The sequence below is a fragment of the Lonchura striata genome, chromosome Z (assembly GCF_050655825.1).
Source record: "Lonchura striata isolate lonStrDom1 chromosome Z, ASM5065582v1, whole genome shotgun sequence".
NCBI lineage: Eukaryota > Metazoa > Chordata > Aves > Passeriformes > Estrildidae > Lonchura > Lonchura striata.
Window position 1 is genome coordinate 52,188,905 of NC_140740.1, and position 141,915 is coordinate 52,330,819.

At 40.5% G+C, this 141,915-nt stretch overlaps 9 protein-coding genes across 21 annotated transcripts in view; 3 read left to right on the forward strand and 6 right to left on the reverse strand.

The window, feature by feature from the left end:
* Window positions 1–7,255: 7,255 nt before the first annotated feature.
* Window positions 7,256–11,394, forward strand: CCDC152 (coiled-coil domain containing 152). The gene is made up of 5 exons (XM_021553899.4): window positions 7,256–7,360; window positions 8,867–8,969; window positions 9,669–9,796; window positions 10,703–10,789; window positions 11,272–11,394. Exons 1-5 carry the CDS (start codon window positions 7,256–7,258, stop codon window positions 11,392–11,394), a joined length of 546 nt encoding a protein of 181 aa, XP_021409574.4.
* A 58-nt stretch (window positions 11,395–11,452) lies between these two features.
* SELENOP (selenoprotein P) lies at window positions 11,453–19,591 on the reverse strand. Its single transcript, XM_021553860.3, has 5 exons — window positions 19,537–19,591; window positions 17,207–17,410; window positions 15,824–16,036; window positions 14,103–14,220; window positions 11,453–13,290 (listed from the first exon to the last, which is right to left on the reverse strand). The coding sequence occupies exons 2-5, from the start codon at window positions 17,395–17,397 to the stop codon at window positions 12,631–12,633; spliced, it is 1,182 nt and encodes a 393-aa protein (XP_021409535.2). The 5' UTR covers window positions 17,398–17,410; window positions 19,537–19,591; the 3' UTR covers window positions 11,453–12,630.
* Window positions 19,592–24,192: 4,601 nt separating this feature from the next.
* LOC146763827 (uncharacterized) lies at window positions 24,193–32,212 on the reverse strand. Its single transcript, XM_085568028.1, has 5 exons — window positions 31,760–32,212; window positions 31,149–31,682; window positions 29,498–29,547; window positions 26,353–26,406; window positions 24,193–25,854 (listed from the first exon to the last, which is right to left on the reverse strand). The coding sequence occupies exons 1-5, from the start codon at window positions 32,210–32,212 to the stop codon at window positions 25,836–25,838; spliced, it is 1,110 nt and encodes a 369-aa protein (XP_085424154.1). The 3' UTR covers window positions 24,193–25,835.
* On the forward strand, window positions 31,236–48,436 carry ZBTB35 (zinc finger and BTB domain containing 35). Of its 2 annotated transcripts, XM_021553875.4 has the most exons (8): window positions 31,236–31,387; window positions 34,994–35,132; window positions 36,548–36,649; window positions 37,619–37,763; window positions 39,586–39,949; window positions 40,052–40,274; window positions 43,775–43,905; window positions 46,198–48,436. In XM_021553875.4, exons 2-8 carry the CDS (start codon window positions 35,009–35,011, stop codon window positions 46,858–46,860), a joined length of 1,752 nt encoding a protein of 583 aa, XP_021409550.1. In that variant the 5' UTR covers window positions 31,236–31,387; window positions 34,994–35,008; the 3' UTR covers window positions 46,861–48,436. The 2 variants fall into 2 exon arrangements, with proteins under 2 accessions (XP_021409550.1, XP_021409548.1); XM_021553873.4 differs by having other exon boundaries at window positions 39,586–40,274.
* Window positions 48,437–57,640: 9,204 nt separating this feature from the next.
* Window positions 57,641–76,642, forward strand: NIM1K (NIM1 serine/threonine protein kinase). Of its 8 annotated transcripts, none has more exons than XM_085568101.1 (6): window positions 57,641–57,800; window positions 60,635–60,901; window positions 66,169–66,551; window positions 67,095–67,333; window positions 72,967–73,235; window positions 75,179–76,642. In XM_085568101.1, exons 3-6 carry the CDS (start codon window positions 66,481–66,483, stop codon window positions 75,926–75,928), a joined length of 1,329 nt encoding a protein of 442 aa, XP_085424227.1. In that variant the 5' UTR covers window positions 57,641–57,800; window positions 60,635–60,901; window positions 66,169–66,480; the 3' UTR covers window positions 75,929–76,642. The 8 variants fall into 8 exon arrangements, with proteins under 8 accessions (XP_085424227.1, XP_021409579.1, XP_085424230.1 ...); XM_021553904.3 differs by having other exon boundaries at window positions 66,360–66,551; XM_085568104.1 differs by having other exon boundaries at window positions 60,635–60,794; window positions 66,360–66,551.
* Window positions 76,643–77,561: 919 nt separating this feature from the next.
* Window positions 77,562–88,682, reverse strand: HMGCS1 (3-hydroxy-3-methylglutaryl-CoA synthase 1). 4 transcript variants are annotated; one of them, XM_021553901.4, is made up of 10 exons: window positions 88,594–88,682; window positions 83,900–84,357; window positions 83,408–83,533; window positions 82,728–82,892; window positions 81,857–82,025; window positions 81,567–81,737; window positions 80,646–80,752; window positions 80,186–80,311; window positions 79,750–79,913; window positions 77,562–79,352 (listed from the first exon to the last, which is right to left on the reverse strand). In XM_021553901.4, exons 2-10 carry the CDS (start codon window positions 84,345–84,347, stop codon window positions 79,260–79,262), a joined length of 1,569 nt encoding a protein of 522 aa, XP_021409576.3. In that variant the 5' UTR covers window positions 84,348–84,357; window positions 88,594–88,682; the 3' UTR covers window positions 77,562–79,259. The 4 variants fall into 4 exon arrangements, with proteins under 4 accessions (XP_021409576.3, XP_085424225.1, XP_085424226.1 ...); XM_085568099.1 differs by having other exon boundaries at window positions 80,646–80,770; XM_085568100.1 differs by lacking the exon at window positions 88,594–88,682 and adding an exon at window positions 85,508–85,594 and having other exon boundaries at window positions 80,646–80,770.
* A 3,832-nt stretch (window positions 88,683–92,514) lies between these two features.
* On the reverse strand, window positions 92,515–106,448 carry CCL28 (C-C motif chemokine ligand 28). Its single transcript, XM_077790393.2, has 3 exons — window positions 106,284–106,448; window positions 96,213–96,339; window positions 92,515–95,451 (listed from the first exon to the last, which is right to left on the reverse strand). Exons 1-3 carry the CDS (start codon window positions 106,345–106,347, stop codon window positions 95,295–95,297), a joined length of 348 nt encoding a protein of 115 aa, XP_077646519.2. The 5' UTR covers window positions 106,348–106,448; the 3' UTR covers window positions 92,515–95,294.
* Window positions 106,449–129,876: 23,428 nt separating this feature from the next.
* Window positions 129,877–141,517, reverse strand: TMEM267 (transmembrane protein 267). The gene is made up of 4 exons (XM_021553909.3): window positions 141,370–141,517; window positions 139,309–139,498; window positions 137,495–137,882; window positions 129,877–131,617 (listed from the first exon to the last, which is right to left on the reverse strand). Exons 3-4 carry the CDS (start codon window positions 137,816–137,818, stop codon window positions 131,282–131,284), a joined length of 660 nt encoding a protein of 219 aa, XP_021409584.1. The 5' UTR covers window positions 137,819–137,882; window positions 139,309–139,498; window positions 141,370–141,517; the 3' UTR covers window positions 129,877–131,281.
* A 259-nt stretch (window positions 141,518–141,776) lies between these two features.
* Window positions 141,777–141,915, reverse strand: part of CZH5orf34 (chromosome Z C5orf34 homolog) — an 11,208-nt gene continuing 11,069 nt past the window's right edge. For both annotated transcript variants that reach the window (XM_077790017.2, XM_077790016.2), the window contains exon 12: window positions 141,777–141,915. This exon is cut by the window's right edge and continues 453 nt beyond it. The gene's annotated coding sequence lies outside the window, so the exon portion shown is untranslated.

Below are 141,915 nucleotides of genomic sequence, written 5' to 3' on the forward strand. Positions count from 1 at the left end.
AAGAACACAAGATACTGTGGGAAAAGCAGTAATGCCTAATCTTGAATCATGTAATGAAATACATGTCATAGTAAATATTAATATTGATATTAATTTTATGATGATTCAGACAGTTCAATGGCTGCTAATAAAATGTCATTCACTATTTATAGATGGGAACTATAAGTCTGTAATCATAATCTAAAAGTTGTGAAACAAAGGAGGGATTTTAGGAAAAACTATAAAATTAAGATTTGTTTTATTCTAGAACTGTTTCCAGATGAGTATTTGAAATGAGAAACAATATCTAATACTTAGCATGGATTTATGGTTGCTTATTCTTCTGTAGTTTGTAAAGTAGCTGAGGTGCATCTTTTTGTAGGACTTTAAACTCAGCCTGCTGAAAGTTTGGAAGCAAGGTAGGAATAAACTGGAAGACTGCCAGTTGGGTTTTATTCCAATCTTCACTGGGACTTGGATAATTTAGCATAATCAGAAATTAAGTGTTGAAATTGAGCTGTTGAGTGAGTGAAGCTTGCTTATGATGATAATCTCTTCAGATATACCAAAAACTCATGGTACAAGATGACAGGGGAGATGGAGACCAGTAGCAGAACAAATGGGAAGCATTTTGTGTAAACAATGGTTGATGTTGGCTGCTTTTCAGGAAAGAGATTTTGGTGTCCTCTAAACAGTTCTCTTAAAATATCAGTAGATGCAAACACAGTGGTAGGCATGATTGCAGAAGAAAAAGAGAAATAAGCTTTGTGACTCTGTAAGGTCTGTGATTTTTGTGTCCTGTTGTGGTCCACACATCTCAAAATAGACAATAGCAGAACTAGAAAAGGTAACAGGGAAGGAGGCAAGGCTTGGTATTGCCAGGAAGGAGCAAGGTACAAGGAATCAGGAACCATTCCTGTAAAAAAGACCATGGATGTAGGGGCTTAACCATGCAAGGCTCACTCCCACTGTGCCCATGCAGGGCTGGTCCAGCAAGGACTGCCATGGTCAGCCAAAAGTCTACATTACAAAACAAGTTTGTAATGATGAGAGTGACTCAGGAGGCTGAGTCAGAATGAAATTCAGAAATGGTAACAAAGGCCAAGACATGGCCCAAGGATTTCTGCTTGGTCCAAATGAAGAGGCAGGTCTGATATCAAGCCAGAAAATCACTCCCTAGGTCATGAGCAGGGTCTAGTGTGTGGCTGCCTCACAGCTGCAGCAGAGGCCAAGGGCAAAAGCGTCCGTTAACAAGCATGGGAAGAAGGGATTGCTATTTCTGAATCTGCTGCCAGCCTTTTTTTGAATGTACCATCTATATTCTTTCTAAGATGGCCTTGTGCCCAGCCAGACACCCAGAAGGTGCCTGTGGGAAAATGCACCTGGGGCTTTCACAGGTTTGGTCACAATTTTGGGACATCTGAGGGAAGACTTCAGTTGACTGGGAACTTTTCAGCCAAGAAAAAGAATTGAGCTGATATGACTAATAGTTGTGAAATTGAGAATGGCTCAGAGAAAGTGATGACAGAATAGAATATTCATTGTCTAATGTAGTAAAAAAACTAGATGGAAATAAAACTTGTTTATTGATTTAGAGCTAACAAAGGAGTAACTTTTCCACACATTACAAAATAAACTTATATCGGTTCCACAGAAGCCTGTGCATAACAGAAGTATACATTAATCCAAAAAAACTGGAAAAATAATAGAAAACAACAATTTTTTTTAAACACAACGGCAGTATCTCTCATTGTCCTCCTTCATTCTGTGCTTGGGAACTTGAGAGGATGTACTAATGATATCATTTATCTAGCTTTTTTTCATCTTTCCTGAATTATCTGTAGCGTGTATAGCAAAGTGTCTTAGTGAACTGGATGGAACTTTGGTTTCAGTCAGAAAAACTTGTTTCTCTATTAAGCACAAAAGTCAGATAGTGAAGGACAGTCCCTCAGAAACAGAAGAGGTTTCCTTATTGATGAAACTAGAAAGGAATGGGTTTATATAAAATAGTTTGTAAAAAAGGAAAGGAAAAGATTGACAAAAAGAAGAAATCATTCTTACTATGGAACCTGTGATATAAATGGTAGCAGAGAAAGTGAAAGAGACAACTCAGGAAGCCAGAGCAGCTGGGATGACTGCAACAAGAAAGAGGAATGGACTGAAAGCAGATCAAAGTCAGAAGAGAGATCTGAGCTTTGTAAACAGTATTGCCTCACTTTCATGAGGTAAGAGAGAAATTATTTGATGAGATAGTTATGCTGATACAACTGAAGAGAACAGCCTCTGGAACTTCTTTTGAAACACAGGACGAAAAAAAGAAGTGTGGGTGGCAGAAGTCCAAATAAAAATACCAGAGCAATCAGCCTGAAATATGAGCTAATGTTTCAGCAACAGGGATAGTCAGGAAAAAACAAACCTCAACAATATTGAAGTCATAGGGTTAGTGCACATATCGACTGGAGGCAGAATTGCTGTAAGACAAGGATCCTGGTCAATGAGTAAGAGTAATTGCAGACATATTAGTAACATTGACAAAAACAAGTGCAAAGCAGGAATGTGGAACAATGTGAGACATCGAAGAGGTGATTCTGAAAGCTATTTAATGATAATGAAGTAAAATATGAGTAAGATGCCAAAGGGATGGAATATATCTAGAAATAAAGACAATTATGGCTGCCCAGTTAGGTTAAGCTCAGAAAGGTTGTGGAGTCTCCGCTACTGGAGACATTCAAAAACCATCTGGGTGTAATCCTGTGCTATGTGCTCTGGGATGGCCCTGCTTGAGCAGGGAGGTTGGGCAGATGACCCAGTAAGGGCCCTTTCTGTGATTCTGTACTTACCAGTAAGGTAAACTATTAGATTAATGTGCTTACCAATAAGGTAAACCCTTCAAATATCAGGGCATTAAATGCTTGTAAGTATATTGATTTGAACTGTATTCATTACTGGTGCTCATAAAGCAGAGTTTCAAAAAAACATCTTGCACAGAAAATTGACATAAACTGTGGCAGAGACAGGAACCTTCAGGTAAACAATTAACATGTTGCTAGAGATGAGAAGAGTTTGTGAATAGTGGTGGTGACATTAAGAGTATTTCAAAAAGATGTGAAAGGCTGATGTAGTGATTATAAATTAGTATGCCTATAACGTACTAATATATTATAGTAGTATGTATAGCATACATACTACTATAGTATATATACTACTATAGTATTTATACTAATATGGTATAGTAGTATAAATTAGTATGTCTATATATTTTCTTTTTCTTTTTGCAATTGATAGAAACAGTCTTTTCACCTTTATTAAATTGACCTTCCACACTGACCGTTCAAAAGAGGTAATAGCAAATGCGGTATTCAGATTCAGAGTACTAAAACTTTTGCATCTAATAGTTAAATTCTTTATGAAAATCTTTTGGAAGGTCAAAGCACTGTGGAATTAAAAGAGACCCCCAATCCCCTTTAATATTGATGGGGCTATAGAGGGGTCCTCTGCAGCGCTGAAGAGGCACAAGGGACCAAATACAGCATCGATACTTTCTGTCTTTACTCTGGCGATAGTTATCTGAATGGACTGTAGTCATAAGAATGGCTTTTATAGAGTGATATTGCCAGCTGTGGCTTGGAAAAAAAATTTCCCCTAGCCTTATGTCCCAAGCTGTTTCCCAGAACCCAACTCAGCCACAGCTCCTGAAGTATCTTTTGAAGGGTTGCTCCAAAGGCAACAGAAGTTGCTTACAGCAGAGGAGAAGGAAGAAAGAGAGCTGTGAAAAGATAAGCTATTGTTCCACCTACCCTGAAGAGTTTGTGGCTAATAGTGGTAGTGGGGTGAAGGAAGTGAATTTTTTTCCTGACTGAAGAACACTTTGTTTTAAGAAACAACAACAACAACAAAAATAGCATTTCATACCCCAAGAAATTTCCAAAAAGTGAGAACCTGAGGAGTCCTTGATATCCTTGTCAAAATCTTTCCTAGAACTGTTTAAGGTAAAATAAGATTGTAAATTCTGAAAAAAAAAAATACAAAGGAAGAAAGAAAATATCTAGAGCTCAAGGGAGAGGGCAGTGAAACACTTATATCCAAGATAAGGTGGAAAAAGAAAAGGCAGCTTGGCCTGTGTGTACACTCTCTGAAAGGTCATAAATTAACTTTATTTTTCTTGATACATTGTTTCCTAAACAAAGATGAGTTTCAAAAAAACAGTTTTTGTTTCATGTACACCATTGCAGATCCATATTAGACAGATACCAGTCTGAAATATTTGTTTTCTGCTCCTTTCTACTGTTTCTATGGTGGCCAAATAGACTCGTGATGCTACAGTTCTGAATTAAATTCTAATGTAATTTTCTAAAATAAAGCAATCAGAGCTTGCTTAAGGACACTTAAGCAAGCTTAAGAACACTTAAGGAGGTTCTATTTAGCATCTTCAGGGTTGTGTATTTGTTTATTTAGCATTTCTAAGGTGTCAAAGGAAAAAGTGGTTGATATAATTGCTCTATAAACAAATCAATTAGAAATGCAGATGAACACCTATGCTGTTCAGTCTTTCTGCATGTAGGCACTATATCTTACAGGGAATGAACTACACAGGATCCATAACAGATGCTATGACAGTGATCCACAAGGCTGCAAACATAAAGAAAAATTCCACTTCTTTTCCTTAATGTAGGCAAGCAAAACTTGTGCATTCCCAGGAATTTTGTTCCAGTCAGAACTTTAGGTACATGTGAGATTTGCCAAGATATATCCTTTAAATATAAGAAAGATAAGCAGATATTCTTGGGACTGTACAAAAGAGTGGCATACACTTAAACAGCTGTAATTCCTTGTAAAGACTAGCTGCTGCTCTAGTGTTGACTCAGATGTCTTTCCAAATTGTGCATGAATTACAAGCATCTGAGTTAATTTCCATACATTTTCAAATGGGAGGAAATTTGTAGTACAACTAGGTGGTACAGACAGACGGGCATGCTGATCCTAGTCATTCCGACTTTGAACAGGATTTTTCCACAGTTGCGTTTGATCCAGCGCACCAACTGAGGGGCAGGCAATGTTTCTGTGCTGCTCGTGCTCCCTCTACTGTTTTTTTTGGAAGCACGGAACGGGAGAAGGTATCTGGCTAACGTACTCGGCTTCGTTAAAAGCAGACTCGATGGAAGATCAGGCTGACAGAAAACTGAACCAGTTACCTGGGATCTTAGCTTATCTTCCTCAGTCCATTATTTGTAGTGTTGTCTTTGGTGATATGATGGACAGTTTTCAAAAGGGCTTTAGTTTGATGAGATGAGTAACTGTCATTCAGGGAACTTTTATGTGTTGTGGAAATTAAAAGCCATTTAAGAAATGCAATGGTACTCAGGAAAGAGAAAGAGAAGCTTTAAAAGTAACAACCTCAGTTGTAGAGCCTCTGCTGTTCTCAGCCTTTGACAGTTTTGTCACTCTACTGATAAATTTACAATGAACATAAGGGATAAAAGTCATTTAGTGAAAACCTAATCCTACACTACAGGAAGTACATATCGTGTTTGAATATTAAAAATACCATTTAAAAATAAAATTATGAAATACAACTATGTAAACTGATAAGAGCTTTCATGCATAATTCTGTTTTATAAAATGAGATAATGGAACATATATTCTGAATCTCTCAAAGCTTATGTTGAGCCACAAGATGAATGTTACATGCATCACAAAATGGGTAAAAAAGGGGTAAGATACTGCAGTGAGTGGATTCTCTTGGTCTTGTTTAAAAGAAAATTGGCAAAGAAACAATGTCAGGAAAGTAAGTCTCAGTTTCATTAAATACATCAAATTGCTGGAAGGCTGATACAGGAAACTTCCAGTATTGCCCACAAAACAAAAGATGCTTGTTTTCTGACTAGAAACAAGCATGTAATAGTTTTATGAAATTGTTTGTATTGTTTCATAAAATTGATTTTAATCAATCATCAAACTAAAAGCTTAAATTAAGCAGTAACCATGTAATAATAATCTGAGTTATTTCTACAGTCAGTAAAAAGACTTAGAGAAACATTTAACCAAAATTATTATAAAGTATTAGATAAAATTTTGTAAACAAAATGTAAATTTATGAAGACACTATTCAAAAATACTGTATCTTTAATTTCTTTCAGAATGCAGTTCTCTACAGAATGTGATAAAGGGTCTGACACAAACCATTGAAAACCAGTGTAATGTGAAAGGTAAAGGAAAAAATGCTATTTTATATATATTCTGTACTGTAATTTCGAATAAGCAGGCATTCAATTTTTTCATTTATATTTACTGATTTTTTTTTTCAGACACAGAAACTTACTGACAGGCAAAGAGAAACAAAAAAAAAATCTAAAATAAATCTTGTGCAGTAATAAATTACTATTGCCATTATTGCCATAGTTTACATAGTAACTGCCTCCAGGAGGTTATTTTAATCAATAGCTGGGTTTTAAATTCATTTTAGTGTAACACAGGCAATTTTACAAAAGGTGAGAAAGTATCATTCAGCTGTTGGATTGTAGACTATTAAAGTGTTTATGCACAGTTTTTATCACTTTGATAAACCAGAGTGTCTTTATTATTATTATTGTTGTTGTTGTTGTTGTTGTTGTTGTTGTTGTTATTCATAATCATAATCATAATCATAATCATAATCATAATTATTCTTAATAATGTAATTAAATGTTATTGCTTTTGTCCACATATACTTGACAACTACCAATTTTTACTCGGAAAAAAAAATAAATATTTGCTATATCTTTATACTACACCATGAAGTTAATTTTATAACCATTATGCCTTCAAGGCATATTTGCATATATATATTAATAAACCTCTAACACTGGAAGTATATGGATGTTTTTTAATAATCAAATTGATAAGGATAATTTTTAAAAATCTATTTTCTCTAAATTCTCTGTTTGCATACTGTTTTCTGGTTATTGGGAAACAGGTAGTTAAGAACTTGCATCTTCCAGTTTGAGACTGTTGTAGCCATGATAATAATTTTTATTTTCCGAGTCAAAGAACTTTGCATCTAGATTTTTCTTGAATACATAATTTATCAGAAAACTAGAGAAAGTTCTAAGTAGTGATACAAATTAAATATTATTATTAAACTTAAACTATGATTTTTCTTGTTAAAAATTGAAACAGACAGTTTGTCGTTCTGTAATGATGATTATAATGTCTACAAAAAAAGGTTCTCAAAGGTCAGCTGAGTTAAAAAATGCAAGTAATTTCTTTATTCTGCTTTCATGCTGAAGAAATCGTCAAAATGTACTTTTTAGTGTACCATATAGTTTTTGTTTGTGTAGATGAAAATGATAGACTAAAGGGAACCATTCACAACTTGGAAGATAAATTAAAGACTTGTGAAGAGGTATGTCAAAAATTATCATTCTTTATGGAAAAGGAATAATACTGCATCTCTATTATACTGTATCTCTTTTTGTTTGGGGTTTGCTATTGATACTCGTATCGGTGCTCTTCTGTTAATGTTTTTCATGTGTAAAAAGAAAAAGGTTGTTCTCATGACAGTATCCATGTGAGAAGGTGTTAGAAAACCTAAGAGGTTAAAACTTCATGGTGCTGAGAACTTTGGCTCCATCTAAGATGCACTTGGGGTTTTTTTAACTGCATTTAGCTTTAAATTCAATTTCACCTTCATCATTCTAATCTCTTGTACTAAAATAATTTTGCATGTGGAAATAGGGTTTTCACATTGAAGGTGTCTGGAGAATTAGGAGTGGTCTGAATTTTGTCCAGTTTATTCAGGAATAAATACTACAAAGATAATAGGTCTCTACATCTTATCTGTACCTCATAATAAATTCCATATATTATCTCTGTACTTTGTATCTATGGCACTAATTTTTGCAAAGGAGGTAAAACCAGAAGCACTAGTCAGAGTTCTCTGTTTTCATAGCTCTCTGTGTGGAGAGTGCACATCTGCTATCTGTTTAGGATCAGGAATCTCACTGCTGGTTTCCTTTGCCTGTGTTTGTGCTATGAGTTAAAATCAAATATTTGTACCAGTAGAGCTATTAGCTTGACTTCTTGAGTAAAAAAATGAGTAATGCCTTCTGAAGGATCTGAAAAATTATTATTCACCCATTATACACCCATTAAACACATGTATGAGCACGGTGGATCCTCCTGGTCATTCTGAAGGCACCTGACTATGTCCCCATATACTGATCCCCAGTCAGTGACTGCCTTGGTGAGTGCCCCCAGACATCACTCTGGTGAGTGGCAATCTTGTCAGAAAGCTTCAACAAGAGCTTTGGAGTCAGCACCTCAACAGTGGCAGCTACAGACAATTTCTTGAAAGTTCTGGAGTAAATTTATAGTTATTGGAGTTAGTAAGTTATTGGAGTAAATTTATAACTGGAATCTTCAAACTTTGAACGTTACTGCCAGCAGCATCACTACTGCTGGTATCACTGATGTGTCTTACTGCTGCCAATGTGAAGTTGTGGAATCCTTAGTATAAACAATACTAACAAAACTCACACTTGAATCATGCAATCCTTGAGTCAAAAATACACAAAAGTGAAACTGTATTTCCTTAACTAACTGCATTATTGTGTCAGATCCTGTTCTCGGGAAAGGAATATTACCTCTCCATTTGCCTGTTCTCCTAAGAAGTACAGTTTCTAATTTTATATTAACAGATAACTAATACAATGAAATCTACTATGTTTTTCATCTGTGGACTTCAGTCAGACCATGTAAGAAGTAACTGGGCATTTAAATTTACAAGATTGAGGATAAAACAAGTACTGAATAATAGAGTACTGTATATTTTTACATGATGGTTGTGCTTTGCAGAAGGCTAAGAGCACAGCAGTTTGCAAGATCTTTACAAAACATTTTACATTCACAGGAGTATAAAGATCAAATTGAGAAACTCATGACAGAAATTAAAAACAAAGAGGAAGACCACAAATTAGAAATAACACAGTTGAATTGCGATACGAGGAAAAAATGTAAGTTCTCTAAAGATTGAACACTTTAGCAATGGGCAAAAATACTGTCACCATGCTATGTTTTGCCTAGGATAAATATGAGTTCCACTTTGTAGTGGAAACACATGAACACTAGAAATTGGCAGTGTTTAATGGAATTTTATCTTCACTGAAGAGAACAGAGAGTGGTAATGAAGCAATAGTACAGAAACATGGGATGAATAGAAACTCCCAGATAGTTAGAACAAATAATGGGAATGTGGGCATAAAAATCAGAAGGAATGAAATTTTGATATAAGTGTCAACTGGAACCTTGCTTTGAACTGTAAGGTAGATTGCTGTTCAAATCTTCTATCTGTGTTCAGAAAAGTAAAACATTATTTTCACAAATAAATAATACTTCAGTGAGGAGAAAACTGATGTCTATGTTCATTTGCTCTATTAGAGATATAACCTTAAAAATTAGGATTTTTTTGGTCCTCCATATAGGTGTAAACAAGGAAAGTTTTTGCAAATTATATGCTTTTTTTAAAAAGACACCATCTTACTGGGATAGGATGGTGTGGTTTTCATATAGTTTCAGTATGGTTTCTGCTTGAATTGTCTTCCAGTGAAATGTTGACCTGATGTTCAAGAAAGTTTTAATATTTGGAAAATTATGTTAATTTTTTGTCTATATAATCTTTTATAATCATAATTTTGGTGTTACTGTGTTGCTAGTTGAACTAAAAGAAATGGAGTATAGAGAAGAGAGAGATAAAAAAGACCTGGAAATATTAGAGCTAACTAGACAGCTGAAAATTCAAAATGAAGAGAAGCAGAATGAAATAATTAAACTGCAGATAGAGGTATGCATTACAAAGCTGACTTAAAGATGAACTGAGCATTTGGTAAACTTCAAAGAGACTGTGTAGTGAAAAAATGTTAATTAGTACTTAACAAAGTAATATGATGGAATCTAGAAAACTTAATTATTTATTGTCTTAATGGGGATCAGTGGTAGGTGCTCCCTTCCACAATGGTAACTGACTCCTGCTCAGGAGTCAAGTTCCACCTCCTGTATAGGGAGACTGAAGGTGCTCTCCTCTTGTTCCAAATCAGATTACTTAGAAATAGTTTTAGATTTTGAGCTATTAAATTCAACAATGTTTTCTGCTTAACTTTCTTGTTTTTAATTTCTGAATGATGAGAATATTTTTTTAAATAAAATTCCAATAAGAAATTCTAATCCTTCAGATATTTAAGACAGAACATTCATCATGTATTTCATTTATCTTGTTTTAAAACATTCTCATTACAAAAAGAATTAAGGAAATGCTTCAAACCTTTCACACATCAAAAAAGAAATAAGTTTTGGAAGTGTTTAGGCTGACTGGTCCTTGGAACATAAAAGAAGAACGATGCTTCTGGAGGATTTTAGCACCTTCTGTATTTTCTCATTCTGTAGATATATGGCTGAGAAGCCTTCAATTTTCTTCTTTTTTTTTTCAGAAGTGCATTTGTACTGCTTTTGCAAAACTTTGAGACTTTTTTTTTTTTAAAGACATACAGCTTGTAACTACATGATTTTTAAAGTAAACATAAGTAGCCTTGTTTTTCTAGACTTAGTAGAAAGGCTTACTGCTACTACCTTCAGGTGAAAAAATGCAACTAATAAAAAGTGAAAATTTCACTTGACATATTTAATACACCTTTCCCCCCCACACCCACACCCCGTTCATTCTTACCATTTTGTCTTTGCCTGTTTCTTTCAGTTCAATGCTAAATTGGCAAGAGCTCAGGATAAAACCACCAAGTCCTTTTCAGATGCCTCAGTCTTACCACAAAGTATCTATCGAAGGGTAGGTGTTTTCATAGTGTGTAGCACACAGATACTGTTTCAGGGTGTTTGAAGCAGGCGTTCCCTGGGGTTTCTCCCTATGTTCTCTCCCACACACCCTCTACAACACTCAATCCATAGAATCATAGGATAATTTAGTATAGAAAAGGCTTTTAAGATCATCAACTCCAATTGTCATGGCTCTTGACATACTGATACTACTGAGGGCAAGCAACAACAAAAAGCTACATGTGAGGTGGTTTTGTGGTTTTACTACAGAATTGTTAACCTAGAAATTTAAACTAGAACTGACATCAGTGACACTGGTAGAATGCTTTTTTTTTTTTAGAAAAACAGGATTCAGGAAATAGTTTTTGCAATTTTGTGATACAAAATACCAAGGAAAATATTCTTATTAAAATATCTTACTCACAGTAGCACAAGGTATTGTTACATAATCTTATGTGATATTTAAGAATGAAGCCTTTGTCTGCACTTTTACAGAAGCTGCAGCATCTCCAGGAAGAGAAAAACAAAGAAATTGAAATTCTCCGAAACACCATAAAAGACTTGGAGCAGCGTCTTAATAAAGGCCAAGACCTGCCGTTCAAACGGAGGAGATTCTGAGTAAATGACATGAAGTATTTCAGTGTTTCAAATTCTGCATCTCAAAATAAAAACAAGATATGAAGAAAGTACATTTTATTGAAAACATTCCTGTCAAACATTCCAAAGGCATGCATTCTGAGTATATTCACAGCTACTCTCTTGCTAATCAGCATTCACAATAAAAAGATTCAGGTTTTGTAGGAGTAGTAATTTCCCTATTAAACCATCATTTATTATGGTGTATGCTTTCATAGCAGTGTTCTTTTCATGAATATTCTCTTCTTCATCCAGAAATCCTTCAAACAATTGAATTTACTTCCATTCAGTTAATCAAACATTAGGAATGCTAGGCTATAGACAAAGAAGTTATACAAGTTTAAGTGGTATATTATGTTAATTGATAAAGATTGATAATTGATACAGACTTATAAAATTCAGCACTGTTATAAACAAAGATCAACATTACCCCGAGATTAAACTTGTTTCATCCCATCTTCCTTTAGATTCTGACTCTCAGTTGTTAACACTACTCACTTCAGGATGATCTAATTGATTTAGCAGGATTTTAGATGCTGTAGCAGTATGTATTAATGGACCCTCTTACTGTATCTAAGAGTCACAAAGCTCTTAGCTTTGTTGAGAAATATTTGTCAGAGTTAAGTTTATCGATCTGTTACTTGAAAATAAAGCAGTTACTGTCTGTATATTACATTTTTTTATATTGAATTATTCTGTCACATTGCTTAGAAGTTTTGTTTGTACATTATTTGTATCCCCAGGTTAGAAAAAAAAAAAAAAAAAACAAACTCAACTTTCAGATATATTGTCTTCTTAATAAAAAATTATTAGATTAATGTATCCATCTTGGTTATCTTCTGTTCTTGATTGCAAAACATCAGACAGGAGCCCCTAGATCATAGTTTATGCTCCTGTCCTCACAAATGCAAGCAGAATGTTAGAAGAGAAACAAGAAAGACAAATTAATCAAGAATGTCGACACCTTCTCAGTGGAACTGAAAAAAAACTAGGGGTCAACCAAATTCCTTTAAATCATTAAGCTTTTCACTGATGGAATTTGACAGGTATTCAATAATTCTAAAAGCTCTGCTCTAAAAATTCACTCCTTTGCAATATACCCATACCTGTCAGCACAATTTTGAATTTGGGGCAATAGAAACACTTAATCTGTTCATTTTTCTCCTCTTGCAACTATATTAACTGAGTTTGTGTAACTCCCTTGTTTCTGGGAGGTGTTTAGTTTTTTTTTCAGGATCAGTTCCTCGCCTTTTCCTGTCACTGTCAGGTGTCACTAGTTTCACTTGCTCCTGCTGGTGATGAATGTCAGGCAGCAGAGAGCAGACGGCACTGTCAAGACTCAGTGACGTCCTCTGCTGCCAGCTGCCCGTGTCACCTGCAAGAATTTGGTAGTGCTCCACGACACTGTCAGGTGACAGAATTCCCTAGCTCTTCAAACAGAAGGTGTCGACAATGACAGGATCAGCTACTAGAGGTAGAGTCTGATCCTGTCTGCCAATTTCAAGTTAACTCATTTTTGCAGCTGTTTTTCCCTTTCTTTCGTAGTTTTTTATCTTGTGGAATTTCCACAATTTCTCCTGGAGGGTCAGTGTCTACGTGCTCCTGACTGCCTATCTGATCGTGTCTGTGGTGGCCAAAAAGCCTGTGGCGCCAGCCACTGTGAGGATGATGTCTCTCAGCTTCAGCAGCAGCCTGGTGGTTCTCATGTTTGGGATCACGACTGCCCTTGTGATGGTGGTGGCGGTGGTGGCGCTGGTGGTGTCCATGTCTGTGCAGGTTGGGATGGGAATGCTGACCTGTTGGCTTGGGTTCTATCTCTGACAGCTCTTCTACTGCCTTTTTAGTGATGTTTTCACATACACCTTCAACATCAGGTTCCTGCAAAACAGACGCTTGCATTAAATACAGGACACTGTATTCAATTAAACTAGTTGTAAAATATTCACAGAGTATGAAAGGCACTTTTAAGTTATTTATGCTATTTTGCTGAACATATCAAAAATAGCCTTGTACTGTCAAACCACTGTCAACTAGACAGGGCTTTTTAGCAATTATAATTCCAGTAACTGCTAATAACAAATATTCTTATGCTAGATCCTACATCTGACCTATCTGTGGTCTACATTTAGCCAGAACACTGCACAATGGGATCAAAAATTATTATTTTCATTGAACTTCCATGAAGTATGTATATTTCTTGATAATCCTTAAAAGTATTTCTGGTCTTGAATGATTCTCGTTAAAGAAATCTACCCTTCTTTTATAGCAGTAACAATAATTTGTCACCTTTTATCTGTGTTTCAATGCAAACTACAATGAATAGTAATGCAAACCAGCTTGAGTTTGATTCCTGGGTTTTAAAAAAATATGTAATTATCCATCCCACAAAATTAGAGTAGTTAATTGCTCACTACCTCTATGGCTCTACAAACACAATTACTCTCCAAGATTGCATTTACATTTCTGACAATTACTTGCATTTCTGTCAAGGAAAGGAATTCAAATCATCAATCAGTGTATTCTAAATCAAATCTAATTAGCTTAGAAAAATGTTTAAAAGCTATCTGTCAAGATGCATGAAATGTGTAAGTTTGAAATACTATATTTCTGGATTAATCACATTGAAATAATTTTTAAAATACCAATCAAATCTACTTTTCTGTTATATACAGAATGAGACAAGAAAATACCATGTAAGAGCAGTTTCCACACTTGTTTTCACAGTATGCAATCTTAATAGATTCTTCCACATACTGAAAATGCAGGAAGGAGTAGGGCATACCCAGATGATACACTAGACGTCCACATCTAAGGAGAGAAAGAACTCTGGTTACAAATACCTACAACTAAATCTCTCTTCTTATGATATCTTAACTTTACTTGCATCAATCCACCCACACTGTACTGTTCCATGGGGAGTGTTTCTGTTCCAGTTCACAGGCAAATCCGATATCTTCCCTGATAAATGACAAATGCTTGCCCACTCACCTGCACTGGCCAGTGTGTGAAGCATGATTTCTGGCCAATGTGGTAGTTGCACTGCCAGAGGCCTGTCCTTTAGTGACAAACACTGGCAGAGGTGCATTCATTTCAGATCCATTGGGATAATGAGAAGGGTTCTTTGCAGAGTGGTTGCTGCATCCTTACCAAGCGGTTTTATGCAACCTGACAGTATTTTGACTGGGATGGGAATTGTGGTGGACCTGCATTACTGGTTTATTGTTCATGAGGGGATTGTTATAGTGCCTGCTTGCCCCATGTCTGCACTTGAGTGTTCTGATATGCACTTGACTACACAACTGATCTGCTCAAAGGAGCTGGAGAAAATGCAGAACCTGTACACAAGGGCGGCTTGTTCAGAGCCAACACACAGTCCCCTGGCCTTAGCTCCCCACGTGTGGACTGCACATTTAGGACCAGCAGCAGGCAAAGCTTTCATGGCTAAGGCACAACAAGAACACAGGCTCCTAGAGCCATCACGGATCATGGCCAGGCTAGTGCTAAGCTAATTCATCATGTACACATACCCTGTGTGTCGACAGCACAGAACTGGTCAACCTTTCAAATGCTCTGGAAAAGGTGTCTGGGCCCCCTCCCAGATGAAATACAGCACTGTTCTGTTTGTCTGTTGTATTACATCAGCCTTCCTTACTTGGGCATATTTGCTGCTGTAATATTCAAGATCATTCATTCCACTGCTACTTTCATCCTACAAACCTAATGTAGCTAACTTGTTTAAATTAATCACATAACAGAAAAATAGTAACTTTCTAACTCTGTATTAAGCTTATTTATGTTTCAAATGAACTTGGAGTGTTCATTACAGTAATATAAAGTAACAAGGGTAGACATGTTTCAAGTGCAGGATTTTTCAAGTAATTAATCACATCAAAATTGAAAAATTGAGAGTTCAACTACAGTTCCTACTGGTGCTGCCAAAATATACTTGTGTCAGAATCCTATATCAAAAAGCAATTTTCCTCTGAAGTTTAAAGTTTTACCTAAAGACTAATTTTTCCTTATATCTACATGGCATTTTCAACAACTCTCATCAAAAAGTTTCCATGAGATAAAAGATTCTACTTTCACATGCATGGATGTAATGAAGTTATCTGCAAATAAAAACACTTTAAAACCATGAACATGTTACCAAATTTTATCCTCACTTATGTTCATCTAAACACACGGTAATTATAAAGAAAAAAAAATATTCCAAAATTACTTATGCAAATGCAGATTTTGGTTTTGTAACTTTGTTTTTCCAGTAAATACTAGAACTTTACTTAGTTCAACTTAGAAGCTGAGCATGATGTTTTTGTTATTTGCACATCAATGAAATTATATCAAGATTTGCAAATCATTATTCAAAATATATGCAGATATTTTCCCAAGTTTGTCTGTAAGCACACACCTGTCATAGATGAGAAAGTCGTCCTTGTTTCCATTTAAAGTAGTCCAGACATCCTCTTGCTGCTCATCTTGCTGGTAGACAGTAATGTAGTCTGAAACACGTTCTTTTAGTAGGTGAAATTCCCGCCGAGATTGAGCTCCCTGATGGTTGACAACCACATACGAGATGTTGACCAATCCCTCATTCTCTAACTTTACTCGCAGGTCCTCCAAACTAGTGGGAATGTAAAAGAAGCAAGACCATAAATCATTAGAGAATAATGATATTTGACACAAAAGGTAATATACTCCATCTTGCTTTTATTACAGCTGTATGATGTGGAGTTTCTTCCATTTCATTTCTATTTTTCCTATGGAATTGCTCTAGGAAGCTTTTCTTTTGCAGTTACAGGAAATAGTCTAGAATATGGAGGAGTCTAATTTTTTTCTAAAATTTTAAGATCCAAACTCAACTACCTTGAAAGTCAAACACAAAGCCCACTTCTAACTTTGATGGACTCACAAATTTACCACCATGTTTTTAAATGAAATTCTTAATAAAGTTGCAAAGCCTATTATGATATGTAAGTTGTGCAGCCTAGAGGGGCAAACTAAGGTGTTCTCACTGTGACTAAAATCCAAATCTGAAACTGGTACTATGAATTTTTAAGCCAAAATAATTCCACAATTCCTAAAATAATCAAAGCTTTATGCAATTCCTGTTTGGCTCAGCTTAAAATTATTTTATTACTATTGTTACTGTCATGATAGCTAAATATTTGCAAGGAGCAAATTCTAGAAAATTGAGCACCAGTGTCCCAGGTCTTGGATGAAAACCTAACACTGATGACTTCCTTGAATGCTTCATCAATTTTTCGAAAGGACGGTATTTACCTTTACTTCTAGACTTTTAAAATATATGTAGGATCTCTGAACACAGGCTGAAAGCCATATTAAAAGCATATGTTGGGTTTATTTTTCCCCTACAGGTCTTACATAAGAAATCAGTGATCACAGATCTCTCTATTTCAGGTAACCTAAGCATTTTAAAGAATTTTGGTATTTCTTGGCTTCACCATTTTTACTACATTAATCATCTGTTGCTGTTTCTGTCAGGAGTTCCTGTGGTTTGGGTTTCATTAATGTCAAGTTGATCATACTATTTATTATGTTGTGAACCTAATTTGGAGAAGACAATCTGCCAGTCAAGAGCAGGTCAAGAGATAAAGAATCTTTCCCACTGGCACAGAACTCTTCTGCTGATAGTGAGCCAGGGGACTGGATCACACATGCCAGCTGTGATGGTGGCATTTGGGGCAGCTAGAGTTCAGGGAATGCATCTGTGGCAGGGCACATGTAGCAGTCTCAGCTGGATAACAAAAACTGGGACAAGATCCACACTTACCTGGAAGCCTGCCGCAGGCACAATAGTCAGCTAGCCTGGAGGAGAGCCACCACTGTCACTGAGCCTCTGGAGTTCCACATCGGATCCTCCTCCCCAATATGCCATTCTGGGGGCTCCTGGCAGTTCTGGGCCTCTGTCCCTCCTACTGGGAGGAGACAGAGGGCCAGAACTAGCCCCAGACCTGCCCACATGGTTGGGCTTTACCTGAGAAGAGAGATAATAAACAAAATAAGGCCAATGCCTAAATAAAGTTCAGAGTCTGAAATTCCCGTAAGAAAACACAGCAGCATATTAGTTCCATTCAGTAAAAAAGAAGGGAAGGGAAGGGAAGGGAAGGGAAGGGAAGGGAAGGGAAGGGAAGGGAAGGGAAGGGAAGGGAAGGGAAGGGAAGGGAAGGGAAGGGAAGGGAAGGGAAGGGAAGGGAAGGGAAGGGAAGGGAAGGGAAGGGAAGGGAAGGGAAGGGAAGGGAAGGGAAGGGAAGGGAAGGGAAGGGAAGGGAAGGGAAGGGAAGGGAAGGGAAGGGAAGGGAAGGGAAGGGAAGGGAAGGGAAGGGAAGGGAAGGGAAGGGAAGGGAAGGGAAGGGAAGGGAAGGGAAGGGAAGGGAAGGGAAGGGAAGGGAAGGGAAGGGAAGGGAAGGGAAGGGAAGGGAAGGGAAGGGAAGGGAAGGGAAGGGAAGGGAAGGGAAGGGAAGGGAAGAGAAGAGAAGAGAAGAGAAGAGAAGAGAAGAGAAGAGAAGAGAAGAGAAGAGAAGAGAAGAGAAGAGAAGAGAAGAGAAGAGAAGAGAAGAGAAGAGAAGAAAAGGAAAAGAAAAGGAAAAGGAAAGAAAAGGAAAGAAAAGGAAAGAAAAGGAAAGAAAAGAAAAGAAAAGAAAAGAAAAGAAAAGAAAAGAAAAGAAAAGAAAAGAAAAGAAAAGAAAAGAAAAGAAAAGAAAAGAAAAGAAAAGAAAAGAAAAGAGAAAACCCTGTAAGAATAAATTTGAACACATTGTTTACTACTCAATTTCTTTGGTTTATCAGTAGAGTTCCTCTATAATAGAAGCAGCTGTTTTTTCTTTTTGGTGCTTGAAGGTTTTTGTGGTTTTTTGTTACTGTGTTTGAACAGCTAAAAAGTAAATATTCAGAATCACTGGAATTTTTTTAATACTACTAATCTTTCTCTTTGTAATTTCTTTTTAACAATTTTTAACAATTCAGTGATTTTAAAGTGACCTTCTTTCTTGTTTTTTGAAATAAATTGTGGTAAGCCTGTTTATGTCAGGAAGAATCTAGACCAGTTCACTCCAGATTACAGGGTAATTCCACTGTTTTAAAGTACACACACCAAGAGCGGATTTCAGTACACAGTAAGTACTACAGAACACAGCAGAAAATAATAAAAAATACTTCAAAATTTTTACAAGTCAGTCTGGAGTATCTGGATCCCATTGAGAAAAAGCTATGAAGAAGTCAGGTACAAGAAACAATTTTGCAAAATCCAGAAATGAAAACTGAATTTCAGGAATCCTCAGATCTTATAAAATCTCATATCCATACTTAGTCCAGTTAATGTTTATGAAATTCAAAGCATATAAGAAATTCTATAATTACCTTTTCATTTTATTCCATTAACATCTCAATTTTGGCTTAAACACACATTATCAAGAAATACTGAAAATTATAAACATATAAAATTATAAAGCTGCTCCCCAGCATGTCCTAGGTTGTGGAGCTGTACAACTTCACCACTTACATCTAAGTATGACAGTGACCACAAAATAGTTTGGAAACAATGAATTCTGATAAATATACATGTTCTATCCATCTTGTCATAGCCTAAAGGATTAAAAACACAATGAATTCTGATAAATATACATGTTCTATCCATCTTGTCATAGCCTAAAGGATTAAAAACCTTTTAAAACAAGAGTCATTTGTTGCTGCATTTGTGAAATCCAGCTGTCCCTGACAGTCTTTCCCGATGTTCTAGGTAAAGTACTTTGAAGACTAAACTGTGGTCCAATATATACCAACACAGCCTTTTTCCATTCTTTCCACACATCAGGAAAGCAGCCTGCCTTTTTAACCATTATGAGCACATGAGACTCTCATGACATTTTGATAATCCTTTCTTGTCTTTACAGCAGCCTTCTGCAGCACTGGCATGCAGCACCCAGCAACAGCTGTCCGCCTTGTGAGCTGCAGGAGAGCCATGTCTTATACTTCATATTTCAAGTTTCAGCTTAGTTTCCAATGGAAATTTCCACAGTCAGCCTTTTCAGCCAAAGAAACAAGCAAACACTCTGCCAAATCTTAAGTCATGAAGCTCTTTCACAGCAAACACAGCACACTTACCCTTCCCTCCTCCCCCTTCTTGGCAGCTCTGCCTGGCTCTGCTGCAGAAGGAAACAGTGTGGGGAAAAGAGCTGTGGTATTTATATGGCTCTTGTTTATCTCACTTTGCAGATATGGTTCAAAGTTCAGGGAGCTTTTTCTGAACGACCCTGCAAGCAAAGGAAACCCCTTAAGCAAAAGGTACCCAAAATATTTCTCCATTAACTAATCCCAAGTGGAAACCATTTATTGGGCATAATAGCAAATCATTTTTACTATCATGACTTCAAATATCTTGTTATGCAGTTTGTCAGTCACCCCAGTCAGCTGGAGGTAGTGGTACAGTCAGAGCAGGGGGATGGGCTGAGGAGTTATTTTCTGAACACAGTGGTAACCACAGTGAGGGGGGAAGGCACTTCTCTATTTACAAAAACGCTGAGCTAGCAGGTTTTTCTCGTGTGCTTTATCTGATATTTGCCTTACAGAATGTTGTGTTCTATCTGAGGGCATGTACATACTGAGCTCCTTTGGCCAAGCTGCTCTTGATTATATCACTCTGCTTTCAAAATATTCTCTGTAGAACCTCCCAGTTCTTCAACTTTGTTGAAAGCTAGAGCCCAGAATTTCATCTATTTAAATCGATGTAGCTATATGAAAGTCATGAAGGTCTAGCTGCCAGCAGTAGGTACCTGAGCCTCTGTATTCCACTGTTGTATTTTCTTAACCCGAGAATCACCAAGGTATCTTGTGGATTTCCCTACTCTCTTTCCTTGGTGACAGAATTGTTTATGCACGATGTTTTAGTTTAACAGCAGTTTCTTTTGCTTTGATTTCCTTCAATGTACGTATTACATGTGTTTATGGGGAAATTAATGTTTAAAGACTTGGTGTGTCCTCATAGTTCAAGGTGGTGAGATTGATACTGCTTAGATCTATGGCTTGAGGCCATCTTCTGCACACATAAGCATTTTGCTTTAGGCTGGATGCAAGATAGGGAACTGCTGACCTTGGGGGGTTTATGCTATGCTGCAAAAGCATAGCATATGCACTTCTTTTCCACTGGTCAGTGGAAAGAATGAGAAATATCTGAACTTCTGTTCAGCAGTCTTGGAAGACTGGAAGAATGCAGAAAACAGACTTCATACCAGACCTGAAGTTCTCTAAGAAGTGGAGTATGTTTGTATTCCTTATATTGTTAGGGAAACATATCTTGTACTCTTGGCTGGTTTGGTACCAAACCCTCATATGTGCAATAATGTTTACCTATTACCTGAAACCCTTTAGTGCTTCAATTGATAGACAATCTGCTCGCCTCCTGCTTCAGGTGTCGGGGACCATTCTCAGTGCTGGCAAAATCCTGTAAGGTTGGCTGGAAGTATTTGGTGTGCACCACATCCACCAATTCTTGCATGAGCACAGAAGCAGTCAACAAAAATGAAGCAGGTACAGCTCTATTAATAGGGCCAATAAAAGTAATGCATCTCAGTGATGCCTGACAGTTGTTCTCTTGCCAGTTATAGCAACACAGGTGGAGACACTCTCAGAGGAAGAGCATCTCCATTTCCTTTTCCTTTTCTTTGTAGAGAGGATGTGGACAAGGTTTGATTAACAAGTGCTGAACCAATAAACTATAGGTAATATCACTGAGTGCTGCTATGACATGCAGCTCACAAGTACTGAAGAACCAGAGCTCAGGCAGAGTAAACTGAGCTGAAGCAACTGTTGTATAAAACAAGTACCTTGCTGTGGAAATCACACTGAAGATGGAAATGGACAGTGGTCACTATGGAAAAGTGAGTATTTCCTCCCATACAGCATGCAAAGACACCTGCAGACCCTCAGATGCCTAACCAAGAGATGAGAAGCACCTGTTGCTAGCTATTATCCCTGTGACAATAAATACTATATGTATTTATTATTATAATATTATAGTACTATAGTATTATTTCTTATTATATTTTTATAACCCTTATAATACTAAGATTACTTCAACTATGTTCACAGCCATAAGCCATAAGCATCTTACTTTTAAATATTCACCCTACCTTAGATCATTACTCTGCCTCAATATTTATTGATGAGAAACATTACTCTGTCTTAGAGGAAGTGGTAGGAAATATTGTAATCTTGGTTTTGGATTAAATTAATTTGGTTTAGAAATTTATAAATGAAATATGCTTAAACTTCAGTCTGAAGTATTACTGTTTCTGAGTGGGGAAAAAAATCCGCTTCCACAGGATGTTTTTATGAACATAGTTTAAGCTGTTAATAATTGTCAAATTAACAGTCTAGGAGTCTGACTATTCTATTTCTTACATTAATCCCCCTTCTGTTCATAGGCCTTTTGTCTACCACTTGTAAAGAAACAATCATCTTAAATATTAATTTTTGCTTTCCACTGCAAATATTTTCTTAGTTGTTGAGTTTGGTCCAATATCAAAGCAGGAGGCAAGTTATGAACTCTAATTTTGACAAGCCCTCAGTTTGAAACAATAATTTTTTTAATGATCATCCTGCTTCTATTCACTTTCTTTCTTCTTTGGGGAGGCTAATAGATCTGGTGGAAAGAACAGCCACCTTCCTTTCTTATTGAACATAAAATTTTCTGACATGTTCCAAGCTTTTCAAAGCATCAGAGCACAGAAATGTCATTTGTTGTTTCTGTTATCTAGATTGGTAATGTAGTTACTTCTTGGGAAAAAAAAAAAATACATAAAAAACGATAACACAATGAATGCCACAATCCCAAAGGACACGGAATTGTGGCTGTCAGAAATTACATCGTGGTAACACCTGCTAAGGAGATTTGTATCGTGCAAATAATGCAAGGATGGGGGCAGAACACAGATTCAGCATTAACCCTATTGTGAGGCCTTAGGACTTCAGTGCCTGTTTTGCTCTTGTGACTGAAGGATGTCATAAACACAGTATTCAAAGTCCACTTGCAAGTCTTAATTGTTTACTGGCTCTTCTCTGTCTTCTCTGACAACTATGTCAACTCAGGGTAGTTACTCATACTTTATAGTGGAAAATACTGCAATAGCAGAAGGCTGTTAGAGTTACATAATGCTTATATAAAGAAATTTCCATCAGTTTATGCTGAATAAACATGAATAAATGCTGTTAAAAAAGGTTCACTTAAGTGAAGGGCGAAAAGATACACTGAAGTAAAGTAAATCACAGCTTAAGGTAACTAAATGCACACTTCTCAGAATTCAAAGGAAGGAACTAAAGCTGACATCCTCTGATGTAGACCTAAAGATTGTTTCAGTGAACAAAGGAATAGCTGACACATGCAATTGTCCACTTCTAAATAAAATGAGACTTAAAGGAGCCCTGATCTAGCAAAATGTTTGGGTTTTCTGCTTGGAAATTCCATTACAATCATGAAGTACCTTTCTCTGCTTGAATCTATCTGTAGTACACTGTAAGTACGAAAGGAAATGTTTTATCAGAAGTGTCCTCAATCACAATAATTGCACAGATTATGAAGGCAAACAGACCCTAGTTGCTGAATACCTACATCTGTTCTAAGCTCCTTACAGGCTCTGTTTACTTTCTGCATTTATCCTGCAATAATTTTATCAGTCCACAAATTCCCCAAGTCACTGCAGTGAGCTTAAAACCAGTGGACCTCTAATCATTTGAAGGAAGAAAAAATTTGCTGACGATACCCAAGGGGTGGTTCATAAGATCATAGCTGTAGGAAATCTTCCACATTTTTGTACTTTTACCAGTGTATTTAGTAATACCTGGCAGTCCTATGATCTGTAGAGGAAAATCGAAAATTCCTTCAGTTAGGTGTGACTCTGCTGAGGCTCCTGGTGCTTGTCAAGAAGCAAATATCATCATGCAGTGCCCAAAACAGGGTATCTGTACACATCTCATATCCCACAAATGATCATCCTTCTATGGGAATGATGCAGCTGCACCAGGAATTTAGCAGGCAGCTTTACGCTCTCCAATGCAATTCACTGAGCGAACACATAAAATGGTTAGGGATCTGGACCAATGAACACACAGAAAGTTAAAAAAACCTCTCTATTATACTGCATTCAGACATTTAACAGATCAGGCCTTCAAGAGAGTTTAACTGTAATCAAAACCTCAGAAGTACCATCAGCAATACATAAAATTCCTATTAAACCCTGTATACACAATAAACCTTGTTAGTAGACGTGGAGGAAAATTACTCATCAGCTAAATTCACAGTGGTTCATTCTAGGTGACTACATTTAAATGCTTCTCACCAGAAATATCTGTACAAGCAAGCTGCTGTTAATGATTTACAATAGGTCATGCAGGCACAGTTCACTGCACTGAACCCTAGCCATAGAATGGAAGTTAAGACAGCCCAATACAGTGATTCAGTAACCATATACAGTTAGCCTGATGGGTAGTTCAAGTCTGTCCTTTGCTTATCTGTTGTGAAATACATTAAAACTGAAGTGAAAACTGGTCCTAGCTAATGAACAAGCGATGTTTGTATATAAAAAAATCAAGAATTGTTGAACTGTGATTAACAAATGGATTATGTGGTTTTGGTTAAATTTCTCTTTGTTGCTCTATGTTACTCTCTTTTCCTGGTAATACAGAAGTGGCTGTGAACATTATGGTCTGCAAGAGATGTTAGGAGTATTTATGGGCTGTTATGTATAGTAAATATAATTTGCGCCATTCCTTGTATGAAATATGTAATATTGGATGCTTGTTAAATCATGCCCGTTGTATTAGTTCCTCCCCCCTTCCCCCCCCTTTTTGTAGGTGAGACTTGAGTGTATACTGGAAACTGATTTACAAGTAAACAGATGTGGCTCGGCCGGGAGATGGGCCATTGTCTGCTGATCGTCTGTGCTGATCGTCCAAGATGGATATCATGGAAATACTCAGACAGATCCATGTGAAAGAAGCCTTCCCGTAAACGCCCAACATTGAATTTTTCTCCTCGTCACCAAAAAGAAATCCTTATTAACATATGGACTCCGAATAGAAGAAAGGACTGATTGCTAAAACCTTGGCCTCAGGCAGAATTTTCCCTATAAAAACCGCCTGTGCCAGGATGGAGGTGTGTGGGCATAGGGGAAAACCTCTGCTGCACACCCAGAGTCGACCCCGGGCTCGGCTCTGTCCTTTCTGTGTGGCTGGCTAGATAGAATTTGACCGCTAATAAAATTATTTTTATTTTTTAATCTGGCTAAAATAAACTCTCATGTATAACATGGGCAGATTCACCTGAGTGCAAGATGGAGGTTGTCTTAGATGGAATGGAATCTGACAAACAAAAATACTGATTGCTTGCTGATGATAGTTCTTGTCAAGTAGCAGGGTCAGAAGAGGCCACAAAGATGTTGAGAAGGCTGGAGCACCTCAGCAGCAAAGATAGGCTGAAAGAGTTGGGGTGAAAAATAGAAGGCTTCAAGAACACCTCACTGAGGTCTTTCAGTACCTAAGAGGGGCTGAAAGAAAGAGAAAGAGAGACTTTTACATGGGCAGGTAGTGACAGGGCAAGGGGAAATGGTTTTAAACTGAAAGAGGAAAGGTTTAAGTTAGATGGTAGCCTGACTTAGTGAGAATGGATGGACTAGATGATCTTTATGGTCTTCTATAATTTTGTGATTCTGTTATATGCTCTAGCATTAAAGCATTTAGCACTTCCAGAAGCTTTCTAAGTTTTTCCTGTCTCATTAAAATTTCACATTTATTAACTAACAAAAAGTTATTTTTGTGTATTTTGGCTGAAATATGTATAACAGAAGTCCTCCATCTTCTGCTATTACAGTCCTGTATTTTACTTTCCAGAGATGCAGCTGTTGAAAGTAACAATGACCAGAGACACCATATCTAACGAATATAATAGTTGTACCTTGACACTGGCAGTCTTCCTGTTCACCCTACAGCTTTGGATTCCCAGTCTTTGGAAAAAGCAAAATTAGAGTAGAGTAGAAGTGCAACTGCATTCCAGAAAAAAAGGATGCAGAATGCAATGCAGAGGAAATAACTAAGTATTTGAAAGAAAGAGAAATGAGAGAAGATTTGAGGACATTTTGTCTGAGGACACATTTGGAAGTAACCTGCACAAGCCGTCACACTACTACATATCACTACAAATAGCAAAGAGATGGGAAAATCTGCCCTGCAAGATTCAAGCAGCCACTGTTGGTTGTTTTTATAAAATTACCATGATTTCTTAAGTTCACATATAATTGGATGGAATTCTTGTTCTTACCTGATCTGAGAATTCACACTGGACAGGCTCCATATCATGTTGTCTAATTAAAGGTAGTAACAGCAACAGCCATTTTGTGTCTCCTCATCCCTTTTCAAAACCCTTGGCTAAACCTGTGGAACTTGAAAGGTGAGTAAGTCCTGGTCCCATCAAGAAACAGCCATCAGAATGCCTCAACAGATCTTCAGTCAGTGGGGGTTTGCATGGATGTTCATTTATAAGGGTTCATGTAGAACTACAGTAGAGATGAGTCCCAGGTTGGCATTTTACTTTGGTACATCCTCATTTCTACCTGACCTCTAGTTTAATTTTTCAATGTCTGCCTCTTGGCAGGAAGATGTTCATAATATTATTAATGTATGCCTTGTATTATTTACTAATTATTATTTACATATCAGGCACATAACAGTCTTAAGGATTGTATCTAAAGAGATGTATCCCCCATAGAGCCCAGAGTCTGCATTCCACACCTGTCTTTGACCCATCAGCATTTTATCCAGCCCATTAAATTGCAGGCTGAAATTTTCTGACTTTTTCTTTCAAGAAAAAAATAAAAACAAAACAAAACAAAACAAAAAAAATCCAAACCAAAAAAACCCAAAAAAACCCACCTAAGTAGGGGTTTTTTTTCTGCTGATCCTGCATCATAATCCTTGCCAGATTTCCTGTAACAGCCAAAAAAAGGAAACAAAATATGACTCTGAAGTGAAAAAAAATTTGTAATGATTTAAGAATCATGGCAGTAAAGTTGCTGAACATTCTCTTCAGCTAACAGGCATTCAGGAAGAGAGCTCAACCAGAAAACAAAATGGAGAAGTGATCCTATGACTGCACAAAGTAATAGTTAACAATAAATGCTCTTTAATTGTATTCCCCTTTTTTCAAAGACTTCTTGCTTGTAAATGTTGTTGTTAACTTTTTAAATTCCTAAACATAGCTATTTGCCTATGTAAGTTAAAAAGTACAAAACTAAAGGACAGTGATGAATTTCAGTTGTCCTGAAGCCAACACAGGACTTCAGTCTCCACTGTTTATGCAAATCATTATGCAGTCAGCAGCTCAGGCACTGTTCGAGGCTTCCAGTGTGGATCATGTGTGAGGCTGACATTAAGAATTCGAGTGACACAACAAACAGAAGCTGGGTGGTCTTCCAGTAGCACGTGCGCTTTGGTAGCTGCTCCACCTGCAAGTCTACAAAGTGAGTACTCACATTATAATCAGCACAGTCCTGGTCAATGTGACACAGAGCACACACTGTCTTGCACAGATAGAAGATGCACTTGATGGATCAAAGGCTGTGCCAGAAAGAAAAAAGTTCTTGAAGGGAAAAAAATATTCTTCTAGAAAACAGGAAGGATTCTAGGTTCACAGCTTTCCAACTTTATATTGCTCTTAATCTTATCTTAATTGCATGTGGAATGACTCCGATTGTCTCCAGGTTCTGGAATAAAGTTTCCAGTGAATATTTTATGCCCATATCAGCCAAACATAATTTCACACAGCAATAATATGATTCACAGGTCTACATTTTTGTAGGATGATTACCTGACCTGAAAGAGGATAATCTAAAATTATCTGTTAATGTTCTGTATACATAATACATGGAAGTACAGTTGTGGGCTAGGTCAAAACTTCTTATAATTTAAATTTAACTCCTCTCAGACTCTGTAGATTTTCATGGGTTGTGAAAGAGCTTGAGAAAAACCACTACATTTCATGTCCTGATGTGCTGTGTCCACTGTTGATTATCAAAAAAACTCCACAAAACAAAAATGCTTTTGCAAATGAGGTTAAATATTTGTCTATGAAACATTTGGGTCACATCTGAAGAGGCACTAAAAAAATATATGAAATCTGTAATAATAATGTCTGTGTATGTTATTTCTACTCATGGTGCACAATGTATACCCATGCAAAAAATTGCCCAGTGCATGTGTATTTTAACAATAAACACAGATCACTTTTGAACAGAGTATTTCTTTAAGAGGCTTCCAGATGGTACTGACCTAGACAAAGTCTGCTGAATTTATACTGGGAAATGATATTCCAACTCAACCCATTTTATATTTATATGTATGATTCTATATTATGGGATCAAAAGGAAAAATAGCTAAATACTTATTTCTTTAGGCATGCTTCTTGTAATCCTGCAGAATCCAAATCACTACAGTTTATGAAACTGAGGGACAATGAGTTGCTGGACTTGCTTCTTCCTCCAGATATTTATAATTATATAAAAGAAAATATTTAGATAAGAACTATAATTCAATACCATTGCTTGCAATGTTCAACAGACACTGATCTCCCTGACTTCACTAGTCAGCTGCTCTTTCTGGGGTCACAAAAATATGAAACTTGTAAACAGTAGATAAGACTTGGCACGGAGCTTTTAGGTTAGCAGATACTACTGAATAGATGTAAATGTACATCCTGTCCTAGCTGGACATTTCCTCTGAAAATAGAAAGATAATGAAGGAAGAGGTTAACACGTTTGTGTCATAGGACTAAGATTTAAATTTTTTTTACATCAATCTACAATTCTACACATTACAGTTTTCAAGCATTCCATTTTGATTTTATTTATTTTATTTTGACTTTATTGACTACAAAGCTATTTTGACTTCTTAACTCCTTATATATTTCCTTCAGTCTGGAAATAATAAAGAAATAAGAAAAATTAACAGAACAGATCTCTGTGAGAAGCACAATCCATGTTTATTTTCCTTTAAAACTTTTAAAACACGCACTGATATTATTGCCCTCAGCATACCTATCAAAGGGGCCCCACATAAATATTTTCCTCTTGCATAACAGCACACATCTGGGTTGCTCTAGGCATGACAGTAAAGCCTTCTTATGCACAGAACAAGTCTCTGTGCATGGGAGATGTACTGACTCGTCTGATACAGAGATTTCTTGCAAATGATTGATAACACTATAAGAATGAGAAGTTGATTTCGTAAGAATTTTTCCAATAGAAGAGACTAGAACAGCCCACATTGCAGCTACCTGTATTCTGCCTGGTGAATAATTTGGTTTTGATGTGGGAGATCTGGGTGTGCTATGAGTGCACTAAGGAGATTTCAAAACCATTTTGGGATCCAGTCAGAACTGTCCAGCAGGCTGGATGTAGGTCAGAGGCTGCCAGGTGGATGGCCTTGCACTAGATGAGCTAATGGTCCCTTTTGAACAATAGTTATATACTCAACGCTGCACACAAGCAGGCCTCCTGAATTCTTGATTTCACATCTCCAGCTTAATAATTCCTACATTTCCTCAGACAAAGAGGTGTTTCATTTATTAAAGAAGGAAAATATATGAGTCACAATTTTCTACTATTAGTTTAGTACTCATTTTTGGATGTTTGGTACATCACAGCTCCCCCGGGAGAGGCTCACGAGGATCGGCCTGGACAGATGCTCTCAGCCCTGTTCAGTGCTGCTGTGAGAGGCTGGAGCTAGAAGAGAACACCTACACTTCAGTAATTTTCCCAAACTCAGCTGAATGTTATATCCAGAAGATGTACCATGTTATTTTAATTAATACAGGATTTTTTAGTGTCATTGAGGTGATTCTGAAAAAGGAAAAAAACATAGGTAATTTTTAGGCATATAAATGGCTAATACAGGTTGAACGAGAGATATTGATAAAGATCTTTAGATGTTTGCTTAACATATTCTTCCTTATGTAAATAAAATGCACTATAAACCAGGTAGTTTCCAGACTTACTAAAACTAAATTGTATTGTTTTTTAACATAGCTCTTGGAAGTCTTGGAGGTAGTGGTGGGAAATGACACAACCATCTCTGAGAGAGGAAAAGGAGAACATAAGAGTTATGGTTTAGTCCATGTAATTTTATACTTGAAAAGCTATTAGGACCAAGTATAAACTGTTCATTTAAAACCTTCAGCCTAACCTCACAGTAAAACTAGATGGAGGAACCCATAGGAAAAAAAAATACAGTGGAAAATGCTGTGAGAAAAAAAGTAAATGGTCAGAACAAACCATACCTTAATCTAAACCAAGCAAGCCACCAACACTGGACAGGTAGAAGGTGCTGGAATGGAAAAATTTAATTCTTGTTTTGTACTCTACTACAGTGATATCTTTAGCAATATTTCTATTTGGATTATAAACTATTGGAGATATAGTTCTTCTACTAAAAATTAGCTTTCCTCTACTTTAGAACAAACATTCATATATTTTTAAATGCAGGAGGCATCAACATTGCCTATGTACTGTTGTGTACCAGAAAACAAGAATGGGTGTGGCAGGCAACTCCTAGAATGCAAATAACTGTCTGAGCAGACCTACTGACAAGATCAACAGCACTGTTATGTTAACAAGGCCATTAAGCAATAAGCACCATGGGAAAGGGATGGAGTTCATAAACAAGTCAATTTTCAGGAATGAACATGGGCAAGCTCATTAGAGCCACAGCATGAGGCTGCTCTTCTCTTGTCAGCTTCAGCATAGAGGCTGTCTGTTCTTACAAATTAAATTATTATATTTGGATGAGTACATTTTCATCTTGTGGCAGGACATGAAACCTGGATGACTAGGGGTCCCCTGAAGATTCCAGTGTAGAAAAGAAACCCAAGTTTGGTGTTGTCAGTGCTCAGGCAGGATGGCAGAAGGGCTGGTTGCAGCCCGTACCATGCACTTGCTGTCTCAGTAGGGTGCCTAGGCCAAATAGCCCAGGAGATCTTGGGATCTGCAAGCTGCTGCCTGGGCCTTTCCTTCCTCAGCTGCAGGGACCAGGAGCTGGAGAGGCACAGCTGAGCACCACAGAGTGAGACTTGCTGGGCAGTATTGCACTTTAGACTTTCCAGCTTTTGACACTGCTTCATGATACCCATTTTGGGTACAGCTCAGTCTGAATTATAAAGTAACACGGTGTTATGGAACTGCATGGAAGAGTGGCTGTGTGACAGTCAAGAGAACACAGGATGAAGGGGATCCTGTGGGTATGAGTCCTGCTTGTGAGGGGGTGTGTGGCCCTAACACTTGTCTTCCAAAATGTTCTGATATGCCAGACTAAGGAATGTACTGCAATGCAACTGTAAAATGCATCTAGAAGGGGAGACACAGGTACTCCTCATCTGCAAGAGGAACAGAGTTGAACAAAGATGATCCAGGGACTGGAGTATCTCTCTTATGAGGACAGGCTGAGAGAGCTGAGCCTGTTGAGCCTCGAGAAGAGACAACTGAGAGGGGACCTGATCCCTGTCTGTCAGTGCCTGCACGGAGGGTCAGAGCAGGGACCGGGCTCTGCTCGGGGGTGCTGAGCCCGGACAAGAGGCAATGGGCAGGAACTGATGCACAGGAACTTCCCCCTGAACATGGGGAAGAACTTCACAGCACAGGTGACTGGAACAGATTACCCAGAGAGATTACCCAGATTACCTCCAATTCTGTCACGCTGAACCCGCCACACTGCACAAATGGACTACAACTCCCAGCATGCCCCGGGCCGCAGGGCCCCTCCCCCGCCGCACGCGCGCCCTGTCGCGTGGAAGGTGAGCGCGGGGCAGGCCGGGAATGCGAGTCGGGATTGGCCGGCGCGCGCCCCGCTTTCCAGCGTGCCGGGCAGCAGGAAGCGGCGGCGGTGGAGCGGGAAGCGGCGCGGCGAGAAGCTGCTCCCGGTGAGTACCCGGCGGAACCGCCTCCCCACCCCTCGGAGCGCCGCGTCGTCGGGCCGCGACCCGGCCGGGAATTGAAAAGGGATCGATTTAATGCGCGCTTTGATGACGTAATAAGGACTAACGAGGCGGCGGCGCTGCCGCGCGCCGGGCTCGGGGCGGCAGTGGCCAGGTCCCCTCTCCGGGCGCCCCGCGGGACCCCCGTGGCTGCCAACGCCGCCCGCACCGCGCCCGGATCCCCCGAGCGCGGCGAGCCCTGGGCGCGGGCCAGGCCTTCCGCCTTCGCCCGCTCGGGGCGCTCCGCGGCCGCTCATTGGCTTCTGCGTCCGGGGCGGGCGCTGCCCGCGCTTCGCTATTGGCGGAGGTCGCGCTGACTGACACCGGCGGCCGCCAATGAGGCTGCGGGGCGCGCGGGCCGCAGCCCGCGGGCGGCGCGCGCGGGTGGCGGGAGCCCCGGGGTGGGGCGGCCGGGGGTGGGGGCGCCGCCTGGCGGCCGCTGTGCCCACGGTCCCGGCGGGAGCGGCACCGATCCCGCGTCCGCGCTGCGGGGCTGAGGGGCGGGATCGGGATGGCCTGAGCGCTGGTTTTGAGGAGATCGTGCGGCAGTGTGCATGAAGAACTCCTGCTTCTGCAATGCCCAGGCCACGGCTCCCCGCTTCCCAAGATGGCGGTGCTGTGGGCACGCCGCATCGGCTCCTCCGGCTCACCCGAGCTGCCCCAGCACTGCCCCGCCTGCGTCTGTGGGATCCCTGTGCGGGAAACAAAACATCTCCTGCCCGGAATCCGAAGAGCTCCTGGTGTAGCCCAGGAGAATAGTACGAATAACATGTTTCATTGAGGCGGATTTGTAAAACTAGCTCGGCGAATCATATGCACATCACATTAAATGTATCCAGAGTTACAGGCTCATAAGACTAAGGCGAATCATATGCACATCTCATGAAATGTATCCAGAGTTACAGGCTCATAAGACTAAGGCGAATCATATGCACATCTCATGAAATGTATCCAGAGTTACAGGCTCATAAGACTAAGGCACTGTTTCGATGAGTCTTTCAAGGAAATGGCAAAGACAACTGAAGCAGTCCACTCTCTGCCGCACGTCTGTGAGCCCACTCATAAGTGGGAATTTGGATCGCTTCTGTCCGTCCTCCTTGGCCGCTTTGTTCTCCCAGTTGTACTTTTCACTCCTTCCTTCTAAGCAGTCATGCTCTTACTGAACATGTGCTGTTTTGTAAGGCCTTTTTCTGCAGTATGACCGAGGTTTTTAAAATGGTCGATGCAACTGCATTTAGATACATAGTACATTCACATTTTTATAATGAACTGCCTAACAGAAACTATATTTCTTATTAGGTTTTGTAACAATTTTAAGAAAAAACTTTTTAAAGTATCTTGTATTTGCTAGGCTAAGGTTGCTTTATTATTTTGAGGTTTGGGGTGTTTCTTTTTAAGATATCCCTACAGTCAGTTTGGAAGTAAAGCAAAAACCATGGGAGATGAAAATCATGAGAGCTGGAGATCAAATTTTTCTTTTTAGGAATTATGTTTTTTATTGCAAGTCATCTACCCTATTGTAATGTGTCAAAAATTAAACTGTGAAGTTTAATCCACATGAGTTTAATTCCCACATGTGACTTTAAGTGAAATACTAGATGGCAAAAGAAAGGCAGGAACTTCTGATTGTCTCAGACCCATCATTACAGATGAAGTGAAGAGAATGCAGCAACAGCATCTATTCCCTTCCAGCTCCTCTTCCTCTGCCCACTTGAAGACCCTCACAGTTGTTTCTAGTGCAAAATACAGAATATGTAGAATTGTCTCAAGGAAGGATTTGCTTTGATGTTTGATCTTTGTGTACTGTCAAGCCTCTTCAACAAGAAAGGAGATTTAATCCCTGATATAGAGAGCAGCCGACATAATGTCTGGGTGTTAGAAAAACAAATTACTTTTGGGTAAAATTGCCTTCTTAAGCTTACAAAGACATCAGTGATCTCAGACCTAAGGGCAGGCTAACAAAAGCCTGGGAAAATGGGTGTACCACTGATAGTGGACACAGAGAATCTAGAATTTAGAGGCCACAGGGACATGTAGCAGAAACCCCAAAATAAGGAAGAAACTGATTAAGCAAACTTAGCAATTGTGTTGGAATTGGCTCCAGCTGGGTAGCAGGTAATTCTTACTGAGGGAGATTGCAACGACCCACCCAAGAAACCTGATCCAAAAGAAGAGAGAGACTGAGCATGTGGACTAATTAGCACAGGAAGCAAGAAAATCATTAACCAGTAGAAGAGAAAATACTAATTAATTAGGGAACTATGTTACTTGTAACCAATGAACACTAATCCTTTTGCTTGGTAAAATGTATAATAATTAGTAAAAAGCTTTTATAGTGGGTACTTGATTGTGGAATTCTCCCGGGCACCCAGGCCTGCACAACTCTAAAATAAATAATCAATGTCACCTCAAGTGTGTAGTTCTTGGCTCATTGCACACCAGGTAACGAATCCGACTTTCGCAGACAGCGTTTCTGTGATTGACAATGTAGCAGTAGCAGGTAGGGCTGGATTTCCCTAAGTAGTTGCTTCTGCTCTACTTATTTCAATTCTCTTGAAAGAGAATTTTTGTCTTGGCAAAACAGCTTCTTCATGGGTGACTTTTTTCTGAGAGACAAAAAGGAGTGTGTTTTGTGGTGTAAACAGGAACTCCATAATTCTTTTTTTCTGCAGCATTCTAAGAGTAAGCCACATTAGTGTGGGAGTTGAAGATGAGCGTTGCTGCATAGACCTGAAGTAATTTTGCCTGGAGGTAATTTGTGAAGTGCTTTAGTTGAAGCACTTGGATGCTCTCCTGAGGTTCTTCTGGATATGCAGCAGACTACTGTCTGCATCTCATCCACAGACACCGAGTTCTGCTAACCCTCTCCAGGTCTGAGATCCTCTGCAACTCCCACCCCCAGCTATGTTTATTGTGTTAGTAAGGGAGGAAGTGCTATCAGACTACAAGCATTATATGTCAAAAGGCTGGCAAAGAATATTTCACTTTACAGAGGAAGAAGTGTAAGTAGGATGGATGAATAAGCTTAAGAGAGAATGAAATCCCTGGCAATCGTAATGCACTCAGAAATTGAAAATTGCTGCTGTATTACATCCATATTTACAGAAATTAAACAACTTGTGTTCATGAGCTGCAAAGTATGACTTAAACATAAAAGTTTTAAGAACTGTCTGTTAACCAGGTGGATTGGAGGGATTGCAAGAACTGTATGAAGATTCTGAGATTATGCTGCTGTGGTATTGGATGAGTAGCTGTGGGATGTTGCATTGCTGTAGTATTTGCTTTGAGGGTGGTGGGTCCCTGCTGAATCTGTAGGATAAAGAAATAGCCACTTTGGTTGTTTCTTCATGTGTCCAAATAAGACAATATTTCACATCATTAACTGTGCAATCATTACCTGTTGGCTAACATTGGGTTAAAAAATGTTACAGTTTTTCCATTGGCTTTATAGTCCTGGCAAAGTGATAGATCACATTTGTATAATAACCTGACTCTGCACAGTATTTACCGAGTGGCACAGTATTCTTAATCTCATCCCACATTTGTTTTCAGACCAGGCCTTTTGCCATGGAAGCTGAGGAAACTATGGAATGTATCCAGGAATTCCCTGAACACTATAAAGTTATTTTGGATAGACTGAATGAACAACGTGAGCAGGACCAGTTTACAGATATCACTCTAATTGTCGATGGTATGTACAGGCCTGAGAACTAGTTGGCATTCAGAGAATTCTAAAAGCTGTGCTGGGATGCTGTTGGATTTTTCATGGTCAGATGTCAAATGGGTATGAACCAATTCTTAGTTCCGTACCTGTGTGAAAATTACTTGCAATTCATTGTAGTGGTTAATAATTTTGCTTCTGCTTTCCCAAACAAGAGACTAAAATGTTTTCAGATAGAAGCCCTCTTTGAAACTGCTGTGGTATATTTAATGTGCTAAGGATTGCCAAAATATTGTTAAAATACTCTGATTTGAGCTGTCTGACTGCATGCAGAGAACTTTTACAAATACTTTGTTTAAATTTAAAAAACCCACACCTTGAAACAATATTTGCTTCTCATAGCAGCTTCTCTAGTATCTGTTTTAATGAATACTTAGAAAAAGGGTAGAAGCACACACTTTTTGTATGTGTTCTAAGAGCATAAGAACTTCTTTAAAAGGATGATGAAGATACTAGTGCTTATTACTTCCTTAGAAAAGATGGTATGTGGTAGATCATTTAAGTCTGCTTCACATTCCAAACATGTCTTAGAATGGATGAGCACTGCAGGGAATATAGTGTTCACTAGGCCAGATTTAGCTAAGGGAGTAGCACCGGACCTTTTAAAGGATAGCAGCAACTCACTTGAAGAAAAAGGATCCTACAGAGTCCAGATTAGAAGGAGGTAAGCTAATGAAAAAGAATATTCTTCAGGGACAGCCACAGTTTCACCAATAGCGCTTGCCCTGAATGTTTGCTCCTGCTTTGTCATTACCAAATCCTTGTGTTGAACTCGGAGCTGGTTTTGTGTGCAGCTGTGTAGTTCTAATCTGTGTGGCTTTCTTTATCCCTGTACCACTGAGCCCTATGAATATGCATGCCTCCACTGGGGAGAAGAAATAAGGACTGTGAAAGACAGAAAGAATAGAGCAGAACCACTTTTGTTCTGTGGTGTTTATGCTGGCAGTGGTGATAACTTATATCAGTTATAAATTTGTTGTGTAGGAGCAACAAAACCACAATGTACACAGAGCTGAGCCCAAGACATACCAAGAAAAGTTTGCATAGAAATTTCCCATAATTCATTTCTTAAATATCTGAAAAGAGAAATGAGTGAGTCAGTCACTCAGTCAGTGAGTCAGAGGAGTGAGTTCTCCAGCTAGTTGAGTTGCAGAGCTTTAGCAAGGTCAGCAATGTCAGCAAGATCAGCAATGTCAGCAAGATTGTGTGTGAGAAGGGATGAGCAAGCTGCAGTACTATCCTATTTTACAAGGAGAATCACTCAGTATATGCTGCTGGAATAGATGTTTACACTGGGTGGTCTTTTTTCCTGCATCTGCACTTATTCTGCACTATGAAGGGAGGAAGGTGTTACCTTAAACCAAATGTTTTGTCTCCATTTGCAGGTCACCATTTCAAAGCTCATAAGGCAGTTCTTGCTGCCTGTAGCCAGTTCTTCCACAAATTCTTCCAAGATTTCACTCAGGAGCCTTTGGTGGAGATTGAAGGTAATCTGATTTGTGCAAATAAAAGCATTCAGAGTTATGTGCTCAAGCTGCAAATTATTGTAGCATCCTGAGTAGAGGCTAGTGCATGGAATCATAGAATGTTTAGGGTTTGAGTAATAGAATGTTAAGATTATCTAGGCCCAACCTCCCCTTCCATGGGCAAGGATGTCTCCCACTAGACCAGGTTGGTCAAGGCCGTATCTAGTCTGGCTTTGAACACTTGAGCATGCTTGGTCATTGCAGTTAACTTTCTAGATCTTAGTTCTTGTGTTGTTCTGAGACAGCTACCATAACTGGAAAGAAAGCCTCCCTGAAGAAAAATAAAAATGAGAACAGTATTAAATATATTGGAAGGGATTATGTGGTGCTTTTTCAGGTTTTCCCCCCTTCTTTCCCCTAATACATGGCTAGTGAAGGTCAGGCAGACCCTGTATATGTTTTTAGGAGTAGCAGTACTACACAAAAGCTTTCCCAGAGAAAAGTCATTCTGGTCAGCTGAAAAAGGCTGTCAGTGATGGCCAATGGCAGGTGCCTTGGCTGGGATGCAAGAGCAAGGCCAACATGGGGCAATACCTATGTGGTAGGCAGGGAGGAGATGAAATTCCTAGAGCAGCATTTCAGCCTCCAGGAACAGTATTTTTGTGTTTAAATCTCTATATTATTGAAACAGCTTTTTGTCCATCTTATCATTCTATTTATCTTTGTCATGGCAAAATTCCACAGTTGTTTCAGACTATGTTTCTCTAGTAGGATTTTTTATTCCAACATGAGTGAGGTTGGAACTAGGTGATTATAAAGGTCTCTTCCAATCCAAACTATTCAGTGGAGCCATTTAAGGGTGTGACCTTTATAAAACTGGCGACTACAGTATTGTGATCAAAATGGTATGCAGGCAAGTGTGCAAGATTCTTTGGGAAAATGAGGCTGCAGAATTGTTTAAGGTAACTTGTTTCTCTTGCCTGTACACAGGTGTTAGTAACATGGCATTTCGTCACCTAATTGAGTTCACCTATACAGCAAAGCTAATGGTACAAGGTGAGGAAGAAGCAAATGATGTTTGGAAAGCTGCAGAGTATCTACAGATGCTTGAAGCAATCAAAGCACTTGAAATCAGGTAAGCACATAAGCCTCTTTTTCTTTCCAACACTGAAGGAGAGAGTCTCGATAAGGCTTTTGCACAAGTTGGCTGCCAGTATTTTGCAGTGCTGTTCCTTATGGTGGAACCTCCTTAACTTGTGTAGAACCATATCTTCTTCTACTGTAACATACATTTCAGAATTACACAGGGTAAAACAAGAACGTCACATTCATTGGGCTAGAACTCAATGACAAGTGACATGGCTTCTAAATGTTGTTGATGTTGTAGGGCTGTGACTCTGTGGTACCTGATAGTTGGTCTCTGTGCTGTCTGATGGCCCACACCTGATTGACAGCTGGCTGTGCAGTGACAATGTGTCTCTGGTAATCAGGCAACATTAATAAGTTTGTGCTTGTTTTGATTTCATGGTCCTTGTTTTGTTTTATAGTGTTTTGATTTTGGGTAGCTTTCCATAATTTCTGAGGGAATAAGTAGTGATCTTAAAACCTCTTGCTGCAAAATTAACCTCTCAAACTTCTTGAATGAATGTAACTGTTGAAGTCGGTTTTATGTGGGTTCAATACTGAATCAAATGTTGCTGCAGCACCTGTTATCCAGTACAAGGAACTGTAATCCATTGCAAAAGTCTAGCTTGAAAAACTGGGTGCCAGTCCCATAATGCTGTTTTTCATCCCCTTTCTTCCATTTCACTTCCATAAAGTGCTCTCATGTTCTCATTCCTACTGCATGCTACACTAGTTGCTTTTGGTATGTGATCCAGGAGCTCCTTGCAATGTAGCTGTGATCTGGTAGACATTAAAAATCCAGGCTATATGAAACTGTGTTTAGCTACTGTTTTCCTGTATGTGAACAGACGAAGTTGCCATTTATAAGGTGTGGCCTGCATTACATCATTATTTACACATCTGACAATATGACTTGGAGATACTGGGCAAAGTCTTGTCTCTTGTTACTAGAAAGCCTGGAAGTGATAGGGAGTGCATTACATGAAAGGAGTCATCATGGTGTAGAGAAGGTTAAAAGCACACTTACTCCAGTCAGTCTATTTGATGGGAAGATAGCCACTTATTTTTGAAACTGATGATCAGTAGTAAAACCTCCAGCACAGTAGTGCTGTGGATGACTTGAAAGCATTGACCCACTCAGCTGTGTCTGTGTTTGAGATGCCATGCCTATCCCTGACATTTTGGAGGAAGGGAATTGTGTGTGCATTATGCAGAGAGAGCAGCACTGAGGGTTTTGTTTAAGCCCAGAAAATTAAATTAGAATACTCCTTTCACATCCTGGTGGCTTTTTTTAATGTGAGCTATTAGCAGTGTGCCTTCCTGAATTATGGGATACGTTAACCCTTGTGTGTATAATCGTGTGAAGTCACAGCTAAAGTGTTTTCTGACAAGCTCTAAGTACTGCTTAGAGTTGCACACAATCCAGAGCTTAAGAGGTGAATGGCATAGGAGGGACTTAAACCTTATTTCTGAGTAGGCAGGACAAAGAATTAATTATTTTAGTGGAGTTTTCTTTCCAATAACAGAATTTCACAAATTCATAGATCAGTCATTAGGTTAAGTGGCTTTTCTTCTTGATAGATACTTTGTATCATTCAAGAAGAGCTACTTACTTTAAATATTTAAAGATATTTTATAGCTTTAACATTATTTTACTGCACTATGGAGTGTAGATTAAGGAAAAATTAGTTCCTGATGTGCACACAGATAATGTGGTCATCATTCAACTTTGAGAAACAGCAGGGGGAGTTTTGGATGCAGAACCTCATTACTAGACAGGAATTATGTCATTGTTAATTGATCTTAACCATATTTATGCAAATACTTTTCAGGAACAAAGAAAATTCATCACCCTTAGAATCAAACGAAGCACAAGGTAAAAATCAGCCAAAAAAGAGGAAGATTGCTGAAACCTCTAATGTTATCACAGAAACACTGCCATCTGCAGAATCAGAGCCTGTTGAAATTGAGGTTGAGATTGCTGAAGGGACGATTAAAGTGGAGGATGACAGCATTGAAAGCCTTGAAGAAGTAGCTTCTGCAGAGCAATCCATAAAGTACATACAGACAACAGGTACATCAGATGAATCTGCTTTGGCTCTTTTGGCAGATATCACCAGCAAGTATCGTCAGGGAGAGAGAAAATGCCAGATGCAAGAAGAAGGTGATAGTGCAACTGACCCCTCGTGCAAACAGGTAGAAGGTATTGAAATTGTGGAACTTCAGCTGTCACACATGAACAATTTATTCCACTGTGAGAAATGTAACCGTTCATTTAAATTGTTTTACCATTTTAAGGAACACATGAAAACACACTCTACTGAGAATTACAAATGTGACATATGCAATAAAAGATACCTACGAGAGAGTGCTTTGAAACAGCACCTCACCTGTTACCACCTTGATGAAGGTGGTGCCAGCAAGAAGCAAAGACCTGGCAAGAAAATACATGTATGCCAGTACTGTGACAAGCAGTTTGACCACTTTGGGCATTTTAAAGAGCACCTTCGGAAGCACACAGGTAAGAATACTGCTACAGTCCTGTGCTTGTGGCCCTCATTCTGGTATTTTGGGCTTTTGCACATTTTGGGGAAATTGATAATATGCTGAAGAAAATAAATGAGTCTGAGTGCTAGAAATACTTGGTTTCTAGTTACGATTAAAATGGTGGTATGTCTTTATGTTTGTTCATGTTTTTTGTTTTCCATTGATAGGAAATTATATATAGGGGATTGAGTAAATTAAAAACAAGCACCTAAAACCAGAAAGTAGTAAGGAAGCTTCTCTGTCAAAATCTTAGAGATGTTTTTCAAAATACTTCCTTAAGTCATGTCCCCTTCTTCAGAAATACCAAATTGAGGAACTACTTTTATTTTCAAAATTTTCTAATAAATATTTATTTGAAATATTATTTGAATCACAATCTTCTTTGTGGAATGCAGTCTAGAGAGTTTCTTTATTTAACAGAACTTCTGAGCAAATGCCAAATAGACATAAAATACCCTCAAAGAATTATGTCTTATCCCATCATGTTTGGAAAGTCTTACCTTTGCTCTTGTCTCATCTCATCTATTATATGAATTTGCTTAATTAAGCAAAACTACAAAAACTGGCAAAACATTCTTAGTCATTATAGTACACTTTTTTACTGTAAAATCTGCCTCTTTGAAATCTGGGTAGCAAAAATCTTTTGAGTACAAAGTGATTTGTGCTCCTCCTTCTTTTTAGTATAGGAGATTACTTCTTCATCTCACTGGAAAGTCAGCTGACTGAATAGACAATGAGAATGACAAAGAAAACTGAATGAAAAATATATGTGGTCTTGATCTTCCAGATGTTTTTGTTTAATTATGCTGCTTATGAGTCATAAGTAAAAGTTTAATGGATGTTAGCAGCTCTATTTCTTTTGCAGCTTGTTATTGTTAAAGCCTTTTAATCAGAATGTCTTAATTTAATTAGACTGTATCTATATATGGGATTGCTGAGTATTGATATGTAGCAGTGTCTGATCTATTTTAAATAGCCTCCTAAAAGTTCCTTTTATAAACAAGCTTCTGGAAGTCCTTATGCCCTGTAAAGCAGGGAGTGTTTCTCCATTATAAGCAATTCAAATAGGCGCTAATTAGCAAAAATCTGTTCAGAAAAAAATTTGTGGCAGATTACCAGAGTAATCCAAACTATGTAATATGCCGGTTACTCTTGCAAAGAATGTATTTTCTATTCAAAGCAAGTTAGCAGATCACAAGAGGTACAAAATACTTACTAAATATATAGTGATCTACTAAGTATAACCTATGAAATCTAATTACTTACAGTTTAACATTTTCAAAAGCCTTAAGCTTAAAATTAGAACAGATATCTGCATTTAACTGTGGTCTCTTAAGGAGAATGAAAAAGCTCCCTTTTTGTTAGAGGCTTTCTAAATTCTGAGCTCTGTATGCCACTGGTTGAATGCTAAAATGAACTTGAAAGGCCTGTAAGAAAATGTCCTGAAAATGTTTTACCCCATTGTTCAATCACTGTTCCAGCAATTACATTAAAATAGCAGAGGGGCAGTAATAGGATGATAAAATGACTTGGGTTGGAAGGGCCTTACACATAATTTAGTTTGACCCTCAGGGACCATGGGCAGGGTACCTTCCACTAGACCAGGCTGCTGCCAGCTACATCCAGCTGGCCCCTGAACATTTCTCATGGAGGGGGTAACCACAGCTTCTCTGGGATACTTGTTCCAGTGCATCAACACCCTCTGAGAAATTAATTTCTTCCTAATATCTAACCTAAAACTACTCTGTTTCAGCTTAAGGCCATTCCCTTTTTGTCATTATCACTACATTCTCTTAAATTCCCTTTCCAGCCTCCCTGTAGACTGCCTTTAGACACTGGAAGGTGCTATTTGACCTCCCTGAAGCCTTTTCTTCTCTAGGCTGAACAACCCAATGCTTTCAGCATGTCTTGACAGCATAGCTACCCAGAGGATCTGCTCCATGATTTTAAGGCTTGGAGGCGAGACTGACTGGCCTGTAGTTTTCCAGCTCTTCCTTATATTCCTGTTTTAAAAGGGTTATATTTCTGCTTTTCAAGTCATCTTGAACTTCACCAGACTGCCACACCTCAAATTTTATGGACAGTTGCTTAACAACTTCCTTCACCAGCTCTCTCAAGACCAGCAGATGCATCTCATCTGGTCCCATGGACTTCCTTTTTGTGTTTGAGTTTGTCCAGGAGCTCTTTGGTCATCCATGCATGCTCTGTAGAATCATAGAATTACAGAATAGTTTGCATTGGTAAGAACCTTGAAGATCATCTAGTTCCAAACCCACTAGCTGATTGGGCAAAGTCCATGATTTTTGACGTGCAGGACTGAGGGCAGTTTAGCGTCCTCTGCCTTTCCTGTACCACGCTCTCCTAATATGTAGCATTTTGCAACCATTGAGGGGAATGTTCCCACCATTTAACATCTTTTTGTAGCTTTCAGGTGCATAAGTAACACTTTAGCTACTTTTGAATTTCTTTTAGAAGGTAATTAGGAACTTGTAAATGTTTTTCCACTGCAATATCCAGTAACTGTTGCATGCCTGAAAATGCAGGCTTTTAAACCAGCTAGGATTGATCCTCATGGTATTCACTGAAATGGCTCAGTCTCTTTTGGAGTTTATTATCCCGTTTGTTTCAGTAGTGATGTTGGTGGCAGTACCTATACAGATTATTACAGACTTTCAGAGGAAACGCACTCTTCCAGGTTTTCTTGTAATTTAGTTTGCTTGAATGTCCTTGTGTTTGTGCATGGTACAACACCCTGTGTTGATTATGACTTGATGACAGCATAGTACCTTGCATAATAAAAAGACTGCTTTCAGCTTCCCCTGCTGTTGTCCTTAGCTGGCTTCTACGCTTGATACCATGGCTGAAATGAAGTGGCCAAACTGAGAGGAATTTTTATCTTGCTTGTGTCCATTTATCCTGCTTGTGTCCCTCTGTGCTTTCTCTTCAGTGTATTTTGGGGAAAAGTTGGGTGCAGGGTTTTTTTGTTTTAGTATTGATTTACTGTTATTTCATAATCATTCTGTGCCAGCTTTGTTTTCTGGAGCTCAGTTTCGAGTATAAGTTGTTACTACTGAAAATAAAAGGTTGTATTATTTAAATTCTTACTTCTTTAATATGTCACTTTGTATATTGACTTATGTTGATTCTTTAATTGTAGCTATTATCACATGAAAAGTGTGAAATAGCTCCTATTTCTTTAAAATATTTTGCCGGACTAGTAATATAATTTCCAAAAATACCTTAAAAGCTACTGATAATTGTTATATTGGTTTTCTTCTGAATGAGAGTTATGACTCTACATCAGTTTTTTTGCCCTTTTGTATTCAATTTTCATATCTTTTTCTGCAGAATAATCCCATTGGCCACATCTTTACAATGTATTTATCAACCTAGACAAGAGAGTGAGAGGAAGGAGACCTGAAAGAAGACTGTGTGGTTTTATTCACTTACAAATCCTTGTATCTGTCTCAACAGGTGAAAAGCCCTTTGAATGTCCAAACTGTCATGAACGTTTTGCTCGGAATAGCACGCTGAAATGTCACCTGACAGCGTGTCAGTCTGGAGCTGGTGCTAAAAAGGGAAGAAAGAAACTGTATGAATGTCAGGTGGGTAATGGAAATAGGTTAGGTATCTCCCTCCTTCAAGGAGTGTGGGAGGACTGAACAGGAGAGGCAGTGAGAGTGGGCTTATGTCTCTGAGAGCTACTTCAGTAAAATAATGTTGAATCACAGAATATGCTGAGTTTAAAGGGATCCACAAGGATTGAGTTCAGCTTCCAACCTTGCACAGGACACCTGGAGTCACACCCTGTGCCTGAGAACATTCTCCAGATGCTTCTTGAACTCTGTCAGGCTGGTGCTGTGACCTCTGTCCTGGGGAGCTGCTCCAGTGCCCAACCACCCTCTGCGTGAAAAATGTTTTTGATATCCAGCCTAAACTTCCCCGGCACAACTTCAGGCCATTCCCTCGGGTCCTGTCACTGGTCACCACAGAGCAGAGATCAGTGCCTACCCCTCCTCTTCTAACCAGGAAGTTGTAGACAGTACTGAGGACTTTGGATTACATTCAAAAATATGCAGATAAATTCTCACATCTCCATTTAAAATATGGAGTTACTGATGTGGAGCCTCATAATACTTACAGTCATAGAGATTCTTCTGGGTAGGCTGCATTCTACATTGCTTCCTTTTCAAGATTCTTGATACACTGACCTGGGCCTTTCTCACTTCTAAGCATGCTTCACTAAAAGTGAAGCCTAAAGTCAAGTCCAAAATACAAATTATTATTTAATTTCTTGTTTCGTTATTCTCTGTTTGATACCAAACATACTGATTTTGTCTGGAAAGTAATTCAAATTTATTATGGCATTCTATAGTGTTTTTTAAGCAAAATGAATGCTGTAAAAGATTGCTAGGGTACCTGGTCACTATATGTAACTGACGTTTGAAAAGCTATTGAGATAAATATTTTAAAGAGTCGATTCAACTCATAACTCCTTTTCTAAACTTCCTTATCCTCTCACAGATGTAGTGAATATGGATTTGTGCCCCTTCAGCCTGCAGAAACTGTACCCATTCTTGGATAAGTTTTTAGTTTTCCCCTTTAGAACTAAGTTTGAACATATATTTGTTCATTGAACAGAGAGGAGAAAAAACTGTCGTTTCTTGATGAGTCCTTTTTGTGCTCTTCAGGTGTATGCCTTGAATACTGAATTATATTGTGTGGCAAGAACAGTAATTATGTGCAACAGTAATTATGTGCCTGGGCATTGCTGATAGTCATTATCTTTATGTATGACAAAGTAATTTTGAGTCTTTAATATTGCCATTTTAAAAACAGTATGTGCAGTCTCTTTCTGAAATTAGTCTGGGGGAAAATATGTGGCAATAGTATTACAACCCATTTTAGCAGACTTCAGCAGTGGAGATGTTTGTCTTGACTACACAGACCTGCTGTTGAATTAATCCTGTCAGATACTCCCTCCATCATCTTTCTGTGCAGTTACTGAAAATGATAAAGAGATTGAACCTCTGTTTTCAAAACTGTTTGCCAACACTGAAGGGGTATTGAAATGTGTGTTTTTGTTGCTTTCTACAGCCAAACACATTTCCATGGACAAAGACTCCTGAGCCTGTGGGTTTTTTTACTCCAAGCCTGACTCTACCCCACTCATCTGTTTCCTCCACCCTGCATCTCATTTATTTATTTCATTTAAGTCTCCATGTGTTTTCCAGCTGTTTACCTCTAGTGCCAGCTGAAGGGAAGGAAGGGAGCTCATGTGGTTTGTGAAAACAGTATGTCTGCTGTTGAGACAGTACTTTTTGCTGGAAGAGAATGAGAGGGATGGAGTTTTAAAGTTTTGTCTGCTGAAATCACTTAAGTGTTTTGTTTTTTTAAATCACAAAATGGGAGAGTTCAGCCTACTGTTAAACCTCATGATGTCATGAGCAAGTGAAAGCTGTTAAGAAAAAGTTGTTCATTAGTGCTGCATCTAGAATGTCAGTAAAAGAACAGTCTGTATTACACTTTCAGTGCACCCTATTAATGCATAAATATTTTTCCACCCAAAACTCTAGTGCCAGACATGTATTGATTGGGGTATGATGCTGTACATGAATATCAGATGAGAAAACTTTCAAATGCTCTACTGACTTGTGAATTTTGTAGGTATCTTATGTATACAGAACTCAAAATAACTCACCATTCTTAAAAAAAGAATAAAATATCAAGTCTTCTGTTCATTTGAAGCTTTCTTCGCAGCTTTTACCTCTAATATGTATCTTTTTTGAATCCAAGTAACAAGAAGCTATACAATTTGAAGCTATGATCTCTGATAGGCACTGTATTTTGTCACATTACTGTTGGCACTGTTTAATACACTGTACCTTTTGTTTCAGGTTTGTAATAGCGTGTTTAACAGCTGGGATCAGTTCAAAGACCACTTGGTAATACACACTGGTGACAAGCCCAACCACTGTACCTTATGTGATTTGTGGTTTATGCAAGGCAGTGAGCTGAGAAGGCATCTCAAAGAAATGCACAATATTTCAGAACTATTAGTGACAGAAGAGGTTCTTCCAGTGGAAGCTATGGAAGCTGAACCAGTAACGTCAATGACAATAATAGAACAAGTTGAGCAAGTCCATGTCCTACCAGTAATTCAGGTACAAGTGGATCCTGCACAGGTAACTGTGGAACAGATGCACCAGGATCTCATACAGGACAATCAAGTGAAAGGTGCACAGATGGAGGAACTACAGGAACAGGTGCAGATCAGTTACTTGGAAGTTGAACACATTCAGACTGAACAAGGTGCTGAAGTGCACGTGGAACAGTTACATGTGGAGCATGTAAATCAAATACAGATGGAAGAAGTACAGGCAGAACTTATAGATGGAACAGACCTTGAACAAGTAGAATATCGAAGTGTTGATCAAGGAGAAGTAGAAGAAAAGGATCATAATCAAGCAGATGATGCAGATAAGGAACATCATGAGCTATCTGAAGACTTAAAAACACAACAGTTAGTGGACACACAAAATGCAAAAGTGGATGACTAGGACACATAATGACACTGCAGTTTTAAAAATGAAATACCAAATTATTTTTGTTAACTTTTACATTGCTTTTTGAACCATCACTGGTCACCTTTCCAATATGCTGTCCATAGGAAATTGGACAAGTGGACCAAAATTAGCCTTCAAGTACAATTAAACTTCTCTCATATGTGAAAAATACTTCCCCATTAATGTAGTGCCATGAAAAAGAAACTACCAGAGACAGGGACAACTGAGATTTTTAGCAATGAATAGCTTGTATCATTGTATCATTACACCATTCTTGGGCATATGTAAAAGTAATTTTACCTCTTTTCCTCTTGCAGTAGAAGCAAAGGCTTGTATAAATTTGCAGGATGTCTGCGGCAGGAGAGTCAGTAAAATCTGAGGGGTTCTGCTATGTACCTATGAATTTTTGGATCTTAACTTTCAGGCTGGGCTAGAAACACTGTTGCTGGAGATCTTGGAGCACGTAAATCCTGTGCCTTTTCAATACTGGGTGGTTACATTTCCACAAAGTTTCTTGAGAACTTAGTTCTGTAAAAGGCATTGTAGGTAATGTTATAGTGCTTTATATTTTGCTTGAAATTGCCAGTTACTGATTTTCTTTTTGCATTAAATTTAGAGGCGGGGGGCTGAGGGAGGGAACAGACTTTACTTGGAGGCAGCAGGACACGCTAAATGGGACATTTAAAAATAGGAAAAGCTTGGTAAAGTCTGTGATAAACATGATTTGGAAGAAAGCTACAAACAGGCTCTTCTATAAACAATAATTTTTGAAAATTAATATGTTTAAACATAAAGAGACTTGTCTGTATGGTATCAGGTTCTTGGGTTTTTTTAAATGAAATTCTGACACTTGACAAAAAGATGTGCTAAGCATAAAAGGAAAAGCCATAGGTATGAGTGCTAAACTGTGGATTGAAAACTAGAAGTGTAAATAGTTTAATCATTGTTAGAAAATAAAACAATACCAACCATTAAATGTTGCATTTTTTGTTTCATCCACTATTAGGAACAACTGAATGACTGGCAATTAAGTGCAAAGTTCCAGTGTTAAGGATCAATCTCATTTTTAATATGATTAATAGCTTTTTACTGTAAAGTTAGATTTGTTTAGAAAATGCTTGTCTATGGTCAAGGATGTTTGGAATGTCTTAATTACTGCTGGAGGTTGGAGGTGCTCAAAACTCCTGAAGACCTTTAATTTCAAAGTCTTAAATGAAGGAAAGAATTTTTGCAGATAGTCCCTACTGCTTTTGCTTATACTACAGATCTTAGTTAAAATCAGGCTTTTCTATTCCATCTTCAAATGCCAAACTGTTTCCTGGGATTTGTGCTTTTATTTAGTTTCATTCAATATTATTGTGTTTGATTATAGCTTTTGAGAAACCGTTGCAAAAGAAACATGGATCACAATGAAAATTTCAAACAATTTGATTAATGTAACTTTTTTTTTTTTTTTAATTATGTTTTGTGTTTTCTGAGATGCAAGTAATCTGTGACGACATTCTGTGCAGGGGCAAGGATGTGGCCCAACGTTGATCATGACAGTAAATTTTAGCTATTATATTTATACCTGGCTTCTGATAAGCATCTTGTCTTCTGATAACATGGAGGGGACTGTTTGATTAGCTGCGAAGCTCTAAACTTTTTAGGTATAAATGTATATAGACAAAGACTGTCTCGGTGGATTTAAAGGAACAACGTGCCTGTGCATCTGACCAACAAAACTATCTTTTGTGTAGTTTTTCAGTCGAGTGTAAATTAAACAATTCTAGGGCATTGCCAGCAAGGCCGTGGTTGGAAAGCACTGCTCCTTGGTTCTGCTTGCTGTCCCCTTTCCAGCAGCAGTTCGTGCGGCAGGGACCTGCAGGAGCGGAGCTCTGCGCTGCGCCCAGCCGCGTCTGTCCCGGCTGCCAGCCAGGCGGGCGGGAGCGCGGCGTCCCTCCTCGCCGTGCGGACATGGCGGAGGGCTCTGCTCTGGAAACAGTTCTGCTGCAGAGGCCGTGCCCCCGTCCTCTGCAACTTCCTTCCAAATTACCGAAGCCCAGATTCTTGCCAGAGCCGTCCTTCGTGCCCGCTCCCGCTGGCAGGGAAGGCTGCGGGGAGCTCCCAGGGAGGCGGGGAAATGGCGCGGCCGCGGTGGCAGCAAATGGCGGCGCTGGGCGGGACCGGCGGGGCGGGGAGCGGGGCGGGGAGCGGGGCGGGGAGCGGGGCGGGGAGCGGGGCGGGGCGGGGAGCGGGGCGGGGAGCGGGGGCCGGGCCGGCGGGGAGCGGGGGGCTGCTCCTCGCAGGGCGCTGCTCCTCGCAGGGCGCTGCTCCTCGCAGGGCGCTCGGCCCGGGAGCGGGGTCCGGGCCGGCGGGCGAGCCTCCCCGCAGTGCCGCCGGAGCTGTTTTGGTAGTGTCAGTAATGGCGCGCCGCTGCTGTGTTAACCCGGTGTGTTGGTTTGCCTGGAGGCGAAGCACCCTGCGAAATGGAATCGTGGAGAGACGCTCCAAACCCGCCCGGTCGCCTTGCCGTGTCACCTGCTCCAGGTGGTCTTGCTTTAGCAGGGCTTGGCCTGGAGGATCTCAGAAGCGGCTCCAGCCGTCGAGAATCCACGGGTTTTCCGAGGCGATAACTGGTGCAGCATCCGTAGTTTTCCTAAGGCCGAACCTCCTCAAGCCCCTCGGCAATAGAAGGCAGTGTCTGGGTGTGAGACCCGGGGTCCCAGTCGTTAATTAAATGGAGATTGTTTGAGGGATACACTTGTTTTATCTGCGACCCTCTCACACTGGGGGCTAATTGGAGCCTGAGGCAAAAAACGGTTTGATTCAAAGAAATCTCATCCCACGTTTAACCTACAATCCGTGGGAGGAGCAGGGACATGCTGAAGTGTTTTCTGAGTTGGGTTGTTAATTTGGACAGAACAGTCGGTGTTCCGCAACTTCATAGCAGGAGGGACAGTCCCCGTCAGAGCAAACCTGTCGTTTCGGGACCTGCTCCTTTGAGGATGTAATCCATCATTTTAGTTCGTCTGCAACAAGCAGATTTGTTGACATTATGGATGTACATGTGTTCCAGCCTGTTTAGGTGGTCCCAGTTCAGAAAAACTAAAAACTGGTGCCTGTTATAAGAAAGACTATTTGCTCATGTGTATGTAAAAAAAAAAAAAAAAAAAAAAAAAAAAAAAAAAAAAAAAAAGCACCTGAATTTAAGAAATCTAATTCTATCAAAACATATGCTTTTTTCTACCACTTAGTAATTTCTTTTAAAGTATTTTGTCAGATCTACAGCAGTTCCAGGGCCGGAGCAAGCTCATGAATGGAAATGAGCAAATAATTTGGTTGAGATAATTTATTTTTCTTGAATATATTAATAATCTACTGTCTTCCATTCATTGATGGTTGTTTCCTAAGTAGTGCCTTATCCAGCAAATAGAGGTGAGAACTTTAAGATTTTAGTTAGTCCTAGATAGTCAGTCTGTTTGGGAGTTTAGCAAATAAATACTTGAACATGCCGGTTCTCCTCTTCCTACAGTTGCTTGTTTGCGATCTTTTCAGAGTATTGTTTTAAAACTGCAGCGCCTGGGTGGGTGTTCAAAAAAATGTCCAGTTATGGAGTCCTTAGCCTTGCCAGATGGAAAAACAGTGATTTTGTGAACTAACACAGGATCTGCACTATTGTAAATACAAATAAGTCATTATAACACATTAGAATGTACTGATTCTGCTTTGAAGGCAATTAAATTACACTGGAAGATAATTGGGGTTTTCATACTGCAGCAACATTACAATAAACTGATCTGTTGGCCCTTTGCTGAAAAGGATTTTTCTTTGATTCCTGTTGAACCAAAAGGTTGAACTTCATGGAAGGAATTTCTGGACTTTACCACTGAGAAAATGCTCTGGAATGGAGCCACTGCAAGTTCCTACTCCACGAGACACTGACCCAAGGAAATGCAGAATTGTGGCAGCTGTAGTGCTTTATCTGGGGGAAGTACATGTGACAGAGATGCTTGTAAGATACACCTTCAGAAGTTGCACTTTGTGGGAGGATTTGGGGTTGTTACTCTTTTTTAGAGGTTGGGTTTCACTGGGGTGGAAGAACACAGCAAAGGACAGCACATGATTTTGAACCGTACTGACAAGATGGGATTATTAGCTTCTTATGTCTGGAACCTCTCACAGTTTCTTCATGGCCAGTTTTAGCTCCTCTGTGGTTTCAAAGCACTAGCAATTGGGTGTGTTTGCTTCTCTTCCTAATATTTACTGTGAATTAGGAAATAATCTTCAACCTTTGAAATTCTTGGCTAATACTTAGAAAATCTCCAGCATGGCTCTTCTGTGTGTTTGGAAGAAAATAGTCCTTCATGCATAGACAGCTCTCTTTTAGGACACTCAGCAAGTATTATTTAGCTCAGCTTCTAACTTACTGTGAAGTACCCAAAAGGCTTTTATTTTCCCTCTTTTTAATTTTTTTCAGAGTTTTTTTATGGTTACACAGACTAAATAATCCTGCAAGCAGGCAGTGATGGAACTGAAAATACTGTCCAGTTTTCTGATTTTCTCTCCTGAATCATGAAACCAAAGACTCTTCTCATTGCAACAAAAACAAGTTACCAAACTCCAAAATAGAAATCAGTGTATATCTTGCTTGAAATATGAGAGGACTATGCCTAGTGTGAGAAGTGCTGGGTAATACTCACTTTCTCATGTTAGTAAAATAAACACAAATTTACTCAGTGCCCTGGAAAATTACTTGGAAATCACTAATATTTTCTAAGAAATTATACATTTCAGATAATATCCAAGGATTTTCACTGCTTTCAGCATTAGTACATCATATGAGCGTCTCTTCTGATTGTGAATTGATATTTTAAGATGCAGAGAGAGTTAGAGATTATACCAGTCTAGATATCTGCAATTAAATAATTGAAAGTATGACTGTGCTAGTGATAAATCTTGTTAGTGGTGCATGGAGAGAGATCTGTTCTGTGCGGGGAGGATTAGTGGGATACATTTTCTGCTGGTTGTCATGGGAATAATAAATCCACGCAGCTGTCCAGCAGTGCATTAATCTGTGTGTGCAGTGTAATCCAGTCTCCAAATTAGGTCATCAGTTCTGAGCAGACTGATAACAGCTGGGTTAAATGCTTTCCATGGAAATAGTGCCCAGAGTCCAGCCAACACACCTCTGATCTTTTCAGAAAGATGCAGTGTTATATCATGGAAAAATTTCATGTTGTAACAGAAATGTATAACTTGCCTCAGTGTCTGAAGCCCCATGTTTTTCAGGTGTTTATAATGAATAATTGTTCTCACCCTGAATTATTATGTCATTTATGTTTTAGAGATTGTATCAGAAGTATAAGGACTCTTTAGTCCCTCATTAAGATAGTCTGCGTGTGACACTGTGCAGCAATGCTTGCTGATGCTATCATGACTTTTAAAGCTCTAATAGCAAAATAAGATTGTGTTTAATCTGGAAGGAATTTAGACAACATACTACCTGCAAGGCAATTGAGTAGTAAAGTGTGCTTGAAAATTCATCTGTCTATGAACAATTCAGGACCACTACTACTCATGTGACCTGATCCCTCTTTTATTATTTTACAATTACTATATTATTACTTCCACTGCATTAGCTTGCTGAAATGTACTTATGAACATCAGTGTTTGAGAAAGTTCTCACAAAAGCAAGGTGGGCAGGCTCAGTTCATATGTGTAAGGTGGCCTCTTTGAGAGGCTGCGTTTGTGTAAAATGATAGGCCTGTCCTCTACAGCAAGCCTGTAGACAGGGCAGTTTTTTGACAGCTGAAAAAATCCATTTTTCTTTGTCCCACAAGGGTTGATTGCACTGCCAGTTTTCTTCTCTGCCCTGCCAGGCCACTGTGAATTGAGCTAATTGTGGGCTGAGAGGAGCAGCATGAAACTGGGCTCATAATTACAAAAGGAGAATGTAACTGCGCTTCTCATTTTCAGTTTCATTTTTACACACAACAGAGTGGTTTAAGTTCGGGACTTTCTGATTGGTTATGGGTTCCACAGAATCATCATTTAGGAGCTTAGTTTTCTAGAAGTCAGGTTGAAGAGTCTGTTTCAGCTTGGCCCAAGTCAAAAAATTATAATGTAGGCCTGAGCCTGAGTTCTGCTCTTAAATAAAATTCCACTTATCTGCCCAAGCATGGCATAATTGCGTTGAAGGAGAGCTGATCATTGAGTAGTCAGTGTTTCATTCCTAGTGGTGCATTTCCATTAGCATTTAATGGGGAAGTCTTGCTTTACTTGCTTTCAGCAGTGTGCAGGGTTATTTAAGATACCAAAAAGCACAGCACAAGGAGCACAGGGATTTCAGTGTCGCAGGGATGTTCAGCACTGCACAGCTGCAGCGCCACACTGAGCACAGACATTCAGACCTCTGTGGATGTGCATGTTGTGTCCCTTGCTTGGAAGGGAGCACATTCAGCCTGGGCTTCCTTTACCTGTGCTCCTGCAGTGAGGGCAGAGGGCAGCTGCACTCTCATCATTAAAGGCTTGTGTTTGTAACAGGAACTGCATTTCTGCAGGTGTCACCTAGAAACTGGGGCTGCACCTGAACAGCTGTCCTGGTGGGGACATCCATGACGTGTTGAAAAATGCTCAGGTTCTGCAAGGATCAGATTTTGAAAAAAAACATCAAAGGAAAGTAGTTCAGAAGTAATACTAGTGCGAAGTGTCAGCTCTATTGCAGAATATGCATAGCTAATTTTTTATCTTAATTTGAAGTGTAATCAGCTCCATTTGAAGATTTCTCTTGACAGTAGTTCATTTGTAATTAAGATTGACAACTTTTTGCAGAAGTAATGATTTTCAAAAGTATTTTGTTTCAATGTCTTTGTTGTTCTTCTCTGGGGCTTTGGGTTTTAGCTTTTTTTCTATTTTTAATCTCTCCTGCTTTTCTGTCCCATCCCCTTTTGGCTGCTTGATACCACCTGAAACAGCTGATAACCTTGCTAAGTAGAAAAAAAAATAAAATGCAAGTTTCCCTTAATAACCAAAGAGCAAGCTGGGTTTGGCCCTTTTCCCAGATGTGGATTCTATCATCCTCTTTGCTGGTCTTTGCTGACCCAGGATCTGATGACTGTTTGAGAACACGTTTGGTAGAAAAAGAAAAGACTGAAGTTAAGAAATACCTGTAGCCCTACACATGACGTGAAACTATATACATTAACCAAAGTATATTGAATATTTATGGGAATATATATATTGGAGTTGCTGAAACTTCTGTACTTAACAGAACAGGAACTGAGGCCTAATTATTTCTAAATATCACACTACTTTATTCAAGTGTCTTTCATAGAGCTGTGCCCATAAGCCAGATGTTGAGAAATTATTTCTTAACTTTCCTTCACATGAGGATGTGATAGTTGCATACATGTAAATTGCTACATGGATCTGCATCACAGCCTTTGAATTGCCCTCTCTATAGTTTTCTAGAAATTTGCTTTAATAGTTTTCAGTGCTTATAGGATAGTTGAGCAGTGGCAGTACATTGAAAGAATGCATCTGAATTCCTTCTTCTGAGTTCAGAACAGGGATTCAGATACATCACTAAAGTCTATGTAAGTGCTCCAGTCACAAGACTATTTTTCAAAAGCTCTTTTGACCTGGATTCTGTTGGTTTTGTTTGTTTTGTTTAATAGCAAACAGAACTTGTTTTGTCCAGATGTACCTTCTTCAGCTGGTAGACACTGAAATGACAATTGGTTGCAATACAGCTCCCCAGGAATTTTATCCTTCAGAAGTGCTTTGTGAGGTTTGGCAGCTTTAGCACTGGGAGTTCACTTTTTTTTTGTTTTGGTCTCCACTAATCCTCCCAACAGTAAATATAGCATGATGTGTGGAAGGGATTTCAGGGTTGTGAACAGGAGATGTCTGCCAAGGACTCTGGAGTTTTAAAGATTATTTGCTCTCATTTGTACAATTTGTACAGTCAAGGTTTACATGTCCTACTATAATTTTCATCTGTGTAAGACATTCTTCCAATAGAGGGATTGACAAATGCATTCCAGTATGGAAGCAATAGGGACATGCTCAAAAGATGTCTGTGTTCTGTCTGATTCTTGGAGTGCAAACACTAGGTCATCTAGTGAAACCTCTGAGAAAGGATGAAAAATGCCTCTATTAACAGTATTTTTTGTGTGTTCCTTCAACTACTAAGTCAGAAATTATAATTCAAAGAAAGTCTGAATTACTTCGAAATAATAATTGCATGAAAACTCAGAATTGGAATTCCCATGTGGGCTGAAGGAAGGGAATTCAGCTTGATCAAGCTACATGAGAAGTCCCTCTATAAATTTATTTTCATCTGATTCAGTAGTATTGCAGAACTTCTTAAAGCTCAGAAATCTGTCTTACATTTAGTGCTGTAATAAGAACTTCCAGAATTTGTAAATGTATTGTTAAGACTCCTTTACATGATGAGAAGTTCCATTGTTGGTACTCAAATAGAAAATGTGAACAGATCCCCTCTTAATCGGAAATGAGACTCCATTGTTTTCATTACATCCATCAGGCTAGCAGCTGTGGTCTAACAATCTTTAAGGTTCAATTTCATAATTATGATCATCTGTGTGTGATTGTTGTGGGCATACAGTAAAAATTCACAAAAGCTGTTGGCTTAACTCCTTTACTTCTGTACAGTGAACTGTACATACAAGCAGTAATTTTTGTGCATTTTTTTGTTACAAAGGAAAAATATGTGAAACATCTTAATGGAATATTAGGAGTATTATTATCAGGAGTAAAAAGCAGGAACTGTGACACTGTCTAGAGTGAACATCTAATGCACATCTAATTTACTTTTCATTAACAAGAAGAAAGCACAGCAAGGAGTGGTTGTCTTTGGTTTGGCAATGTGTGTATGTTCAGTTCTGTATCATGTATATGAAAAGTTGTGGAATTCAATATCCACAAGATATAGAGAGTGCAAGGGGTGCAGGATACAGGCTTGATGCTAGTTCTGAATTGGGAGTAGACTTTCAAATTAATGGGTTTCTGGTTTTTATGTTGAATAAGTGACTCTACAGTGTTAAATAATATAATTGTAAGTAACTGTATCTTTGTATTTAGAGTGGTTAGGGGTGTCCTTGGGTTTAAAAATGAGAAACACTGAGAGACATGAAAAATATATTAAGTTCTTTGGCCCAGTTAACCAAATTATGTCAGCCCTGTTCTTTAGAGGTTATGAGAATAATCTCTTTTCAGTCCTGTTGAGCTCTGCATGGGGTCATCAGATTAAATGGTATGATTAACTGGGTTAAGTACTAATTATATGAAGAGGATGCAAGAGGTATGCATTTTCTTTCTTTTTTTCTCTCAGCTAGAGCTGTAGAACTGAGAAATGCTGCTGCTGTGAAGAGACAGAAGAGTAAATATTGTCAATGAAGGTTCAGTCAGAGACCTTTGGAGGAACCAGAAAAATCAGTTAATCTTTAAACTGCAGGCTTAAGATCTTGGTGCCAGCAAAGCAGTTCTAGCTCTGGTACATTACCAGGTAATATTATACCAGGACAGTGTTGTGTTACTCTGAGATGCTTGCTGGAGAATTTCTTCAAATGCACCCCCTCAAAGCTGCTCATGAGTCTGCTCCCTGAGAGGTTTCAGACTCTTAATGGAACTTATTTACTAGACTGAGGATATAGGAGATCAAACAAATCCATTTTACCTGAAAATACAGTCATTACAACATTCAACTCTTTGCATGTCTTCATTTCCTGACCTATTTCCTGCTATCATACTGTGATGCTAATATGATATAATGTCATTTGTGAAATGCTGTGAAGAGTAAAATTATTTTGGTCTTGATGCTGGAGTTCCTCATGATGCATTTTTTAATAATTAGGAAGATGGAAGGGTGCCCTTTCTCCAGAAAAAGTGTTGCCATCTGGCCTTTGAGCTTGGGGTGATGCACCCAGCACGTGAGGACTTGGCCTTTTACTGCCAGAGGCTTTGACTGTCATCCTGACAGCAGGTGACATCCTGCCAAGGCTGTTATCCTGCCCAGCACCTGACAAGTCAGGGTTTGTCTTGAGAGAATGGGACCTTCTGGATTGCCAGCTGTGCTTTTTTCAGATTTCAGAGCAACATAAGCATTTCTTGTTTCATCTTGCTGGCCTCCATGTGTTAGCCTGCTGGGTTTGGAAAACTGAACAGATTGTTCCTCTCTCTCTCGTTCCCATTTTCCTCTACTCACAAAAGCTGTCCTGGAAACCTTAGCTGGTCTTATAACTTTATGTTTTTAAATGCACAATTATATGAACCACTAGTGACACTGTGTCTTTAGTAGTATACAAAAGCATCACTATGGTTTTAAAGCCTTTTTTTCCCTTCAGTATATTTGCCTGCTGGCAATTAATGTCACGTATGTACCACTTAAACAGTAGTCTCAACAAAACTCACTCAATAAATTTCATAGTTTAATTACAGTAATAAATGGAAAAAAAAAAAGTTGTGCTCTAGCAACTCATACCATTAAAGTAGTATAGACTTAAAATATTTTGACTCTATCCATTTTCTTTCTCTTTTCTTTCTCTTAAACACTAGTTTTGAACTAATTCAACTTGTTTTCCTATTGTCTTCCCCCGCCATTCCCCCCCCTACTTTACAAACTAAAATGAAATTAGAGTTTCTTCCTTTTCATTGAGTTCTGTTGCACTCAGGCAGCTGCTTTTCCTTGAGCTGATAGAAGGCTGATGGAAAGGGGTGTAGCATTAAGCAAATCCAGGAGAGATTAGTCAGTGAATGAAATGCTAGCAGCATTACATTGTTGTCTATTTAAAAATAGATTGCTATTTCAGAGCTTCAGTCTAATAGGAATCGCTTATAAAGTTGTCTTCATACCTCTAGCCACAGATACATTTCTGGATTCTAATCTGAAATTCTCCTGCAGATTTCTTTGAGGAAAAGATTGAGAAAAGGTGAGAAACTGGAGCCTCTTACTTATAGACTTTTAAAAGAATTTAGGATTTTGGATTGTGTTACGTGTGTGGTGGTTGTCCACAGAACTGTGTCATGGGAGTGGATGCTTACAGGGAAGATTATAGCTGAAAGATGTTCTAAAATTTGTTTTTGCTGTACTTCTGCATATATTTGCTTTCTGCTTCCATAGTGAATCTATGCTTCCTGAAATCATGGAATCTAATTAGTATCTGTGTAATACCATAGAGTTATATGTAATGATAGAGTTACATGTAAAACCATGGACTTATTCTTAATTGTTGCATATTTGTCAAAACCTCTTCCCTAAACTTGAACATTGCCATTTTAACAAAGTATTAATTGTTACAATCTGTTTTACTCAGATTTGCTTTGTTCTTTCTAAGGAAACATAGTTCACATAACCCTTCATTTTCACAGTAATAATAGTAGTGAGAACCGCAGTAATAATAATAATAATAATAGTCTGAGTCCCAGGACAGATAACAAATGTCTATAATATTAGCTAATGAAATTAAATGCTAGCAAAATATATTAACATTAATTCAATTAATGTTATCAATTAATTCAATTCAGGATAGTTTTTGCTGTTTAAATGTGATATGAAAAGTAGCATGGGTTTTAGGGATTTCAGATGTAGCAGCTTTTTCATATGACTCTTTCAGTGGATCAGTAGCAAGGTCTGTATTCCTTGGAGCTCTGCAAGTGTTCCTCTTCTGCAGTTTCCCAGAGTATTGGTCTGTGCCTGCCCTCAAATACTGTGTGCTCTGCTGATCCTCTCAGCAGGAGAGGTCAGTTGCCTAAATGTGCTGGCAGCTTCCTCAGCACACACTGCTGCACTTGGAAATTCAGTTTGAGAGAGCATTATGAATTTTTCAGTGCTCCAAACCCAGGTCAGTTAAAAAGGAAAAAGAAAAAAAAAACCAGCAAAAAAAGGCTTGTAAAGGAAGCCTAGGATGCACGTGAAGCATAAAGCTGCAATACTGAAGTCAAAGTTGCAAAAGAAGACTAAAATCTAGGGTTGTGCTTCATCTTGATTGGGTTAATATTCCTCATTTAGGATATGCACCAGACTGACAAAACTGATAGAACATTTCAATCCGCAGTCTTGAGTGTTTCTTGCTGCCTTTCTACTGTTTCTCTAGATCCAAGTTTCAAAAATACCTATTCTGTTCTCAGTCCAGTGGAAGAGGAATCTTAGTGAAAGATGTCTTTGACATACAGAGATTAATGACTTGCAACCTGCAGGATGTCAAATAAGATCAGATTTCTTCCTGCTAAGCTCCTTCAGTTTGAGAAGGTGGCACAGTCTTACATTACTAGAGAAATATGTCTGGGACTGTCTTCTGTGTTGTTTTCAGGTGTATTCTAGATATTTCCAGTCTAATGGTCAGTGAGATGAGAAATGCAGATATTTACCTGTCTTTCTATCTAGATTTTTTTAATCTAAAAGCTCAAAAAGCTCTCAAAGCTGCAGTCACTTCAGGATGTTTAAAATGGACAGGGAGAGAAGTTGCAACAACACTTTCAGGGGATAGTTCTTCAGCATTTTTAAAACTAAGGAGACAGTCTTTATGATGCTGCTTTCCTGACACTTTATGTGGATATTATATTTCTACATCTGTTTCTTCTATTAGTGAGAAATGTAATTACTGTAATGCAGTGTTTTCTTAATACTGATTCAAGGTAAATCTCAAGTGTCTTAGAGATTATCCTGAAAAACTGGAAGCTCCAGTCAGTATAAAGTATGTATCAAAGTGCAGTGCAGGATTTATATACTTTCAAGTAGGTCCTTGGAGAATAATACCATCTGCTTATCTTCTGCCCAGTTACAATGAAAAATGACATTAATATGCTTAGCCCTTCATTACTCAGTACTTTTGCGTAGTGCATATAAAGTGATGCAACTAAATTTGATTCCCTTGTTAGAGGTAACCAGAGTTGTTTCTGCTTTTAAGGCCCAACTACTAAGTAAGTGGGGATAGTGAAAGAAAACTGTGATAGACAATATGAACCAGAAAATGTTCTGTTGCCCTTGTATGGGAGCACATTTTAAATTTCTCTTCCTTGAAAATGACAGGGTGATTTTATTGTAGGCTGTCTTCTTAGCAATGCATATATGCCTAAATATGCAATAATTTTCTTGATGTAAGTGAAGACTGATTTCTTTAGTGATTTCAGCCTGTTTTGCCTGTTTCTTACTTCTTGGACTATAGCTTGCTTTATCTAGAAAATTTATTTTATTTTCACAAAAAAAGGAGTCAAACTAATGTTTAGAGAAATAACCAGGTTAGATGTAATTTTTTTCTGTTTGTTAAAGGGCTAATAAAGACTTCATTGCATCTCTGCTGACTCAGAAATACATATTACTGGAAATTTATTTTATCTTGGAAGAACAATTCTGAGGGAAATTGAGGTCATTTGCATTAACCTCAAAGAAAGAAATAAAATAGACTGGCCAGACTAAAGTTTTGAAAGGGTAAATTTAATTTCAAATAGTCAGACTTCAAATGAATCCCTCTCATGTATTTCAAAGACCTGGGAAATCAATGGGTTCTACTAATAAATTTTTTTGTCTTTGTTTTTAGTGCTATTTTCTGCACAATTAATTTCTGCACAAAAGACTAATTCACTTAAATTTTCTTTCTACTTGTTTTATCAGCAGTGCTATAAAAGGATGAAAGGAGTTGTCTCCCTGCACCACCCCCCCCCCCCCCTTTCCAGCTTTAGCTTCTAGTTCACAAGTCTTTATGTACTTGCTTAGTTTGGTTCGTGTTATGTTGATTTTCTTTTCCATATGCTCTGTACATTGCAGACAGTGGATTTCATGTGAGACTCCACCATCTGGGCTGCACCCAACCTGTGTTGGCAGGGTTATGTAAGCTCTGACTGCCGAGGGCTCTGTGCAGCCTTCCCTCATCTCACCAAGAGCTTATTCCAGCCTGTTGGCAGGTAACCCGCGGGGAGGTGGGAAGGTGAGTCTGTGCTGAGCCCTGACAGCGTGTCACATGAAGTGCCTGCCAGTGGTCCTGCGGGACTCCCAGAGCTGCTGCTGCCACGCAGCCGTGGGCACCCTGAGCAGGTGAGTGTGTGCTTGTGCCAGCCCAGCCCGGCAGTCCTGCTGGGTCGCTCTCCGTGGGTCAGGCCATGGCAATCCTGGATGCAGGAGGGTTAGCCTGTTGAAGATCATGGACAGATCTTTTAGGGGTGGACCACAAAACAGGGCACACCAGTGTGTTTTTCCTCTATTTCTTATCTCTGGTCCTGGCAAGAAAGAAGTTGGACTAAATAAATGTTGCTTAGATCTATAGTTTTGTGCTACAGTGACCTGTGCTGAATAGTGGTCAATCAGCAGATCTGGCAAGGGGCTGGTCGGGTTCCAAGCAATTGGGCTTGTCTTTAGGGTCCATCCCAGAATGACTGTGGGGTCAGTGCAAAAGATGAAAGTTTCAGTCTTTCCACTGGCATTAGGGGACACTTGAGTAAGTATCCACCTGTATTCTCCTTCAGTGTAAAGGGCTCAGGCTTATTAAACTTCTGAATGGGTTTCAGAGTTCCCTGTCTTTTGCTCTAAGTACAATTGTAGAATTAAATTGCAGGTAAGAGTTAGTGTATTCCAGTGTAGAGGGTTATTTTTTTGCTGTTTTTTTTTCTTTTTATTCCAGAGTTTCTTGAGTTGTTTGTTGTTTTTTTATTCTTTTTGTTGGTAAGAGCATGTAGAACAGGCATTTCATTGTGAGGAAGGAGTGAGTACAGCACAACTGTTTGTTATCTCTTCCTCCTTCCCTTCTTGGTGCTGTGGCCTGTAAGTGAGTTTTTGCACAGAAGCCTTGAAAGTGTTTATGTTCCATTTTAGCCAGGGTTGCTGCATATGTTAATGTTCCCTGTGTGGGAAAACAATGCCATGTCTTAAGCTAAAAACAATAGCATCATTTATATTGGTAAAGACCCTTAAGATGATTGAGTCCAATGTTTCGTGGTTTGACATTGCAGTGAAGTGCTCCCCATATGCCCCTGCTCCAGCTTGGATTTACCCATAGTCTGCAGTACCTTAGGGCTGTACCTGCTTCAAGTGGAGCCATATCTGTGAGCCACAGTCTCCTCAGGGCTATACCTGCTGCAGTGTAAATTTGCTCAGGCACAGTCCTTCGAAATGCACCTGCTCCAGTGTGGCCTGCATGGGTCATAATCCCTCCAGAGGTGTACCTGCTGTGGCACAGCCAACCACGGCCAGACGCTTTGAGGGGTACCTGCTCCCATGGTCTACGGGTTACAGTCCCTTCAGCTCGAGTTCACACTGCAGCTCCAGCCTGTCCAGTGCAGCAGCACAGAACTGGCAGTGATGCCCTGCCCACCTGCCAGCCCAGGCTCATCGTGTGGCTGTTATTAAAACATTTCCAGGCACAGCAGGAAGGTGGTAAGAATGGTGTTCTTCATGTCTGGTTTTCATAAACAATAACTGGCAAACTGAATGCTGTGCCAGCTAACAGTAGTAATTCTGGGATTTAAGGAAGTGGGTGGTATGTGGGCCTGGACAGAGAGAGAAAGTAGTTTCTAGAGGTTCTCCATGGTCAGTGCCCTGTTAGTATTTTCTCCTACATGAGATGGGAACATAGAGGTCTCTGTTCATCCTGTAACCATGCTGTATTTTGTATTTTGAATAGTTGGGTTTGGAGGGTGTTTTTAAACAATTCATGTGAAGTTCTGGGGTGTATTTTATATAGTCATTCTGTTTTCTGGCATTCACAGAAATAAGACTGAGGGTGCTTCTCGCGTAAATCAGAAATGTGCTAGGAACAAACCTTGAACAAATGTTGACTTTCTTTGGCCACGGCAGCCATGCACTCAATATTACTTGAGCATAAGCACAGAAGTTGAGTTGTTACTTTATCTGTGGTGTCTGTCTGCAGAGCAGAGCTTTTGTGTCACCTGTAGTCTGTGCTACAGGTCTTGCAGGACTAGAACAGTCCTGGCCTCTTTTCTAAAAGGTAGATCTTCTATACACAGGAGTATAGTACATTGTTGGTGTTTTACGGGGTCAATATTTTTCCAGCAGATGAGTTAGAAAAAAATCCCTGCTACTGTAAATTCAGTTTTGATCCAAAGCTGGCACATGGTGCATATAATCTACTAAGCAGGAGACATGCTGTTCTTCAAGGGAATTAAAAAAAACTAATCCCCTACCCTAGGGAAATACCTTAAAAATACCCGTCTCCTCAGACTAGACAGCAGAGGGGCTGAAAAGGGAACTCTAGTGAATGAGTTACAATATCCAGTGACATCCTCATTAAAATCACCTGGTACTCTGACAGTTTGAGTGGTAGGATTCCCTCCAGTGTAACTTCCTTCGCATTTACTCTAATAGGAACTACATCAGTTTAAGTATTCAAAGCTGAGTGGATTTTTGCCTCTCTGAAAGACAGATTTAATGAAAGAGACCAATTTGCAAAACACAGTGCTATCAAAGAGCACTGGTCTAGCTGCTTCTGTGCTCCATTCAAAGCTTCTTAAAACCAGGTCACTTTTTATCTGTCTGTCAAGATGGGATTTTAGGAACAAAATTCTCTATACCTAGTGATCTCCTTGTTTAATTCTTTTTCCAGTCATTCTGAACTTTCTTAAGAGTTGTGATGCAGGGTTTAAACTGAACCTGTAGCTGAAGCCTGATAGTACTAAGCACTTCTTAGAATAGAAGGAGAATGTCAGTTAAAAAAACAAGGTTAAACAACAGTGTTAGATCTTAAAGGATTGATACATTCATTCACTGTCTTGTGATGCTTTTTGTTGTGGTTTGCTTTTGGTTTTGTTTTTTGGTTTTTTGTGGGGTTTTTGGTGGTTTTTCTTTTCTTTTCTTTTCTTTTCTTTTTTTTTTCTTGCTTATTTTGCTTTTTAAAGTGATTATTTGGTTTGATAAATTTTTGTGAAGCTCTTCTGGTCACCAGTCAGCCAGACTGGAGGGAAAAAAAAAAAAGATTGGTCCTTCATTGTATTTGGATCACTCCTGATTTCCTTGTTTTTCCCTTCTCTCTTAGAATTATTTTCTTTTACAGTTAGTGACCTTTGGTATGATATCAGGATAGATTTTGCTGGTTTGATTACAGGAAGGAATGTAGGCCATAAATAGATGGTATATATACTGCTAACACCAGGAATACTGAAATAGCTCATCTCAAAAGACAAGGGAAACCTAGCCAGCTGGCCAAGTGCCAGGAGGTTGCAGGGTTGACAGTTGCATGTCAAGTCTGAAAGGGAGATTAATGGTAGGCTGTACTCTAAAAAATAGCATGTTGAGCCCCAGGAAAAATTCTGCAGGAGCAAATTCAGGAAGAGCCACGTTCTGATGCCTCAATGCAGTTTTGCTTTTCTCTTGACTCCTCTGTCCCCACAAGGTTGTGGCATTCCCATATCATTTGTCTCTGGATCCACATGGACTGGGCTAGTTGCCTTCTGTGCCTTGATGGAACATATTCAGGAGGGGCTTGTCTACACAAGTCTGTTTGAAGGAAACCTTTCAAACACAATCAGTCTTTTCTGTATAACCACTTAACTGCAAAGGCACTGATAATTTTTGCAGAAGATGGTGGTAGTTGTGTGTTTCTTCTTTTGCAGGAGCAGAATTGTCCACACCTGCCACTCTGGAGGTTATAGCCATAAGTTATAGCTATTCTTAGGTGGTGAGGATGTCACTGCCCAGCAAAAGATGTGGTTAAATAATATTTTACAGTTTGTACATGGCATGCCTGACACTGCTCATGGAGGTTTCCAGACTTTTCCTGTGGACAGCCTGTGCTGCTGTTCTCAAGATCAAAGGGCAGAGTGGGGCCAGAATTCTGCCTCTGAATTGCTGTGGCACTGTACAGCAGACAAGTGCCTTCCAAAAGCCCTGCTCTGCTAGAGTGTCATCCACCATTAAAGCTGTGAAATACAGCTGAGTTTCATATAAGGATTTTTTTACTACCTAGAATACTTTTACAATTGTGATGTGAAACATGTTAAAGCAGAAAACCTGTGAGTCAGACACTCCTGAAAGAAATTGTCCTTTTCTTAAATGGAGGAAAACAGAGTGTAAGGTGTGGGGTTTGGGATTTTCAGTTTGCATGGGGATGGGGTATCCTTCCACATAGATGTTTTCTTTGGAGGTATAAAATAATAAAATAGGGGGTACACTTAGTTCTAAGAAGGAGTGGCCTGGTGGGAGAACACTGAAATGTTTTCTCATTTTTCACTTGGTCTCTTCCCTAATAACCATATCCAGGATTTGGCCATTAGCTGTATGTACACATACAGTATTTGTCAGGGGTTCCACTCTATTTATCTCCAGAGAATAATACAATGATGTATTTATTATTTTTAATTTCTGTCAACAATGATGTATTTATTATTTTTAGTTTCTGTCAACAATGAAAAGGGCTATTTTCTTCAAACATGAGTAAGCCAAAAAGAGTTAACAAAGGTATTATGAACATAGTAAATTCTCTCTCTGTTCCAGTTACAAACTGCATCAGCCATTAAGTTTGCAGCACACACAGTAATAAGTGTCCCTGATTCAGAGAAGTGACAGAGTCACAGACTCTGAGGGAAAGTCAGACTTTCTGCCTCACCCTGGGACAAGTTTGTGTAACCACAATGTGGCTGCAGCACAGAGAGGTAAAGTGACTTTTAAGATTTCTTCAATGGGTCTCAAGGCAGGGAGCAGTGTCCCAAAACATGGGTCAGTCTTGGCCTCTTTGAAGGAGCAGATGAGTGCTTCTGTGCCACTCCAGTTCCCATTTAATGAAACCATCACTTTGCTTTGGGCTTAGGTCATGCCTCTGACCTCTCTTCCTCTTGCTCACGAAGGAGATTGTGGGGTTTAGAGGGCAGCTCCACCTGGCAAATGTCACATGCCCTCTGCTAGTGTAGCACCTTAGGTGACTGTCGACCTAAGCTTCAGGCAGTGAGTTACTGGTCTGATTCACTCCCCCTCAATCTGGTGCATCTGTCCTGGCAGTCAGGTGTCTCCTGTGTCCATCAGTCGTATGTGCTGCAGGCTGGGAGCAGGGGAGGTGAGCGCTGCCACTGCCTGCACTGTCTCAGCTCTCGTACCCAGCTCACCACCCTCAGGCGTGCAGCTGCATGATGAGCACTTGCTGATCAACTCCTGGCTTTCAAGGTTAAGAAAGAACAGTAAAGAGGAAAAAAAAATAGTGTGCTGCTTTAAACGTAAGTGGTTGCTTGTGTATTTAGGGTAAGTACTTCTATGTCTGCTGCCACTTAAACTGGTGAAATGGTATGGGTCATGCTGTCATTCAGTGAAGCGTATGGCTGTTATGTAAAGGTTTTAATTACTTTCTTCATCTGTCTGCTCAGGAACACCACGCGTCTGGCAAAATTTTGAGAAGGCTCAAGGCGTTAAAGAAAGCTCATCTAAATAAAGGAGGGTTAACGTGACATTGCAGTTACTTAATCCTGTATTGTCCTGCCATGTGACTGCAGGGATACTGAGGCGTAGCATTTCTTTTGCCTAGTGCACAGTTTATGCTTTTCCTGTCATCTTGCAGAATCAGTTGCTTTGTTGAACACATCATGGGAAAGAAACAGAGGGGCAGCGTACTTTTCACAGCAAGGCTTCCACACACAGTGACATTTCCAAGGTACAGTGACAAGCTCACAGGCTGAAGAATGAATCAAAGGCAATCCCTACAGTCAGCTTTTGGACATTCACCAGAATCAAGGAGAACTACGCTCTTAAGGTCAGCTATTCAAAATTAGCTATAAGTATTTGGATTTATTCAGAGCAGTTAATCATCTTTCTGTTTGACCTTTATCTATCAAGTTAGTTTTTAAAGGCTCAAACTAAAATCTGAATATTTGTGTCAAATATTTTGCATGTGTCAAATGTACTGCACAGAGAGTGAGCACCTTGCCACTTATGTGCACGAAGTTTGCAGTTTTAATTGGAAAGCCTCTTTTACCTTGCAGCTGAAGATCCTGACACACTAAGTCTATTAGTTAGGAATGGATGTTTTGTCTCTGAACAGGACATGCAATATATAGATGTGCCAGATTTGTTTTTGAATTAATTTTCAAACTAGTCTTTGGACTTTCTTTAAGCTGCTATTTTTTTTTTCTTTTGCTGCATTTGTCACAGTGTCCATAATGTGCAGGATTGCATATTCATACAGAATTACTTAATTTAAACTTATCAGGACATCTTGTTAAATGGGGAAGTGATTATAGACTATGACAACAGGATATGTGAATGAAGGAAATCTTGGAAAATAACACTGTTCCAGGTGGCATCATGAGGACAGCGGAGAAGATGATGGGCGCCCAGAGTGCCATGAAGGAGATGAAGAGGGCAACCAGCACAGGCTGACCCCATTTGAGAAACTAATGCAGGATATGTCTCATAATGAAAAAGTGGTGAAAGAATTAACACTGGGAAAGAGAATTGCCTTCTATCGAGTCAGAGGAGAAATAGGAAGTGGGAATTTCTCACAAGTGAAGCTTGGAATTCATTCCCTAACCAAAGGTAAGCACTATTGCATGCTGAGTGACCTATGGCCTCTTTTAGGAAAAAAGATGCTGTATGAACCTTAAATACACATAGAGAGAGAGAGGGGGACTGTGTGTGTGTGTGTGTGTGTGTGTGTGTGTGTGTGTGTGTGTGTGTTTGTATTTTAATGTTTTTGAGTTAATCTGTAGATCGGGTTACACACATAAATGCTTAGGGTTGAATTAGGCTTTAAAGAAACTAGAAACAATTTCTCTACCTGGCAACTATTACAGGTGGAATTTATTACTTCATCACTTCATGAAGTTAACACATCCTGTGGCTCAGACACTCCACACTTTGAAGTATGGTAATGGGCCTCCCCTCCTATAACCTGCCCTGTCCATCCAGTCTCCTCTTCCCTGCCCCAGCTCCTGGCTTGCAGGGATACAGGTGATGAATGCCCAGGAGAGCAGGTTAGGCATGCTCCTGCCTGCAGCCAGAGGTAGCAAGGCTTCCTTTGTTTCATCACAAATTTCACTAGTATGGCCAAAAAATTTTTTTGGTCATGGTAATTTTGGTGAGAAATGCTATGCCCACTTAACTAATTTGCTGGTGGTTCTTTACTGTAAAAAGATAGGATGGGGCTATAGGTGTGGAGGGAATGGGAGCAGGGGAACAAGCTCTGGTATTGCCAAATCAGTGTTTGTGTTGAATTGTCAGTTATTTTTCTTGTTTTAATTATATGAAGCACCCTATCTACTGCTTCTAGAAAGGACTTGAAGGGCTAGGTAACTGCAGTGGACACTTCAGTCATAAGTATAACTTGTCATCAGCTGTCCTGTTTCTTCTTCTGCCTTTGTCTGACAATAACAGAAATTGTTGCTGTTTTCCATCAGGGTGACTAGTTTTCTCTGTATCTTTGTACACTACTATCTTGCTTTTCTTCTAAGATTTTTTACTTTTCAGTTTGATTGATTCTCCTTCCCTTCATTGTCTTACAGGTGAGAGAACAAGATATACCTCAAAACTGTGTTATCTATTTTTATTTTCTTTAATCACCTCTTTCAGCTGAGATTTAAGGGGCATGAAAGCTCACAGTTATCCTTTGGGTGTATGGTTGTTCCACTGAGAATATAAGTGGAGAACCAATGACACTTAATTTTTCACATTTAAGCCTGCCAACACTCAAGGATTGCTTTAGCTGGGTGTTGAGTTTTTGGTTATGCTTATTTCAGAAAAGCACCTCTGTTCTACTTGGCCCAAAAGTTGTTTCCTCTTCTGTGATATTTCATTTTCTTCCTGAGGTAACTGTTTTGTGCTTACTGCTAGAGGGAATGCTGCTCCTGTACTGAGAACACAAAGAATGCTAATGAAAGGTGGTTAAAAATTTGATCTGGATGAACCCTTTGCTGAACTTACTTAGGAAACAGGTTGCTTTAGTATCTGAATAGAACTGATTGAAAATTTTTGAACTTCAGTGAATACAGTAATCTCAGACAAACTAAATATCAAAACCAAAACTGCACTTTTTCTTTTTCTGGAAAAGGTTATTTTTCAACAGAAATCTCTCAAATTATTTTTATTTTGTTTGTTTGTAACTTTTTTGGTTAAAATGTTCACTGAAAAGGGAGTTGATTTATTGTTGCAAAGTTTGTAACTGTCATGAGGAAAGAAAAATGAAAGATAAATATTTTCTGACTCATTCTGCCTGTGAGTTTATCTGTGCTAATAAAATCCATGGGTGTGGACAGAAGAACAGGAAGTTGCACATAGGCATACATACATATATACATATATACACACTCACCACCACCAAAGATAATTCAATTTTTTGTGGTAGATACAGTTGTGTTGGCAATGAAGTAATGTTCCTGCACAGTGTTAATTGGTGCAAGTCTTTTTTTAAATCTGATTAATATAAAAAAAGGCTTCATCATTAAGGCTGGTCTGGTCTCTGTGGAAGAGGGTGGTATATATATCAGAGGGCTGTTCAGCTCTTCAGTTACTGCCAGTTTTAGTATGGTCTCCCTCCTGTATCATCCTGTATCAAAAGAGGAAACAATTCTGTTTTTTACTAAGATGAGCTTTTTTGTTGCCCTTGTGATCTGTTGATGCAGAACACATGATTTCTAGAGAGAGAGAGAGAGGGAGAGAGAGAGGAAAAAACTTGGATCATACTGGATTATGAACTTTTTTTCCTTCACAAGAGCTGTCTTGGTTGTTTAGAAAACACAGAAAAATCTTCAGTGATATGATGTAGATGCCATATTGCATGGCTTAGACAGGTGCACTCTTCACTGGATAAAAGGCTGTCTGGCTATCTGGACGCAGGGAATGATCCTGAATGCAGTTGTATCCATATGGATAGACACTAGTGGAGTTCTGCAGGGCTCAGTATTGGGCCTAGCCCTGATTAATGTGACTCAATTTGCAGGTGACAACACATTGGGTGGGAGTGTTGATCTGCTGGAGGGCAGGAAGGCTCTGCAGAGGATCTGGACAGGCTGCATCGATGGGCTGAGGCCAGTGCTGTGAGGTTCAACAAGGCCAAGTGCCAGGTCCTGCCCTTGGGTCACAACAGCCCCAGGCAGCGCCACAGGCTGGGGCAGAGTGGCTGGAAAGGACCTGGGGATGCTGGTGACAGCAGCTGAACATGAGCCAGGGTGTGCCCAGGTGGCCAAGAAGGCCAATGGCATCCTGGCCTGGATCAGCAATGGTGTGGCAGCAGGACCAGGGCAGGGATTGTCCCCCTGTGCTGGGCACTGAGACCATGGGCATTTGAGACCATGCCTCAAATCCTGTGTTTCATTTGTTTTGGACTCTTCACTACAAGAGAGACTTTGAGGTGCTGGAGGGTCCAGAGAAGGTCAACAGAATTGGGGTGGGGAGCACAAGTCTTTTGAGGAGCAGCTGAGGGAACTGGGGGTGTTTAGTTTGCAGGAAAGGAGGCTCAGGGGAGACCTTTTCACTCCCTACAACTGCCTGTCAGGGGGTGTATCCAGGTGGGGGTTGGCCTCTTCTCCCAGGTAGCAAGGGACAGAGTAAGAAGAAATGGCCTCAGATTGTGCCAGGGAAGGTTGATGTTTACATTGGACATTAGGAAAAAAATTTCTATACCACAGGAGTGGTCAGGCCTTGGAATGGTCTTCACAGTGACTGATAAAGTCATCATCCTTGGAGATACTTAAAAGATATGTAGATGTTCCTTTGAGAGGTCTTTTCTGATTTATGCTTCTATGTGTGTTGTGTTATTCAGGGACTTTGCCCACTATATTAACCTGAATTTTGGCAGAGATTTTCTCCAGAAATTAATGGAGTTTTCTTGCTAAGGACTGTTAAGTTCCTAAGCCCTGTATAACTTTTATTTTACATGTGTTCTATCTGACAAAGGAAGTGTGAGAGCACAGCTGAATAGAAGCAATTAAGAGCATTCAAAATTTATAGCTAATAAGAAATCTGTCTAATGTGACACCAATTTTAAAAGCAGGAATGTTTAGGCACCGAGCTTTCTTTTATTTTTAATTAATTTAAACTTTTGTTTGTATATTTTGTCCTTCTGCCATCACAGCATACACCATTTCTTCCTGAAACTATTTCCAAGCTTTTCCTAGTTTGTATTACTAAGATTTCACCTAGCAGTTTTCAAACCTCATACACTGCATCTAGTCAATCAAAATCTCTTTGAACTCTTTTTGTAAGTATTTTTGTAAATAAGCTTCCTGATAAAAATGTCAAGTTCAGCACAGCTGCTAAGCAAGAGTAATAGAGGATTTGTAAACCAAGCATTGTTTGGAAGCAGAAAGGAAGAGTTTAGACAGGAAAAGGAAGGTGTCAGGTTTCTTTGCATGGAATGCTTTTGCAACTGCAATGATGTAGATTTAAAGGAGCTTGGTCCTGATTTATGGTGGTGTTTGAGTAGGATCAGGCTCTTCAGTTCAAAACCTTTTTTCCCCCCTCTTCTTTCCTTTTAAAACTTAGCAGGAAAACTTACCAAGAGGAGAAGTAGAACAAAATAGAAGGGGAAAAATTAACCTAGAATATTTTATTTTAAAGCCCAAATGTCCCCAACTTGCATGGTTAAAATTGTAAGAGTTGTAAGCATTTAGTTGTGCAAATATAACCTACTGCAAGTTGTTGCTCTTTCCTCTTAGTTTAGGAGATCAGTGTGCTATGAACATGACAAAGGTCTTTCACTATGTCAGCAGTCACTGTCAGTAGCTGCATTTCCTCCTGGTTCACCCAGTTCCACACCACACAGGAGATACCTGCTTCCCTGAGGGGCTCTCCCTCAGGTCCGAGAGAAGCAGCATGACCAGGATAACTGCCCTGTGCTCAGCACAGACTCCTGAAAACAGGGACGTCAAGGGATAATTCAGCACCTTCCACCACAAGAATCACATGTGCTTCAAGCATCTTCTGCACTTCAGTAGAGAGATCAGTTGATATATATATCACACTAAAAAATGTAAATATACTAAACATGGAGTTTTCTTGATCTGTACAGACACATGCATAAGTATTCTTAACATTCCATTATATATGTTGAAATACTAAACTTCAGTTAAAACTTGGTAATATTCAGTAAAAACATGCATGCTTTTATACCTGAACATCTATAGAAATATAACAGCCTTCTCTCTCTTTTCTTACAGCAATAAGAGAACAATAGCTTTTCCTAATTTATTCCCATTTACTAGAAACAAAGATGAAATTTTTTTCCTCAAAGATTTATTAAAAGTGATTAATTTTAAAGAAATCTGTGATTGTTTGACTAAGATAGTCTTGAGAAAAAAAGAAACAAAACAGGAATAAATAGTTGTTTTTATTGCTGTGATCCATTTTAATTTTGCCATCCTAACAAGTTATACAAAGCCACTGTAAACCTGTGTTAACCAGACTAATCCTTCAAATACCAGCTGTGTTCAGAAGAGTAAAGACAAAAGCTGTAACCTACAGACTAAAACAGGAACATAAGGGCAACTGTGATTTACCTATTCATATTGCTCTGAGCTACCCTGATGATGTGGTGCAGCTGCAGATATATATATTTGTACTTTGTGGCCTTTGGCTTCACTATTTGGATTCCAGGAACATGTAGGACTTAACAGCAGCTTTGCATTACCAGAACAGTATATGACAGCTAGATTTGCTGTTTTATAGGATCCCTGCAACTTACTCAACTTCACTGCTCAGAATAAAATAGCCAAAGCCTCTAAATTCCTTACAAATTTGTCTGTCTGGTCGGAAACAAAGCACACACGTTTCACACCTCCATAAGTCTCCAAGTACCTGGCTCATCTGAGGAGCTCTGAGGTAACAACAAAAGCACAGACTTTCTCTACCAGCAGTGAACACCAAAAGCAGATGCTGTGTCTTCAAACATGTATAAGCCTGTCACAGCAAAGCACACCAAGGCAGCAGATTATTTGATCAGCCCTTGGAATATTCTACCAGCCTTCAGTTACCCCAGCACCGAGTACCAAGTCCTAGACAGGAAGGGGCAGGGGTTGTGTGAAAGATTGCAGGGTTTAGTAGGCCCCTGCAGCTTAGTTTATACTGATGACGTGAAATTTTATTGCATTTCTACCACCAAGCATCGTTGTATGTAAATGGTATTACCATTTGTACCCCTTGCATTAACAACATGGAAAAAATGTTTTTCTTCTCAGAGAAAGTTGCAATTAAGATTTTGGACAAGACAAAGCTAGACAGAAAGACTCAACGTTTGCTGTCTCGTGAGATATCCAGCATGGAAAAGCTGCACCACCCAAATATCATCAGGCTGTATGAAGTGGTGGAGACGCTCTCAAAACTGCACCTGGTGATGGAGTATGCAGGAGGTGGGGAACTCTTCACTAAAATCAGTACAGAAGGAAAGCTGCTAGAAACAGAGTGTAAAATAATCTTCTCCCAGATTGTGTCTGCTGTGAAGCACATGGTAAGTTGCTCTTACACAGGCATGCTGCCTCTCACTATTCTGAGCTCATTTTGTGGATATTTCTTTTGAATTTCAACAGTAGATGTACTACTACCCAAAATTTCAGGCGCACATTTCTGGCATGTGAGGGTTTTCACGTCCACCTCACGTTACTGCCTCTCTGTTGACAGCTTTTGGGAGGAGACTGGAAACACCTGATAGGTAGAATCACTCTTCTAGCACTAGTGTTCTGTTTGCTTTAATGTGCTGTGGGCACCAGTGAACAAAGCTTCCTTTCTTCCCTCCCTCTTTCAAAACATAGGATCAGTCACTCTTTCGCTTTCAGAGAGGCTGGTTAGATGTTGCAAACATCCGGCTTGCTTATTAATGAATGTGTGAATCTGTCACTTAAAGACAGTCAATTCCTGGTCCTCACTTCGATGCAAATCTGTGAGGTTAAAACGCAAGAAGCCACTTCTTGCCTCGTCCTCAGTACATACACTTAGGATGATGCTATTGTGTAGAGCCAAAAGCATCTTGTCAAGGCAGAAAATGAGCAATTAATTACTTCGGTGCATCTCTAAAACTTTGCAGAGTGATTACAACTACTTAAAACAAACAAACAAACAAACAAACAAACAAACAAACAAACAAAACCAAAACATTAAAAAACCATCCACAGAGAACTGTTTTACAAGTCTGAGAAGCAGCATTCGTTAAAACTGGCTCAGGGTGCCCTCTCCGGCGTCTCCTGTCATCCTTGCCAACAGCTTCCGCTGAAGTCAGAAACAAGGGTGATCCCATGTCAGACGTCTGGAGACTGCATCACACACTACTCGCGGCTTACATAAACAGCATGCATTTCTTATGTATTTTGACGAAATGATCGTATGTGCTTTAAGTGGTGGATTAGCTTCAACATTTAATCCATAGGACAGGCACCCTGCAGCTACACAAACTGAATTTACATTTCAAAATTACACTACATCTATTTCTTAGAATTATACATAGACTATCAGGCTGGCCAACCTCTTCATTTGTACACAGAGACTTCTGCTCATTTCACTTTTGCTAAGTCATCGCATCCAGGCCACACAAATCCTACCTCCCTGCTGCCATCCCACAAGGACAGAGGATCCCTGGCAGTTACTGATAAAAGTTGAAATTGGATGCTAAAGGGTTTCTTTATTTCCTCCAGACACTGTTATGATGTTACTCCAAAGGATAAGGTGGAGAGTGTTTATCCATTCCTTCTAGTTATTCCAAAGATAAAGCTAAACTCTTAATCAAGACAGGTATGTCATGACTAAGCAGAGCAAATTCAGTTTGAGTTCATAACTACTATTACCAACGGAAAATAGTAGAAATTAAGGTGTATGTATTACAAATTTCTAAAACTAGAACACCATTAAACTTGGTTGCCCTGCAACATGAAGTACTGTGAAGCCCAAGTCTGTGGTCCTTTTCTCCTGCCCCCACCAGTTCCTCATAGGACATTAGATCACAGAATATAATGATAGCAAATTTCTTACTTTATCTCTGATAATGTTCAGTTGGGTTAACTAAATGTTGAAATCTGTAAGGTACATGTAGTAACTACAAAAACAATTGCTGTGAACCCTAAAAAAATAAAAAATTTTGCACATGAGAGGTGTCTAGTCTTGTAGGATTAGTCATGCTGTCCTCACGCATTTGCTAAATGAGAATAGTTGCCATTAGTTAACAAGTTGAGAGTGCTGTGCTTAAAAAAATCCCAGCACCCTTCTTCTCCCCCATCTCAATTGTTTTTGTATCCTTGGAGAACGAAGTTAGAATTGTTTAATAATTTTTCCAATTGCAATACTAGTTTCTGAATTTGCTCAAGATAACTCCCTTTCTCCTTCAGGGTAATTAACCAATTAGAGGTAGCCATTGAGAACTTTCCTGGGAACAAACCAATACCAACTTTTCCTCTTCTTCCACAGCATGACAATAATATCATTCACCGGGACCTGAAAGCAGAAAACGTGTTCTATGCCAGTAACACCTGTGTTAAGGTGGGAGACTTTGGATTCAGTACATTAAGTAAAAGAGATGAAACTTTAAAAACTTTCTGTGGCTCTCCTCCTTACGCTGCTCCTGAACTCTTCCGAGATGAAAATTATATTGGCATCTATGTAGACATCTGGGCACTGGGAATCCTCTTATACTTCATGATGACAGGTAGCATGCCATTCCGGGCAGATACAGTAGGCAAGCTGAAAAAGTGCATTCTTGAAGGGACATACACTTTGCCTCCCTGCCTCTCAGAAAATTGCCAGAAACTGATAAAAGGAGTCCTTCAGCCAGTACCAACCAAGCGATACTCTGTCAAACTGATAATGAACAGTGAATGGATGCAAGGAATACAGTTCCCCAAACCTTTACAGACATTTAAACTGGATCCAAAATATTTATCAGATATCAGTACACTAAAAGAAGAAGAAATTGAAGTGAAAAATATTCTGGAAGATCTGGGAATCACAGAACAGCACATTCAGAACAACCGGGGAAGAGATGCACGCAGCTCCATAACAGGGGTCTACAGAATCGTGTTGCACAGAGTACAGAAGAAAAGGGCACTTGAATGTGTTCCTATCATGTCCCAGCCAGATCCAAAAGAAGACAACTCAAGAAACAGAATCACTTCTTACAGTGGCATTAAGCACACATCCAAGCTGTGTTCTATTTTATAAAACTGCACTGCAGGCTTTATGCTCAGCACATTTGACAAAGGGGATTATTCACTTATCCTTAAGCTGTAGTGTTAACATTTTTTTGTAACTTTTGAATAAACCAAAAATGCCTCATTTCTTTGCATTGCTCAATTAGCAGTGAAGCACTCAAAACTAGAGTTCTTGTGCATTCGTTTGACCATTTCTCCATATACTTGGTATAGCCAGAGCAAGAACCCAGTAACTGCAAAGATCATGAGTAGAGGGGATCTTTTAATAAATGCCATGCTACTGTACTTAACCTCTTTGGGAGATTCTCTGCACAGGCTTATAACAGCTAACTTCTGAAATATGTACGTAAGCCCAACACAACTTCATCACTGAAAATCGAGACAGTTTTTGCAAAGAACTAAAGTTGAGACCAGACTATAATCTAAACAATTGCAAATTCTTTTGAACTTCCTCATCTAATTTAACAAGTTAATTTTTAAAAAGCATTTTATTTTCTTTCGAGAAACATCAAAGCTGTTGTTGGCTGCAGTTCCCAACTTGTCATGATTCCAGAAGACAAATCAGGATTCAGTACTTTAACCCTGTATGTGTGGCTGTCTGACTGGTTGGGCTACCATCAATTACCCTTGTGATGCCTTCCACTGCTTGCATGATTCCGCCACTCTGGAATTGCTTGGACTCCAGCTTCATTCCAATAAAGAAAGATTTAAGCATACTCCAAAACCCATGTTGTGTTAAGTTGTTGCCTTAGCCCTTGTTAGCAGCAGCTGAATGCAAGAGCAGCAAAATCTGCTTATATTCACTGAGCATTACAGGCTTGTCCTCACTCCTGCCATCCTGCTTTGGCAACCAAAGCTTGCACAAAGCTGATTGCGACTCTTGATCACTGCAAGTTAAAAGCTGGATAGTCTGACAGCTCCAGTTGTTCTGAGCATCACCAAAATGCAGATGCTCTGATTTTCAGCTTTAGTCGCTTATTCTATGCTTAGATCTTGAATGGCATCAACTCCAATGCAAAGGACAAGTGTGGCAGCTGTTCTCTTAACAGGGACAGCTGACATGCCTGAGCTGAGAGGTAGAACCTGTGAGGAAAGATACCCAACACAGGATGTACACAGGTACAGCTGGTGCTCTTGCATTTAAAGGCAGGATGCCTTATCTGTTATGACCCCAATGAGACAGTAATTTCACTTTAGAGGGAGTAATTAATATAAATGAACAGTGGAATGGACTCTGAAAAGACGTGTATCGGAAGTTGGACTCAGTGAGGCTCAAGTGTGTACAAAGCAAGAACCAAGCCTCCTTCACAGAATTCCTGAGGGTAATTAAACAATACGAATTTTTATAAAACGGTAATTAATTCCATTTCATAAAGTGGGCATCAATTCCTCCACTATAAACAGTTTCCATATAAAAGAATTTTAAGTTGTCTTGAAACGCAGCCCTGATAAAACTGTTCTACACCAGCCTAAGCAACTCTTTTTTTCCACTTTTTTAATGGAATTATTAAGCAGAAAGATGCATAATGTCTACACAGCTTGTGACCCCACAACTCTGGGTTTTTACCAGAGCCAGCTTCCTCTTTCCTGTTAAAGAAAAATAAATCCATCCTAAAAAACCAAGTCAGCACTACTCCAACAGATTTCAAATATCTCAAACTTTATTTTAATAAAGGATCAGCCTCACAGACATGTGAGGCCTGTGCCAGTAGCTCACTTCTTGGCTTGTCCACTGCCAGCAATGGACTTTGTTCCATGACAGTTTGTTTTACAGGTGCTAAGATTAAGTTTCATGAGGGCAACCTAAACCAAAATACTTGCAAAAACACTATCATCATGCATTGCTCCATCATTTTCAGCAGAACAAACAGATTAGTATTCATCAATTTATAATAAACAACTATTTTACCAAGGCTTGACTGTACAAATACAGCAAGTTATCAAATCCTAGTGAGTGACAGGTAATACAAATACTTCATTACACACACACACAAAAAATGTAATTAACAGAAATAATTTTTTGCTACTTTATATTAGATAATGTAGCTTTGTAGAATTAGCAAAGAAATAAATTCATTGAAACTTCATTCTGTACATTAGTTCAACTTAAATATATATATACATATATATGTATGTATGTATATATATATATATTACAAGCTTAAAAGGCTCATATCATAGTTCATTTCCAATCTGGGCTTTAAAAATCTACCAGAATGGACTCCCCATAACCACTGTAAATCTATCTACTGCTTGCAAAATGGATAGCTTTAGCTCACACACTTAGGGAAGGCGGGAAAGAAATAAAAGACTCCACTCCTACAGTATTACCAATAGTGAGAAGGACTTCAAAGTACAAAGCCAGATTCAAAGCTAGAAAGTCTTTTGGAAATGTATTATATAAAAGACAACCAACAGACTAGCATTCCAGACAAAGTCACTCTCTTCGTTTGCCAATTAAAACAGCTCCACAATAGCTCTAAATTTTATTTGATAATTCTGCTATCTTGGATATTCTATTAAACCATCTATTATTGTGTCAAATGAATGATCCCCTTTCTTTAGAATAAAAAATTTACTACCTCCCTTCTTCATTGTCTTTCCTGTCAGTCTCCTGTGACTTAAATGGCAGGTATAAATCACAAAAGCTATTAGGAGGAATTACATAGTAACTAACACAGTGGATCACAGAATTTCTTCTAAGAAAACCACTTGTCAGCCTAGCTGTTCTTGATCCAGTCACTTTGACAGGGAAGAGAGGCTCTATTCCAGCAATGGATGTTCTTAGTTCTGTGCCTGTCCCAAAGTAATGGGGTGAGGGAAGCAGACTGGGAGATGAAAGGGAAGGTGATAAAGTGAAAGAGAATTGCAGTATTCAGAAGGTTGACTGCTTATTGTCAAGGCACTGAGAACCCTAACATTAAAAGCTTGGACTGTTTTGCACACACTTGAATACTAGTAGAAGTTAACAGTGTAAGTTTCAAGTCATTTTACATGGAAGAGCAGGCAGAAGATTCCTTTTTTTTTCCTTTCTGTGTATGGAGATTTTGTAACAGACTACAGCTGCTTCTCAGCAATTAAAGTTCAGACATTTTAAGGAATCCCCACAGCACCTGGCAAGCCCTTCTATCTCCAATATACTCCTGATTTTAGTGTTCTGAAAATACTACAAAATCAGCACACCATATTATGATGATTTTTTTTCAAGGAGCCTAAACAGTTTTTTCATGCTCCAATTAAGTACTAGTGTACACTGAAACTTCAGTGGTACTGCAATCCTTTTTCTCTCTCTCTCACCCTGCCCTCACACCTTGTTTCTTTCCCCACCTCACAGAGGTATCTTAATGCTCCCCATTGGAAATGGCGACAGTAACGCCTTCAGATTCTGTTGTTGCAGGGATTCTTGGCACTTTCTTAGCAGGGCTTGGGATGTGCTAAGAAGAAGGGAAAAAAAACATTAAATACAGTTTTCTAGTTCACAGACATTCATAGTTCATGGCTAGTCCAACTCTCAAACAACATTCATGCTACAATGGATGGCTTGGCCTTAAGTCAATCAAATTGGTCATGCTTCATGCAAACAGATTGTGTGAGAAGAGCCAGTTTGTTCCTCTTTCATTCTTGTGCAGTTTAGTTCTTTTTATGATGAAATGTACTTTTTAAAATTGCCGTTTCAACTTTTTACTTCTGGCTTGTATGTTACACGTGTTAACAAAGTATTCAATGCAACTTGTAAAACCACTTCCTCTTAACATACATGCACATGCTAAGACAAATATGTAAATGGTTCCACCATTTACATCAAATTTTAAAAGAGTGCCGAGTGTTCACCTCATGAACAACGCCTGGGTGGACAACTCCAACTCTTGCTTCCAGAGGTCCATCACTCATGAGTGGGCGCCGGGCATAAGTCCTCCTGTGTTTTTCATCCACACGCACAAGATACCATGTTCCTTCAAAGAGATCCTCCACTGAACACTGTGGAATATAATTGGCTGTAAGAAAGGGAATAACACATTCTTAGTTGTTTCCTGGTAAGAGTTTTACCCAACATAGGCCTTTGCAGATTGGATGCACTGAGACAGAAAAAAAATAATCCACCATTTTTGCTTCAGACATGTTGGGCGAAATGAACACAAGCTACTTAGAAGCAGAAAGGGTTGGACATTTCCTTCGTTCTACACCCTCATCATTTAAAGTCTGGCGGATTAAGTGATAAGCATTTTGCTCAAAGACTAGGAATGATTGACATTTATTAGGTTCTTACCCAAATGATGTGTTTCCTGTCTGAGCTTCATGTTTTCAGCAAAGACATCAGGTGCAATACATTTTCTTGAGTCAAGTCTTGTTTTAAGATCAGAAAGGCTAGCAGTTATTTTGTCCAGTGCAGAACCTGCAATATAGAACCATCATGTAAGGTAGAGTCAGTACCGAGAACTGCACGCTAGTATGTGAACATTCAAAGTACTTTGCATTATAGAATCTGAAGTATAAATCATTTAGAATATTCCCAATTACCAACTCAAAATGTTTAACAGAGTTTGAAGACTATTATTTATTTGTTCAAGGAGACACTTAAACACTCCCTGGAGCTGGACATTCTCAGTGTGGCACTGCTGTCATTAAGGAACTGCCCTGCAGGTTTCCTTATGCTAGTAGGTTGTGCAACAAGGCATGAAGAGCGAGCTGAGCAAGGGGGGCAGATGACATCACCTCCAGTCACTCACCAGGAGTGGCATCCTGTGTGACCTTGATGGAATACAGGGTAGCAGCAAAACCAGAGCCATATGAGAACACGCTGATTCTCTGTCCCGCAAGCTGCTCTGGGGAGTACCTGCAAATCATACAACAGCTTTTTGAAGTCAGAACTAAGCCAAAGTTCCAGTTCTAAATAACTAGAAACTGCATCTAGCTTTGAAAAAGCAATCAGCAAATTACAGTGTCTATAAAACCCTATACACATTTAGCATACTGTGTGCATAAATGCTGACCTTAAAAAAAACCAAATTCAAACACTGCTGTTATGTGATGAATTTGAAAGCTGCCTAGAGCAAAACATACATGAAAAATGCCCAAAATACGATGAAGGCAGACAGATTTCACTCTTAAGCAAACTAAAGCCAAAAAAATGAAGGCATCTTGGAAGACAATATCAGAATAAAGAAAAATAAAGAAAAAAGAAAAAAAAAACAAAGAAAAAAACCCAGGAGAAGTGGTTTAATATAAATTTAATATGATTTTGTAAAAGGCAGTATTTGAAAAGAAAAATTAATTTACTGCTTATTTAATTTGGCTTTACTTATTATAGTAAGACAGAAAAGACATTCAGATTTTTTTCCACTTCAGGAAAGTTTCTAGAGGAAGGAAGAGGGGGAAAGTTGGAGCTGAGAACAGACACTACCTTACAAATAAGATACTACTTTGCAAGGCAGTAAGCAGCTGTTTTGCAACAGCTTCTGACATAGGCATTTTCAATCTGTGTGTCACCTGAACTGAATATATGTGCAGAATTGTGTTTTAACTTCAGTTTTTCTGCTTAAGGCAATCTCACAGGAAAAGGTTTGCTAGATAACGCTTTTACGAAAGACTTTCTGAAAAAACTTCTTATGACCTTATTCATAAACACCTTTTCCCAATTTTATACTTACTGAGCTAGAAGAGAGGCAAGGCAACCATAGACTGAAGGGGTATACATATTTCCATTCTGATTGGATACAAGTAATGAAGCTTTGGTTTTCTGATTGAAGAGCTCTGCACTAGCTTTCATAAAAGCTTTTTCCACATCTCTGTCAAAGTATGTATCTTCAAGTTTTATATCCCTATTCAAAAGACAAAAAAAAAAAAAAATTCAGAAACAGTTACTAAATAGCAGAAAGTAAAAACACACCTTGGATGTGTTACAGATTGTGTGGACAAGGAAGACAGCAGCCATTCTCACCTGAAAGCTTCAAGACCACTGAAAACACCATTTGCTGTTTCTGGGCTCTGGTCACTGAGAAAGTCATTCAGCAAGAGTCTAGCCACAGATTTTTGTACCAGTTTACAGTATGGAGAATGGAAGATCATGAATCCAAAGTCATTCAAGGTGAAACGTCTGTCTGTCCCCTCTGGAAGTGGCAGAAGTCTTATGTTACAACCTCTATTTAGTACTCAAATTATAGAAATAAAGCAGGGAGCTGGCAGGACACCAGTCATCATAACATTGGTATAGCAGAGACACAAACATACAAGTAACACTACTGCTGTCAAGTGCACTTTAACACACTGCACTGCTTCTTTTTAAAAATTCTTTTTTTTACCACCTTATGCACCAGCTAATGATGTTTGCTCTTTCTCTAGAACAAAAAGCTATGTTTAATAGGGTCTCTGTATTTCTACCCAGCATTTTGACATAATAATCTACTTAATTTGCTTCTCTTCACACTTATGCCTCTTAATATAATTGAAGCAATTACTAAACATATTGGGTTAAAAAAAAATCAGTATAATTACAAAACATTTAAGTATTAACCTAAGTTTCTTAAAAGCCTGGATGGAGGTGTGTAATAGTATGCTTTTGACCAAGGCATTATATCTTACCCCAACAAATGCCTGTACAGACTATTGCTTACAGACTGTCAGGAGTTTAACCATGGCAGAACAAAAATAAATAATTTCTTACAGGAGAAAGCAAATATTTCAATCACTTCAGAACGTACAAACATGAAGAAACTCAGAGACTAGTTTTTAGATCAGATACTGAAACTGCCTATGTGGTACACACTCAAGCATCTGCCAGTCTTGCAGTATCATCAGGAGAGGCTACGCACCCTTTTGCCACTGGGCGTGGATTTTGTTGCGATAGACGGTGTAGCAGCGGTCCAATGCACTGAGGTAGCACTGTATGGAGAGCTTGCCATCCACTACAGGATATTCAGAGACCATGTCTGGTTTATAGAAGTCGTACGCATGCTGCATGTGGGTTCCACGCAACCCTGGTGACAAAAATCAACAAAAGTTGAAAATTAGTTTATTCAGCTGCTTTGAGTCAATTGGGATGTGTCAGTTGGCACATGTGGGAAAAGAAGCAGTTTTGGACCCAGTTCAGCTGTTTTTCATGGCACTTCTGGTCTTTTAAGGTAAGATTTCACACAGTTCTCCATAGCCTGTAAAGCAAAGTAGGACTGAGCATGACAAACACATGCAAAAAAAGATTGTCATATTGTCCTAGAAGTAGAATGTTGTTTTATTCAGCTCTAGTATTACTCTTATCAATTGTACTGGAGAATCCTCAAGGAAATAAACAAATAGGAACATCTCTACTTGTTCCCTGCTGTGTCCTGTAACTGGACTTGGCTGAGTTAGCCCAGAGCAAGAGGAGACACAGAACAACTTCTGACATTAATGGGAGTTAATCTGCCACTTCAGCAAGGCACAAAAACCAGGAAGATGCTCTAGGGCAAATGCAGTAATCTGATCTGAACAGTGTATGTTCTCCCACAGGACTAACCTCTCTCCAGAATCAGGGGTGCATTTGGGCCAACCAGCATGGCAACAGCACCAGCTCCCCCAGTGGGCCTGGCATTTCCAGAGGCATACACAGCAATGTCTCCAGCCACCACGAGGGCATAGCGTCCTGGGAAAAACATAGGAAAAATGGTGAGAAGGAGCCACAAGTCTGGTACATCTTAACATCCACCAGCAATTTTACACTAGTTATTGAGGACATGACACCAAGAATAAAGGGCTCTTCAATTTTGACCTTTCTCCCACATTTCAACTGGCAATCACCAAAATTTACAGAAGATGTTTACATTAGTTGCTATGTCATTATTCATGTCATGTAACTGAAGTGGCAAATGCTCAGTGCATTTAAGACTTTAGAAGAGAAAAACAGTTTACCCTCTGAATTTTGTTTATATGGTTAAACATGACCACTGTCATTGTAGGGCAGGCTGATATAAGGATGATATAACTTTTCAAGAAAATACCCCTGACTTACCATCCCAGGAACTGGACTCAATCCAATTAATCGCATTAAAAAGAGCAGCAGTGCCTCCATAGCATGCATTGGTGGTGTCGATTCCTTCTACATCTGTATTACCAGACTCTTCAAAGAGCTGCATCAGGACAGTCTTCACAGATTTTGACTTGTCAATTATAGTCTCCGTTCCAACTTCTAATCTCCCAATACAATCATAGGAAAGGTTATTCCTCTCCATGAGCTTCTGAACCACGGTCAAGCAGAGGGAATTGATATCCTCACGGTCAGAGCAGAACCCCATCCTTGCCTGGCCTAGCCCAATGGTGTACTTCCCAGCATCCACGCCATCATACTTCTCCAGCTCTGTCTGGTCAACATACTGAGAAGGAAAATATATTTCCAGTGCCACAATTCCCACATCTTTGGGCCAACAGGATTCAGTATTCACTGGAAGAGACCCAGGCATCGTGGCAGATCTTTAAGGAAAAAAAAAAAAGAAAACCACAAAACCACATGATTTACTCACATATATTTAGAGGAGCCTACTTTTAGTTCCTGTAATTGTAAGGAAAAAGTTGTGTTGCGTGTACTCTATAACATCATTTGCAGAATGCAAGCCTTTGCCTCTGGTGAAGCTTCAGTACAAGCATACTGTAAACATCATTAGTTTTATAAGATTTTATTAAGTGAAAATACACATTTCAGCCCTGGAGATGAACAGAAGTAGGTTAAACCCAAGCTATATTTCTGAAACAAAATACACACCAAGTGTTAAGTGTTTGAGAAACTAATGTTCATTATCTTACTTCTGTTTATATGCAAAGTATCAATTTTGCATATAACCATGCTAGAAACATTGGATATTTTTATTAGCATTCCTAATTGAAAACCCTTACTAGGAAATCACCATCTTAAGATAGGCCAGGACTCTTCAAAATCATTTTTATTTTTAAACAAAGGTTACTTTGTTTTGTTTACACTTGCAACAAGGCAGAATTATTTCTGTGTGGGGTGGCTCTTTTAGTTTTTGTTTTCATGAGTTGTGTTATTTTTTTTTTTTTCTGTTTGTTGCAAACTCTATTCTGGCATTCCAGAACACTGGATAATAGCACACGTGAAGGAGTATCTCATGAGCTGAGATGAACAATGTTCTCCCTGACAGGACGAGTTTCCTTATTCTAACCCCACAACTTTCCTGTCGCCACATTTGCGATTTACTACTCCCAAGGACACACTGCACCCCATGACTTCAATCCTCCCTCCATTACACAGCCCGGCACCATCCTCCTCAGCTTACACCCTGACACGGCACTCGTCCCTTCCGTGCCCGGCTCCAAGCTTCCAGAAGCCAGGACCAGCTGCGTAAAGGCACTGCGCGGTTTTAAGCAAAAGCACCAATTTCGCCTTGCTTGTGTCCCGTGCTGCCGCCCCCGCGCCCCGGCAAGGTTATCCAAAACCCACCCAGGGGCCGGCCAGGAGCCGCGCAATGTGCCAAGAGGGTGCTCAGCGCGCCGCAGCCCCAGGCTATAGGCCAGGCCAGGCCAGGCCAGGCCAGGCTGGGCTGGGCTAGGCTGAGCCGAGCCGAGCCGAGCCGAGCCCCGCGCCCCACCGCCGCCCGCCTCTTACACGCTGCGGAATCCCATGGCCGCCTCCTCGGGCGGTGCGCATGCGCGCCGCGGCAGCGAGCGTGCGCCCTGCCCCGCCCCGCCCCGCCCCAGCGCGGTCGGCCCCGCCGGCTGGCACGGGGCAGAAACTCCCTCAGGAAACAAAACTGAATCCGCCAGCACCCAAACCCCCGGTGTGGGTCGGCTTCCTGTGTGATCTTGGCCGTCTCTGTTATTTTGGACAAGCCCTCGGCACTTCGCTTCTATTTGCAAAGCGGAGCAGTGTCGTATCGCTGTATCTTGTTCTAAAGTCCACTACACAGATAAAAAAGCCCCAAACATCCCACAAACTGAGCAAACCCGTAATTACTCTTGCCTGCTGGAAGCTGTCGGGCAGGATTTGGAATTTGTCACGGTACAGCAGCAGGCTGTTGCTGTTTGCGGAGCGGCTGAACCACAGGAGAGCGCCCGGGAGCCGCGGGCAGCGGGGGATGGCCCTGCCCCGCACCGCGACCGAGTCACGGCACACAGCAGCGCCGGGACTAAACCTGCCGCCAGGAGCTGCCTCGTACCCCAGATCTGCACAGCCAATGCACGAAGACACTTTCTGGCTCCCACCTGAGTGTAGATACACTGCCCACAGAGAGACCACGAGGTACCAGCTGGGAAAAGCGCTTTGCATTTCAGCTCTCTTTCTGACACAAAACATCTCGGTTTTTTTTTCAGAAAGGAAATTCCAGCTCATCAGTGCCTAGCAGCCACGGTGAGGGTGGCCACGTCGCCAGAGTAGAGTTCATTGCTGCTCCAAGGGCCAGAAAGCTTCAAGTTGGAGGCTGCAGAAAATCTCAAAAGGCCTAACTTTATTTAAGATTCATACAGAAATCATTGAATAACTTGAGTTGGAAAGGAACTTGGAGATAATCTCATTCCAATCCCCCCGCCATGGGCTGGCACACCTTCTACTAGACTAGGTTGGCTCAGTGTATCCAGCCTGACTTTAAGCACTTGCAGGGATGTGGCATTCACAGCTCCTCCGGGCAAACTGGCCAGTGCCTCACTACCCTCACCCTAAAGAATTTCTTCCCCATTATCTCATCTAAATGTACTCTCTGTTTGAAACCATTCCCCCTTGTCCAGTCACTACGCATTCTTGCAAGAAGTCCCTCTCCCTCTGATTTTTAATAAGCTCATTGTAAGTACTGAAAAGGGTGCAGGGAGGTCTCCCTGAAGCCTGCATGGAGCATGTAATGGGCTTGACCAATAATGGGCGTAGGAGAACAGCAGCTTTTAACCAAGCAGTGAATTACTGGGAAAATCAAGCAGTGAATTACTGGGAAAATCAGTATGCTGAAAGGAATTACATTATTGATGAGAGCTGATGAAAACCCGTGTTTTCTGTGCTTGCTACTTTGAGGTGCCAAAACTGGTATTCAGTTGATTTTACTTGCTGCAGCAGTGTCATCAGAAAACTTTATGTAGAACACAACTAAAGGGTGGGTGTTTATTTTGTGTTCCCAGGCTCACCAGTCACCCCTAGAGTGGCAGTCTGGGCTGCCAGGCTGTGCTGCCATGAGAAGCACTGCTTTGTAAGTGTACTCTGACCACTGAAGGAAATGGGATATATGACACCTTAAGTCAGTCATTACAGGAAAAAAAAAAAAAGTTTACTCAGTGTAAAACAGACAGTCTTTTCTCTTCCTGGTCAAACAACAGAAAAACATCCTATCATTGAGTTTTTACTGAAAATGGAAACCGTCTCAGAAGTAGGATTTGTTTTAAAATAATAAGAAGCCCAAATTCTTTGATTCATGGAAATGAGAAACATGCTTTGTTTGGTGTCTCCTTATGGTTCTGCTGGGAATGAACGAGAAGCATAAGACAAGCCACTTCTTTCTGCTTGTGATACCAGAAACATGTTCACTTGTAAACACCTGGTGGCATTATTGTCTTTCTTAGGAATTTGAGCGTATTACGTCAACGATTTGCCTGTTATTTCCCTCCTAAGTTTTTAATTCTAAAGGAACACTTTACTGAAAGGTAGGAAATAAGCCCCGGCCTTGTTTGCTGTAAGGGATGCCTTTGGCTCCAGAGGAGCCGTGAGACGGGCCGTGCCCGCGGCAGCTGCGACGTGACCGACTCGTCCCCGCGCGGGCCCTCGGGCGACACCGCGCGCACGACACCCGTGCCGCCACCAGAGGTCGCCGCGCCCGCCCGGGCCGCTGCCACAGCCCGCGGGACGCTCCGCTGCGGGCGCCGGGAAGGGCCAGCACGGGCATCCCCGCGGGATGCTCGCTCATCGCCGGGAGACCGGCAAACAGCGCAGAGCCGCGGGACGGAACCTTGGCCGCAGCCGTGCGGTCCCACCCAAGGGGATGGCGGCACATCTAACCACAGGACTCCGTCACGACACGGCTGGGCGCCGGATTGCCCACACCCTGCGGCAAACGCCATCAGGAAAGAAGGCGGCGGTATCCCCTGGGGCAGCACCTGGCTGCCTCCGCATGGGCAGGGAGACACGCTCAGTACGCTTTTCCCGGCTTGGGGGTCGACGCTGTCGCGACATTGGGAGGCAATTAAGGGACACACCGAAGGCTTCTCGGCTGCCTCCGAGACGGGGGTAGAACCCGGCGGAGCCCCGCGGCAGCCGCTCAGAGCAGCTCACACAGCCGGGGGCCTCCCCCGAGCGCAGGACAGCAGGCAGCGGCCGGGACTCCCATTCCGGGATGCGGTTCCTTCGGGACGCACCTGATTGCCCGGGCAGGGAGCCTCGCTCGCTGCACCGCCCTACGGGCCGTGATGCTCCGTACAGCGGCTGGCGCGGGATGCAAGGTAACACCTAAGGTAGGACGCCCTGACGCACCTTTTTTGGGTGTATTTTATCCTTTTTTTCCCTTTTGCTTCTCGTTTTAAAAATTGTTTTATTCCCTCCTTGCCCCGCTACGGGCGTTCCTCCGAAGGCGCTCGCATCCACTGGAAAGCCGCTCCCAGCTATGCCGACCCTGCGTGCGGCTCCCCCTCCAGCCCCGCCGCCCTTCGCGTGCTTCCCCACGCGGCTCCGCAGCCCTTCGCCCCCGGCCCGAGTGCCTCCGCGGCCACAGCCGCGCTCACCCGTCGGAGGTGATGGCTCCCGGTGTCGTTCCCGGTGTCGTTCCCGGTGTCGCTCCCGGTGTGACTCCGCACGCACTCAAGACAGCACCAGCCTCCGGCGGGCGTGCGGCCCCTTTAAGCAGCCGCGCCGCCCGCCGCCCGGCTCGTGGTCTGAGCGGCAGCGCTGCCCGCCAATCACAGCCGCGGACGCCCCATGTCCCGCCCCCCGACCGGCGCGCGGCGGGCCGGGCGGGCGGGGGGAATGGCGTGAGAAAGTGACGCGGCGTGGGCAGAGGGCGGCGCGCCAATGGGGACGCGGCAGGGGCGGCGGACCCCCAATGGGAGCCGTGCGCCGTGCGGCGACAGCCAATGGGAGCGCGCGGCCGACCGCGGGTGAGGGTAGGAAGGGCTCGGGCTGGGCGCGAGGCGGTTGCCTGGCAACGGCAGTGTCCGCGTGTCCCGTCCCAGCCGCACGCAGGATCCCGGACCGGCCTGATCCCGGACCGGCCTGACCCCGGCCCGGCCTGATCCCGGCCCATTCCGGCCCCGGACCGGCCTGACCCCGGCCCGGCCTGACCCCGGCCCATTCCGGCCCCGGCCCATTCCGGCCCCGGCCCATTTCGGGCCCGGCTTGTCCTGACCCCGGCGTGCCCCAGCACCGGGGCTCGCACGGGGCTCTGCCAGCAGAATTGCTTCACGGAGGATGTGATGGATATCCTGCCCTGCCCTGCCCTGGATCTTCCCCTAGTATTTTCGTTCGAGCTCGTTAAATCCTCCGTGTGCCAAGCCGCATATCATGGGGTTGCTGCTGTCTGACAAATTGGCATTGTGTGGGTTCCCGTGCCAGCCTTGCTTGCCTTTAGGCCGTGCCATGATTTATTGCCACCTAATCCATTGCTGCACGCCCCCAGAGACCTGGGAGAACAAACTTCTGTTGTATGATGGGAAGCTGCTTGGCAAAAGTCAAAAGCAAATTCTGTACCCCGGATAACTGGGTTGTAAACCACTGCTCAAGTCAAGGAAATGTACTCCCAGCTGTCAGGTTCTCTGAGATCTGACTGCTGAAGCCAGCAGAAGACACCAGCTTGCTCACCTCACTCCATTCCAAGGTGTTAAACCACCATCTTAGGGGCAGGTAAAAGCACTGCGAAATGGAAAAGCTATCATTTAAAGTGTTAACTCCTGTCCTGTTTGTTTAATCTGTTTTAAACTAGCAATTGTTTGTTGTGCCATTGTCGTGGAAAATCATCACAGATTTGTCACATCTGTAGTGTGAGGATTGAGAAATACTACTGAGAAATCAAGAAAAGTTTTGCTTGCATGTGCTACCCTGCAGTCTCCTGATAAGCTTGTGCCAGTCACTGTTACATGCCAGTTCCATTTGTAATTCTGAAAAAAATATGTTGACAAAATGCAAATTCAGTAGGTGATGGTGTAGTTACATCATGTAGACACAGTTACCTCCTTTGCCTACAGACAAAAGGAACTTGTCAGGAAAGTTCATCTTCTGTTCTGGGACTCCAAAACTTCAATTCCTTCTTCTTTTCCATTCCTACCCCAATTAAAAAAAAAAAAAAAAAAAAGAAACAAACAAACCATCACCAAACAAACAAAACCTCCCACCAAACCAAAACCAAAACAAAACAAACAAAAAACAAAAACAAAACCAAAGCAAAACAGAACAAAAAAGACCCTAAAACCCCCTACCAAAAATCAACCAACCAACCAAAAAGAACCCCTCAAAACCACACAATACCAAAAAACAAGACCTAGAGCTGTATCCTTGTTCTAGACATCAAAATGAGCTCCTATACTGGCCTCAATATTCACTTGGTGGCAAAATGTTTCCTGCCACAGGGATGCCTGGATTGCCCTGGCTTTATGGAAGAGGTGCTGGGGAGCAGACGGACTGGTCCACTCCTCTACTGCCTGGGGACTCAGCTGACTGTGCACAAGGCCAGTACTAGTTCCCACACCTCAGGTAGCCTGGAGAAAGGAGTGTAACGGAGCTGTAATGGAGCTGTGGCTCCTTGGCCACCTTTCCCTTTCACTTGGGAGCTGTATTCAAACTTGGGCCGTTGCCAGAGGGGCACCATGAATGTGCCTGTACAGCGTGGTACAGCCCTTGCTGATCCTGACCCAGTGACTTGGCTTCCTACCTTCACTTCTGACCTACTCATCTCTACAGACTTGACTGAAAACCTGGACTCTTGTTTGACCTTGTTTTGCCATTATTGGCCCTTCTCTACATGTTTGTTTGGGCACTCTGAGAGCCTGCCCTTGGTGAGGTCACTGGCTTGCCTGCTGCCTTGTCATGGCTCTGGCTGCCCCTGCTCTTGCTGCTCCTGGCCATGAAAATCTGCCCACCTGGGAGCCTGTTCTCAGGTGGGGGTTTTTCTTCTGATTAATGTCTTATTTGCTTTCCAAATGGTGAGGTCAGAATTGGGTTCTGCACTTTTTTTTTTGGATGCATTTATAGTATAAATCTTATACTATAGATCTTAAAAATGCGGAACTTCTACAGATGTTTTAAAGAAACCATACCAAAATTTTTAAGTTAGCTTGGGGAGGTGATCCATATTATTGCTTTCTTTCCCATAGTCTATGTATCTAATCTCTAGAGATTTTACCTGGTCTTTACACTGCTAGAAGCATTGGTTTTGTCTCCTCAGGATGTTATGGATCCAGATGCTAATTTAAATTTATCTCAAGTCCAGACTTCTTCCTCTTACAGACTGGTTTGATGACTAATTCTTTATAGCCTAAAATTCTTATTAATCAGTGCAATTTATTGTATAATTGTTGTCAACAGTGTTATTTTTATTCAGCTTTATGACACTATTTTTCCTACCACAGACTGTATTACAAGTGAATGCTTATAAAAATTACTATTGTTTGTTCACAAGAAAGGATCTGTCTATGCTGCTGTTGCAATAATATACAATTGTTTTATATTAATTTCTCATAAGGATTGCATTAATATCATTAAAGTTGTTGGTAAATCTTATTCCAAAACTCTTAGCTAATTAATTATATTTTTCTAACCAAATTATGCTCCAGATATGTGACTGCACTATTTCCAGCCCAGCTAGCAAGAATGCAAGTCATTTCCCTTTCATGGCTGTAGAGCTTAACCAATCTGCCCAAATCAAGAATTGTATTTGCAAATTGTGTTTGTGAATTTGGACTAATGCACCAAAATGAGTGCTGCATCTCAGTAACCTTAGGACTGTAAACCTGAGAAAGGACAGGTTGTTTTTATAAAAATGGTACTACCAAAGAAACTCAGCATAACTCAGAATAACATTGTCTCACAAACACGCTCAGGTGTGCTAGTCAGAGGGCAAACATATATCCTCTTCCTCTGTTAAAATTCAGACCATTTTGGTAAAAGAAAGGTTTGAATTTGAGCCTCTATCAACATTTTTCAGCTGTGTAAAAGTGTCTGGTAACTCCTAACCTAGTACTGTTTTGAAAGAAAAGTGTTTGCAATTTTATTACTCTAGTCTGACTTCTAGTTTTAAGCAAAAATATCAAATTCAGGGTGCTGGTTTTGCTTTAATAGACCCAACAGGTTCTTTGCTTTTGTTTAGCAGTTCTTAAGCAATGCCATCTGTTATTTCTTTAAAGCATCCTAAAGACTTAGAGGCTGTCACATTAAGCTAATAACTCTTAAAATAAATATAAAAGGTGGTTGATAATAATCTGTTAAGCTGTTTCTTAAAAGTACATAAGAGAGATTTTATTGCAATTCTCAAGAATATTAATTACAAGTCTAATTTGGACTTAATTCTATGAAAGTTACATTTCCAATCCACTAAAATACTAACTGGTGTTTTCAAATGCATCCAACTAAACCTATTGAAAAGAGACCTTTATTCAGCATTTTCAGGGTAAACAATACTGCCCTAATAATCTCTTCCACAAAACAAGATGTTGGGATGACTTCAACGAAAAAGGCATTGATTTTATTTTGTTGCCAAGTACAAAATAGCAAAGGTCAAAAATAATGCTCAGGTACAGAGAATATGAGTTCACTCAAGTGAAGATTTGAGAACTGGAAGATTTTTCTTCTACATATTTGTGTGTCAGCATTCAGGGATAAATGAAACTGTATGAGGCAGTGGATCTTTCAAGTGTTGTTTTGGTACTTCTTATACCAACATCAGGGAAGAAAGTTTTTATTAGATTGACAGGTACAAGTTATTGCTAATTCAGTTCTCGAAAGAAAGCACAGGAACCAAAACTTGAAATGCAGCTGGAAGCAGGGAGTGGACTTTGTAATCTCATAATATCTCAGTTTGATCTATTGATTCCAGGAGAACCTAATAGAAGACATCACACTGGAGAACTGGAAGATGTAAACAAAAATATTAGAGCCTGTGTTTAAAGTAGGTCCAGTAAATGCAAATATTTCAATTACATTTGTGTTGCAGATTTGGTTGGGTCTTCAATTTCAATACAAAGAAGGAATTGCTAAATTGATAAGAATCAAAGATTTGGAGGCCAGAACACTGACAGTACAAAAACTAGTTAGTAGTATCTGTACTGCTTTCCAAACGGGAGAGAAAACTGCAGCTGTGCTGTGATCCTACACCTGTCAGAGGACAGATCTGCAAGCCTGCATGGAGCTTCCCAGCAGCCTGTACCTAAAGCAGCATTAGCCCCTTCCCCTTCCCTCAGCTTGGGAAGGTTGTGCCATACTCTGATCCTGTGAAATGGTCTCTCCCATAGCACAGCCAAGGAAATTAGTCCATGCTTTAGTCAGTATGTTTATACTCTAAAAGGTCACTGGTTGCATTAATGGTATCGCTTTGAGGAGCTGAGATGCCATCATAAATCCACCTAGAAATCTGAAGGAAGCAAGAAGGTTCAAAACCTGAAATTGGAGAGTAGAACATGAGGAAGAAAATGGAACTGCCAGAAAGAGTAATGTGCTGATGCCATATTGTAAAGTGCTTCAGCAGTTTTGCATTCCTGGTGCTCTGCTGACCTGGGCCCCAGAGGGTTTGGATTTTGTGTGATACCCATTAGCTAATTATCCATGTAGTCTCCAGGCAGTGCAAATGAAATGGTGGAAAGCATCTGCCATTTCAGCTTGCATTAGCCAAGGTCACATCCTCTGCCTCAGCTGTGTTCCAAGCACAGCATTGGGAGGACGAGCCTCTGTGCAGGCTTGGAGTCAGAGAGGGCAGCCCCAGCTCCTGCTCCCAGCAGTAGGCTTCCTGCTATTCTAGCAACCAGAGGATGGAGCTATGCCAGTGTACATGCTGTACAAAATATTCCCTACATTCTGGAAGAAGAATTATATCAGTTGCCTCATCCCTGTCAGAAGGCAGTTGGTTCATAAGAGCAGTAATTGTTTCTCTTATCTGTTTTGGAGGCAGTCAGATTTCTTCAGATTTGCATCTGTAGGAGTATGCTGTTTATCTCTAGTGACCTTGCTGAGGTTATTCATCTTCTTTCTTCTTTGGGGAATCTAGCAGCAGCTGTTTCTATCCCATATCATCAGCTTGTTTTTTCCCATGCTTGCAAGATGTAGTTTTACATAAAAATTTCAAAGCAAACACTAGAGGCAACTCAGAGGACCTCATCTAAGTCAAATGCAGTGATTGAAAAAAACCCAGTAATTGCTAGGGGAAGAGAAGAAAGAGCGGAGTTGTGCTGTTATATTAAGTATTTTTGGCTCGTGAGATGTGTGCACTCTATGGCACTTACTCTTTTAAAGACCTCTCTTCTCCCTCATTTGCTGCTTTCTGTATATGTGTCTGTGAGAAGAAGTGCTGTTAATGAGATGTCTTTGGGGAAATACTAAATTACTTTGAAGTTTCCAAGGAAGGAGGGAGGGAATACAGACTGTGCCACACAGGAGAAGCAGTACTGTACAGTGGAAGGGAGGCTATGGAGTGGCCAGACTGTCATCATTGCTAGTCTTTGGGAAAAGCCTTGAAGGATACATGTATTCCTCAGTCTTGATTATGAGAAATTCAGCGAAGAGAGTAGGAAGGACCTATCTGAAGGATCTGAGTATTTGAATGAACAAAATTGAATGAACAAAAGCAGTAGAGATGATCTTTATTGCATATTGCATAGCTTTAAGTGCCGCACTTTGAGTCCTGTGAAAAGGATCAGATATTATCACTGAAATAACATTTCATGATAGTAACAGCTGGGAGCAGAGATTGTTTAAAACAGGTAAAATATGTAGTTTTGGCAAATAAGCTGGAAGTATCTGAAAAAGTGTTTGTAAAACTATGCAAAATTAAGAAAAAAAGAAATATTATGATTGGAAGAATATAAACAAAACAGACAACAGGAGAAAGATGATTACAGACAGGGAAGAATAGGGACCAAGTACAGGACCAGGAAAAAATGGAGGAATGAGAAGGAATAGCATGTTAAAACAGAAGTCACAGGGGAGGTTGCCATAAAAGCAGAGTGTGAGAGAGAAAGATTTAAGTCTGCCAAAAGATCCAGGAGGTACCATGAACACTTGCTACAAGACATTACAAGAACACTTTATCATTTGTCTGATTGTCTGACCAGCATTGTTCTGAGTACGGGTGATTTCTGCCTCTGCTTTTTCTAGCATATAGAGATTTGAAAAGTCATTTTAATGCTACAATCATCCATCACTAGTGAAATCTGGTATCCTTGCCCGCAGTGCCATATGCCACAGAATCTTCATCATGGGTCATTTTGCATCATCTGGCTTAATTTTGCTACTGCTTCTGTTCTTTCTGTTTGGTAATTCTGGTTCTTCTCTGCTTTCTAATGTGAAATTTGCTCCTGTGAATCTTGTGCTTCATCTTCTTCATCATTTTTTTGACTTTTTTATTCCATGGATTCACACAGAATTTTCTGCCTTTCATGTGGAGACTAATATTGAAAAAAATGGTTGTCAGTTTCACAGAAAAAAAGTAAAAATCCCAGCTTTTAAAAATCATCATAATTATCACTCACCTATGAAGACCACAAAGTTAAACTTGGTTAATCTTAAATATTTTATGCTGTGTTTATTAATTTTTTCTGGTTTCAAATACATTAGGATCTAAGTTTTAGCTGATTAAACTTATATTCCAAAATCTGAAAAAAGGCTTTACTACTTCAGTAGTAAAGGCTTTAATACTTCAGTGAAAAAAGAATCACAGTGCAAAGCACTACATTTCTATGGCCAATAAATAAGCAACTACTGTTTAGTTATTATGACTGTCATTATTATGCAAAAGTTTAGAAAATGTACGAATTTAATCCAAATGGTGTGATATTGTACCAGAAAAATAATTAGATATAGTTTATGTACAAAAGTAAAGCTGATTTAATGAGTTTAGGCAAGGATTTTAGGGGATAAATAATTGGAAAGAGCAGAAAAGTCTTAATGTGCATGAGAAATTTTTCAGTTCTGAAAATAAAGCAAGTGTCAATGAAGACTGAATAATATTCAGTATTATTAGTGAAAAATTAATTAAATTTTAACAATCAAGTTTAAATAGCACAATAAAGGACAGTTCTTAAATTGCATACAACATTGTTTCTTGAATTTGTGTTAGCTTGCCAAAATTCTACTTATTTAAATGCTGTGTAATAGGTTTTAACTTGCAGTATCCCTTTCACAGTGAATGACACAAAATATCTCTTACATAACAGCCTCTAGGTGACACAGGCCACCAGCTTTCTGGATTTCAAATCTCTCCACTCTTCTGAGAATTCCTTTGGAAATTTCATCTGAAATTTTCATGCAACAGTTAAAGGCCCCAGGAAACAAAGCTAAAAAGAGAAGGAACAATGTTAGAAACAACACAGATATGAGGGATAACTCATAGTTTGACTGCACAGAATCACAGAGGGGTTGAGACTGGAAGGCACTGCTGGAAGTCACCTAGTGCAGCTCTCTGGTCAAGCAGGGCCATCTGGTCTCTGGGTCCTGCTTGAGCTCTGCTCTCAGACCCTGATAATGTGGTTAGCTTAATTAACTCAATTTTATAAGACAAGCAGCCATTACTTTCTGTTAATAAGCAAGTCACGTGTTCATACCCCTTACCTCATTATCAGGCCCTGGAGGTCCTGTGAAACAAGAGACAAACCAATCAGATTTCTATTTCTGTTCCCTACCAGCCCTGGGCCTGCCATCATTGCTCCCCAGATGCAGGACCTAGCATTCCCCCTTGTTTCCTGAGTTTCCTCTCTGCCTATTTCTATGTCAGCAAAACCACCTGGTACATCAGCTACTGCTCCCAGTTTGTTATCATCTGCAAACATGCCACAGGCACATTTGGTCCATTATCCAGGTCTTTAATGAAGGTGCTGAACTCAGTTGTCTCCCATAGTGACCCCTGAGGTTTATGGGACCAATTACAACCCCCTGGACCTGGTCCTTCATTCAGTTCTCTGCCTCAATCTTTACTTGTCTATCCTATACTTTGTCAGCCTGTCTATCATGGTATTACAACAGACAGTAATCAAAGCCTTTCCTGAAGTCAAGGTACAAAAAGCCCATGTCTCTCTTCTTGACCAATAAGGTAGTCACTATTGGAGATGGCTACCAGGTTGTCAAGCATGATGTCCCCTACATGAATCCATGCTGACCACTCCTGATGACTATCTTGCCTTTCAGATCTTGGGAAATGCTTTCTTGGACAATTTTCTTCATCACCTTCCCAGAGACTGAGATGAGGTTCAGCAGCCTATAGTTCTCTGGATCTTCCTTCTTGCTCTACTTGAGGATAGGGGTAACAGTTGCTCTTTTCAATCTTCAGGAACCTCTCCCACTTGCCATGACTGTTCAAAGGTAACTGACAGTGGCCTCACAATGGCATCAACCAGCTTCCACAGCACTGGTTGTACTGTGGCCTTATATATGTCTAGTTTTTGAAAATGCTCCCTAGTTTGGTCCTTCTCTACTGACAATAAATCAGCCTTGCTTTAAACATTCCCTTTAGTCCCAGGAACCTGGGATTCTTGTTAGTTTGCCTAGTTTGCATGGTAAAGGGTAAGACTAAGAAAGTGTTGAATGCCTTAACCATGTAATTTGTTACCAGTTTCTCTGTCCAGTTTAGCAGTGGGTTTTGGTATTCACTCCTCTTTCTTTTGTTATATATATACTTATGGAACATTTTGTCACATGTCACATTTCTTGTCAGATTCTACTCCAGCTCAGCTTTGTCTTTTTCTTTCCTAACAGCATTCCTGCATGATCAGACAACCCTATACTCCACTTGGGTCACCTGGCCCTGCTTCCGCCTCTTTGTTCCACACACTGTTTTTATGTTCTGATGCAGTTAAAAGCTCTGAGGACATCCAGCCAGGCCTCCTGCTTGGGTTTCTGTTTGTCAGGACAGACCTTTCTAACATGTTTGGAGGGGGTGACCCTTGAACATCAGCCAGCTCTGCTTGACCTCTCTTCTATCCAGGATAACATTCCATGGGATTCTTCCAAACTTGTGAAGAGGTTGTAAATCAGCTCGTATTAAATCCAGGGGCATGATCTTGTTTTTTGCCCTGCTCCCTTCTCCTAGAATCCTGAACTCCACCACTTTATGGACACTGTAGCCAGTGCTGCTTCTGATTTTATGCCCCTGACTAGATTTCTATTTGCAAGTATCTCACCCATCTGAGTGCTTTTCTGTGCCAGTTCTTTGATTACTTGTTGTGGAAGATGTCATCAATGCACATCAAAGTTTGTGGATTGCTTCAGCATTGTTGTATTGCCCTTCCAGCAGATATCAGCATGGGTAAAGTCACCCGCGAAAACTAAGGCCTGTGAATATGAAGATATTTCCAGCTGTTTGAAGAAGGTCTCATCTTCTTCTTTGTGGTCAGGCTGTCTATAGCAGAACCCCACACTACCAGATCACCCTGTTTGGTCTGCCTAGTGATCCTGACCTGTAAGCTCTCAGCCAGCTCATCCTCTATCCCTAAGCAGAATCTATGAATTCCTGTTGCTCTCTTGCTTAAAGGCCAACTTCCTCTCCTTGCCTTCCAGCCTACCATTCCTAAAAGCCCATATCCCTCAGCTGCAGCACAGCAGTGACATGAGCTACCCCTGAGCACATCCCTGAGCCCAGTGTGGTTCGAGCCCTGCACCTGCAGCCACTCTTCATGCTCCTGTTCGCTCCCCATACCTGAGTGGAAGGGCAATTCCAAGTGCTGTCAAGGACTACTTATCTTCACAGCTTGTGCGGTGAGATACTGTCCTCTCCATTTCTCCCACAAGAGAGATTGGTGGTTTAAGTAAGTTTCCTTCACCCCTCCTTGTGCATGCATATGTAAAGGCTTGTTACAGTAATATAAAAGTAATTTTAAAAGATTCATTTTTGCTTGTGGAAGATCACCAATATTAATGACACAGGAAATGTCAGGAGTATAATTTAAAAGCTCTGCCTTTTTAGGTTAAATCAGGCCCTTTATCTTTTATTGTCTTTTTGAGGTGATAAATGTTCTTGCTGGGCTTTGTGTTTTCTTTTACCCTGAGGACTCCCATGGTTGAATGTGTCTCCACTATGGAATGTCTCCTGGACATTTTTTCCTGTTTGCCAATACCATCTTAAAAATAAAAAGACACTGAACTTTAAAAAGCAAATCATAAATTTAGGTGGGCTTTTATTTTTTAACAAAAATACTAACATTTTGGGGCTTGATTTTCTTTTGTGCTAGAAGACAAATAGATCTTATAAAAGGGATTTCCTCCACTAGCTCAAGGACAAACAAAGCTGTATTGCTCAGATATTTATCTAGGATGAAGGTCTCAAGATTAAACCCACTCTTCAAAATGAGCACAGCAAGGACCCCTGGGTCCCAGATGAACTAATCTGGGAGAAGTAGAGACAGAATCTTCTTCCTATTTGTTTTCATTTTTCTTCCTATCCATGCTTTTCCTAAGTAATAATTTAGCCTTGAATGCAAGAGTCATGAGCTAGAAAAAGGACAGAGAATCAATTTCAGCTTCTGTAAGCAGAAGGTAAGTCTGTTTAAAAATTTTCCTGTAAGCAAGATGATTGTGTGCTCCTCTTCTTACAAGAGTACTTGCTGAGTGCTGGAATAACAGATGCTGGCACAGCTGTAGCAGTGAGCTTGAGCAGCCAGCAATGGAGCTGGAGTCTTTGGCGAGCACTCACACTGCCCACTGCTGCTTACAGGGGGATTTTGTATGTGTGGGGCTGATGACAGGGCCCTGGGATCTCACAATCAGAAGGGAGGTGGAAAGACAGACGCTGGCTCAGAAGTTGTCTCATCAGCAACCCAGAGAGGAGGGCTATAAATAATCATATGGTGCAGAAGGACTAATTAAGTGTTGAGTGCTACCTGCGTTATTTCCCCATTGTCCTTTGTTTTTCTCTCTTCAACAGCAAACTTCTGGTGAAGCAAGTTAATTGAAGTTCACAAATGGAAACTGAGCTCATTGAGCACCACTAAGTTTAAGGTTTTTTCTGGGTCCTCAAGATAGAGTTGGTAAAACTGAAGTATAAACTTTTGTCGTTGCTAGTCAGTTCCTGACAGAAGAATTCTATCAGATGAAAACTTAAGAGAGGATAATTATATTATCAACTCTGTCTGATGTTGCCTACTGTGCTTTTTAGAGAGGTCTACTCCAGTTCTTCTTTGGGGTCTAGTAAACTAAAATACTTGGCAAGACCAGTACTACCAGCTCCTGTAGAATGGCTGAATATTACAGGAGGTTTTAGGGAGAGCCAGCTGTCACCTGAGCTATTCCTTAACTGGTTTTGCTGATGCTTGACTACCTCTTGCCCTCATCCTACTTTATGTACTCAAAACCATCCCTTGCTTTGATACTCAGATCAGAACTATCAGTATTGCACTTTACGGTGCACTATATAGCACCATATTAGCCATTTGTATGCTTTATATCTGAAAATTATTCATTTAGCATTGATGTACTTTTATAGTTTTGTAAGGAAAAACATACACAGGCTCAACCAAGGAAAATAAAGAAAAACTCCTGATGCATCCAGGTGGGCTTGTGATTGTCTCACTGGCCACTTGTGACTGACAGCCCTTTTACAAAAATCTTAACCAACAGGAATTGCATCCTTTAGCAACTTGTTTATAACTGCATATTTAGACACCACTTACATGACCAGAGATGCATTTCAGAGCAAATTCAATCACCCACTGCTCAGTCTTTGACTTGGAACATTGGATGCCACTGACATCCAGCCCATGCTGCTGTACAAAAGCTGTGCACCACAGCTGTGAGCACAGGCAGCAATGGGCTGCATGTGAAACTGGGAAATGCCCCAACAAAAATCAGGCTGAAATTCTGCATAAAATGTAAATGAGTGGTGCTAAACAGTCAAGAGCATTTCTTAGGGACATTGAGAGCCTGCTAGTACATTTTTATTAGAGGTACGTGCCTGGGGAGGCTTTCTTGCTTTCACATGTATGTATTCCTCAAGCTGTGCTACAATATGGAAAATAGAAATTGATAATTTGTGAGTCATAGATGAATGCATTGGCATGAATGTCTTTCTGTCAGAGAACTTGAAAGTTCACCAGCAACCTTCTGCTGACAGAGGCACTTACGAATCTTTTTTTCCTGTGTATGAAGTATGAGAGTAGTGCGCCAAGGAAATCCCGTAATTCCCCAGAGCCCAGAAAAACTGATGCTGCACTCATGGAGCACTGAACCATCCTGCAGCTCCATTGTTACTATAACTTCATTCTAATCCTGCAAGTGGGAAGAAATTAGGAGGTAATCTTAAACAAAGCTAACTATTTTAGCCCAACCCAGGGCCTTTTTTTTTTTTTTTTGTGGTTTCAGCAATTCAGTAAGGGTTATTAGTAATTGTTGATCTAAACAGTATTTAAAAGGAAAGACTGTGGGTTTGCACATGGATGTTAGCATGGCCTTTTTTGTGCCAATTATCAGTCAATAGGATTTTTTCAGTGCTGCTGACTTCATTGGTCTCTGTTGCTCCATGACATAGTAAGACATACACAGCAGCTTACCCAAAAGTTATTTAGACCTGTTGTCCAACACAGCCTCTTAAAGCTAAAGGAGCTAAAGGAATTGCTGAAAGGACTAAGTTTAGTGGTGGATCTTGAGACAAAAGGGATTCTTCTGTTGTTATTTTAGCAAGTGATATTATCTACTTTGGTATTTCTTCCCTGGGAACTCTCTCCAGGGAATGACCTGTTGTTTTCAAAGTTATTTAGCACATTCAGAAAAAGAAGAAAAAAAGGAAATAAAAGAAATGTCAAAGTTGTCCAAGTTGTCCCTGCACAGGACAGAAGCGGTTGGAACTGAATGATCTTTAAGGTCTCTTTCAAAACAAACCATTCTATGATTGAAGTGGAGTACTTGGGAATGGAGCATACTGAAATCAAAGCCTCTTATGGAGCGAGATCTCTATGAATACTGTCCATTACATCTGCCTTTACATTTTACTTGATCAGTGTCAAGTCTCTTTTACTGCCCAAACTTTCCTTTTCCCTCTCTGCTATCTGGCCAAACTTAGTCTATATAAACTTGTTTTACCCTTCTGCTCTACTTTTTTCATTGTCATTCTCAAACTTGAGAGCTCTCTGGCTGTCTAGGGTTCAGGCAAAAAATATATATTAAAAAAAAAAAAAAGAGTTATTGGTGCATGCTCAGTTTCTGGGGCCACAAATAACTTTCTGTTCTTCAGTTTCAAGCTGATATTCCTAGATTTGCCAGTCTTTTAGGAAAACTGTTGTCCTGATGAAGAGCCCACCTGTGGCACACAGTGGGAGTGTGCCAGGCTCTTATACTGCTCTCCTCTGCAGTTTCAGGCAGGTGGGACTGGCAGGAGTAGGGCAGAGCAGTGGTAAGGACAGACATGGCAGTTAGTGGTTCTGCCAGCCTCCTCCATAGAGAATTTAACATGGCAGGGCAGGTCTTTGCCTCATGAAGGAGGGCCAGATGGAGGAAAAAAAGGAGATGATGCCCCATGGAAACAGATGGTGAGTGATGGAGCCTTTGTACCCCCAACCCCAGTGCTTGCTCTTAACTATTGGTTTCGTTTTGATCTCTTTTGACTAAACATGATAAAGAAAAGCTGTGATTTAACTGAGAACACTAGGGAAGGCATTTTTACTTCCTTTCTCCATTTCCCTCCACTCCAGACCCAACCCAGCTGCCTTAGGTAGGACTCGTGCAGCTCTTTTCTTCACAAGTTTCACTCCAGCAGTTAATGTTTTGACCAGGCCTTTGGTGGGCCCTCCTGAATCTTGCTGGCAGCGCACAGGAGCCTGTCTACTCCTGGCAGAGCACCTGGTTCACCTTTGTGAACTGGACTGCTTGAGGGAAAAGCCATGCTGTACTTATTCTTTTATGTAACCAAGAAAACCAGGATAGTTCTTGAATTAACACAAAATGAGGGATCCCAGCAAGTATGGGTAACATTATCAAGCAGGATTGGTTTCCCCAACATTTGTGTGGTCTGCGGGGAAGCTTCTCTTGCACAGTGAGATCCATACATCTGAGGCACTTTCTGTTTCTATGCTGAAATGTGAGCTGCTAATTGTACCTCAAGTTCACTGTGAACGATTGCAACTCTGCACACATTGCACAAGTTTGACACACCTGTGCTATTAGCAGCAGGCGTTAGTGTTTCCTAATGGAATTCTTTTGTGGTTACAGAGTAGGCTTTGTACATCTGGAAAGAAAACCCACACAGCTTTGCATTGATTAATTGCATTACCATCTTGCTTAGTCAGAACATGGTGTTTATTGATATGCTCTGGTATCAGCACAGCCATTTCCACAGATGAGTTTCAGCACTTAGTCCCATGTTGTTGGCTTATGGACATAGAATCCAGGCTCTGCCCTTGGAGGGAAATGTACTATCACATCACCTACACTTAATATTAACTACTGTAAGGCAGCTTATTTAGCACTCATTTCATAAAGCGGCCAGAAAGTGTTTCTCTCATTTAAAACATACTTGAGGCTATTTTAAGAGTCCAGTGCCTCAAGGCAGGTCTTTTCATCTTAACCTAAAGCAAGCCAATAACTATTTCATTATTCAGAAGACTCTGATCCTGGTTGACAGGTGAACAAAGCCAGATGCCAAAATTCTTAGGAAATGCAGCATAGACATAGACTGTAAAAACAAGGAGGTTGCTTAATAGCTGGACTTGAGAAGGGAACTCAAATGTTGCAAAATGTTCCAGTGCATCCTACCTATTTTAACATGGTAATGCACACAGTTAAAGCACAATTCTGAGACAGTTTAAAAAAGTTAGAAGGGATTCTAAGCTATAACCATATAACCATAAATAATAATACATAAATATAAAACAACATACTATACAAAGAATAAATATGATTGAAGTTATGTGGTGATGCTTCTCTTGTTTTTTTATGAGGCTGCTGTTAATATGGACATTTTCAAAGCTGGAAGGCTGACTGGAGATGGACAGATCAGTATTTCCTATAGGTCAGGATTTTAGGATAGGGTTTTGCCCATCAAATCATGATCAGTTTGCAAGCTGTCTGTCTCCATACAACATCCTTGGTGCTTGGGTTACAGAGCATCAAAGAAATGCAGGCTGAAAATTGGCAACACAGAGTGTAATATTTTGTGATCAAAAAGCCAGTAATACCTACTACATAACCAAAAGGGGAAATTTCTACTATTCCTAGCAAAAACAAACATCACAATATCTTGCATATTAAGATGTGAAAAGAAGCAGTCATGGTTTGTTTCTATAAAGAAACACATTTTGCTAAGAGGGAACCCATCTCCCACACTGCACAGACCAGACTAACATTACTGGATTACCTTCAGTAGTATAAGTGCAGATACCTCTTTTTGGAAGTCTCAGACAATCTTATTTAGTTGCTATTCCTATGTTGTAGCATCAAACATTTGATTTGGATAGTATTATTGTATGTTAATTACCAAATTTGTCCTTTCATGTCTTCAGGGTGAAATACATGTAGGAGCTTTCAGAAGAGAGCTTTTGTCTACTCAAATTGAAATTCAAACCAACCATCTTTGAAATAAGCTTTATTGTCCAGCCTGCTGCACTGTGTGCCTCCACTGCATGTGTGGCACCCTGTAAATCCCTGGCACTGAGATGTGATCATGGAAGATTACCGGGATTTTTGAAGTAAAATTGCAAAAACTTATTTTGAATTATATTATGGGAAATGGGAGTAGAGGGGTAGAGTTTCTGGAGAGTGAAATCCCCATCATCTCTACAGAATACTTTGATCTTGTTTTCTGGTCTTGCCTGGCTGGGCCATACTTAAGTCTGTAGCTAGGTGTGATTTTGGACAATAGATGGCTTTCCTGGCCTCTGTCAACAGCTGCCAATTCACATCCACAAGCAAAGGAAACTTCTGCAAGTACCAGCCCAGATCTTACTTTTATGTCTACTGTCACCCTGAAATAAATGGATGCATAATGGTGAGCCTAAGAAGCATAAGCCTAGGTAGAGTTAAGCCCAAATCTGGTTTAGCTCGGGTAGTGTGTGCCTGTAACCCAGCCAGCCACCTGAAATTCTGCTTATTTTTATTGTGGGTTCTGCCATTTGAGTATTGTAATCAAGAATGGTGCATGTCTGTTTGATGAAATTTGGGTGTCAAAGGCATTTCCCCTGTGTTTCAGTGTAAAAGAATAACATTCTGAGAGAAACTTTACTTTGACCTGTGCATGTATGTGTCAGTTCTATTGCGCAAGACCTTGCTGAGTGGCCAGATCATGTATCTAGACTAAAAGCACTTGGAGAGCATTCCCATGGCAGCAGGTGCAGTGGCCATTTTAACAGGATAAAATTCTAACACAGATTTTGTCCATGTGTTGTCTAAATCTTCAAGGAATTCTACATTTCCTACTCCTACTGAAGCCAGTAGAGCTTGGGAAAGGATCATCCTGAAAAAAGTGCCCCAGAATCTGAGTAACCTTCTTTGTGAACACAGTCTATTTTACAGTAAAAAGTTACAAAGAAAAAGTAAGGATTTAAGCACAGCATTGCCTAGGTGGTTCTGAAAACTTTTAAAGTTGTTTAACTTTTAATTTTTTTTTTTCAATTTTAAGTTTAAAGTGAAATTTAATTTTTAAGTGTTATGAGATCTCCTGAAACTTTGAGACATGCTGCACTGAACAGAGAGCAAAGTTGCATGCAAAATTGCTTTTCTGCTGGGAGAAATCTGTTACTGGAAGTTTGTAATAAAAAAGTTTTTTGAAATCTCTGCCACCCAGGGCAACTTCACTTTAAAGGAAAAAGACCAAGTGACTTTCTAAAAACATTTCCTCTGGGAAGCTTGAATAGGAGGAATTTACACCTGAACTTGAGAGATCCCTTTGAACAAATAATGACATTTTACTAGGTTTTCCCTCAGGAAATCACTGCTTTAAAGGTCTTACACCTTCAGCAGCTAAAATCTTCTCAATATGTTTCCTATGACAAATAGTTCACGTGGTTTTTCCTTGCTCAAGCCACTTCACAGATTTATTTTGTACTCACACCTGTTGTGGAAACATCAGGTTTGCAGAGGAAATTCTCAGGTGAAGCCCTGCATCCACTGAAAATGTGTATTGATCTGTGCAATTAAGACACCCAAGTTTGAACTTTTGAAGAAAAGCAGCATTTAAGCTATCACCTCTGGTCCTGTGCAGAGCTGCAAAGGCTCAAGCAGATGCAGTTCCAGGTAGGCACACTTCACATCTTTTTATCTTTAAGAGACTAAAGTATAGAAATAGATAAAGTACAATTTTACTTACTCTCAGATGTCTGACTAACCGTGACTGCTAGAACAACCAAAACAGTGACAAATTTCACATCCATTCCTCCTTGGAGCTGCAGGAGCACAGCCACAGAGCAGGTGGTGAGCTGCAGGACTAACACCTGACCCTACCTGCTGGCTGCTGGGGATGAATGTGCCTTGAAGCCCCACCCTGAGCAGCAGCTTGGCGTCAGTTCTGTCCTGTGTGGCACTATGGACTTCAGCAGGATTCCTCCTCTTACCTGAAGATGAGTGGTTCAGTTTTTTTGCCAGATGAGAAGACAGGCTGTGTTTCACAAAGTTCCCCAAGAAGGTACTGCCTTACAGCCAGATCCTTGCAGTCCTTCTCACTCATGAGGCTTTTCAGCAATAGACTTGCCAAAGGTAGGAGTACTTCAGAAACAAGTACTTGCAGGATTGAGAATTAAGAAAAAAAACTTTCTGCTTTTAGGTGTCACCTGCATGGAAGCTACATGTGCCATGCTGTGGGCCAAACCTGCTGTAGTACAAGAAATACAACCTCAAGAAGACCTCAGCCTTGACCCAGCTTTGCATTTGATCTAGGCATTTTCAGTCTGCAAGGACTATATTATTCCTTTCACACTTGGCTTTCAGCACTGTTTTGAAGCTTCCAAACCTCTAAAAATATTACTGTGCGGTTTCAGCCTGAACTGAGCACAGTAAGAGTAGAGAGCAACTACTATCTCCACCACAGGCAGTGCAGTGAAGGCTGCCTGCTTTGACCTTTCCCAGGGCTCAACTAGAAAATCAGTCTGGGAATTTCCTACCTATTCAACCAAGCTCATCTTTGCTTTGTCTCATTACATCATTCTTACTATTCCTAAATTTCTAGACCACAAGGTAGAAGAAATTTCTAACTTCAGGAACTTTAGTCTATACTTACACTGTCCCAACACTGGTTTTGCAATTTCTTCTAATAATAAATTAATAAAGTGCAATCAACCTTTCTGGCTATCAGTGTTTTCTTAATAGCTGTTTGTTTCTGTTGTTCACTGTTACCAACCAGGATAAGAACAAGAGCAAATCCAGACTACTACACTTTGAAATAAAAGTCTACTGTTAAAATGAAAAAGAGTAGAAGATAATCATGTGTGTTGTTTAAAGTATGATTTTGAGGAAGTAATTTATGTTGAAATCAGCAAGATGATTCATTGTCACCATTTAGTTTATAAAAGCTACACCATCCTGGCCAAAGCTAAGACAGATCACAACAGCTTTATCAACCTGAACCTACATAAGGACAAGAATATTAGCAGCATCATTGTTCTTCAAAGTAGGATGAGCAGCTAAAAACTAGATTAAAAGAAATACAGTAAGACAGCTGCTACTGGAGTAGCATGTTAAAGAAACAGTCAGTATTAGATTTTATATTGCAGTGTCTGGTTGATGCTGCAAATCAGAATACTTTGTTTCTTTGCAGATAATTAATTAGTTTTTCCTGGCAAATGCTTCATGTGGGATGATACAGTTTTAAAGACTTGATACAGATTACAAGGGTATTTCCACAGGGAGAGTATGGAGTATAGGGAGCTGTAGCAGTGATAGGGATGGAGGAAGAACCAAAGCATTTTTTGTTTCTTAAGACCTGTTCCTGTATGACAAGTTATAAGTGCTCCCCAGGAATCACTCAGACATGCACACCTCCTGTGGTCTCAGAACCATGGAGTAAATACAGCTATTTGGGTATCATTTTCTCTGCTGCTGGCGACAAACAACAGCACACTGAATAAAACTTAATTTCTTTCAGCTCGAGTTCAAGTTTTATATCTTATGTTCCTCTATCTTATCTTTATGGTGTCATTTATTAAATACAGAATTAAGTAAACAACCATTTACTTCAACATAAAACTGCAGCAAGGACGTTAGGATTGTGTCAGACCCGGAACATGCTTCCCACTTTATGAAGTCTATATAATGTGTCAATAATTTAAAATGCTAAACCCACTGAAGGAGGATTAAATGTATACTGTAGAACAACACTTGATTTACGGGACTGAGAAAATAAAAATAAAAACAAAGAGAACAATAGCAAATATTGTGCTATGCCTCCACATGAATGTGCAGGCAACCATCCAATTTACAAAGGAAGAAGGAGTTAGCCAGAAATTCTTTTCCAAGAATTGGGCTGACAAGAGTTGACAGTGGCATTAGTTACAAGTATAGCTGAAAGAAGGCAAAGAGTTTTATTGACATATTGACTTGGACTGCATTCAAAGCTCAAATCAAAGCACTAACCTGCAGGCAGAAATTGTTGCAAATGAGAAGCTAGTCATTCTACCCTGAGAAACAAAGTAAATGTTTTTTAAAATCCTTTTTGAAGTTCTCCCTTTTATTTGTGAAGTAGAATGGCTAGCAAGGCTAAAACTGACCGATCTCTTAATGTGAGCCTTCAGTTTTTGAGCAGAGGTTAATGATTGGAACTTCTTTTTAAGTGTGCACTGTAATATAATCCCCTCAGTTAGATATACCTTTCTGCAGTTACTCAAGCTGAGGCAAGAGTAAATGTTCCTTCATTCATCCATTCCTTGCAGTCAAACAGTGTTCTTTTGCCACAGGAGTGCTGATTGCTGAGGAAGACTAAGTCCAGTTTGCTAAAGCAGGATAATTCATGTTAAAACAACTTTGGATCTTTACTGTTTCCAGCAAGATTTAATTTGATGAAGGCCTCTAACACACTGATAGATGCAATAGGCTTATCAGAGTACTTATTACACTGTAAATGATCATAATAACTGACTCAGAGTAATAAATACTTTTTTCTAGTTTGGCTTAAATCATGAATGGACAGATTTCACAATTAAATATACTTTGGACTTTGTAGCAATGTCTCAATTATTTATGTGCATATCAAAACCCCAAATTGTGGCCTCCTCAGATGTCCCCTATTCTAGACTGCATTGGCTGGCCCTGTGCCTACCATAAACCTCTGACTTTAAAATGGTTTGCATAACTATCATTCAGCCTTCTCCATACCAGATATTTTATCTGTGGGTACTTCATTTTGGGGAAAAAAGAAAAAACTTTGTGCTGTAAAAATTATTAGTGCTTAATATGCAAATTCCAATATGAAAGCCAGATTCACTCCTCTGCTCAAGAGGGAGGGTATGGATACACCCACACGTCAGGATAGCTCCCCAGCAGCCAGCTAGGGCCTCATGGGATCTATCTTACACTCAGCACTATATCTTATGGGTGCATAAAACAGGGAAGAAACTTGAGGAGGGACTGGAACACCCATTCCCCTTGTACCAGATGAATGTCCCCACAGACGATGTTCACATGCTTGTGACAGAGGTGCAGCACTTGCAGGAATTGCTGAAAGGCTTGTCTCTGGCTGTGCTGTTGCCTGGCACTCCCACTTGGGCATGGACTTCCCATTCCCTGACTACTAAAGTTTGACAGAATAGGATGAAAGTTGAGTTCTTGGGAAGAAGATGCAGGTTTTTATCCTGAAATGGGCTTTACAGACCAAGAAGACAAAGGTGTCAGTGTTAAAATGTCAGAGAAATACCTACTATTTCCCATTGTCCATTTCAGTAATCTCTTTATTATGGGTATTTTGAATTCCATCTGGAGCAGCTAACACACGAAGCCATTTTCAGACAGATAGACAGACAGACAGACACATATACACCCCTCAGGCATTTTACCTGAAGGTGCTGCATGGACTTCAGCTCTTCCTGTGGCAGCAATTATCATCATCAATGGAAACAGCCAGAAGAAGCTCCTACCACACAGCACATAGTAAAAGGGATTGTTCCTCATAGGGCAGTGTTTTGGAGGCCAAACCACAGGAGGAGGAGAGAATGCTGTGGCACAGGTGCTAACAGAGTAGAGAAGATGACTGGCCTTCAAAAGAAAAGTGAAAATATCTCTTAAGTGACAACTATGAGAAAACTGAGGCTGATACAAGTTCTGTGATTCTATTTCTCTCTGAAAGAATGAAATAGATTGAGGCGAAGATGGCTATGAAAATATTGCAGACTAGAGAGGTAGACACCCAGAAAACAACTACTGAAGAAGCAAAGAGTATCATTTGATAATGCTGTATTAGCATCAAGCTGCAGATGTTGACTGGTAAGTCAGCCTGGAGCAGAGCCCCAGGGTTCACCTCAGAAACTTACATCAAGACTGCCAAAAAGTACATTATTGCTGGTAAACTGAAAATATTGGCTTCTAATAGCATATTCCTATGACTGGAGAGAACCAAATTATAACCCTTTCCATACATCCAGTACGATATTTAAGGCTGACACCTTATTATGCAGCATAAGAAGGACCTAATCTATTGAAGCAATGAGCAGAAGGACAAGCTGGAGACCTTTTCCTTCTCCATCTCTGTTTAAAAAACATAGTAATAATAATTTAGAAGATTACACGGTGAGTGCTGAAGAGACAGAATGTCAGATGTTTTCCATGGCTGATTAGCTCAGGAGAAAACCTGATGCTGAGATGCACAAGCAGGAAATAAGTACATTGGGAAATGTGTTTTTGAACAGAACAAAGACCAGTAATTCTGCATGCTTCCTTATTATTTTAAAAATAAATGTATCTTCTTAAATACATAGCTGAGTTGTTCTTGAAACCAAACTTTAAAAAATGACATTTACATGAGTGTCCACACAACCTCTTTCCAACTCTACCTCCCAGGAGACTTTACCTTCTCTCATGACAAAGCTGAGTGCCAAAGGCCAGGTACCTCTAAGTTTTGGAAGGTTTTTTTTGTCCTAGACCTTAACTGACTTTTTGAATGAGATATTGAGTCTGTGATTTTGATTCCAAAAGGCAAAAACCAAAATGGGGGATGGACAGAAGATCTACTTACAAACATGTAAAAGCCCATGGCCTACAGAGGCAGTATCTGACCACACAGGTTAGTGGTCTGGATCAGCAGGATGTTCTGCTTCTAACCTGCTTCTCCTGTGTCCTAAAAAACTTGAAGTTCTCTTTCTGGACAAGATGTATCCTAAGCATCTGTTCTGATCACCCTATCTTTTAAAACCCAACATTGTATGCATAGGATGATAACAAAAAGTGACAAATGTTCAATGGAAATGCATTAAATCAAGTTTTTTAAAAAGGTTGGTGCTGTTTTCTACCAACATAAATACACACAGAAATGTTCTGGTGTTACAGTTTGTGTGAACAGATGTTTATGGTCAGAGAGGCTTACGCAGGACGAGTGCAAACAGAGCCGCAGACAAGGTTATACCAACACGAGTGTGTGCAGGGCACGTGTAGTACATTGCAGCAATGTGTGGGGAACAGCAGCCTTGCACCACTTTTACAGTGAACAAATGTCATTCTAACTCTTTTCTGACCCAAATTCACTCACTCTGACAGTAGTTTGTGAAGTCACTACCAACCCTGAACTATGATCTCTTGCAGCCCTTGTTTATACCAGATTAAATTTTGTTTTATAAACTATCATGTCCTTATGTTACATGTTTGTTATTTAGCTAGCTCTGAGGCTTTTATACAGACTCACATGACCTCAGGTCTGCCAGGTAACAGGCAGTGGTCCCCTCACATCCCTGAGGCCTCTGAGGCTATGCTGAACTTGTCAGTCTCGCACAGCATACTTGATTCTTCGTTTAGAGCTGAGTTCACAGTTTCTTTTAGACCAGTGGAGGCCAAGACTTCTTTCATGCTTTCTACAGCCCAGACTAAGAAATGTGAGGGTGACACTAATGAAGGATCTTTCCTTCCTGAACAGGCCTAGTGGCCCACTGTAAAAGAGTGTTTTCACTTGACGTCTTCACATAAATGTCCTCTCAATGCCCATTCTGTCTCTGGGGATGTCAGGTAGCTTGGCACAAGTGGGGAAACTCACCATGGAAGGAGCAGTAATCCAAACCAGCTTCTTCCCCATGCCACCTAATTTTTTTTTTTGTTAATTTTTTTCCCCACAGGATGGAACAAAGTCATTTCAGTGTACAATTTCATCATGGGTTATGACAAAACACAGTAGACTGGACTGCAGTTGGATTAATTTCTACTGTCCCATTTAAAAAAAATAGATTTCCCATACTTTCAAAAGAGGCCAGACTCTACCAGCAACAGGACACAAAGTGAACAGTAAAGTGATGCATGAATTGGTTATAGATCCTCCCCATCATTCTCCATGAGCTCATTGTCTCAGGAAAACATACTTAAGAATTTTTTTTAAACATGAATTTAAAGAAAAAGCACAATAAATGTGGGCGTATTCCTAGCCAATCTCCTTTTGGAACACCAGAGGCATGGATTTCATAAGTCCCTGGATATGGGAAATGCCAACAATTTGAGAAACGAACTACTCACTTGCATTCATTAATTTCAGTTTACATTTTTAAAGTCTGTCACTTGAACTTAAAGAAGATTACAATCACTTCCTCTATTTTCATATTTTTACAGTTAAATGTTACCTATATGATATAAACCAAACCATTTTCATTGTAAGACTATTTGAGCACAGATTGTCCTACTGTTAAACAGCGTCTAACACAATGAGAGACTGAAACCTACCTGAACTAATCCAGACAAATAAATTATTAACAAGGATATTATTAATAATAGGTAATAACATGTTGTTCAGTTCTTGCTCATTAATACTGGAAGGGCTTTGGTTGCTGGATTTGGCCTGCTTTTCTTCTGAATTCCTGTGGGAGGGGACTTGGGAAACTGTCCCCCCGAATTACCCTGGGAGGTGACAGGTGTGTAGTTCCCTGCCTCCCCTGTTATCAATCAGTATGTCTGTCATCCCTTGGTGCTAGAAAATTCTTTGTTCTTTATACCTCCATTGGTTCCTTCCCTGAAACCGCTCTTTCCCTTTACCCTCATTGGTTATAACCCTGCCACTCGACCCTGACTCTGCCCCCGAAGCCTTCCCTCACTGAACGCTTCATGCCTGGACCCTCCCTCTCTTGTCCCCGTTATAATCCCGATTCCGCCCCCCGTTCGAGGCTCTCAGAGCGAGCTCCCTCCCGGAGTGGTTGTTTTTCCCTTCGCTCCCTGAATTGCTGTTCCTCAATAAACGCTCTTGGAAATAAAGCCGCCTGTGTGCCGTCCCGCCTTCATAGAGGAAGATTTCATTACGCTATCCGGCTTCCGAGGACTCGGCTCTCTGACAAGCAGAGTGGTCAGAGACCCAGAAGCCGCAACTGGCGCCCGAACAGACTGGCCCCTCTCAGGAGTCAGCCGCAGAGCGTCTCCTCGGCTGCATCGGCTCTGTGATCCGGCTGCCCGAGGACGAAAAGCGCCGTTCGCCGCCAGTTCCACGAGCGGCTGCTCTTCGTTGAAGAAGATCGCCTAACTCGCGGGCTGCAGACACCTCGTCCTGGTTCGACTTCGAGTTTGGGAGCAGACTCCGAACGGGACGAGACCTGCAGCGCTTCCTCTCCCCCTCAGAGGCTTTTTCGTTTTGACAGCGGTCTTTTTGTGGTGAGTTCCTGGTGCCCTGTCTGGCACCCGACCCTGTCTCTTTTCCTTTTCGTTTCTCGCTTTGTCTCTTTGGGGATTTCCTTTTTCTGCAGTGAGAATGGGCAATCGCTTGTCTCCTGCCCGGCGGGATTTTTACCTCCACGTTAAATCCTCCCTTGTTTTGGGTAACATTTCTTTTAAAAAGAGGGACCTTAAGGCTTTTGTTAATCTTATTTTCGATAACTTCCCTGACACCTCCAGGGATGATTTTTCTTCTCTTATTTTCTGGGGAAATATTGGGAAACTGTTATACGCATTACAAGTAAAGGGGAATTTTTCTGTGGGGCATTTTTTTCCACTTTTTCATTCTATTTACACTTTGTTTAAACAAAAGGGTGAGAGTTGGGTTCCCGGTTCTCCTAACCTTCATCCCGCCCCCCCCACTCCTAACTTGGTTTCCCCTAAGGGTGGGTCGGGCAGCAGATCCTGCCATAACCAGGCACAGGGCTGCTACCGTCTCCCTGCTGCTCCCCGCCCCACTCTGTCCTCTCCTCGTCCTGGGACTGGCCATCCCAGTGCGACTCTTTCCTCTCCCCAAAGCCCTCAAACCCCTGTACCCAGTTTAAAACCATGTTATTCGATTCCTGATCTCTGTCACCACACCTCACAAAATGGCGCCGGCCACATGGCCGAGCAGCCCGCCACCGAGGGACAAAATGGCGCCTCCTCTCCACCTCCTCACTCCCTTCGGGCCCCTGCCAGTCCCCCTCAGGTTCCACCCCCGTCGAGTGCCGCCCCTGCGTCGGGTCCCGCCCCTACCACCGCGTCGATTGTTACGTCGTCGGGACCCGCCCCTCCAGCCCCCATGGCCACACCCCTGGGTGGGCCCCCGGCGGGAGGGACCGGCCTGCAGGAAGGCCACGCCCCTGTGGGAGGGAACCCCCTGCCGGAAGGCCACGCCCCGGTGGGTGAGCCTGGCCACGCCTCCCCTCAGGCCTCTTCTGGTTCCCACGCCACCGGAACCGGAAGTCGGCCTGGCCGGAAGCAGGCCATCTTGGCCTGCCGGGCTTCATGCCACCGAAGCCCACCGGCCAAGGGGAAGGTCCGAGCCCTTGCTCGTCCTGCCTCATCCTCCGATGAGGATGAGGACAGCGACAGCCCCCGGCCCACACCTAGGCCGGGAGGTGGGTGGGCCCGGATCAGGGCAGAGGCAATTAAGGATGGGGATTTAGAATTCGCAAGACATCTGGGGCCGTTCGCAGCACCGGTGGTGAGGACCAGGGGGCAGCGGCCACACTGGGAGCAACTCCCATATGTGGAGATTAAAGAACTGAGGAAGGCTGCCAAAGACTATGGTCGAGACTCTCCTTTCTTTAAGAATGTATTGGACCTCACTTTCTCGGGCCATACATTGGTCCAGCATGACGTTAAATATATTGCCAAGTCCCTGCTCACTCCCACCGAGCTTTTATTGTGGGACATTCAATGGAGAAAGCTCCTCAAGCCTCTTCTGAAAAAACACAATTTAGCAGAGGCAATTGGAGAGGGAGAGGAAGCCATAGAAGCCCTGGCAGGGGAGGGGGAGTTCAGCCAGCCAGAGGACCAAATACTGTTACCCACGGAGGTCCTAGATGACATCAAGGAGGCTGGCCGAGCGGCACTGTTAAAAATCCCCGATGGGAAAACCCCCCTCCAGAACTTTTCAGCTATTACCCAGGGCCCAGAGGAATTTTTCATAAAATTCGTGGACCGGCTGAGGGAGGCCATCGACCGGCAGATAGACCATCCTGCAGCGAGGGAAGAGCTCCTGAGAAAGATGGCCATGACCAACGCGACAGCCGAGACAAAGAAGATATTAAGGACTTTACCTCAGGACCCCGAACCCACCATCGCACAGATGGTGGAGGCCTGCACGAAAGCCACCTCCACCGAGACCACTGTCGCCCTTGCAGTAAGTAAGGGGATTGGGGAGGCGATGTTGACGATGAACACCATCCGGTGCTTCGGGTGTGGCCAGATGGGCCACATACAAGCCAACTGCCCATACTGGCCCCCGGAGCAACCACACTACTCGTACACACCCTCCCCAAGACCAATACCCAGGAACCCGATGCCCTACCATCAGCAGGCGGGAAACGGGTCGCGGAGCGCGGGGAGGGGCCGCGCAAGGACAACAAGTGGCCCCTCACAGCGCCCAGGCCTCCCCACCATCCGGGAGGACCGGTGGCCCAGCGGACAGTTCCGGAGGGTTGGCGGAGCCACGACGACGGGCTCCGCCTCTTCCGTAGAACCCGCAACTTAAATTCAGACACTCACCGGGTCCTCAAAAGCTCCATCACTGTGACTCTCCAGGATGAGGACCTGGTGAGAGTTCCTGCTGGGTTCCTGGAACCCCCTTACCGTAATTGTGAGGTAACAGTGTTAATACTCGGAGATTGCAGGCTCACACCAGACCGTGTTACCGTCGTTCCTGAAGTGGTGTGTTTTCAGCCGGGGTCCGAGGTCACCGTCTCAGTCGTCTGCCATCAACCACCTTGCACCATCACCAAGGGGCTCCCCTTCGCTGCCATGTACCTCCTCGACGTGACCGACCTCACCGATCCACCAGCACAGGACTATTTCGCTGGACATGACTCCGGGGAAGACAATTTTGTCTTCCTCACACAAAATGTTTGCAAATCCAGACCAATGATTGAGACTGTTCTATCGCTTCAGGGAAAGTCCATCAAACTGGACCTGATGGCAGACACCGGGGCAGACGTCACCATCATACCCCGGTCAAAGTGGCCCCGCGACTGGGAGTTGGTGCCTCCTTGTGGCACAATCTCCGGAGTGGGAGGAGCTGTCAACTCCATGCGCAGCAAACACCTGGTAAGTGTGGAGGGCCCTGAGGGACAGATTGCCACCATTCGGCCTTTTGTTGTTTCATCTAACATCATGTTATTAGGCAGGGACGTTTTGTCCCAATGGGGTGCCCGCCTCGATATCCCTAGCCCTGCATGGGATTTTTAGTATGGGCCACTGCGGAGCGCACCTCCCCACCGCTGAATTGGAAGACCGATGTTCCAGTGTGGGTGGACCAGTGGCCCCTTGTGGAGGAGAAATTAAAAGCGCTCCATGAATTAGTAGAGGAGCAGGTCCGCCTGGGGCATTTAATACCCTCCACCAGCCCCTGGAACACTCCTGTTTTTGTTATTAAAAAACCTGGCAAAGACAAATGGCGCCTGCTCCAAGACCTGCGCAGGGTCAATGAGGTAATCGAGGACATGGGCCCCCTGCAGCCTGGCCTTCCCTCACCCTCCATGCTTCCCCGGGATTGGCAGCTCGCAGTCATTGACATCAAGGACTGTTTTTTCAACATCCCATTGTATCCCGGAGATGCCCCCAGATTCGCGTTCTCCGTCCCTTCCATTAATAGGGCGGAGCCTTATAAGAGGTACCAATGGGCCACTTTGCCCCAGGGAATGAAAAATTCTCCGGTGCTCTGCCAAACTTTTGTGGCCCAGGTGCTTTCGCCGATCAGAAAGCTGTTCCCTGAAGCGATCATCCTGCATTATATGGATGATGTCTTGATCTGCGCTGAAACACAAGCTTATCTGCAGATCACACTTTCCAAAACTGTTAAAGCCATTAAAGCTGCAGGGTTTGAAATTGCCGAAGAAAAGATCCAGCTGTCAGCGCCATGGAAGTATTTGGGCTTTCACATTACGGGAAGGACTGTCGCGCCCCAATCTGTCACCGTCAAAGACGACCCACGGACCCTGCGGGATCTCCAGCAGATCTGCGGTACCATCACGTGGATCCGACCTCTCCTGGGACTCACCACGGAGGAGCTGGCGCCGCTCTTCAACCTGCTACGAGGAGATGGTGACCTAGCTTCCCCTCGCGAGCTAACACCTGCCGCCAAAGGAGCCCTGGAGAGAGTCGCTGAGGCCATACGATCCCGTCAGGCCCACCGTGTGGATCGGCTCCTTCCCGTCACCCTTGCCATACTGGGTAAGTGCCCAAACTTCCATGGTCTGCTTTTTCAATGGGACGCTGGGCGGAAGGACCCACTCCTTATCATTGAGTGGCTGTTTCTCCCGCACCAGCCAGCGAAAACTATTTCAACTCCTGCAGAGTTGATGGCTAGGATAATAATAAAAGCCAGACAACGCCTCCGGACCCTCGCAGGGTGTGACCCGGCGTGCATTTACCTACCTCTTAATTTGGAACAATTGGAATCCCTGCTTCAGACAAACGAAAGTTTGCAAATTGCTTTAGACAGTTACCCTGGACAGATTTCCATTCATTACCCTAAACATAAAATATTCAAAGACACGTTATATTTGGCCCCAAAGTCATTCAAAAATAAAACACCTATTAAAGGTGCTCTCACGGTGTTCACCGATGGGTCGGGAAAATCCCACAAATCGGTGATCACTTGGAAGGACCCGGAGAGTCAGAAGTGGGAGTCTGACATCCAACTGGTTGAGGGTTCCCCCCAGATCGCAGAACTTGCTGCGGTCGTGAGAGCATTCAAAAAATTTCAGCAACCTTTCAATCTGGTAACAGATTCGGCTTATGTTGCCGGGGTAGCAGAACGGGCAGAACACGCCCTGCTCAAAGAAGTTCAAAACAAACAGTTATTCGATTTGCTCACAGAATTAATCTGGCTGATCTCCCACCGAGAGCAACTCTATTATATTATGCACGTCCGGGCTCACACAGACCTGCCAGGAGCTATTGCAGAGGGGAACCGGATGGCCGACCTCCTTGCAATGACATCTCATTACTCTGCACCTGCACTTTCATTAACCTTACCAGACATCTTTGCACAGGCAAGGCTCAGCCATGCGTTTTTCCATCAAAATGCACCTGCCCTTGCCCGACAATTTAAAATATCAAAAGAACAAGCCAAAGCCATACTAGCCACATGCCCAAACTGTCAGTCCTTCGCCCTTCCACCGCTGCCAACGGGGATAAACCCCCGAGGGTTGGCAGCATTGGAGCTGTGGCAAACAGACATCACTCACTATAATCCTTTTGGCCGCCTGAAATACCTGCATGTGTCCATAGACACATTTTCTGGGGCCGTGTTCGCGTCACTCCACACTGGTGAAAAAACAAAAGATATCATCAAACATCTATTCATGGCATTTGCCACATTAGGAGTCCCAAAAGCCATCAAAACGGACAATGGGCCTGGATTCACCTCGACAAGATTCGCACAATTTCTACAACAATGGGGAATTGCCCATTCCACCGGCATTCCCCATAACCCCACAGGACAGGCAATAGTGGAACGCTCCCACAAAGAGTTAAAAAGGCTGCTAGAACAACAACACGATTCGGCTCTGGCCATGACACCAGTTGAAAGATTATGCAAGGCACTTTATGTTCTTAATTTCTTAAATTGTTCTGACCGAGAGCCGAATCCCCCTGCACTCAGACACTTTTGCAATAACACCAGAGCAGTTTTGAAAGAGCGTCCGCCAGTCCTCATCAGAGACCCAGAATCAAAAATCATCTCAGGGCCGTACCCTCTGATAACGTGGGGGAGAGGGTACGCTTGTGTTTCCACAGCCCAGGGTCCCAAATGGATTCCTGGAAAATACGTCAAACCGTACCTGGAGAGCACTACCACGGACCCCCCAGCGAGGAGCAACCCAGCGACCCCATCACAATCACCACCAGATAATGCAGTGGCGTGGCGACGGAGAAAAAAGAAGAGGACCGGAAGACCACCCAACATCGTCTCCCGGGTCCTCATCACAAGGACATACCTACCTCTGCAAGACTTAACAACTTCCGCCACCCCATCCCCTCCTGTGCCGTTCCCTCTACCCTCATACCTAACCCGTCATCCCTTTACCCCTCCGTCCTGAAATTTATTTTTATTTTAACCCAAAAGGGGGAGCTGGGGGAGGGGAGGGAACCAAATGTATGTTGGTAATATTGTTTTGTTTAATTTTAGTACTAGGATGGCTGCCAGAACATCATTCACCCAAAAGGAACAACAGAAGATGTCCCACTGCGCCCAGCTGGTTGCAGCCACGCTTTCCATCCTCCTGTGGCTGCATGTAGCAGATGGCTGGGTGGTACCACAGCCGAAAGAAAATGTCTGGATCACGCTGGCAAAGTCCTTGCAGCAGGATAACCTATGTCTGGCCATGGGCAACGTGGACAATCCCCTGTCCACTTGCCTGGTAGGGGTCCCCTTGGTAGCTGATGATTGGCCGGTATCCAATTCCGACCTGCTCCGAACCACGGGTAGGAGGCCTAACCCGGTCGATACTTGGGATGAGTGGACCAAAATTTTGCCCAACAGCAAAGAGGAACCCCAAGAATTGGACTTACTGGGGTCCTCCACAGCTAGATATTGTGTCAAATTCTATTATAGGAGGCCAAGTCAAAATTGGCACGGAATTGACTTGGCCAAAGACACATACCGGAAAGATGTAACACCTATCAGTAAAAAATATAACAGCCAAACCTGGTGCAATTATACTAGCCAGGTGATTTCGGTTTCATCCACTCATCCCAAGACATTGCCCAGGGGGATGTTTCTTATCTGTGGGGACAGAGTATGGTCGGGAATTCCATCTCGGCTCCAGGGAGGCCCATGCAGCCTTGGCAAGCTTGCTACCCTCACTCCAAACAGAACTCAAATTCTAGATTGGAAAAAAGAAAGACAATTGGCACGCACCAAAAGATCATATGCTCAATTCGACGAAAATTGTGACTCCGAAATTTACGATTGGGGAAAAACAAAGAGGGTCGCTGTATCCATCTTTTTACCATGGTATGCAGCAGCTAAGGCCCTCGGTGAGCTTTCTCACCTGGAGTGTTGGATAAGCAAGCATGCCAACGCCTCGTCTGCCGCCCTCTCCGATCTTCTGGCAGACCAGCAAACCACCAGGCAAGCCACATTACAAAACAGAGCGGCTATTGATTTCCTGCTGCTCGCCCATGGCCACAGCTGCGAAGACTTCGAAGGATTGTGTTGCTTCAATTTAACATCACGAAGCACTTCCATCCAAGCCAACATCCAGCGGATCCGGACCGAAGTACAGGACATCAAAACGGAAACTTCGGCTGTGGACCCCGTCCACAAACTATTGATGCAGTGGGGCATTCCCGGGTGGGCAGCCTCCATTTTAAAAGGACTCTTTTGGATTTTCATAATTATCCTTCTCATTTCAGTTGCCTTAACCATCTTCAAAAAGACGCTTACCAAGACTTTGGCAAATATTTATTTAATTAACAAGAACGGGGGAGATGTGGGAGGGGACTTGGGAAACTGTCCCCCCGAATTACCCTGGGAGGTGACAGGTGTGTAGTTCCCTGCCTCCCCTGTTATCAATCAGTATGTCTGTCATCCCTTGGTGCTAGAAAATTCTTTGTTCTTTATACCTCCATTGGTTCCTTCCCTGAAACCGCTCTTTCCCTTTACCCTCATTGGTTATAACCCTGCCACTCGACCCTGACTCTGCCCCCGAAGCCTTCCCTCACTGAACGCTTCATGCCTGGACCCTCCCTCTCTTGTCCCCGTTATAATCCCGATTCCGCCCCCCGTTCGAGGCTCTCAGAGCGAGCTCCCTCCCGGAGTGGTTGTTTTTCCCTTCGCTCCCTGAATTGCTGTTCCTCAATAAACGCTCTTGGAAATAAAGCCGCCTGTGTGCCGTCCCGCCTTCATAGAGGAAGATTTCATTACGCTATCCGGCTTCCGAGGACTCGGCTCTCTGACAAGCAGAGTGGTCAGAGACCCAGAAGCCTCAAATTCCACTTAAAGAAATGTGGTCACCAAATATTCCTCACTTACAGTAAAGGTTGCATCATGAAACTACCACAGCAAACCAAACTCATCTCACAGGCAGCAGATAGAGGCTGCACAGATGTAACAGAATTAATTTGATTTGTAAAGATACACAGGAATAAATCTGCACTTTAAATGCCTTTTAGGTTATGTTAACCAACCTAAGTTGGGCAAGTAAATTTTTTGTTTAATCTCATTTACACTTCAATACCACTGACTTTATGTTTCTAGTTAAGGATGGACCACCCTAAACTGTCCACTTCTTCAGAGTCTGGCCTCTTTTGAAAGGCTTCGGGTTGCAAATCAAACAGGAATAAGAGACAAAACTTTCAAGTAAATGCTGACTGTCCTGCCATGGGGTGGTTCTGTGCCCTCCAGAAGGAGGAAACACATTGCCTTCCTGTAATCTCTTTCAATGCCTGTTTTTTCCAATTATCCAGTGGTTTCCAGTCCATCAAATACTTGGATAGAAAAAGTCCTGCATATTATATTTATTGAGTAACTTGGGGCATGGGGTTGATTTACTTTGGCAAGTGAATTTGATATTTTAGTTCCTCATCACTATTCCAGATCCCATTTCCTGGCACTGCAAAGTTGTTTGCAAAACCTGCTCTGTTTTTGTAGTTTTAAAACCCAAACTATTTCATCACTTTAGGTCAGCTAGCAGGAAGTGACTGGTACATACCATTTAACCATGAAACTCCAAACTAGTCCTCACAGAGTTTGAAACAAGCTCCACTATAGATCAATCTTTTTCTTGAAGAACTACATTTCATCATAACATTCTCCATTCAGCTCTCCTTCTTCAGCTTCAAATAATTTATCTTAGAACACACTTATTGGCTCAGCTACTCCATTTGTTCATAGTAGACAATAAGCTTTTTTTCCTCCTCTAAAATAATTAGGGATCTAGTGAGATTGGGTAATTCTTACAAAGCACATTGGAGACAAATGTGAAATGCTACCACCAGGAGACTCATGAGACAGAGCACAGAAAGGACTAGTCATGGACTGGAGAAAAGAAAACAAGTGGCAGTGAAGTTTTATTTTGATAAAGTATGAAGGAATAAAACATTGAAATGTATTTTCTGTATGCCCCATAGCACCTCTGCTCAATTGTCTTGATTTTGAAACCCTAGCAAAAAGCCTTCAGAACACTGGTAACCAAATTTTCTTCTATATTTAACTCTACATGTTCTTGCCTTCTGTGTGGAGCAGCTAAAGGCTGGCAAGTATGGTAAACTTTGGGATAGAAAGCAGAAACAGCAAACACCCTTTGTAAACATGGCAGGATGTGAATGTTTTCAAACAACATCTCCAAAGCAAAGCATTCTGTTGCCTTTTTTTTTTTTTTTTTACAAGTCTAGATATAGCACAAACTTGGAAATTTTTAGTAGAAGCTGTCCTCATTACACTGAGAACATCAGTGTTTATTACCACTGTAGATGTAATTATGTCAGTATGGAATCTCAACTGAAACATAAAGCTTCTGTCTCCAGCAGTAACTTCTACCAAGTTCCCTGAAATACCACCAGAGCAAGGGAAATAATTTTTTCTCTATCTTCAATCAATAGTAATGGTTTTGAGAGGTGCTTCCCCCGCCCCCTCTTGGTATCACCTACCACCAACTGAAGAACAGAGCATTCTGCTACCATCAGGCAACTCATCATCCCCTGTGCATTTGAAACCTTTCCTCTTTTAAATAAGGTTGGTATTTGTGCACCCTGTGTAGCAATGAGAACAAGCCCACTCAAAGGGTAGTCCTCCTGCAAGGCAGGGAGGTAGAACAACTGGGTGAAGAAAAAAGCCAGAGCAAAGCAGTTCTCTCTTCAATGCTTTGTTTCCCAATAGACTCTTTCACACTATCAGTTAACTTTCTTGCAGAGGACATCCACCTACAGTGTATTATGTGAGCAGTTTGGACACATTCTCATTAAGTATTCAGTGCATGCTTAGTCCAAGGCGTTTTCCATCTTTTGTTGAATACCTTTCATAACCATGACAGGTGAATGCTTGTGAATATGTGCCAAAGGCAAAAAGAGCTGTCCTCAACACTTTTAAAGCTTTCTATCTGCTCACTAAAGAGGGGAAATGCTCACACTTGGTGACTAAGAAAACCTCCTTTTCTGCAAAGCTAATCCAGGCAACAGAGAAATACAGAAATGTGCCAACATTCCTTACTTTGAAAAAGACAGCAGGCATATACTTGTAAATCAAGTACCTGCCAAACTGGTTTTCTTATCTGAAATGAGTTTTCAAGAAATTCGATCATCCAACAAGACTTTCAGTGGCTGAAATTCATTGGGGAAAAAACCCCTCTTTTTTTGAAACTCATTATTTTCTTTGTAATAGAAGCAGGTTTTAACACTCACAGAAACCACTGAAGCATGAAGCCCCATAAAGCATATACTCAAGCCATGGTTTCCCTTAACTAACATTGCAGCATTCTTTGCACTGAGTCTGCAGATGGCAGCAGCAAATACAGCCCACACCTCCCTGGCAGTCCTGCAGAGCAGTAGCAGGAGTTTCTAACTGCAATAAATGGATATCATGACAATATCAGGTGGTCAGCTTTTCTATATTACCACAGAGACTGCAAGCTAGACCACCTAATACTAGCTCTACTTTAGTAAACTTAAACAGAGCCTCTTCTGTGTCAAGTTTCAAGGGAGAAAAAGGTGCAAACTTTTAACAGATTAAACTTTTAACAGTTCCTAGCCTAAGTCTCCATACACTGAATCTAGAACAAATAGTAAACTGAAGCAAAGATTTAGCACTAGAAACTTCAGCCATGATAAATATTCTCACTGAAACTGTGAAATCTTTCAAAGAGACACTCCTGTATTTGGACAGATGTTCACAAAATTATCTGACTTTACAATAAATGTCTCATCTGCATTTTAAAAGTCAAAACTAATTTTAAAAAGCTGGTCATCCCTTTACTGAAATATGCTAGTCCAGAAGTAACTATAGCATCAATGCTTCTTGAGAACTGCCTCTAGTTGTTTCACTTTTTAATGTTTACATTATTATGTTACACATCAAAGAACACCTGGATATAGTTCTTGAAGAAACATTTTTCTTCTCCAGCAAGGGGAAATCACATGAAGGATAGGAAGACAAGCCCAATCTACAATCCCAATGATATTAATGTACCATCTAGTTAGAACAATCTGTGATGACTTGAAGGCAATTCAGTACACCAGAAGCATACATCTTTCTTAGGAAGATATAAATCATATTTTAAGCACCACCAAATAGACTGAGCAGTCACACACTGAATAGAAAGGGTCTCTATGATTGTTTACTACCAGACAGATGTCTACCACTTACATTTGCTACACCCAGCTGAGCAATCTGGTGCACTTGAGGCAGTAGGATCATGCTTATAATCCAACCTGAGTTAAGTCAAGCACCAGGAGAGCACATGAAACACTAACAGTGTCTCTGCAGCCATATAAAATTACTAGAAATGCCATTTGGTCAACATTTATACAGATATTTAAATGCAAGATGCATGATGCTAAAGCATGTGGAACTATTTTTCACCATGGGGGAAAAATACAAATAAATCATGTGCACACATTTTTAAAGTTCTGAGTGTCTCTGCTTTGCTTATTTATGTTGTGCAAGGCATACAGAATACTCACACAGAAGACAATGACAAAGCGCTCAAACTTTCACCTTAACAAAACATATGAAATAGAAGGGAAGATTTATTTCCACAAGGACTAATGAAACAAAAAGTAATGCTAGCTAGAGCATTTTCTCTCCAAACCACAACCATACTTCCACAAAAAGACCAGGAAATAACTGAGTGTTTGTATCTACATATTGTATACAGCTACATGAACAAGATAACACAGATGATTTTGTTGGAAATACATTCATTAAGCCTTACTACTCGAATCTTATGGTATTCACTTGGCCCAGAAAAACCTCAAATTTTTAGAGCAGTCATCTCAAACTTTACTTCTAAATTGCTGGCAGTATTACATAAAAAGGAGGTGGTTTTGATAATCAGCAATTTGAATGGAAATGTGAAACTAGAAGCATTCTACTTTCTAAACTCCTTATGTCCATATTATGACCACTACCTTTAATTTATTTTGCACAGTTACTGTACTGAGCTTCTTTGGCTCATTTGTAAAAACTGATGTGAATGACTGGACAGCTGTTTAAGAAAATTACCCCACACCAGGTAAGAAACCCTTGCTCAATTTAATTTTTAAATGGAAAAATGAGATCAAAGTAAGACTAAATTCCTTTGGCAACATGAGAAAAGCTCCAGGGATATTACTAATATTCCTAGGCCAAAGGAGTTATTTCTGTGGTGGATATAGTAACAGCAACTCAGCCAATTATCCCTGTAACAGTTTCATTATAAAAATCCAATTTCATGCAGATTGTTCACTTATATTTACTAAGACAAATGTTTTCAGTCTATTACTTTTGATTAAACAAATGTTTTCAAGAAGTGCCTACAAACCTACTGAATGCTTCCATCAAAAGGACAGTATAATCTCTTTTCTTGTTTTCAATATTCTGAAGATTTCCTTGCACTAAAATGTTTCTGCTAAGTTGTAGTATGGCTTGTTTTCCCCAGGCACTGAGACAAACACTTCTCCTCATTCCAGCAAAAGCCAATACAAAATTGGCTAAACAAAAGGAAAATTACTATATTGTTGGGAAGGATGGGTAAATATAATAATTTATAAATAATACAGCCAGGATGAGAATGGTCCTCCCTGCTGGCTGGACAATGCCCTTGCCTACGGATGGGTCCAGGGGTCAAGTGGACTGTTCCATCTCACCCCCCAAAATGTATGGTTCACCCTGCACCTGTACCCTCCCTAAAACATCAAGTGCCTGTAACCCCATTGGCCTGAGCCTTGTTCCAGCCCACCTTGAAGCCCCCTGAGGGGCTCCGAGGGGTCACACAGCCTCTTGGAACTTCCCCTCCTCTTGGATCTTCCCCCTCTTAGGACCTCCACCCTGTCCTAGAGCATCCTTTTGCCTCTCCCCTCCCCCATCCCCTCAAGCCTCGCCACGTGCTGTGTCTGGCAGCTCCAAGCAGGACCTTTCTGCATCCCTAATAAACCTGATATCCCAAGAGCAGCCTCCAGAGATCTCTCCTCTCCATTCACCTAAACCGTTCTGGAGCGCAGCTCACCCTACATTATATGAACACAGAAGGAAGGATATGTATGTATCAGTGTGTGATATATATATTTACATATACATAAATGTATATATATATGCATATACAAAAACACAAGTACTGTTTAACAGAATGTTTAAATAAGAGGAAACCATTCTACAATACAGCATTCAAATATACAATTTGAAAATATAAATTCAAAAATTCAATGCAGAGAGTGTAAAATTTGGGAAATTTTAAGAACGAACTGAAGGCACCTGCTTTGTGATGAACACAAAGGGTACTTCCATTTGACAGCTCTTCTTTTGCTTCAATGCAAGGTCTGCCTGTAACAGGGAAACAAAACTTAGTTTGTGGGCTCAAAATTTCTTCTGTCCTGAATAAATTTATATAATTGACAGAATATAGATTGGCTCAATTACACAAACAGACATGTACTCTTCTGATGCATTTCATCACTTAGCTTCATCCTAACAGTAATGGAAAAAAACCATGTGTCCAAAATTAACTGTGTACTAATATGTCCTTCAGACTGAGTTTTAACCCCTTCTCTCTCTTTGTGGAACTTTATTTCCATTAGTGGAGAAAGTCAATATACTTAGCATCATTTTCCTTGGGACATGAGATCAATTATGAGTAATTCGCTTACCAATATCTAATTAAGGGCACATGATATAATATATACTGCACTGTAGTAAAAAGTGATACCAACAATTAGGTGAAAATACAGATTTGATTTTAAAGTAGAATACAAAGCTATAGAAAACATGTTCACACATTCTGTTAAAGCCACTAGGCAATTAGGAGGAATTTTATCTTATTTCTCCACAACTGGGGAGAAGAAACAGTCTAACATCTGTCTTTAACTTGGGCTATTAGTACCTATTTTTTACAGCAAAAATCCATCAAAGCAAGAAAAAATAAACCACGCAGTTCTAACAAAGTAAGTCACAAAAACCCAAAACTTTGTTCAACTTTTTAAGTTCAACTTGAAAATACATGGAAAATTTTTAGATTGGTTTATTAAAAGAATCACTGAAAAAACTAACATTTTAGTGATATGTATCATACATATCTATGTATCATACATTGTGCACAACATCATTAGCTTGACTTGGCAAGCCATGTTTTGTGCAATTCACCTGCTTTTTGTATTTTACACTTACCTGTTACAGTAATGCATGCAGTAAAGCACAAAGTCATTATACTTTTAGTATCTTGATTTATTTTTGTTATGGTTTTGCTAGACATGGTGTTGATGCATAGCTGGAAACATCAGTGAATTTGAAATGCACATGAAACACTGATAAGGAATTATTGGGCAATTTACCTGTAGCAGGCAGGTGGTGGGTAAGGAGGTGTAGCAGGATGCTCTGCCTGGATGGCAGTAAAGCAGCAGGAATAATGCCCTGTTTGCAAAGTTATCAACTGTGATTTGAGGAGGGGGTTGTCCTGGTGCTTTTGGTGCTCAATAATGCTGAAACCAGCCTGATTTATCAATCCCAGAGCTAAACACTCTTGACAGAAAGGTGAAGCTGTGGCAGACCTGGTAAAGTACTGGATAAAGCAACAAACAAGTGGTACTATTAGTACTGCTAACTTATCTGAAGATGTTGAACTGACACAGCTGGCCTGGAAATCTTCCCATTTATTAATTAGTGGGGAGGGTCTTCCAACAATCTTTCTGGAGATTCCTTCCTTGAATTGGGATTTGATTCAAGGTTACACCTCAAAGCTGAAAGAAAGAGATTTGCCCACACTCATTGGTATGGGTGAGTAAAATCAATCTCTACTTCATAATTTCTTTCGCTCCCTTGGATATAATTGCTTCAATATTGCTTCAAAAATAGTGGACTGAACTAGACTAGTAGTTATAGCTACCCACACTGTGTAGTAAATAATTCTGATTAAGATCTTTTAGTCTCATCATTATCATAGTAAGTTATAACTCTAATAATAACTCTAATTTATTTTTATGTAGGTACTTCTGGTTTGTCATCCTTAATCCTGTGGGACAAAGCTGTGAAAAGGTTCAATTAATCCATCAGCATAAACCACTGACAGGGTCTGGGCTAAGGCTGGATCCAGCTGCACCCAGAGGCCTCTATGAGGAGTTTAGAAAGCAAGAGGGCACTGTCTGTGCCTTGTGACTCAACGAGGGGGGGCTTCTCTATAATCTCTGTAGCTCCCACTCTGCCCAGAACACACAGGCTGAAACACCTAACTTCCCCTTTGTACTCTACCCTGGCACCCACAAATTACAGCAGTACATGCCACGTGTCAGTTTACCTTGAAAAGCTGCTGATGGCCTCAGCTAAGGCTGCCTAAATGTCAGGTTGAGGTGTGAGACTGCCATGTCTATCTGCAGGGAAAGAAGTCATGGTACAAAGTACTTGCTACTTTCCCCAACATGTGTCTGACTGGGGTTCACCTATTGCTGTGTCTAGATCTAGACATAATGAGAATGAAAATACATAGTTTTAAACTACTGAAGATGTACCCATTAACTGGTCCTTAAACATAACTAGAACAGTAGAGTACTGATCTTAAGGACTGTGGGTAGACATACAGTTTCCAGAAATGCTACAGCTACAGTCTGAAAGTGAGAAAGTGTAATTCTATACGTTGCTCCTATATACATTTCCCTTTGCCAATAATCTAGATAAAGCACAAAATTATATAAATATTATACCATGAAACAAGAATACAGAAAATTTTCTACATGGGCTTCAGTGTTAACCCCTTGCACAAAATTTATTCATTATTGGCATTCTGTAGCCAGTAATGCAGTTTAACATACAGGATAGAAGTAAATGAGTGAGCAATGCTCCTCTAGTAAACCATCATGCCTTTGGATGAAAACCAATTTCGATCTGAGGGCTCTAAAGGAGGACACTTCTTATGCTATTTCTGGAAAACTCTAAAGGACAGAAATCCACAGCATGAGAATAACTCTCTAAGGAATGTTTTGCTCTTTCAATCTTTCCAACAAAGAAACCTTATATTAATTTTATAATAAAGGCTAGACAGGCCCACTGTACTATCAGGCAAGTTTGTGTTGGCATACATTTATAACATGAAGAACAGACAGGACTGGGATTATTCTTCTGGCATAAAGACACACCTTAAAGAGGTGCAACATTTTCCATGATTAGCATAGAATGCTGCAAAGAGCCTTAAGTATTCTGCAGCCAAAGAAAGTTTCTGGTACTCATTACAACAGGCATGTCATTTAATACTTTTTTTTTACACTTTATTCTAATATACATTTAATAATGTAAATGTACACATCATGTAAACCCTTACACCTCTTGGTAACCTAAGTTAAACACATGCTACCTTATACATGCAGTTCCATAAAAATGATCCCCTTTGACAGCTATTCATCACAAGCTGGAGTAGTTAAGGCCCCTTTCTTTAATGGGCAGTGAATAAAAAAATTTAAAAATTATTTATAGACATTCTCAGCCAGTACATCATAAACTACACAAGTCTAGACAATCTTGTCTAGTTAGACAAGACCAGACAACTTTTAATTTGGGACTCTTTCTGAGAGATGTCTATAAATGAAAACTGAATAGTCCATAGTGCAAATTACTACCTCATAAACTGCAGCATAATAACACTTTCCTTATGGATCTTCTTTATGAGGAAATTTATATTTCTGTATTATAACAGCACTAATAATAATAATAACAATGCATTTTATTTTACACTTATGAGGATGATATTGCACTTAATAGAAAATGCTTTACTGAGTAGTAATGTCTTTAAGCAAACCTGTGTTACAAGCAATTTTTATTTTCTTGTGTCTCCCTGAATCTTCACATGATTCTTAAATATTTACTAAAATTCCTTGGTTCCAAATTAAACAGTATTCATAATTAGTGTATTTTAAAAAATTAAACAATTTGGCCAACACACCATAATACTATAACTGAACTGTCTACTCCTTTCTAATTGTGAAGCTAGTAATTATCTGCAAATTTAGTAACATGCAACTACAGGGAGACATACAATTTAGTAAAATACTCTGTGATTACAGGTTCAAAGAGGTGTGGATAGATAGTGTGAAATACATGTGGTATTTCTTTTAAAATGGTTGAATACAAGAATCTAGCAGGACTGCTAACATATTAATATATTTGAAAGGCTGAGGGATTTTTTTTTTAGAATTGCCATACATTATTAATACCTAGCATTTATATAGAACTTCACATTTTTAAAGTGCTATACAAATACTATCTGGATGAAATGTATTCTCCAGAGGCAGGATACAAATCCAAAGTGAATGGTGATCAAATGAATGGCACCATAACAGTAAAATGTAATGTAATTACTACAGAGAAGAACTAAGTAAGTTATAATCAGCTCACTATACCTGAACTATCATGGAAGACCACACACTGTACAAGGAAAATGTACACATATAAAATTATTATCATTCACTAAATAGGTCCTATGGCCACAAGGAATTGACACAAGAGCTGTAATTGGTTCCACAACCTTAAAATGCCTAATTCAGAAGGTGTAGGAAACACAAAGAAACCCTTCAGTGACAGACAGGCAGGTCATTCCATGTGCTAGCACAAACAACCTTAAAAAGCCATTATTCCTATACATCAATGCGGATTCCATGTTTTATGGACATTAATTCTCTAGTGCCCGTTAAATACATAATAAATGAACACAGATGAGGTAAAGATGCTGTAATTGCCACATACAGCCAATATGGCAAGGGAGGAGTTTTTCCAAACGGGCAGATCCAGAGGCCATGACGAACCCCGTCACGGACATGATGAGAAGTCCAGGATATGAACAACATCCACGGAAGAAAGCACCACGAGTCCTTAAGCCTGAAAAGCTGCATGATAAACTTTAATGTCAGAGCCACCACAGGAATCACAGTAGAACAATGAAGAAGTGGTCTCCGTGGAAGAGTCAGAGCAGCCTGAAGAAGAGAAAAATATTACAACCAATGGCTACAACAGTGACAAGAGAAGAAAAGTTTCATGACTGTTTAGAGATGCATTGTCAGGTGACTTAAGTGGAAGCAGAAAGAAAAACATACTGTTCCTTTCCATTGCACTTAATTTAAAGCCAATTTTATGCATGAGAGTTGTCTGCTGCCCAGGCTCTACTGTATGATACGAATCATGCATCTTACTACATACTATCATCAGCAAAACAGGAAGGGAGAGGGATGAGGAATCCTGTTTGTCATAGTCAGGTGGTACCAAGGAACTTGTATAAACTGCTGCACTGATTATATGTATTTAATTTCAAGACAATCAAAAGGAAAACAACCACGCAATACACTTGAAATATTTAGTATGTTTTACTTGAAATAAATCATGTGCTTTAATGGCACTTACTCCCAAAAATACATCTTGTATTTGACTACAGTTGTAACCTGTAAAGTTAGTTTAGTTGCACAGTGTTTAAAACACAAAAGTAATTTTCAATAGGACAAAAATATTGGCAAAGTTACATGTATTTTGATCACCTTGAGACAGTATTCTTCATAGACAGGCAAAACAAAGTTCATAAACCAAGATCTGAAACATTTGTGACTGGGGTTTTATATCAACAACTTGTTTAACAGTAACTCAGTTAAAAGCTTGATATTTGGTTTTAGTAAGGTGAATATCTAGCTAGTGAGATTAGATTTAGCCATTTTAAGAAGTGATAATGTCTATTGAATATACATGTCTGAGAAGGTATTCTGTGCTTATACTCATTAGCAACAACACAATTCAAACCCATTCAAAAATACCCACGTAATGGTATTTTGGATTTCTGTTTGACAAATAAGTAGATTATTGTATCTGTAAGTGCAGGAGAAACAACAGCACGCTACCAGAAGGTCCACAGAAGTGCTGATGTGATATTCCTTGGCTCAATTCATTATTGGGGGACACTCAGAAAACCTGTAACAAGGCCCCACAGATATAAGGTGACAGTGTATCTTTGCTGGGTTGGACACATCCCTCACTGCACCTACTGCAGAAGGCAAACAAAGTATCTCTAACCTGTACATTCTTCAGATGTATTACTCTTTGCAGGATTCAACCGCAAGAGGGCCGGACAGTGGGACTCTGGAATAGGTTTATCACGTTCATGCATAATTTAGATAATTGCATGGAATATTATGGTCTCTGCAAGGAAACTGATGTTGCCTTAGCCAGTTTATTAACTGATTAGAGATGGGAAGTTATGGGCTACCTTGAAATACAACAGGTCATGCTTTAAACCACAACCTTAAAAGGCTTGCAGGAAGCTTTGTTCTATTAGCTTCCCACCACATGACTGTCCGTGACTCCTGATCAGGTAATGGGATTTAAAAGCTCACAAATGCAACAATTTTTAACTCTTAATGTTGTGGACCCATTTCCTTTAAGTTGGAGCAAAAGATGTATTTTCTTCAACTTCAGATCTCTTTCACATAAGCAGATCGTTCATGGATTAAGGTAGAATAATCTTGTGATGGTGAAACTGTTTATCACCTGCCTTACAAAGAATCTGATTTTTCTAACTGTCAATAAGAGGCTCACTAACTTAATTTTGAAAAAAACGGAATAGTGGTATGTTTTGGCATATAATCTATTGACTGGCCTCTACTTCTGCATTTTGAAAAAAAAAAAAAGCAATACTAAGGTCCAAATTAGTTTTTTTCCTCTGGCCTATTAAGATTAGATGCCAACAGCAACACAGTGAGTAAGGAAAATTTTAATGTTACTAATGTACTCAGTTTATCATATTGGTGCCAAGGTGATGCTTAAATTCTTTCCATATAAATTTCAGATGGCAGGGTTGTTAATATAGCAAACCTGAGTATTCAATTTCAGCAAGAGAAGGTCCTAATCTGTAACTGCAGTACAGCCATCAAGCTTCTGATATGCTGTTGTTCAAGGTCTGAGAGAACAGTCTGTTTCCTGTTTTACATTCTGTGACTAAAGGAACTTACATCCTTGAGTTGACAAGCCCTAAAGACTGACAGGTAGTTCTGTTTGCTAATATAAGCTGCTATACTCTCTTTCTCCTAACAGGCAAACTTGTTTGCCTTTAGAAAGCACCAGATCTTTAAAAAAACTCCAAAACCCACAAAAAACCAAAGAAACAACAACAAACAAAACAAAAAAATCACTGCAAAATACCAGAAAATCAAGCCTTTTCCATGTTAAACTTGCTGGAAAAAGTAGCAAACAGAATTTATTTGTAAATGACCTTTTCAATTTGCCTATATATGCAATCAGATGCAAGATCATCTTGCAGTTGCTGCTCCTCCAGCCTCTTTCACTACAATGAGCAGCTGGAGACAGGAGACAATAATTGCACGCAGAAGAACCCACGCAAATTTTCTGCTTTAATGCTCATGGTGACACCATGGATGTTATGTAACAACAGATGCTCCCTCACTGATACTCCAAGATGCTTCACAAGCCCAAAGTCTTTAGTTCATAGTAACATATTCAATGTAATATATAATAGTAATATTAACAATATAGTAACATATCCAATGCTACATCAATTGTGCTTGTGCAAAGCTTAATCTCTAGTTCCAGAAATGCTTCTGTATGGCCCAGATTAATCAGGGGTGGCACATTTCCCAGCAGTGTTATGTATATTTGCCACTGACTACATGTTCTACGCTTCTAAAATTTGGTGAGTCTTTAGCAACAAGACAGCAACTTCTGTGTGTCTGTTCTGCAACGTGAGTGTCTGGGTTACAATCCTGGTGGAGTCTGGGAGCAGCCCATCATGTCATACCAGCACTCCTGACTGACAACAGGCTGCAGGAACTACCATCTTTGGAGTAATCAGTGAGACAGGTTCTTCTGTACTTGTGTGCACAGTGAAAACCACGTGGAGCACAAAGAACTACAAATTCCAAGTAGTGGAGTCATTGTAGACTTCATACTTGTTGCAAAAATAATGTGGGCAAAAGGTCAGATCACGTGGTACTCAGTACACAAGTATTTATCAGAGCAAATATACGAATACCACAGGTGACTATTTACCCTGAATACTGCAGAAAAATAATGATAACCATGAAAAACAGACCAATGGCCAAACAATCCAAGTGCTGAGTGGCATCAGCAGGAATAGAAGTAGGTGACTAGAGTAGTGTGAAGGTAGCAATTGGAGGTAGAAGGCAGCACCGCCTTGTGCTGCATAGAAAGATTACTCCAGAAAAAATAACTCGTCATCAGATTTAAAAGTGATAATGATGAGCTTTATAGGTGATTGTGTACAGTAATGTGAAATATACTATTGGTACAAATTAGCAATAGTGGTGTGGTTGGTTAATTAGACTTATTAATTTATTAGTTATTTAGTAATGTGTTGCAAAAGCAGTAAACATGTTAGTCTCTTAAAGCAGTTACTCTCAACCATGCAATTTAAAGATAAAGAATGGGACTGTAACTACCAAATATGTAGTGAAAAAGTATTCCATGAAGCAATAAATAATATAGGTGACAGCTTGAAATTATGCCAAGAAACTGACAGGCACATCATATTAAGCCAACGAAAGAAAAATTACATATTGCAATCAGATCTATCTGGCCAAAGAAGAAAGGTTTATGGGGATTACGTTACATCACAAACCAAAGGGACTCTGATGGAACTACAAGAAGAAAAAACCTGTAACAGATTATGATTCTTTTTTAATAGGACAGAAGCATTGTATATTTGTGCCATTGAAAGGAATTAAACTATAGTATTTACCTCAAATGGAGTCTCACCTAAAATACTACTGATGGTTTTGGACTGGACCCTTTAGAGGTAATTTAGGCAAAAATGCAATACATAGGAGAGAGGAAAAATAGTATGAGATTTAGAAAACATAAATTTATTTCCTTAAGATTTTTTTTTTAAAGTAATTTAGTTGAGAAGGGAGCCTTTGCAAAGCACATTGGCTTTGCAAATTTTAATGATGCTTTTGCTCTAAGAGTCAAGAGACCTACACCAGATTATTTCCTTTATTAGCCCACTTAATATATGGAATGTTTTGTGCTGCTAATTTGAAAAACATTTTGGGGGAGAGCACAGAAATCAGCTGTCTTTTGCTAAAAAAAAAAAAAAAAAAAAAAGTTAAACAACAAGAGAACTACATCTAACTGTCATCAGCAGTTAGAAAATGAACTGCTATCTGCTTGGGAACTAAAACAACACAAGAAGAAATTAAGTCACAAAATTACAAAAATTTACTTGGTTTCACATAGTAGGGATAGGCTAAGCTACATAAACGTTCCCCATCATGGAAGGTGTAAGGATATTTAACCTTGCCTCACTACCAAGTGGCAGGTCACCTCCCAGTTCCATAACACAATTCAACAGTCCACTTCTCAAACTGACATCGGTGAGGTGTGACATCTAGCGGTTGTAATTGAGAAAAACACTAATAATCATCTCAAATGCATGAAAAAGCAGCGTTAAAATTTTGATACTTTCTAATAGCTAGCCATTCATTAACTTGCATTCGCTGATTTTAAAATAAGAAAAAACAGATGAGAATAATTAGAGATAAGGAGTAGATAAATCCTATGCTATATTGTTATTCAGTAATAATATTATATGATCCATTAATCAACCAAGCTAACTTTCCTTTTCTTTACATAGTCTTATAATTGTACAGCATTTCCACATATAAGAAGCACAGAAAAGGGGAGAACTAGGGGTTGCTTAGGGGAGAATGATGCCAGGGACCAGGATACGCCGGAGCCCAGCTGTCCATGCAGCAAAATGGTGGTCAGTGGTATCCTGGACTGCACTGGGAATGTGGCCAGCATGTTGAGGGACTCAGTTCTTCCCTTTCTCCTCAGCATTGGTAAAGCCAAGAGGGGAAAACTGACCAAATGCATAAATAAGAGGCATCTTTTCTCTACAATAAATAGTGATACTGTACGTAAACAAAAACTATTTTTCCATTGTAAGTCTGATTTTTACATCTCAGCTAAAAGCAATATTTGCCTCTTGCACTTAGCTGTCACCTAAATATTTTTAAAAATTGATAAACCTTTGTTATTCTTTACTTACATGAATATAAAAAACAGGATTTCCTTCCCTTCCCAGCAAACTAGAGGAAGAAAACTACTGGAAAAGAGTGCCATATTCTCAGTAAGATTAGAGAATAATCTTATTGAGAAACTCTGTCCTAACAAGCAGTTCTGCAAATAGATGATAATCCATTCACTTCTTTAGAGGAGCCAATTCACCTTTTAATTTTATTAATAAGCTGATACTTGCTTTCCTACTATTTTTTGGTTTGGGCTTTTATTTTTTTTTTCTCAATGAAATGTATTTAAATGCAAGTCAGACTGCCTTTTTAAATGTGACAGCTCACATATAGCTTGTTTGTAGGAGAAATACCTAGAGCTGGCTAAAACCAATGTATTACTCATAATGACTCAATTAAATTAAACAGAAGCTCTATCATTTATGTTTCTGATATTTCTACCCCACATTTCAGATATTTCTAACCCTTACTGTAAAGAGAAGTGGAATAATCCACCTCATCCAAAAAAGTGTGCAAGGCAGCAGTGCACTCCTTAAGCTGGATAACAAAGCAACTACATGATATATGTAGAATAGCATGTACATGTGCAAAACTCTCTTTTTTCCTTTCTAAGAAGCAGAAACTGAACACTAGATGTAAAATATTTTTATGGCTTTTAAATTTGTAACAACTGCATAAAAACATAACTCCTGTATATCTATGAAATGTATTTTATTAAATTATCAATGGATTTTTTGTCTAGGACATTGTAGAAGAACAACAACATAAACAGTGATAAATTAACAAGTTACTGATCTGTTGACTTACCTTTAATGACAGAGATCCAGCAAGAAAGAAGTGGTCCACATCAATGACAGAGGCAAGGAAACCAGCCAGAGTGACCTCAGTGAAGTCACTTTTTTTCCTGAGTCCAATCACTATCGCCCAGGACCACATCCCCAGTATACCATGCACTGCATTATCAGATAAGGCTCGGAGCCAGTCATTTTGCTGAATGAAGGAAAACTGCAGGAGTCTGTCTGCTACAAAGCAGAATATCCCCAAACCTAGACTGGAAATAACTGATGCTGTGCTGAAAGTCTGGAGAAGAGCGTGGGCCTTTTCAGTCTCAGATGCCATGACAAGAACCATGTTGCAGCACACAAAATATCATCAGGATACACACTGTGCATTGTCCTTTGTATCGTCAGCTGTTCTGTAAATGTCAGAGATCAGAAAGAAAACTATTAAACAAAGAAAATCCATTTGCACAAAACATTTGCTACCACAGCTACAACTGGGCACTAAGACCCTAAATACAGTGCTTGCATTTAACATTCCCAGGGAATTTTTTATTTCGATTAGGTTATTGACTTGAACACCACAGCTCTGAATTAAAACACCTGCCCTGTTTTAATTAGAACGAGCACAAGTAACATGGAGAGCTCTAATACCACTTATTGAAATCTTAAATATTACAAAATAATTTGAAACTTATCTATGATAATACACTGCATGTGTTTCAAGATTCCTTCTGATCTTAAGTACATTCTTTAATCCAATGAAATACTTAACACTGTAATAACAAAAGAAGATTAAGTTTGGAGGATTCTTGAGACGAGACTGATGCTCAAAATCCCAGATTTCTCTATAAAACAACTGTTAAAATTCAGTTTTCAATCTATAATCCAAACCACTCCTTTAATTTACATTCTTTGCTAACTTATGTAGTATTCCCCTGTTAACCTTTCCTGAGAAATGCCTTGTTTCGTTTGGAGATTGGAATGTAGAATAAACCTTAAGGAAACCAAATCCACTAAAATATCTTCATTATTTATAATAAACACAAAGACAACAACCATTTAGTCAAGCAAAGTAATCAAAACCATCTCCTTACAGAGCAAAACTACCTAAGCTTTTCCTCAGCATGTGCTCTAGCAGAGAAGTTGGCTGGTACTTTTAGGATTTTTCTATTGTCTGCCACATTACCTTCACAACTCCTCTTTTCGCAAGAGAAGTTCTGACCCAGCTGTTATACTAGTCTTTTTGGGAAGTTATACAGACAGTTTTAAAGCCTATATCCTGCCTAAAAATGGATACTTCCCATGAGTTTGCCATTTTTGTGCAATGTATTAAATCTTGACAATCCTTCTTTATTAGGTAAATTCTTATTCTGAAGGGCCTTTTTGAATGTATTAAGACTTTCTAAGCTGACACACAACAATTAATGATTTTAAACATATTATAAATATCACAAGACATAAATGTTTCTTCCAGGTTATTTACATTCCTGTCTGTTGTAGAATTATCCACAAGACAGAACTACTGTCAGCCTCTGTAAGAAAAGAAAAAGCCCACTGAATAATTTATTTAGAAAACATTTTAAAAAGTAAAAGAGAAGAAATGTATAGACATTTCCTGAAACAATGTATTTCCTGAAACAATGGAAGTGCTGTTTTCTGGTGGGTGACCTTATGCTACACAGGACATTGCTGAATAAATCCAATTTCTAAGGAAAAAAATGGCAATCTCTTCACAAATGTTTCTTCTACATGGCCATCATGTCAGATTGGATTTAATTTAAAATTACCAAAAAGGCTGTGTAAGAATCCAATCTGCGAAGGGGTGGTGTAGCAACATACCTTTAGAAAGCACACCAGTAATCAGAATCAAACTTCCTCTGTGACTAGGAGAACATTTTTTTTTCCATCACAGGTGCCTTACTCCAGTAGGAAATGTCTACGGTCTATACCTCAGGGCTGAGCCTCTGTACTTTCTGAATCCAGCCTGCCCAGTCCAGTGCAGGAAATACCATACACCATTTGTTCAATCCTAAATAGAAACAAACCAGGCACCGGTAACCACTGATATTAGGCAAAACAGCATACATGAAATATGAACAACATTAAAAAAAATCCAGAAAGAATAAACATATATTTAATTAATTTTTAAACAAATATAACAAAGATAAAAGCAACTTCAGCTACGCTTTGAAGCTCTGTAAAAGAAAGCAGAAAAAAAGGCCATAAACCAAAAAAAGGGCAGAAATAAAACCAGAACATGATAGTAACTAAAAAATAGTAACACACAAAGTCCAAAAACAACTGTTCCAGTCTTCTACACAACTGCATTTCAATGGATAGAGCAATCAATTTTCATAGATTTCTTCTTGTGCCTAGAACATTCCCACCCTATGAAATATTTTTGAGTTGCATTCAGGGATCTCTTTTTAAATTCCACCCCATCACTTAGGGACCTTAGTGAATAGATAAAGACAGATCTAGAAATTCATATAGGAACAGAGGTTGATGTCAGTTCTGTGTTAGGCTTACACTTTTGCTATGGGTAGTATTAGCATGTGTTTCTTGAGCCAGAGTGAAGAGCAGGATGCAAAACTTTCTTCAGGTTAACCTTTGTCAAGAGCTATGTCCAACTGCTCTTTTTAAAACGTCTGTTTCAGTCTCCTTTTGAGACAAAAATGAGTGCTGCCTGTGTAAAAATCAACTCACATTCCCAGGTACAACAGAATTTCCCAGAATTATTCTGCAGATTGTGAGGGAAATCAGACCAGAAAAGGCAAAACTCTGGCCAACCAAAATAATCTAAAACTATACATTTTCATATAAAACTAAAACTTTTTTTTCTTCCTGAAAAATGATGCTTTTCAGGCTCTTTACAAAATAGCACAACACAGTGTCGATTTTTCCAACCTATAAATCTCAGAAAGCACTTGTGTAGTTACAATCTTGCTAAAACAGAAAAGTGGGTAACAATTCACATAAAAACGCTTATAAACCTCTGTGTGGTCAGTACAATTAACATCCTGAAGGGAAGTTCTATGTGGGTTTTACGTAAAACACAACAGCTGACAGAGTAACCCAGCTTTGAGTTGTGGTTTCCCATGACATTTTTTACATGAGACAAAACACTGAGCATAATCTCTCTTCATAGCCTCAAAATGGAATTTTGTAGATATGCTTCATTTAATTTAAGGAAATTATCCGAGTAATTTTATATGAACACACAGTTAACACTTTAAATTACTGTCAGAAGATATTTAGATCAAAACTGTAAATATACTTTTGGGAAAACAGCTAAGAGGCCATGGTGCATGAGCAGAACAAAAATCAAATGGCTAAAATTACCACTTAGAAATATTACTCTGCATAATTTCTCCCCAGTTTTGCACGACGCTATCAGATACGTGAATACATAAAGGAATTCAATGCATGCAGTTAGGATCACAGAATCAAATAGGTTGGGCAAGTCATCCGAGATCATCAAGTCCAACCCACTACCAAACAACACCCTGCCAACTAACAGAATTATGCATTCTAGACGAGAAGTTAAAAGACTTGTAATTCCTTACAATTCTATAATCTCCTAAACCCCTTGTTATTTGATACTGGGTGTTAGTTTATATGTTTAAAACTGCATGAAGCAGAACTAAGACACCAGCTCAAACCTTTAGTATAGTCTCACGGAAAAGGAGATCCCAGCCTATCTGTGAACAACTGATAGTGCCAGCATTTTTGGGTCAGATAATTATAACACATTATTGGAGTGATCATGCAAATATTTTTGAGCCAGACAATTGCAACGCATCATGCGGTGATCTAGCAAATATCTTTAGGCCAGATAATTATAGCGCATTTTTGGGGTTGGAGAGGGCAAAAGCCCAGAAGGAAGCGGCAGGATCCTACCAAGACGCTGAAGAACAAACTGAATTAAACCCATCAGGACATCAGCCTGCCCAGCCGGGATCAGCGGGAGGCCGGGCCCGGCGCTGAGGGCCCGGAGCCCCGGCAGCGCGGCCGCCCCGCGCCGGCCCCGCGGCGGGCGCAGCGCCGCAGCCGGCAGGGAGCATGCGCGGCCGCGGAGCACGCTGGGGCCCGCCCCGGCCCCGCCCGCCGGGCCAGGGGCCGCCGCGTCAGGGCCGCAGCCTCCGCCCTGTTGCACGGGGTCTGGAAGTGCTGGCAGGGAAATCCGTTATGAGCGTTTAGTCTCTCGTCACGAAGGACACGGTGCACCCGTCACACACCACAGAGCCAGAGAAGTTTCTTCTGCCCTCAAATTAGTACTTGTTTTCTCAAAGAGAGCGCTACAGAAAGCATGTGGGAAACATTTTATTTGGTAATTAAGATTTCTTGGTGTAAGCACCTGAATAAAAGCACGTTTTTACAGTGAAAACTACATGTGTCTACCCTGGTCATTTCAGCAGCGATCCATCAATTAAGTTGATTTGAACA

What these genes read in the sequence shown, in the direction of transcription:
- CCL28 (XM_077790393.2), bottom strand. Translation starts at nt 106,347, where the DNA reads ATGGATGTGAAATTTGTCACTGTTTTGGTTGTTCTAGCAGTCACGGTT. An exon ending in GGTTAGTCAGACATCTGAGA is followed by an intron (nt 96,340 to 106,283) that starts GTAAGTAAAATT and finishes TTCTCTTTTTAG; the next exon opens with CTTTGTTTCCTGGGGCCTTT. An exon ending in TGTCACCTAGAGGCTGTTAT is followed by an intron (nt 95,452 to 96,212) that starts GTAAGAGATATT and finishes TTTCAATATTAG; the next exon opens with TCTCCACATGAAAGGCAGAA.
- TMEM267 (XM_021553909.3), bottom strand. Translation starts at nt 137,818, where the DNA reads ATGGTTCTTGTCATGGCATCTGAGACTGAAAAGGCCCACGCTCTTCTC. An exon ending in CTGGATCTCTGTCATTAAAG is followed by an intron (nt 131,618 to 137,494) that starts GTAAGTCAACAG and finishes TCTCTTCTTCAG; the next exon opens with GCTGCTCTGACTCTTCCACG.
- ZBTB35 (XM_021553873.4), top strand. Translation starts at nt 35,009, where the DNA reads ATGGAAGCTGAGGAAACTATGGAATGTATCCAGGAATTCCCTGAACAC. An exon ending in ATCAAAGCACTTGAAATCAG is followed by an intron (nt 37,764 to 39,585) that starts GTAAGCACATAA and finishes AATACTTTTCAG; the next exon opens with GAACAAAGAAAATTCATCAC. An exon ending in AGAAACTGTATGAATGTCAG is followed by an intron (nt 43,906 to 46,197) that starts GTGGGTAATGGA and finishes CTTTTGTTTCAG; the next exon opens with GTTTGTAATAGCGTGTTTAA.
- LOC146763827 (XM_085568028.1), bottom strand. Translation starts at nt 32,212, where the DNA reads ATGTTATTCGTACTATTCTCCTGGGCTACACCAGGAGCTCTTCGGATT. An exon ending in ATTGGCGGCCGCCGGTGTCA is followed by an intron (nt 31,683 to 31,759) that starts GTCAGCGCGACC and finishes GCGGCCGCGGAG; the next exon opens with CGCCCCGAGCGGGCGAAGGC. An exon ending in TCAGCGTGACAGAATTGGAG is followed by an intron (nt 29,548 to 31,148) that starts GTAATCTGGGTA and finishes TTCCTCTCTCAG; the next exon opens with AGATGGTTGTGTCATTTCCC.
- NIM1K (XM_085568101.1), top strand. Translation starts at nt 66,481, where the DNA reads ATGAATCAAAGGCAATCCCTACAGTCAGCTTTTGGACATTCACCAGAA. An exon ending in AGGAGAACTACGCTCTTAAG is followed by an intron (nt 66,552 to 67,094) that starts GTCAGCTATTCA and finishes ACACTGTTCCAG; the next exon opens with GTGGCATCATGAGGACAGCG. An exon ending in AATTCATTCCCTAACCAAAG is followed by an intron (nt 67,334 to 72,966) that starts GTAAGCACTATT and finishes TTTTCTTCTCAG; the next exon opens with AGAAAGTTGCAATTAAGATT.
- HMGCS1 (XM_085568100.1), bottom strand. An exon ending in CTTGCCTCTCTTCTAGCTCA is followed by an intron (nt 80,771 to 81,566) that starts GTAAGTATAAAA and finishes GACTTCAAAAAG; the next exon opens with CTGTTGTATGATTTGCAGGT. An exon ending in ACAGGAAACACATCATTTGG is followed by an intron (nt 79,914 to 80,185) that starts GTAAGAACCTAA and finishes CCTTTCTTACAG; the next exon opens with CCAATTATATTCCACAGTGT.
- CCDC152 (XM_021553899.4), top strand. Translation starts at nt 7,256, where the DNA reads ATGTACTTTTTAGTGTACCATATAGTTTTTGTTTGTGTAGATGAAAAT. An exon ending in AATTAAAGACTTGTGAAGAG is followed by an intron (nt 7,361 to 8,866) that starts GTATGTCAAAAA and finishes TTACATTCACAG; the next exon opens with GAGTATAAAGATCAAATTGA. An exon ending in TTGCGATACGAGGAAAAAAT is followed by an intron (nt 8,970 to 9,668) that starts GTAAGTTCTCTA and finishes CTGTGTTGCTAG; the next exon opens with TTGAACTAAAAGAAATGGAG.